We start from the raw sequence: 144,179 nt of genomic DNA, 5'->3' as shown, positions 1-144,179 counted from the left end.
TCTGAACCATTGCTAGAAACCAATATTGTATTTTTATAAGGGAAAAGAGCACAGTTAATACACTAGCTAATTAAGAAAAACACCCTTTTAATATCTCTCTTTGTGACTCGTCGTTGGAGAGCTGGCTGTTGTTGCTGGAGTGAAATTTTTTGCTGATTAGTCTTCAAGGGCTTCCCAGATAATTAAATAATGATTTCTCTCACCAGTCATTCCAAGTGACGTGAGAGCCTGGCAAAGCCAGCTAGCATGGAAACCGGGTATGTTTTCCCAAGCCAGATAGGAGCTCAGCTATTCCCGTGGCTAATCTGGTGCTTAAGACCAAGCCGCAGACATTCTGTACCAAGGAATAAGTTATGTCACCGTTCACAGTGCTCCAGGGGTTAGTCAGGGTTTGCCAAAGCCAATCTGAAAAACTCAGATGAGGGCGTGAGGGTGGGGTGGGCCTGTGCAGATAAATAAGGACTTTGGCCCGAGCCTCTGAACAAATCAAACCTTTCCTGAGCTTTGTAAAGGCACAATTACATTCAAAATAAATCTGCCTGCCTCCATGCTTTCTGGTTTTGTCCAGCGCTGGTCCTATGCTGCCCTGGTGCCTGGGAGGAGTTCACTGTGAGCACCTACAAAACTAACTCATTAGCTTCCTTCAAATCCCCCCTTCAAAACTGGACTTTTTGCGATGCTTACAAAAAACCGCTTCATAATGGTCTGGCTGCTAGCGTGCAGAGATCGCTGCCTGTCGTGCTGACGAATATTGTCTCATTGTTTCTTTACACTACCAAAAGTAAGAGGGAAAGCAGGCCCTTAGGGAAGCAGAATGATCTAGTAGAGTGGTTTTCAAACTGTGGGTCGCGCCTCTGTACTGGGTCACGGAATGTAAGGCACTGGGTCGCGGCGGCTCTGATCAGCACTGTCGCCCAGGCCATTAAAAGTCCCGTTGGCAGTGCTGCCCAGCTAAGGCAGGTTAGTTCCTACCTGTTCTGACACTGCGCTGCATCCCGGAAGCAGCCAGCAGCAGGTCCAGCTCCTAGGCAGGGGGGCGCGCAGACGGCTCCATGCTCTGCCCCCACCCTGAGCACTGGCTCCGCAATCCCATTGGCCGGCTCCCGGCCAATGGGAGCTTGGGAGGGGGGCAGTGTTTGCATGCCTCCGCCTAGGAGCCGGACCTGCTGCTGGCCGCTTCTGGGGCGCAGCGTGGTTTGCGGTGCCAGGACAGGCGGGAAGCTTGCTTCTTCACCCCGCCTGCGCTGCTGACCAGGAGCCGCTGAAGGTAAGCCCGCGCCCCAACCCCCAATCCCTTGCCCCAGACCTGAGCCCCCCCCTCAAACCTGGAGCCCTTTCCTGCACCCCAAACCCCTCATCCATGGCCCCACCCCAGAGTCTGCACCCCAGCCCAGAGCTCTGACCCCTTCCTGAACCCCAACCCTCTGCCCCAGCGCCCCCAAACCCAGAGCCGCCTCCTGCACCCCAAACCCCTCATCCCCGGCCCTACCCTGCTGCCCTCACCCCCCGCACCCCAACCCTCTGTCCCAGCCCTGAGCCCCTCCCACACCCCAAACCCCTCATCCCCAGCTCCACTGGGTCACAGGTATCAACAATTTTCTTCAATTGGGTCACCAGAAAAAAAGTTTGAAAACCACTACTCTAGTAGGACTGGATGGCAGGAACTCCTGAATTCTCACCCTGTTTCACCATGTAGCCATGGGCAAATCATCTAAACCCGAATTTTCAAACTTGGGTGCCTAAGGTAGAAACCATCATACCTATTAAATACTGTAAGTAGCTTGATTTTTCAGAGAGGCTAAGTACATGCAATTAGTGAAGTCAATGAGAGCAGCGTGTCGCTTAGTATTTCTTAAAAAATCAGGCCATAACTTACATCCATATTTAGTCTCCCGAATACTCTGCGTGCCTGACTTCGGCACCCATCTTTGAAATGTTTGGTCTTCACCACCTTCTGTGCCTCAGTTTCCCAATAGGTAAATTGGAGACTATGATGACCTACTGCTCAGACGGGTTTTATGGGGTTTAATTATATAGGGCCACAAACATTACAAAAGAATTACAACTGCCCCACAAGCTTGGCATGAATATATCAATTTAACCGGGGCACAGAGAGGTGAAGTGAGTTACCCTAGGACAAAGCAAGTCAGTGGCAGAATGAGAAATAAAAGCCAGCAGTTCTGATTCTCCTTCCCCTGCTCTAATCACTAAACTAAGTTTGTTCAAAATATCAGGCAATGTGGTGGGGGTGGGGTAGGAAGCTAGTTGATAGGAGGACGGTTTGGCTCAGACCGCTCTCCTAACCTGCAGACTATGGAAGCAATGTGCATTTCAAAACATTCAGTGAAAGGGGGTGGGGGAGAAGACACGTTTCCCCCATACAAAAACTGCATTCAAATAACTTTTAGAAGGATGGCACTCAGCCTGACAAAAGCCAGGAAATTCAAAGCAAAGGGTGACACTCTGTCTTTAACTTACATTTTTATGCCTTTTATTCCTTTCTTCTCCACAGTGCAAATTAAGGACAGGGGGTCAAAACCGTGCCTTGTGGAACTTCACTGAAGTCAATGAAGTTCCACAAGGAATGATTATGCCCTGCATAACAGGTCAACATTTCTGGGCAGTTTTGAAACTGAAGCCAGACCTTTCACTTTCTGAGCACAGATTTCCTCCTTAGCCTTCATTCTTTGTGAGGGATGAGATGTTAACTTTACTAAACTGCTTCTCCTCAGTGTGTCAGGGCGGAAGAATCTTCCCAAAAGGATTTTTACTAGAGTGCCTCACAATTCCTTCCTTCTGGAGAAGGGTTTGAGAGAGATGGAGGTGCTGGGAGATAGGAATCGAAAGGGGACCTTTCATGAATTGATAACATTCCCTTTGATCTGAGAGGAATGAAATAAGACAGAACCTTCTGAGATAACCTGGGGAAAGAGAGCAAACCAGAGCCCACAGGCTGTTTCTACAGGGGTATGGAGAAAGAGGGACCTTCGGTTAAACATCAATGCTGAGAAACACTCAGACTGAGGTGCCCAGCTGGGAGATTTCTTACCTACTGACCTTTTTAGTCAGATAAGGTATTTTTTTCCATCTGTTGAAAACACAAATACCTCCATAACAGTAACATTGAGGCTTTGGCTGAAGTCCCAAAACATCAGGAAGAAATTCAAAGCTAAGACTCAAACACCACTCGTTAATTCACCTTTGCCTACACTAGAGAACCACTCTCAGGGACAACTGCCCACACACAAAAGAACCCCAACCTGTTTACATGCTTTCTAAGAACTCTTTGAATGAGCTTTGAGCAGGTTTAAGAATCAGTTCAGTCTGAGCCGATTTATTGCTAGTATAGAGCTGAAATAGCTCAAGTAGTCCTGCTAGCCCACTACCATGCACAAGTGGCCTTTTGACATTTCCTAGAATCCACTGTTTCTGACATCTGTGCCAGGAGCTGTGGTATAGGTATCCAGAGTGCCCTGCAATTGAAATAGTTTAGAGCAGTGCTAATGTGAGCATGAAACAAAAGTGTGAGGGTTCTAGCCAGCTGGTTCACACTGAATAGTGTTTAAACCAGTTCTGTCCAAAAAGTTCAACTGCAAACAATTTAGTGTAGATGCAGCCATTGTGCCTGGTGCAGTATGTATGTGTTATAACATTATTGTTTTGAGCTGTTTGAATACAGGTTACACAGGAGGAAGGTTAGAAAATAGTGACATATTAGGGCCCAGCCAGCCAATTCTGATCTTACTTATACCAGCTGTAGTCTGCTATAACTTGTATATTTAATTCAGCGGCATCACTCCTGATTGACACAGGTGTAAATAACAGCAGAGTCAGTGGGGTTAGTACCTGCAGCATATTCTTCCTTAGTCCCTGTTGTGCTGCTATCAGTCATTGAGTTTTGTTTTGCTTTTAAGCCAGATCTATACTACAGACTTTTGTTGGCAGAGCTGTGTCAGTTAGCGGTGTGAACCCTCACTGACATAGCCAGCAAAAGTCCCTAGTGTAGGTGCATTTCTACCGGCAAAACTTATTTTAGCTACTCTAGTTTGTGTTACTTGGGGGCGGGGGGAGGGAATAAACAGCAGCAGGAAGCGTGCAGTTTTGGAAGGTATAAGCGGTGTCCATACTAGGAGCACTTTGTTGCCAAAACAAACTGGTATAGCAATATTGGCAAAGCCTTCCACATGTAGACCATGGCCTTAGCAAAAAAGGATATGTTTCAGCAAAAAGAACTAGCAAATGAAATAAGCCCTTCTTTTAGGAGAAACCTCATTGAAAGGAATTGCTTTGGTTTTGCAAAGAGGGCGTAAGGGTAAAAATTACTGTAGGTCAAATTGTGGGCTTCCCAAACTTGACTGTCTCTTTAAGTACATCAGGGAATGTCTTCAGTGCTAGTAGCAAAGCAGCCAGCTTTTCCCCAGTTAGTTCACCAAACGCTGCTCTGGCATCATGACTGTCATTAGGCATGATCCATGGTGCCGTCTGCTATTAAGAGTGAATCTCCACTCATCTCATCTGGTAACGTTTATAAAGTAATGAAGCTCCTGCTGTTATAGGAACAACATTGTCTTCAGCCTGTTTTATTTTTTAACCACTGGAAAGAATTATGGGCAAATCCCTTTGCATTAATAAAGCGAAAGAGAGTGAGATGCAAGAAATAATTAGCAGAGAGAACATACATTAATAATTTTTGATGTAAAGCCAGGATCACCCGTGCTGTATGAGCTACATATGTCAGATCATGCAGCTGCAGCACCCATAAAGGATACAAAAGCAAAGGAGATCTCACACATCAAAATAATGCTACCCTCAGTGCCATAAAAGTGTGGTGTCAAAAAGGCTAGAGATTTTACACTTAGTGTCAGTGCTTTATAGTCATTAGCCTAATTACCTGGGTGGTTTTACCACCTTTACCCTGCTAATTGGCCTAAAAGCCAAACAGAGACATCATTACTTTACACAAGCAAGCAATTATTGGGCTATAAATGCACCCAGGGTTTGTGTTCTCTTAGTGTGTAGGCAGCATTCCCAATGCTCTCTCTCCATTTTCTGTCTGTGACAATAACATGGATTACAAATGCACTTGACTTTAGCTTTGTTTACAAAGAGGTTTCAAAGCTGCTGATTTGTTAGAGAAAATGGACATTTGTTGCCTCCCATAAACAGATTAAGAAAAATGGCATAAATCCAGGTTCATTTGATGTGCTGGTTTCTTAGTACCAGGGTAGCTTGGCTTGATTTTTGGTTGGGCTTGTGCTTCCCCGTGTATTTCGCTTTCCTAGAAAGTGACAGTGTGCTGATGTACCCAGAATGACATGTTTATAAGAAGCCTATGAGAAACTTTTTCTTTCCAAGCAATTTGGTCTCCTCACAGGAAATATTAGCAATAACTGCGAAGAATTCTTATTTCCCCGAGTCCTGTGAAATAGATTCATAGTCTCCAAGTCTGCAAGGGACATTGTGATCATCTAATCTGACCTCCAGTGTAACACAGGCCACAGAATTTCCCCAAAATAATTCCTAGAGAATATATTTTAGAAGAACATCCAATCTTGCTTTAAAAATACAAGATACAAAAATATATCTGGTTCATCCAAAAGAGAAGTTTCTTCCAACATTTTTACAACCTACACTTTCACACTAGCTATTTCTGCTGCAACTGTGCTGGTTTCAGGGCAGGCAAAGGGATAGCACAGGGAACCACTAAGGCTCAGCTGGCAGCCAGGAAAGGAGGGTCCTAGTGCTTCCTACCTGCTCTCCATCCCAATCCTAGGCACCATGGCAGCTGCTCCACCCTCCCCATGCATGTACAAGTTTACATGCAGGCATTAACCCCTACTAACCCCCTGTTCCACTACCGTACATGGTTTATAAACAAACACAAGTAATGTACTTCATTGCTTCTTGCACATCCATAAAGATCAACTCTGTTGTCCTTGTTCTTAGGCCTGATGCATGTTACAGAGAAACATGCTCGCTGTATGGGAAATTAGAGCTGACCCAAGAATGACAATTCTATTTCACAGCAACTTCTGAGGTTTTAAAATTTATTTTCATTCCACTTTCAAAGTATGTGGGATATGGGAGACCCACACAGAGCAAGGACTTGAACCTAGATCTCCCACATACCACACTCATTTTCTTGCTCTCTTTCTGACCCAGAGAAACTTTTTCAATTAAGTGTTTGTTCAAATCAAAATATCTCCAGAAAACGTTTCCGTTTCAGTGGAACAGAGTGTTTTGACAAAATTGCATTTCTGCAAAAAGGTTCCAACCAGCTCTACCTGAAATCAATAACTTAACAGGTACTAGCAGGGACCATGTTAAGGACATCTCAGTCTTTTGCTCTCTGTTATTCTTATCGTTACGCTTTGCTTTTTAAGATGCAGAAAAATATGTGAAAAGGTGGGGAGAGTAGAGGGGATAGGGACAGGGGTCCCAGGCATAAATATTTGAATCTCCTGATGTTTGAGAATCTTCAGATCTGGGGCTTTGGTGCAGGCCTCATTCTGCTCTATGCTGGGGCTAGATAACTCCAAGAAATCCGAAACTACATACTCATGTGGCATCCATCCGTATTGCATCTGGTTTACTAAAGGCACAAGAGCGTGTGCATATGAATGCAAATGCACTTTGGAGATGTGTGAAATAAAAAATGTGAGCTCCTTCAAAATATTTGCAGACTAAATTAGTATCATTATTATTTAATGCTTATATTGCAGTAGTGCCCAGCGCCCCCAGTCAGGCCTGGGAACCCATAGTGCTAGGGACTGTACAAACACATACAAGGATGTGGTGCCTGCCCAAACAAGCTTGCAATCTAAGACAGATTTTGGATGAGACATAAGACTAAGGTATCGGCCACTTGTGGTCATTGAAGAATTCACAGCAATTTTTTATAAGCATGGGGACATTAAGGGAGATGGCAGGTGTTTATAAAGAGTAGGTTTATCCTGGACAAACCAGGGGATTATATTATACCCGCTGAAAATTCAACACATAACTTCCATTAGAAATGGTATTTTTCAATCCCAGTGCTAAACTGATGTGTAGTATTATTGTGAGCCATTTGATAATTTGTGCTTTTCGCTAGAGCTAGGGGTATCTTAGTGATGGGTGAAGCGATCACTCTAAGCCACTATAACTCTTTTCCACCTCACATGATTTGGCATTCTGAGGTTTAGTCAATGGGAGTTTTGCCTGAGTAAAGTTAGCTTTGAAATTGTGCTATCCATATAGTGCCATTGATTTTTAGCAAACTCCCCATTGGTTTCATTTGAGGAATTCTAATTCGCTTAAAAATTGATGGCACAATATGATCCATTATTATTCTCTTACACGTGAAACCAAAGTCAAATATTCAGCACTTGGTAAATGATTCCTGCAGTGTAACCCTGGATACTTAACTACTATTTACTTTATTTAGGTCCTTGTCTGTGCAGTTTCCAGAGTTAGCCAAGTACTTTTTTTAAAGTTCTGCAAATCCATTTAATATGTTTCCTTAAAAATGAATCAGAATTATTTTTAAAAACATTTTGTAAATCACATCTGTAACATGCAACAGGATTCCCGCACCCCTAGGAAAGAGAAACTGCAACCATAGTGACAAATCACTCTCTGAACAGTATCTTTTTTAAACAGCGCTGAGAAAATAAAGTCAATTTCCAAGTCTAAGAAGAATTTACACGTGTTTTGGCATCAAAGGTTGATATGAGCATATCAGCCAGAGACTGTCATGGTATCTAAGAACCCATGTATCAGTAGCACGATAACATTGTGTGGTTTACAGCTGTGGCAACAGCTGCATATTTTCTGAATTAACCTAGGCTAGGATTTATATAAACTATCCTTGATAAGATCTGACCAGAGTCCCCCTTTGAAAATGTGCTAAGATCGTGTTCAGCTACAGTGGGTTTCCCTTTTACAACATCTGATCTTCCAGAACACAGAATGAAATAAATCAAAATGAAAGTGATAGCAAAATATGCCTCTTGTGTGGCATTAGAAAGTTATATTTTATTGGATGATGATGATTTTAAGAAATTGCACAAAAAACGAAAACTTTAGTAAAGAAGGTAGAACAATAAAGATGTCAGGCGGCTTCTTGGGAGAGGGCTGGTATGTCTTGTCATGCTTGGACATGAACAGGGAAAAAAATGTCTTTATTACCCAGAATGGTAACCTTGAAGTGCAATGGCCGCCTGATCCTATAACTTTCCCATTAGAAGAGGGCGCCCGCAATCCTACTGAGGCACAATAAGTAGATTATGAGACTCCTTTTGTTTTGCTAAGCAGCAGCTTTTCTTCACAGAGTATCACAAAGGTGTGTCCGGGCCTCCTGAATGGAGCCACTGTGACTGATATGTCGATTTGTTCTGTAGAGCTGAAGAGAAGAATTGAAGAAGACAGCACTAATGTTCACTAGAGCAGTAGGGGGCGGGTGCCAGAGCAGCCTAAATTAGACTCATCAGTATTGAGGCTCTGCCCATTGTGTCCCAGGCTATAAAGCTGTCAGAGGCTAGCACATTTGAATGTTCTCCCATTCCTACATTGGCACTTTCTCTGCTCTCAGCAAAGAACTAAGCCCCAAGGTCTTTTGTTTTCATGAGAAGCCAATTGCATCTAAATTTATAAGGTCTGTTAAAGCTCTGGTATGAAAAATAATTTTGATTTGAAATTTAAAGTTTTTGGTTTTTTTAATTGCTAAAGAAGCAAATTGTGAATTTTAATGCTCCTCCTCAAGGCTATTATCTTTATACACAGACAGGAAGTCAGTCAAGATACACACCGCATCACAGTTATTGAGCTGTGGTCTCTTCGCCTTGCGTATTCATTCACATCTACACACCTTATGAAAAGGGAATGTCATTACAAATTAGAGCTGGGCTTAGAACCAGAATCAAATACCCCTGGTGTTGAGGGGATGTTCAGATAGGTTCAGGCCCAGTACTGTTCTAAATAGGCTTTAAATCAACCCTCCTGCAGCCAGTCCAGTGCCACTGCCAGACAAACGGATGAATGCTGAGAAAGTATTAGTGACAGGAGAACCACCTACAGGTCCAGGCAGTGGCTTTCAAAGCTGTCCAATGGATTGGATACCCATTTCTTATTAATTTTTAATGACCACTGGGCATCTGTAGCCTTGAAGCAGCTGTGAAGATCCTCAGACATACAGTTCTGGGTCAGATAAGCACCTGAAAGCTTGCAGGTTCCTCTGGAAATAATGAGCCTGCACAACAGAGGTGTCAATTTCACAAGAGCACCCTATGGTGTGAGATGGCTGCTCCTTCCGGCTTCTGGCTGGGCTGGAAGAACCTGGAGAACAGCCCCTCTCATGTTGCTTTGGCACTGCTGTGAACCTGGCAGCACAAAAATGAAAAACAAAGCAGTAACTGTACTTTTCTGACCCTCTGAAAAGCTTCACTTTGAGTTGGATTTGAGCTCCAGCTGCAGCTACAGTTCTGGGGTTCTTGGTCCCACTGGGTTTGTCTATCCCTTGTAGCTAGGCAAGGTAGGGTCTATTAGTAGTCTCGCCCTGGTGTGCAGCTAACCACACCTATTCATTTGTGACCTCCATTCTAGAGATCTCCATGCTGGGCCACCCTTTGGGTCCACCAGACAGAAGCTTCACCTGGTGGACAAGGAAGTGATCTGACTACTTGACAAACACATTATTCTAGTGCTCCACTAATTGCACTGGCCTCTAATTCACTTCAGGGTATAGTTCCGGGCATTGCTATTGACCTTTATGGTTTTGGTCCTACCTGTCAGGCTCTGGCTTCAAGGCAGTCAGTCCTGGTGGTCAGAGCTGGAGTCAAGAACAGGTACAAGGGTCAAAGCCAGCCATAGAGTCAGGACTTGGCAGAGGGCAGTACTGAAATTGAGGTAAGGGGATAAGCTCTGGGTCAGAACTGAGATCACAGTCCGCAGACAAGCCAAATCAAGATCTTAGTTGGAGTCCAGATGCAGGCCAAAGGTCAAAGCTGGGTGGCAGTCAGTCCAAGGGTCAGGAGGCAGGTGCAGGGCTGAAGAACAGTTGAGTTGGGTCTGGGCTGGAACAAGGCATGGTCAAGAACAAGAACTGGATCAAGGGCAGGCTGAAAGCCTAGGGCATCTGTAACACCCTGAGGCAGCAGGAGGGTTCCTGGCCAAAGAGTTCTGTTGTACAAACTAACTTGCCGTTCCTGTGGGGTCAGTGAAATACCTGTGCCTGGGGGTTATCTGACCCAGGCCCTGCCCTGGAATAGGCTGCTGCAGCATGCCTGAGTGATGAGTCACTGCAGGCTCTGTTGGAGGGGTGAATTCCGGTATCTGAGTAAGCAGCCCTGGTCTGGCTGCAGGTTTGTCTCTCACTAGCTCTCAGAGAAACTGCCTCTCTGACTATGCGCCAATGCATCTGCCAGTAAACTCTTGATTTAGGCAGCAAAGCACTTGAACACATGCCAAAGTCCTGTTGACTCCAATGGATGGATGCAACATGTGTGTTCAAGTGCTTTGCTGAATAGGGGTGGGATTACTCACATGCTTAAATGCTTTGCTGACTCTGTGTGTTACTGTCTAGGGCAGTGGTCTCCAAAATGGGGGGGGTTGCGCAAGACGATCGATTGGGGGGCGCGGCAGGAGGAGCACCGCCGAAGGGGGGGAAAAAAAAGGAGGGGGGGGCCCTGAGTCCTCTAGCCCGTGGAGGAGCCGGGGCAGCCGTGCAGCCAGCGGCCAGAAAGAAGCGGCTCTTTCCTCCTTCAAAGCGCCGCTTCTCTCCGGCCGCTGGCTGCGCGGCTGCCCCTGTTCCTCCTGAGTCCTCCGGCCCATGCACGCAGGGCTGCATTCCGAAAGGGGCTTTAGAGCTGCAGGCCGGGGCCCCCTTAGCCCAGGGCCCTGAAGCCCCTAAAGCCCCTGGGTTCCTGGTGGCCCTGTCTGCCGGGGGGGGGGGGGGGCAGCTCCCAGAATCGTGGCCACGCGGGTGGTGCTGCGCAGAGCCACCTGCACACCCCCGGCACCAAACAGGAGCTGCCCCAGGTAAGTGCTCTGCACCTCCTGCCTGCCCCAGCCCTGAGCCTCCTCCCTCACCCCCACCCTGAGCGCCCTCCCGCACCCTAACTCCCTCCCAGACCCCGCACTGCACCCAGAGCGCCCGCTGTATCACAAAGTGTTAAACCAAGATTTTCAAAAATAATAAAGCATATTCAATCACATTGCTCTCACTAAAAATATTAATAATAACTTTTTTAGTGAGAGCAAAAAGGCTTTTTGTACCGTTAATAAATAAATAAAACATGATTTTTTTAAAATATTGTTTATTTCATCTTTATCTCATTGTTTTTTAATTTCTATTTTTTGTGACTGTTTTATAATTTGCACAGTATATTAGTACAGTAGTACATGTATATAATTTATACATAAATAAATATACATATATTGGGGGTGCGTGCTCAAAAATTTTGTACTGATAGGTGCGCGATCAAAAAAGTTTGGAGACCACTGGTCTAGGGGGTTTCAGGACCAATGTTTGATTGTCTAGTGGACTCTGGAATTCTCTCCTCTGTTGGTCCAACGGGGCAGTTTTCTAATCCTCAAGCCCTGCTGGGGCAAATCCTATCTGTTTAGCTGGGCTAACAAGATGAGAAGAGCAATATTAGACTTGTGGTTATTACAGCAGAATCTCTGGTACTATTGTTGTTATTTATGTGTACTGTGATAGCTAGGCACTGTTAACACACAGAACAAAAAGGCAGTTCCTGCCCAAAAGATCTAATTCTATATTAATGTGTTATTGTCCTTACCTGCACACAAAGATGCAGCAACAAGCATGGTGTTAAATCATTACAAAAGTTCTTCCATGTGCTTCTTCAGAAGGTGGAAAAACTTGTGTCTTTTCCCCACTTTGTGTCACTGAAATGAGGACTTTCCAGACGGTTTTCTTCTTGCTGTCCAAAATCCTCCTCTCCTTGTTTTTATTTTCCTCTCTCTCTCCAGCGCTGCTCTCGCCTTTGCTCTAGGCACTCTCCAGCAGGAGTTGGGGAGCAGCTAGCTGCCTTCTGAAAGGGCAGCAATAAGTAACACTGTTTGCAGTCAGTGGGCAGCCTCTATGTCTTGGCAAACACCCCTTAGAATCTCAGCATTTGGACAACAATCTTTTAAAAATGTCTCTGCCCAATACTTTCCACGGATTCTAGCAAAAAGGTTGTAGGCTATTTCTGACACCTGGTGTACACTGGGAAATTAGGTCAATGTAAGGGTGTGAAAAGTTCACACCCCTGAGTGACGCAGTTAAACTGACCTAATCCCCGGTATAGATAGCACTAGGTCAACGGGAGAATTCTCCCATCGACCTAGCCACCGCCTCTCGGGGAGGTGGATTACCTGTGCCAGCGGGAGAAGTCCTCCTGTCGGTATAAGTAGTGTCTTCGCTGAAGCGCTACTGTGGGTCTGAGGAAGTGTTGTAAGTGTAGACAAGTCCCTAGCAGTTACTGAACACTTCTAGGTTGCAGCCCAAGGATGCTGTGGTACTTAGAGTGGGGCCCAGTCAGGATTTGATTGAAGGAGCCTAGGTTATTAGGTCTGTCTGCACTTTACTCTTCCTTCTTTTCGAAGCTCTTCTGAAAACCTGATTGCCCTTAGAAAAAGCATCACGGACTGTGATGTAGTTCTGGACTTTACTGTAGCATTACCTAAACTGTACGATAGGGTCAAAGAGTGCACACCAAGCAAGGTACTAAGCCCCACCTGAGCAATTGACGTCAGTGGGAGATGCCCACAATCAGTGCCTTGTGAGATGAAGCACTTTGTTTCTGGAAGTGACTTCAATGCGGGTATATTCAGGCCCTCTGTATATTTATAGTTTCTAACCTTATTCTGTAATGGTGGGCCTGATCCTGCAGTCCTCACTTGGATGACACCCCAGCAGAAAGCAGGATCGTAGGCCACACAATCAAGCCCTGTATTAGTTCTGTGGAGCATCTGGGGACATATTTTGCTGAAAGATACTATCTAAAATAAAACATGCTTATCTGTTCGTTTGTATTCACTTTCTTGGCAGATAATTGGTGGAGGGCGGGAAAGTTTGGCTGTTAGAAAACAAACCCAAATCTCTATTGTTAGCAAGGAAAACCAGATCTAAAATAAGGCATAAAACTTCTTAACCAACAAGCTATTTAATTCAATGGGAGTAGGCTAAAAATTGTGAAGCCCTGCTCCCAGCACACTGAATGCAGCCTTTATAAACTAAACGAAATTAAAAAATGGAGACATCTAGTTGTTTTCTTTCTTACCTTTTTATGCTGGGGGGGGGTGGGTAATAGTGATCATATTTCCTTCTTTTTCTGATATTTTTCTGTAAATAATAATTGGTTCCTTTGTGCCGGCATTTACACATTGGCAGTTGCATGCAGTGTTTTCTTGGAGGTGAAAAGAAAAAGGGAGTGATTTGTTTCAATGGGTTATTGTTGAGTGAATGCAAATGTCTGCTACCACTGGAGCAAATAGGAGTGGGGGATTAGGAGAGGGGAGTTGGTTGAGTGGCATAGGCCATCTGTCCTGGTCCTGAGAAAAGAGGATTCTCATTTGCAGTGTATGTTAATTAGCAAGCTGATTGGCTCAGCTGTCACCTCTGTAGATTGAAAGCACACAGGCACAATTAAATGCATGTCCTTATATGTTTATCAAAGCACATGTTTTAGGCTGCACTGTTTGAGTTGTAATTTTGTCGTCTTAGGTGCTGGGGTGGTTCTTTGCTATTGTGCCTACAAATACATATAAAAAAAGAAAAGACGTTAATTAAGATGTGATCTGGACTGTTTGCTCAAGCGTCTCTGGCAATTGCAGGCTGCATTCTTTAATGCACTCGAAATTACTCATTTGCATCAATAGGCATTAGCTGAATTTATTTCCATGCAAATGTATTCCCTTGATGTTTCTGCACAAAGTGCTGGGCATGGAAATATCTGTATGGCAGGCTTGGGCTCCTACAGCGTCTCCATTCAAACAAAATGTCAATATCTTACTCCTAAAAGGACACCGTTCGTTAAAATAAAGCACTGGCTGGGTTTGGGTTTGTTTGTTTGCTTTTCCCCTACAGTAACACATGCAAGACAATATCCCAGTAATGTTCCTCTGGGAGAGGAAGCTGTCTGCCTAGAAGCCCCAAGGAGCTATTTGAGCTTATGCTCAAATAAATTGGTTAGTCTCTAAGGTGCCACAAGTACTCCTTTTCTATTTCCCATGGTGTCATTCTTTGGTGTATTTGCTTGCTCTGTTTGAGCCCTTGTGCATGGACAATGCCCCCATCTCACACACACCCTCCTCTGTGGGTACATAGGGTCCTGTCTGCAGGTCCTTCTGCACAGGTGCTCCAGCACATCTGTAGAGCAGCAGCTCACTGGGGTCTAAGCAGACAGGAGGCAGGCAGGTCTGGGCTGATGGAGCCACCTCTGTCAGAGCCCCCAGCCATCAACCCTTCACACAGAGGAGTGAAAGGGCTGCAAAGCCAAATAGCCAGGGAGTGCTTCTGCTGCTGCTCCTTAGCCTAGAGTGGAGGAGTCCTCCCTATTGCCTCTTCAGAGAACCCATAACCTACCCTGCCCAACCAGCTGGGATGGGTGCTGGGAAGAGGCATTGTCATGCAATGCCCACACTCAGTGGGACCTGACTAGGACAGGGGCCATGTCCAGAATTACACTGCAGTATCTGAAAGAGGAAAGTTGCAGGAACGAACAGACTGTCCTTCCCAGCCCATCTTGTGCTTTTGGTGTCAGACTCCCAGAATATAAAGAAAGGGCCACTTCTTCATTCTCTTGGAAAGAGAAACACCTGCCTGCACAACAGGAAAGATGGTATACACACCGTGTGTGTGTGAGCTCATGACTCCCTGTGAGCTGATTTACCAGCCAGGGAGGGGGGAAACAACCCCATCTATAGAGCACTTCAGGGATCACTTCACTGTCAAAATAAGGTCCCAAAACAAGAGCAAATAACCTTAAAATACTGGGCTGCGATAACCAGAGGCGTTCCCAGGGTCCAGCAGCCGGGAGGGGAGAGGACATAGCCTTCCTCTGGTATAGCTCTTCCAGGCGACGCTAGAGAGGACTTCCTGGACTCTCTGCATCCTCTCTTGGCAATTGCTTCTGTCTAAGAGGCAGGAAGTTTCACATCTGGTCTCCTGCTTGCTACTAGTCATGTATCCTGCAACTTCCAAATTCCAACTGCAGCTTCCAATTTCAGAGTGCCCAAGGGCCACCAGAGCCCTACTGGGAGATGCTTATGCACTCCAAACCTGAGTGTCCTGGTCCCCTTTCCCATCAAATACCTAGTCACTTAAAAAGAAAAGGAGTACTTGTGGCACCTTAGAGACTAACCAATTTATTTGAGCATGAGTTTTTCTTTTTGCAAAGACAGACTAACACGGCTGTTACTCTGAAACTAGTCACTTAAGGGAAAGTTCACTGAGCAGGGAGCCATGAGGCCACAAGTTCATGGGCTGACTGTATTGGCTATTTCCAGCCACTTGTATTGTTTTAAAACGTGATTGTAATACACGGACATATTAATAGACACACAATATATGCACATAAATACCCATCCATGTATGTAAAGTTTTCCAAATCATGTAGGATGATATGGGGCAAAATGTACCAAATAAGTGTAAAATCTTCTATTAATTAGTAAAGCTAAAGACTTTGCTCCTCCTTTGGAGAGCTTATCATATGTCACTAATTTAGAGCTCGGTACAGAGCTAGTGAAAGAACAGCATATGGTATTTGTGACTAAATGGGGCTTATCCATGGCACAGACCATCAACCATATTCAAGCTTGGAGATGGAGTCCCTCTGTCTGATTAGCTCACTGTTTGCAGATCTGGTTCTAGGGTACTAGGGGCAGGCAACCAGGGTGGCCACCCTAGGTGCCAACTTCTAGGGAGTGCTGTACCATTGTGCCACTCGGCTTTTTTTTTTTTTTTTTTTTCCTCAGCCGCTTAGGGGTGAGCATCAAAAATGTTTTCTGCCCTGGCTGGCAAAAAGCCTAGGCCGCACCTGATTGCATGATCTATGAAAGCCAGGTTGGAACTGGTGAAATTTCTCTCCCTCGGTTACTGATGATGAATCCCATTAGGAGGGAGACCCAGGAGAGCGGCGCTGAGGTGGCCATTGATGGATGAGGTGTGCTGCCTTGTAAGTATGCTCCGTAATGGAGTTCCTCACAGACTAAATTCCATTTTAGCTTTTTTTTTTTTTAGTTGCACTGTCCCTTTTTCTAATGATTCATGGGTGCTGGCCAAGTATGAAATTCCCAATCCTGTTTACTGGCAAAATTTGCAGATTTTTTTGGTTTTGTTTTTTATTTTTAAAGTAAAGCACTAAATCAGCTATATGTAGGGGGCTGGCAGATGGCTAATGGACTGTAAGAAAATGGTAAGTGTCAGGATTAGAAATCTTAAAAGGGAATTTAAACAAAGCTCAGTGACACTTGATGTGATTGATCTCTGGAATTATATTTAAAATGTTTAAAAATAATGGCCGGAGGCCTCATCATGGTAGTACCTCAGTACCTCTCATGTGAGGCAGGGCAGTCCTATTAGCACCATTTTACAGAAGGGAATGAGGCACAAAGAGACTTGTTCAAGGTTATATGAGAAATCGGTGGCAGAGCAAGGAATGGATCCCAGGTCTCCTGAGTCACAATCCCATGCCTTAACCACCACACTGGTGTTCCATGCAGCCTGCAAGGATCAGGGACTGGGACGGGAAGGCTATCTCCTCTGTGGGCAGCTGGGATATGTCGTGTATTGAGCAGATCCTGGGACAGGAAGTGAAAGGGGGCACTGGAAAAGGCAAAGTGCCACCTTCTTGGCATCGTTTCCCCTCACCCAACCCCACAGAAGCCCCTCTGTGGATACGGTACGAAGTGGAGGATCCGTTAGTGAGGAACGGGCAGGCTGAGGGGGCAGCACTGCTGCTGCATCCTGGATCCCGTGGGGTTTGATAAGTACAGTGGACCCTGTGATCATTAACGTACCGAGCAGCCCTTTGTGGAACTTTCCAGGGACACTGGCCCGTGGGAAGCCCTGCTGGAGCTCTGCAGCCTAGGCTCCAGGACGGAAACAGGGAGTAGGTACAGGCCCTCCTTGTAAGAGTCCCTCTACTTCACTGTATCTTGGATGATCTTCAGGCTTAGAAACCAGGAGCCAGTTCGGCCAGAGGAGACTCAGGGTCTGTCTAAGCTTGTCTAAAACGTATTTCTATTTAAATCTGTTAACTAACACAGCTAAAAACCCTAATGTAGACAGAGCAAGATGTATTTTCACATATGTCCGCTAGTCCAAGTGGACCCCAGGTGGAATAGCGGGTTCATTCCAATCAGCTAACAGATGCTAAAATACAGCTTGTATTGTTCTATGCTAGGGTTTTAAACTGTATTAGCTCAAATGTTTTTAAAATACGCCTTTTATCCTAATTTACACCAACCCACTGTATGGAACTGTCTTGCTTTAGTCTAACAGTTGCAATGGACAGTGAGAAATAAAACTGTTATTAAGAAGTTTAATGCTCAGCACCATGCTGAATAACATATCTGTTTCGCCGTTGCAGTTGAAGGTAGAAGCATTGCTCCATCATCAGAACAAATGTCACTGTATGATCAGTAAAAAGAACAAGGAGTACTTGTGGCACCTTAGAGACTAAAACAAATTTATTTGAGCATAGGTTTCAGAGTAGCAGCCGTGTTAGTCTGTATTCGCAAAAAGAAAAGGAGTACTAGTGGCACCTTAGAGACTAAGAATGCATCCGATGAAGTGAGCGGTAGCTCACGAAAGCTTATGCTCAGCTAAATTGGTTAGTCTCTAAGGTGCCACTAGTACTCCTTTTTTATTTGAGCATAAGCTTTCGTGGGCTAAAACCCACTTCATCGGATGCATGCAGTGGAAAATACAGTAGGAAGATATATATAGACACAGAGAACATGAAAAAATGGGTGTTCCCATACACTATAACGAGAGTGATCAATTAAGGTGAGCTATTATCCGCAGGAGAAAACTGAAACCTGAATGATCAGTGATCCTGAGGCTAGAATACCTATGTCACAACTTTTGAGACCTGCCTGCTCTGTGGCGATAATTAACAAGTACAAAAAAATGCTAGGTTGTTATTACTAATTGCACAATTACTTGATCTACCTCTGGCATTAACACAACACTAACACTGCCTTGTGTAGCCATTTACATGGCACAAATGGAGTGCAAAGTGGGTGTAAATCGATACTATCAATGTGAATGTGGAAGTCTGATTTACACTCACTTTATCCAAGTGTTAATGGCTCCACAAGGCAGTGGAGAATCAAATCCCTCTATTTTGGCTGCAGGAGAATATCACAAAGAACAGCAACATAATTTTCTCAGTACTTTCTCACCCTGCTATCTCTGAGGGACCATTCCAAGGAGCGAGACTGTCAAGCAGACACACACACATATATGCTCTTTTTCCTCAGAAACACTTGTTGGGTCACCTAAAGTATTCACCCCTCTTGGCTCCTATCTTACACAGCAGCTTCCAGTTCATTTGTCTGCAAATTGGGATTCATAGTCACTTGCATTTATATTTTGAATCCCTCCTTAGAGCATCCATAATTTCCCTTTTGGAAACAAAGCAGAACAGTTGCAAAAAATTCAAAAAAAATAAACAAGAGAGAAAAAAACTCTTAAGTCCCTCATTGAGAATCAAAGAGTTAAACTATCAAGGGAAGCTCATTTCATAGAAAACCTAGTGGAATTATTTTGAAAGCAAATTGCCCAAGGTATTCCAAGAATGTTGATATCTAAAGCTGTCATAATAGTTGACCCTCAGATACATAAATATCCATCCCTTGGGCATAGTCATGGCAATAATATTAAAAGTGAAAAGAAAAAGAAAACACTTGTTGTCTTTCAGAAAGAGGGGAGTGGTGTTTTACAGCAGGGATTCTGAGCAGAACATGCAGTGAAGGGAAAGTTTTTTGTTTTTTTTTTTAAATAAGCTTCAAGTGCTTCCAGTCAGGAGTCTTTCATCTCCAGCTCTGTAACCATTTAAAGATGAAAGTCCTAAAGTTTCACTGGGAGTGATGAAAAACATTCCCTGGGGCCTTGCTTAAAAGTTTTGCTGTGCTTAAGAGTTTTTCCTCATACCTAAATTATAGGCAAAGAGCCAGATCTTGGAGGAGAGGCTCATCTGCACAGGTTAGGGTGTGTGCAAAAGTGGCTTAAAGCTCACATTTACACGACTCTGAACCTGATCCCCCTGCACCAAGTTAGAGCTGTAAATGGCCCCAAGAGACAAATCTGCCACTGAGGACTGGCATAATACCAAGGCATCCTGGTCACTTTTCCCTGCTATTCCAGCAGCAGGGGTGGGGGTGGGGGAGCATAAAAGAATCTCTAGGCTGTCTACACCATCACTCACATGGCCCTGCTCCTGCAATGAACTGTATTCAGTAGATCCCTTTGAAATCACTGCAGGATCAGAATGAGGCACTGTATATTACAGGAGGAATTATCTCCTCTGACTGTGGGGATCTGATAATTTTGCTATATGTGACTGAGAAGATCATTTTCAGTAACCTAAAGTCTGAGATTTGACCTTTGACCCTTGTGACAGGGTGAACTCCACCCACACTGGACGGGGAAGGGTTGACTCCTCACTGTGGGAAGAAGAAGCCACACCCCCATGTCCCTACTGGGCATGCTCCAGGTGTAGCACCAGTATAAGAGGGAGCAGCCCATCTTAGTCTGGGCTGACTGATGGAGAGGAAGGACGCTCCTTGCCAGCTCCTGCCAGGATCCACTGGATCCGCAGACCAGGGAAGCCAGAAGCACCGAGATCCAAGCAGATGTCCAGCTACCTGTGGACGCCCCAGGGAGGTCTGAGCGACAAGGGGTCACACCAGCCGAGGAACACAGAGACCCCAAAAACACTCAGACTGCTACTGCAAGTATCACAGTAGGAATACCGTGGGGGACTAGCCATTGTCCCGATGATGGTCAGCGTGTTGTGAATGGATCCCCACTGACCCAGTAGCAGACACACTCCCCACTGACAGGGCTGGGACCCGGTGGAGCAGGGAAGGCCTGGGTCACCCTACCCTGGCCGTCACCCATCCCTCCTGGGTGGCGGCCCACATGGTCCAACTGGCCCATAGGCCATACAGCCTCACCCCAGAGGACAACCCTATTAACTCTGGCCACTAGGCCATACAGCCCTGCCCAAAGGGCAATTCTATTGACTCCAGCCACTAGGCCATTACAGCTCTGCCCCATAGGGCAACTCTGTTGACTCTGGCTGCTAGGCCTTGCTGCCCTGTAAACCCAGGGTATTGCTATTGACTCTGGCTGCTAGGCCTCACTACCCTGCAGAGAAGGACTACCCCACTGACGTAGGTTACGTGACCCTACTGCCAGTGGCGTATTAACACCTAGTCTGACTAGAACTAGGGGCAGCAAATTTATAATAGCAGCTAGAGGCTGCTTCCCACCGGGCCAGTTCACAACCTCCGGCCCCACCCCAACTCCACCCCTTTTCTCTCCCCCCTTCTCCACCCCCTCCCTGCCCCTATTGGTCCCCTTCCCCAAATCCCTGCCCCGGCCCTGCCTCCTCTCCTGAGCGCACCGCAGTCACCCATCTTCCCCCCTCCTTCGCGAAGCTGTTTCGCGCACAAACACTGGCAGGGAGAAGCAGGACCCAGCAGTGCGCTCAGGGGAGGAGGCGGAGCGGAGGTGAGCTGTGGGGTGGGGCCGGGAGCTGCTAGGGGCAGCAATTATTTCAGGGCCTAGGGGTGGCAAAATCATTAATCCGCCACTGCCTACCACCCAACCCTGATGCCAATTTGAGACACATAGGCATTGAGCAATTGAAGCACTCAGAATCAGGGCTGCTTTTGCAAATGTTGGCTATTAAACTATTCAGTGGATTCTCGCGAATAACAATTCTGTTCTCGGAAACTAGGATCAGTCAGTGTATGCTTCACAAACAGGGGGAAAAAGGAAGAAATTCATGGGATAATTTATTCAAAATGAATAATTCAGCCAGCAGTAGTGACTACTCCACAGATTGGGTCAAAAGTTGAGTGCTTGAATAAATGAATTGCCCTTTCACAAAAATAAAAAGCAGAAATTTCAATATTTATCATTTGCAGACACACAAATATCCCAGAACAACATTTTATAATGAAGGAGAGCATTCAAATTCTATTGATAACCGGCATTAGAAAAGCAAATAATAACTGACTGGCGCATGTTTATGTATGAAAAGTGACTTTCAAACAGTGGGCTACGTTATGAGGCTATTAGGAAATAGAAACTCTGTAAATAACTTTCCGACCCTGGCAATTATTGAGCCTGGTGCCAGTAAATAAGCATCGTCTTGAAACACAAACTAAGCTGTTGTGAGTTCTGAGATACATGGTGAAAGCAAGACTGAAAGGTTAGTGATCCACAGCTGAGACCAGGGGAAGAGCCGTTGAACAGGACATAAAAGTGAAAGCTTTCAAAGACATCTCAGTATCACAAGCCTAAAGGAGTCATATCAATCTATGGATTTAGTATAAAATATATTCTAAAGTGAAGGTTTATGAAAGGCACTGGATTGACAGAGTGGGAGACTGGAGTCTTCTTTTCATCCAGGTGGAGCCCAGGCAGTGCTTTTGTAAGAGTCTGTCTCTCTAGCTTGGGTTTTATTAGAGCTAGTAGAAAAACAGCGGTGGAGGGAGGGGAAAATCACAATTTTGGGGGGACATTTTTTGTGTGTTTTTGGAATTTAAAATAATTCATTTTTTTATATTGCACCCGTGATATCTATGAGGTATTTGAGCAACTATCCTTCTACACCCCACCAGCTTACAGAGACCGTAAAGTCTTTGGGTCAGGCACCATCATTTGTTCCATGTTTGTACAGCTCCTGTCACAACGGGGTCCTGCTCCATCACTGGGGCTCCTAGGTGCTACTACAATACAATAAATAAATAAATTAAATTAAATAATAGCCCCATGAACATAAGAACATAAGACTGGCCATACTGGGTCAGACCAAAGGTCCATCTAGCCCAGTATCCTATCTACCGACAGTGGCCAATGCCAGGTCCCCCAGAGAGAGTGAACCTAACAGGTAATGATCTTGTGATCCCTCTCCTGCCATCCATCGCCACCCTCTGACAAACAGAGGCTAGGGACACCATTCCTTACCCATCCTGGCTAATAGCCATTAATGGACTTAACCTCCATGAATTCATCCAGTTCTCTTTTAAACCCTGTTATAGTCCTAGCCTTCACAGGTTGACTGTCTGCTGAGTGAAGAAGAAGTTCCTTTTATTTGTTTTAAACCTGCTATCCATTCATTTCATTTGGTGGCCCCTAGTTCTTATATTATGGGAACAAGTAAATAACTTTTCCTTATTCACTTTCTCCACACCACTCATGATTTTATATACCTGTGTCATATCCCCCCTTAGTCTCCTCTTTTCCAAGCTGAAAAGTCCTAGTCTCTTTACTCTCCCCTAATATGGGACCCGTTCCAAACCCCTAATCATTTTAGTTGCCCTTTTCTGAAACCTTTTCTAATGCCAGTAGAGCTTTTTTGAGATGAGGGGACCACATCTGTATGCAATATTCAAGATGTGGGTGTACCATGGATTTATATAAGGGCAATAAGATATTCTCCGTTTTATTCTCAATCCCTTTTTTAATGATTCCTAACATTCCGTTTGCTTTTTTTGACTGCCGCTGCTGCACACTGCGTGGACGTCTTTAGAGAACTATCCACAATGACTCCAAGATCTTTCTCCTGATTAGTTGTAGCTAAATTAGACCACATCATATTGTATTTATAGTTGGGGTTATTTTTTCCAATGTGCATTACTTTACATTTATCCATATTAAATTTCATTTACCATTTTGTTGCCCAATCACTTAGTTTTGTGAGATCTTTTTGAAGATCTTCACAGTCTGCTTTGGTCTTAACTATCTTGAGCAGTTTAGTATCGTCTGCAAACTTTGCCACCTCACTGTTTCCTCCTTTCTCCAGATCATTTATGAATAGACTGAATAGGACTGGTCCTAGGACTGACCCTTGGGGAACACCACTGGTTACCCCTCTCCATTCTGAAAATTTACCATTTATTCCTACCTTTTGTTCCCTGTCTTAAACATGCCCCCTCCCTATTCTAAATGGACCACCACTAGGGTTGAGGAGGAAATGTGTCTCCATGACTGTTCTGTCCTTAGCTGGTAAGCTGAGGCTACACCAACAAAGCTGATTATTAATGCTAGTTATGCTGTTAGCTGCTTGTTTGGAAGGAACTAATTTAACACCACCAAATCATATCTCACTGCCCTCCAAAGCACTGCCAGACAGCAGTGTCTTTTGGTCACTACTGACCTGGTGCTAAATGAAAGCAGTAATTGAGCAGTCTGTATAGCCCATTGCACATACCCTGGGCCATCCAGCTTCAATCAGGCCATGATTTGTGTTTATCAAATCTACATTTTCAGTAGGATAAATTACCAAGCTTGGAATAAGCAGAAATACCTAGGCACCCTTTTCATATTGTCTATATCACAGCCCCAGCTGCTAGGCACTATCCAAACACATACAGAGCTCTGGGCCCTGAAGATCTTACAGCTTGAACAGACAATGGGTGAGTGAAAGGAACTATCATAGCCATTTTACACATGGGGAACTGAAACACAGTGAGACATGTCTTCACTGCAAAGTTAATTCAAGCTCTGTCCCCAGTGTTGCCTCTAATTCTCCTCTTAGCCACACCCCAAACTCTCTTGGCCAAGTTTAGCATTGCTTTAAATCTGAGCTAGCTGGGGGTATAGGATGGACTAACCACTCAAGTGCTCATGGTCCTCCAGTGCCTTCCAACAATTCCTCCCCGTGTGCCCAGAAGGACAGACAAATTCTCCTACAGTTCACTGGGAAAGATTCATAGAGTGGTTCAGCTTACTGCAGCACAAAGACCCATGAGATATGCCCCCTGAAGTCTATGGGGGAGTGCAGCACTAATGAGGAAAAGCAGCTCAGATATGGCTTTATAGGATGGCTACTCAGATCTGTGCTAGGCTAACCATGGTGTGGATCACCTACATTAACTCTGAAGACATAGCCTAAGTACCTTGGCCACGGTTACACTGGAAATCCATGGAAAGCCGGGAATTGAACTCCAATCTTCTGAGTTCTTGTCCGGTTACTATAGCCACAGAATATCTATTCTCCTAGATTTCCAGGCTGTAGAAAAACAAGAAGGGTTCTTGTTTGGTTGTTTTTTTGATAAAACACCATTTTTCTGATTGGCAATAAGAATAAAGTATTGTGGACGTAAGAGAGGCTAATGCTGGCCTTTCCTTACAGAACTGATACAGAGGGGAAAGTATGATCTAGTAACTATAGCAAAGGGCTAGGGAATCAGTAGAACTCTGGTAGAAGCAGTTTAAAAAAGTGTTAGCTGTAAAAAAGTTTCCTTTCAGTTTTATAGCTTAATCCACCAATAGGAGAAATATTCCTAACTTCCAGCAAACAAGAATGACTGATTTTAATGGGAATCAGCACCAAAATGAAGGCTTGCTTTGTAAAATACGTAATATAATCTCTCACGTATTAAAGGCCTGTTTCTCCATTGCCCTGCACCTTGTGCAGTTATTTAAACTGGTGCAAAGTGGGTGTAAAATGCTACCAAAACAGAATTTGCTACTCACTTATGTCAGTGCTAGTAATATACCCCCACTTGACACAGGTGTGTGTGACTACTCAAGACTTCAGGCAAGGCAGAATTAAAGAGGCAAGATAGATAAAGAGCAGTTGAGCAGTGGCCTAGGACTTGGGAAACCCAAGTTCTGGTCCCTGTTATAAACCTCCTGAGTGACCTTCAGCAACTCTCTATGTTTCAGTCCCCCATCTGTAAAATGGGGTGAATCGGATTTCCCTGCCTCACAGGAGTGTTTTGAGGACAAATTCATTAAAGATTCTGAGGTGTTCAGATGCTGTGGTAAGAGAAGTCATATAAGTACTTAAGACAGGCCCTATATATATATATATTTTAAGTGCATGAGTTGTACATGACTTTAGAGACGAACAATAAAAACTCGGCAGCAAGTAAGGTGTGGCTCTGAACTTTGCCTGAGGTAATCTTAAACTGTTTGACTACCGCTGAATGCTTCAGTTACCATACCGCCTAATATTCCACGGATTGTCAAGGGGATGTTGCAGCTGCATAGTAGGAATGTGTAATGCCAGCAATAAAAGGGTTAACTGGCCCTCCGGCCATATCTACACATTCCATATAGTGTAGCAATCTACTGAAATGTTCAATACAAAAAAAAAAAAAGGCACACTTAGGCTATGGCTACACTGTGCAGCTTTTAGCGACATAGCTGTGCCGCTATAGCCATGCTGCTAAAAGCCGCACAGTGTAGTTGCTGTTTGTCGGCAGGAGAGAGCTCTCCTGCCGACAAAAAACTTCCAGCCCCACCTCATGAGCAGCAGCGGGTTTGTCAGCAGGAGAGCGCTCCCGCTGACAAAGCGTTGTTCACACTGGCGCTTTTCGTCGGCAAAACATTTGTCGTTCAGGGCGGGGGGGTTAACACCCCTGAACGACAAAAGTTTTGCCGACAAAGTGCCCATGTAGACATACCCTTACAGTGTGTATAAACTTTCCATTTATAATCACAGTAGAAAATACATTACTAGCATGCCAGGGGGAAAGGGCCTTCATAGTACTTCAGGGAGCCATTGGGTTGAATCATTTTGTTGCTTTGTTCAAAAGAAAATTCATATTTTTTGTTTTATTTTTTTCTGTTAATATTTTGGGTAAAAAGAGAGTGGGGGACAGTAGAAGAGAAGAAGTAAAGCAGGGAGAGCAAGATCTGGTGAATGAGACATCTGTCAGAGGGGAACATGGCAGCAAAAGGTATCCCTGAAATAGTTACCTTAATTCATCTAGAGTCTAGAGCCTTGTGTTCATTCCTTTCGGGGGAGATGGATTCTCCTCTCATTAACAGTGGGGTGGCCACACAAAGGTCAGCGGAGTTGCACCGGTGCAGACCAGGTGGCCATAAGAGGAGAACTGGGCCCAAGGAGTTGGGGCAGCTGTGCCCGTGGGGCGATCTCTGTTTGGAGAGGCAGTGACTTTGGCCCCCACAATGAGCCACGTCTCTGCGAGTCATTTTAAACCAGCTTTAGTTAAGATATTGTTGTGCACACCTGCTGTGCTGGGTTCTGCAGGCTGCTGATCTCACCTGTGAGATGCTGGGTGTCCTCAGCTCCCATGGAGGTCAGTGGGGCTGAGGGTGCTCAGCACCTTGCAGGGTTGAACCCATTGAAGTCTCCAGTACTTGATACAATGTTGCCTTAAGCAATTTTTAACCTTTCTTGGATCGCTCGTTTCTAAGGCAGCTGCCCTGCCCCACTTGTGGAACAACCGCCATTAACATGCTCTGAACCGTGTAACGCTGTTGTAAAAAAAGCAAACGTCATTCTGGGATGTATCACCAGGAGTGTTGTGAGCAAGACACAGCAAGTAATTCTTCTGCTCTACTCCATGCTGATTAGGGCTCAGCTGGAGTATTGTGTCCAGTTCTGGGCACCACATATCAGGACAGATGTGGACAAATTGGAAAAAGTCCAGAGAAGAGCAACAAAAATAAGGAAAGGTCTAGAAAACATGACCTTTGAGGGAAGATTGAAAAAACTGGGTTTGTTTAGTCTATAGAAGAGAAGACTGAGAGGGGACATGGTAACCGTTTTCAAGTATATAAAGGGCTGTTACAAGGAGGAGGGAGAAAAATTATTCTCCTTAACCGCCGAGGATAAGACAAGAAGCAATGGGCTTAAACTGCAGCAAGGGCAGTTTAGGTTGTACATTAGGGGAAAACTTCCTAACTGTCAGAGTGGTGAAGCACTGGAATAAATTGCCCGGAGAGGTTGTGGAATCTCCATCATTGGAGATTTTTGAGAGCAGGTTAGACAAACTCCTGTCAGGGATGGTCTAAATAATATTTAGTCCTCCATGAGCGCAGGAGAGTGGACTAGATGACCTCTTGAGGTCCCTTCCAGTCCTGCAGTTCTGTGGTCCGTGCTAATGCCAGGACAACATGCACTGTTTAAACAATGTTTTAATGCTTCTCTCTAGAACATTCATTGTTCTTTGTGATGTTGTAACACCCAAATGTGCACTGGGTGCTTCACAGAACCTGTGGAGAGAGCCAGGGGCAGACTCATCCCTGCTTTAGGGCTGGGGCCTGCACAAAGGGAAGGTGGGTGGTGCATCCCCTATTCATGGACTCCCAGGTTCTGGATCCAGTACACAAAGAAGACAAGAAGTTGGTGTAACTGGGTACCTGGGATTCCTTTGGCATAAAGAGGGTACCTTGGTGGTGCTGACCCAGTGTAGCTGCTCTGTGTTGCCTTCCCGCCCCCCCCACCCCACCCCCACTCCAGCCTGTCTCCCGGCATTGAGGCCATTTGGGGGAGGTGGCTGAGGGAAAGAGCGTGTGACCGTGGGAGGTGTTGCAGCAGGGAGCAACTTAGAATCATTCTGAGACTGCTCCATGTTGTGCCAGGGGACAAACCAGTCCCAACCAAGCCCAGGATCAGAGGATATAAAAGCGGTATAAAGCCACCTGTGCATCTCATCCATCCCCAACTGCACCAGACATATCACAAGCACAGCTGAGCAGCTGGCCTCAAGGATCTCTCAGCAGATTCAATAAACAAATGCAGAGAAACTGAAGAGAGAGATTTTATAGATTAAAGAGAACGTCTCCTGTAGGTAAGGCACCTGATGCAATGTACGTAATGCAGTGTGGGTCTGAATGGAGGTCAGTCATGGCTGTGTTATCAGCTTAATGGGCTATCATCTTTTATAGCCAATAAGAAAGGAATTGGTCTCTGTCTGATGTATTTTTGTAAGTTGTCCACATCATACAAACCACCAAAACTAGCACCTTTTGTTGTCAGGCTCAGAATAGAGAGGCAAAGGACTCAATGGTCATGGAAACTAGCCTGCTTGCTCTAACAAACTTATCACAAGGCATCAGCAAGGACCTGCAGCAGAAGCCCCACTACATGAGGAAAGGCCCAGCTGTGTCTGCCACTAGAGGGAGACATGGCTGCAGACACTTGGCCAGCAAGGTACATCCCCTCAAGATTAGTCCCTCCTGCTGGGGTTGAGGCACAGTGACATGTGAGGAAGTTTGCGCTGCTGTTTGCCTGTTTTGTGCACATCAGTTTCCAAGGTGGCGCGCGTCAGGTACTGTTTATGAGCATAAGATTCATTTCTTTTAAAAGAAAGGAGGAATAATGTCCTGTCAGTGGATAAGCTCACACCAGTTCATTCCAGTCTGTGAGTGAGAGAGAAATGTGTCCATGCCCATATCAGTTTTGTACCTGACTTTTCCTGTCTCTGCCAGAAACACGCTCCTTGCTACTACAGCTAATGCTGAGCTGCAAATATGTCCTCCCCAGATCAGGTTTTGTTGTTTGCGTTGAAGAAATGTATGTTGTGCTGGGTTGCTGTCTGGCTGCAAATAAAGGAGGAGTCCTTTAGCTTCTGCTGAAAGAGGGGAAATGGATGGCTCTGCTTGTGTACACAGATGACCCAGATTTTTGCAAACAGCCAGCAAAATGTGACAGGCAAATATATCCAAACCAAAATAACTACAGCCAAGGGAACGACTATGCCTAAGGAATCGTTCAGTGATACCAACTAACTAATGATCTCATGGAGAGCATCATCCTTCTTACTGGAGCACCATCCATTACTGCACTACTTACTTTAAGCTACTAAGAAACCTCCTTTCCCAGCTGAACTTGTGTGGGCCCCAAAATGCTGAGTGGGTAAATAGGAAGGAGAGAACAGCACAGTACTCACAGTAATACAGGAGGGAGAGGCCCGCTGAGGTTGGACTGGGAATCTCGAGGGGAGCATGGAGACAAAATGTTTCTTGTATCTCAGTTATCTGCTGGGAGCCTGATGAGGGCTGTAGCAATAGGTTGTTTATAGATGACCTTTACAGCCTGCCCTGAAGGGCCTAACTGGTGCACTTGTGCCCTTTGCATAGACACCTTAGGGTGAACAATGCTGCCTCGAGCTGGTTCGGCAGAGGGGAGGTTGGCGGGGGGATTTAGTCCTTTGATTACTGGCATGGTAGACAAGGCAAGGCTCAGCAGTAGGAGACCATGCTCTAAAAAGTGCAGTGCAGCTCCAGCCACTAGCCCACACACAAACAGCACCGCCACAGGAAAGGGAATCCTCATGGCCATGTTTAATTATTTCCCCTTCTTGTGTGTGCCCAAGAATTAAACAGATGGCAGAAAACAAGCCTGTCAAGCCACATAGAAGACACAGGACAAGAAAATAAACCTTCATGGAAGTCCAAGGGCACTGGACTAGAATCCACGGCTTTGCTTCCTTGCAATACCTGGGTGACTCTTGGATACATGTTTGGCCTCCATATGCAAATCTATAAGACCTTCTCAGCTGTGGCTCATTACAAAGGCACAGCCTGTTTCTGAATGGAAACTGTAGCAAAAAAGAAAATAGATCTCTGGATGTAAAACTTCTGACATCTTGAATTCATAAACTGAGCGACAGCATTCTTGTGCAGAGTCTGAGGGTGGCCTTTTCGGCACGACCCTCTTTTATACCAGATGAGTCTAACCTCAGTCAGGATGACTCCAGCAAGTATCATTATGCTAAAATGAAGAAAAGAACATAACTCAAGTCTTCACTATAAATTACATAAATGGGGGTGGGGGGGCCACGGTGCACAGGGGACTAAGACTGCTGCCATCAATCCATGTTTAAGAAATGTCCATTGACTCTGTGAAGGGCTCCTCATTTCTTGGCTTATGAAGAAGTCTCCAGAGATGGTAATTCTGTGCTAGAGTCAGACAGCTTTGCTCACAGAGAGAGATTTTCCCAGTGAGTGAAATGCCCAAGAAAAACCCAGTAAAACAGTAAAAATACATTATAGAAACAGAAGAATAAACCAGCAAACCATCCTGTTCCACCTATTGTATTACCAGACCACCTCCATTTTGCACAGGACACCCAGAGCCTCTCTTGTCAAGAGCCAGCACTGAAGTCAGGCACAGAATGAGTGGGCTTCCTTTTAGAGTAGAGCTAGGGGGCACAGAGTCCCTAGTCCTCCAAGATACATACCCTCCTTCTCAATGATGCAGTGACAAAAAGTTCTTGGGCTCCTTCCAACCCCCCAGAGAGGGAGCATCTCCTTTTCTCTTCCATTTTAACCCAGCGGAAGGATAAGAACAGTTCTCTGCTCAAACAGCAGGTTGCCCTATAGCAGATTTCCATGGGTATTTTGAATGCAGAACAACAAGGATTGTGCATATGCATGCTTATCACCTTCATGCAGAATCATGTGAAAGAAAGAGATATGGTAAGAATGTCTGAGTAAGCATTTGACAGGGAGGTGGCCATGTGATTAAGGCACTGGGAGATCTCGGTTTTATTCCTTGCTCTGCTACAGACTTCCTGTATAACCTTGGGCAAGGCATTTAAATCTCTCTGTGCTTTTGAAAAATGGGGATGATGCTTATCCATGAATCCATCAATGTTGGTGAGGTGTTCAAATACTGCGGAGGTGCCACCCTAAGTATCTGGATGCCCAGCATGTAAGGACAATTTGCAGGAGTCACCTGAGAGAGTGCTCAAAGAAAAAGTGACTTTATCTAATATGCTTATCATGACAGTCCCTCGTTACCATGTGGAGGGAAACTGCCCTGATTTGATCTAATCCTAAACAATGTGTACCAGCCCATACTCTCACAGTAGTAGCAGGTTTCCTTCTTAGAGCTTATTCTGAAACTCCTCCAGCCTACCCCAAATCATGCTTCTCCGGTATTCAGCTAAGGCATCACCATTTCCCAGCAGCTTTCAGTGTCTTCCCTAATGTGACCCAGTTTGGGTTCAGTGACAGTATGCACTGCCAGCAGGGCAGTTCAGCTAGCTCAGTCTGTGCTAGCAGTTTTATTTCACGATTGTTTTTTAAACTATCAGTAAAGAGAAGTGCAGGCAGCGCACGTCATTTTCCCACCTGAGCAGTAAGACGGAAGGCGCCAGCTACCCAAGATAAAAGCGTACAGAGCTGTGGTTGTGTGGGGTCCACCTACTGTCACCAGAGCGGTAACCATTTATTCTTCGTCTGTTCATCTCCTTTGCTCCATCTTTCCTCATACAGTTTAGTTGTTCACCTCATTCAACGAGTAAATCGTTCCCCTTTTCTCAATACTCTTATTCCTGTGAACCACATTTTTATGCTGGGTAGTTCGTTGCAAGCATAGGACTGAAATAATGGTTTATTGGCTGCAGCAATTCTCACTAGGTAGCTGCCTTTGTTTAACTTGAGTAAATTAGGACATTTTTCCTAACACCATATAAACAGAGATTTTTATGGGGTGGAGGGAGGGTGTGTCTCCTTGAAATCAACTTTCTGACCTAAAGCCAGAAGTGTTTTAACCTGAGACATTCCCAGAAGTTATCAAGAGACTTCCCCACTCTGTGGCATTCCCTTCATCATTTTGTAAGGTGAAATTGTAATTTTCAACCTATATTTTCTTCCAGAGTAGAATTTATACTAGTCATAGTAATAGTCATTAGCATAGCTGTCCATTCCTTGGGAGAGACGCATTAGTTGGTTTTCTTTCCCTCCTAGCAAATGTATCTTGCTGTATTTTAGAAAAGAACAACTATTAAACAGTTTTACTCAGAGAGATGCATCCTGGTGTCTCTCATGAAAACCAGGCTACAGCCATATTAGGATGCTCTTTTGTATGCTTCTATAGGCATAGTTTCACATGCGGTTTTAACAGACATGGTTTACCACAGGGGTTCTCAAACTGGGGGATGTGACCCCCTCAGGGGGTCATGAGGTTATTACATGGGGGGGGGTCACGAGCCGTCAGCCTCCACCCCAAACCCCGCTTTGCTTCTGGTATTTATAATGGTGTTAAATATGTAAAAAAGTGTATTTAATTTATAAGGAGGGTTGCACTCAGAGGCTTGCTGTGTGAAAGAGGTTACCAGTACAAAAGTTTGAGAACCACTGATTTAGCACACGTGGCCTTATTGCAGAGCGGCAGTGTATGTAAACTGTAATACAATTTTCAACAAGATGGTAGCTGTCTTTCAAATGGGGTCAGGACTTGGGTTTCCAAGAAGCTCAAAGCCCAATATACTAGTAAACATTAGGTAAGGTACAGAGTTCAGTATCATGTGCCACACTGGTAACTTTCTGGGAACCCAGAGGCTTTATCTAACCTCCATAAAATGGAGTCAGTGGCAGATGGCCCAATCTTCCATGAGGAGTTGGGGTCCTTGGATGCTGCTTGGCCTCAAGCGCCATCTTCCACTTGGATCAGATTGGGCAGTGCATGCTGGGACTTATAATTTCCATGGGCTGTGCTTCTGTATTGAAACAGAAGACAGCTGTGGCCCACACTATGGGTCACCTTTAGCCCGCGGATTGCATTCTGGCCACCCATATTAGATGGACAATTTACAAAGCTGGAGGCTTGGGGGGTCCCCTGAGAAATAAAAAAATAAAGAAATGTTGGAAATTCTGGCAACTCTAAAGATGAATTTCTTTGTTGTGGTGCCCAACACTGGCACAGCATGTCAGCCGCTGACGAAAACTCTGCACTCCCTCAGTAAAGGACCACCAACCAAGAAAACATATTGAACTATGAATGAAATTATTCTTCAGCTGTCTTAATTATACAAGTGAGGCCTTCCATAGCTGTGAGGGTGAGCCTTACCACCTGACATCCAACCTTCTTGATAAAAAAGATTGACACTTTTGCACCAGTGAAATTGAAAAAAGCAATGTCTTGGGGCCAGAGTCTGATAGACTTGCTCATGTTGATTAGCACCTTACTCTGGAATTGTTCCCATTAAAGTCCACAGAGCTTTTTGCGGAAGAAAGCACTATTCATTGAAAGTTAAGGTGACACAACTGGGCCCTCAGTACTTACTTGGGTGTAACTGCTTAGGTCACTTTGGCTTAAAACAGTGGTCCCCAAACTGTGGGGCGTGCTTCCCTACGGGGATGCGGAGGAACGTTCATAAGGGTGTGGTGGGGCCCGGGCCAGCTCCCGCGGGGGACAGAGAGTGAGTACCACCCAGCCCCATTCTGCCGAGGCCCCGGCTGCCACCTGCAGCTCCACTCCTGGCCCCAGCTCCACCCCCAGCCTCAGCCACCAGCCGCGGCTCTGCTCCCTTGGCTCTATTACCCCTGTCCGCGCCCCCAGCCCCGGAGCCACCACCCCTCTCAGCTTGGGGACTACTGGCTTAAAAGGACTTGTTAAATATACTTTATTTACCACAGCTATTGTTGAAGTAGCGATCCACTCTGCAACATCTTGAAGTATTATGGTAGGCCAACAAGAATAATTAACATCAGAAAGCCTTTATATAAAGGTACAGCTTGAGCAGTTAAATGAAATGCAGACTTAAACAAATGATTTAACATAGACAATGATGTCAAGCTGAAAATCTACCACAGGTAGAGACAGACATCTAAATGCCTCCGAAAGTAAATGCCTCCAGAAAATACTCTGTATTAAATGGAAATAAATTTATAACAAATGGTGAGACCCATCAGAGCGTTCAGCAATTCTTCATTTCCAATGTTATCCAGAAAAGAAAATGGGACTATCAGGGACATGTGTTAAGAATGAAGCGAGAGCATCTGCCAACACAGGAGTGCCATTGGGCAGCTGAAAGAACATGTGACAGACAGAATCCTTCCATCAAACATTACTTAAGAGGGGGGAAACTTATGGGACTTAACATAGAGGATGTGCAAAGCACAGTCCAGCATAGACAGGTATGGCAGAGCACTGTTTGTGCCCTAAGTGAGGTCCAGTGGCACAGGAAAGATTCAGATTGCTAAAGTCCTGCAAATAGGTAACTGGACTCTCCAAAGGATTAAATGAACGAATATGTCATTTTTCAACTTGTTTTAAAGAGACCCACCTATTTGAATTTCTTATTCTTGAACGTACCGCCGTATCTTAAAAAATTCAGAACTAAATGACTGATGTTCAATCTACTTTTTTAAAAAGGGCAGTTTGAAAGTGTCTTCACTAGATGCTAATTTCCTAACTATTCAGAAAGTTGAAGTCTAGGCTGTGAGAAATGAATGGAATGCAGTGGCCACTCTTTCCAGCTTGCCAAGTGCCTTAGGCCCCGCCCTGGACTTCAGTGGGGCTCTCGAAAGGGTTCAGGGGTCTGCCCATGAGTTCAGGGTAGGACTGGAGCCTTCAGTAGTTAAAACATATATCCATTGTATGCATGATATTCCCTAAAGCTGGGGTGCTTTTAAGGGTGATCACTGTGCCTTTACTCTCTCATTCTTGATCTTATGTGAATTACAAATACTGTATTGGTGTAGCCTGACTGACTGCCTCAGGGAGTACCTGTGCGATTAGAAAAACTGTCAGATATGCAGATGTCTGTTATCTGTAAAGGTATCACCTGCAGAAAAATACTGAGCCTGGAATCTCAGGCCTTTGCTTTATGAAAGAGATAGCATGCCCCAAGTATGCGGTGTTTTCTCTATACATGTGCATTTTGTACTTTGCAAGTTCTGTCTTTGAGAGAAGCATTATCAAAATGTTGCCAGTTTAAATTCCATAGAACAGATCCTCAGCTGGGGGAAGTCAGTGTAGCTCCACTGAGGTCAATGAAGCTATACTGAAACACACCAGCTGAGAATCTGGCCCTGTTCTTTATGCAGTTCAAGTACTGGTGATAAATGAAGGTTATTTAAAATGCCATTATCAGTTTTACTGGAAGCAGGCTGATTGTGAAAAGAGAATTTGCAATGCTGACAAATTCTAAAGAATGTCTCAGTAGAATACAACATTAACTGAAAACCAGTAGGCCAAATCCTCCCCTTACTTAGAAATCCTGTGCAACTCCAATGAAGTTATATGAGGGAGGTATAAATTGATAGAATTTGACCCACAGTCACTGCTTTTATCGTGCATAGAATGATCCATGTTCACAATGTATAAAGAGATCCAACTTTCTATATGTGTATTAGCTATATGGTTTGCCAGATTTCTGGACAAGGTACATATGTTTTCCATATTGGAGGATGAAGACATTGCATTAGGACACTGTCTCATTTGCGTTGTTTTGTCATCATGTTGTAATGACTCTGGAAACAGTACTCATCTTCCTCTTAAAATCTTCTGTGCCCTGTTAAACAGTTGACACATTCCATGCATCACAGAGGTGGCTGAATTGTAGTGATGGGTGGAAATGATTTCCTGTAAAGAAAATGTAAGTATGGGTTAGTTTCCTCTCTACTGTCTCCTTCTGCCCACCCCACCCCCACTGTCTTTGTACCTTTCCTTTCTTCCAAAGATACGTTTAGATGGGACAGAGGTCCCGTTTATACTGTAGACTTGGACTTGACAGAACCTTGCTCTTAGGATTTTGGCCTCCTGGGGAACTGAAGTTATAATACAGAACACAGAAAACACATTCAAAATAACACCAAATGATTTCAGCAAGGCAATAACTATCTTTTAGAAGCCACCTACCTACTCTGAAAATCTCAGGCAGGTTTTCTTGGCTTTCTTAACCCAGATCCCAGATCCCCTTATTCAAAGGTGGTCTTGGGACACTTCAATATTACCACCTTACAACTTTACACCCCCTATTGCAGGTGCGGTTAAATAAAAGATGCATAAAACAGGGTAGATAACACCTCCTGGAATCAAATTATTTTTTCCAGATTATGTGACATTTTATGGCCTGGTTTTTTAGTTGGTAGTTAGTGCCTCTTGTCTAGTATCAGACAGATCCAGAAGAGTGTGTGGGTCACATTCTAAATATACAGTACATACAGAGAGAGCCTGGGACATTTTTGAGACAAGTAGGGAGATAACTATGGAATAAAAGAACTAGAATCAATCCAAATGATTATGTACACAATAATAATACTTTATAATATTTTTCATCTCAAATGATGCATACAGCATCTTTGCCATATTAACAGTGAAAGTTCCAAGCCTTTTTTGGGTTTTTTTTCCCCCAGTATGATTCTGTTCTGGCTTTTGAAGAATATATTTCTCCATAAAAATTTCACTGACCCAGTTCAATTTGGTTCATGGATCTTTTAAAGTTTTCCAACATCATCAAACATAAAATAAACATTCATGATGTGAAAGGCTGCTTGATTTTTCAGGTTTTTCCTGTCCATTCACAGGAAGAAGCATATATTTACCATTTTTGTGTGTGGCTACAGTGAGGGCCAGGCTGCAAATGGAATGACACTCACATTCTCAACAAGTATCGACAATTTCTCAAGCTTTACTGGTTGTCTGTCAGAATGCCTCATTGAACAGATTATCTCACACAGATGTTGCAAACAAACTAGGTAGCAATTTCTCAAGAAGAAGAAAATCCTTCTTCCTGCATAGATAGATGTAGAGATGTGCAGTACGGTAATGCTGATATTCTGAAATGGCTTACATGCTTCTAACTCCACATTGATTTGAGGACAGATCGACATGCCAGGGAGCAGGAAGAAAACAAGGAAAAAAAAAAGAAGACGATAATGAGCAAAGAATTTGAAAGGTAAATGATTGTTGTTGCCCTTTTTGGCCAAGCAGTAGCCAAAATTTAGGACCTTGCAGTGTGGTCTCCATTTGGATGAGAAATTGGTGACATGGAGCCAGGATATGTTCTTCGTGTAATGTGTTTATTTACACCGTGGGCACACGTCCTATTTCCCTCCACAGTGGTAGGAACAAAACAACACACATGACACAGCTCTCTTTGTACAGAAGCCTCAGACCAGCTACTGCTGACGTCTCTCTTGCTTCTTTCTCTCCAGAGATCCATACAGACTCACAGCAAAAAGGAGAATCCTCTCTGCTAACTGCTGACACAATAATTTTGTCCCAACCTTCAGCCTCTGGGTTTGAAATGCAAGAAATCCTGTTAGCTCCACATTCCCCTCTCAGCTGGCTGGTCTTGCCAGGTGGATCCAGACATCAGCACCGTCCTTTATCTGCAGCTGTTTTTCCTATACAAGGTAGCTTCACGCACCCACTTTAGTGAAGCCTGTGAAGCGGACCATTAACACCTCTTTCATAACGTTATTTGTATATGTAGAACCTAGAGTACCCAACTAAGTTCAGGGCCCCATCGTGCTAGGTCCTGTACAAACATGTAGCAAGAGCCATTTGTTGCCTAGAAAAACTTACAGTCTAAAAACAGACAAAGAATCAGAGAGACACAAAGAGGGAAAGTGAATTGTCCAGGTTTACAGTCAGTGGCAAATCAGGGAACAGAATTGAAGTCTCCTAATTCACAGAGCAGTGATCCACCCAAGTGAAAGTTACATCTGCCCATGGCCAGCATTTAAGGCACCTTTAAGATTTCCAAGGTTAGTACTAGTTGTGGCTGACATTTTCAGAAGGTCTTTACCAGATTTACCCAGTGTATTGGCCTGAAATAAAAAAAAAAAGAGGTGGAAAGGAATGTTAGCTCATCTAGCGAATGCAGGGTTGATTCCCAACAATCTATATTTCCCAGTGCTTTTCCCAGGCCGATTGTAAATGACTTAACAATGGGGCTTCCTTCCCTCAGAGTCTAATAGAGCTCACCCTTGGCACAGTTCAAGAAATGGCTTCTGTGTAGAGTCTCTCCCTCCAGAGGCCTGCACAGACTCTCTGCTAACTGCCTGAACAATAATTTTATCCCAGCCTTCAGCCTCTGGAAATGCCAACAACCCTGTTAACTCCACACTTTCCTGTGGGCTGTGTGATCTTAACCAGGTCCCTCTGTCCTTCACCGTCATCCTCGGAGACAAAGCAAACTCTTATCTGTGAAGAGCAGCAACCCCAAAGCTTTGGATCCTGAGAGCTGGATCATGTCACATTTCTCATTCTGAAAGGATAATCAACAAGAGGGAATCCCTTTCCTTGGGAATACTCCCAGTCTTAGGGTATGTCTACAATGCAATTAAACCCCCCAGGCTGGCCCATGCCAGCTGACTCAGGCTTGTGGGGCTCAGGTTAAGGAGCTGTTTAATGGCAGTGTAGACATTAAGGCTTGAGCTGGAGCCCAGGCTCTAGGACCCTGCAAAGTGGGAGGATCCCAGAGCTCAGGCTGCAGCCTGAACCTGAACATATCTACATTACAATTAAACACCCCTTAGCCTGTGCTCTGGGAGCCCGAGTCAGAGTCAGCTGGCACAGGCCAGCCATGGGTGTCTAATTGCAGTGTAGACGTACCCCTAGAGTCCATCTGTTAAGAGAAGTTTTCTAGGCATTTTGCCTGTTTTGAGAACAAAAACTGTCCATTTTTCGAAAAGGTTGTGGTTCTGAACACATCAGAGCTACATGGACAACTGTCATCTTTCATTTCACAGCCACTTGCAAGTCTGTTTACTCGTTGCATACTGTGCTATAACTTGAGCCATAAATTACATCCATAGGAAACATATTAGAGTATCTAAATGTGTCTTGGAATGCACGGAAATACCTGTCAAAACACGACTCTTGTATCATTGTTAATTCTACTAACATTCTAACTTTTCCCTTGTTGATTAACTGGCTCTGTGTAACTCCTTACCTGCCTCCTGTCCAATTTCTATGTAACTACTGCTTTCAGCACCACAAATATTTTTTCTCTAAGTGATGAATGAAATAATTTATGCCACAATTACTACGTAGAGGCCTTTCAGTGCTGCACCAAGCCAAACCTCCAGGACCACAGATTGCTTTTTTTGTTTCATTTGATCTGGACATACAATACGCTGCATCGACAGAATCACATAGAAGCCACTTCTGCTGATGTTCAGGAGCAATGAAGACTTAATATACCCTGGTTATGACAGTGCTGTATTTGATGTCATGATGAGAGCAGAGGACTGAGAGCCAGTTAACCTCTGTGTGCCTCAGACTAACCACAGGTAAAGTGGGGATAATACTTATCTGACAGAGACCATCATCTGAGAAGTGCTTGATAATTGCAAAATTGCTAGACATGAACATGGGATCTGTAAAGTCCACTCTTATTGTTTCATGCTGCAGAGCCAAAAAAACTCTCTTCATGATCATTTGATTTTAAAAATGGCTTGTATATTTAATATACTAACATGTGTCCAGTATTCATGGTAGAATCCACACACCCTCTTGTCACAGTAGTATACTCCAAGCAGGGTTTATACTGTGCTTCTAGTCAAAATTAACCTGCCACAAGAATTGCCAAGGAGATACACATACAAATCAGCCACTAGATGAGGCTGGGATGGAGTCAGACACTGTACTGTATTGGCTCTGTCTTGTGGGAATACACTGTCAGTATTAAAGTGGCTTTAAGAATGATTGATTTGTCCCAGCGTTCAAGTCCTATCATAAAGTAAGAAAAAGTGCCACTGAGGAGAAAAGCTCTGCTGGAAGCAGTAGAAATAACATCATCATCTTGAGTAAAATTCTTCAGTCCCTAATAGATTAAAGACCTCAAATGGTTATTAATTATTGATAATTGTTGTTTTAATTAAATGGCCAGTGTACGAACTTTAATAATAACTAATATTCCTCCCCCTCCCAATCAACCCACACTGTGGAGAGGAGAAGTTCCCCTGAAAATCCACAGTAAGGTGATTCCAAGGGAGAAACCAGTTAAGCAGAGTGTTTCCCTTGTAATTTACATAGCCATCTTCCCTTTCTTAGCAAAATATCTGAATGCCCAAGGAGCATGTGGATACAGTAAACAGGGTGAAAGGTTGGAGGGGGAGCCAATGAGCAGCTGCACTAAGCAGTAGGATGGCAGAGGAGCTGCAGGTAAATTAAGGCTGCACTGACTGACACTGTCTGTGCTTCAGAGGAGCAGCCCTGTTAGTCTGTATCCGCAAAACGAACAGGAGGACTTGTGGCACCTTAGAGACTCACCCATTTATTTGAGCATAAGCTTTCGTGAGCTACAGCTCACTTCGTCGGATGCAATCACGAAAGCTCATGCTCAGATAAATGGGTGAGTCTCTAAGGTGCCACACGTCCTCCTGTTCGTTTTACTGTCTGTGCTGTGATTGCCAGACACAGTCACCAAATGGGTGTCAGTCAGCACTAATGGCAGCACAGCCGCTGTCCCTTCGGTGCTGGCTGGGTAAGGTTGGGGCTGGAGGGGAGTGTGAATGGGGAGTCCCTCTATCCAGCTGGGCAGGATCTTTGGAGATGGGAGCCTGGATCTCCATAGCTCTCCAGCCCACCGCTGATGATATGGATAATCCTGCCACTGCCAGTTCTGCACCTCTGCCAGTTCTGTGGATTAGGACAGAAAATGCTTAGGCCCCACCCACTTTTATACAAGCGAGGAGCATGTGTGGGATGCTGAGGATGACTTACTGATGAAGATTTCAATAAGGGGCTGGGCAAACTGTGTCGACAGAGTCTGTGCATGGCCTCAAACCTCATCGGAGCGAGGTCCACATCTCCAAGACACCAGAAGGCTGCTTGAATCAATACTTGAGCTGGTCCACAAAGCCGCTACCCTCTCCTCCTTTAAATCCTGCCTGAAGACCCACTTCTTCTGCGTCACCTACAAGAAGTGAGGTGGATGAGTGGTCTGTTTGCTTTCTTCCTGCTCACTTACTGTACAAAAAAGGGGTCCAATTCTGGGAGGCAGGTGACGGTGGATCTGGAGCTAGATTGGGGAGGAAAAGAGTTTGAGAGGAAAGGGAGAGGGGCTCAGTTGCTGGAGGAAATTTAATGAGTTTATCTTAGAGCAACAAACATCCAACTAATAAGCTGTGGACCTTTAACCTGCCCGATCACTTTGCTGGCGTGTTGCATCCTCTTCCCCCTCCTTTGTCTAGCTTTTCAGACTGCATGTTCTTCAGGGCACAAAAAATGCTTTGGACATTTAGGGCTCTACCTCCTTATTAATAATTAATGAAAATAAGATGGAGCTTTGTATTCTTGCATCTGGGACTGCACCACCATGCTCAAGAGCAGGGCAGTGGCAATCTCCTGAAGTGTGGTTTAGATCTCCTCTACCCCAGGCAACAGTGCAAATATGGAGTCACTCCTGACCAGTGGAATTGCTTAAGTGTGGCCACTGGGCTCCCAGTAAATGGACAACATTGACCTTGGTTTAGGAAAGTTTAGCAGATCCTGCTACAATGCTGCATTAGTCTCATAGGGATAGGAGTACACAAGTAGTCTGCCATTTCAAAAAAATATCCCCTGCCCCCCCGAAGTAATTCTGTCTCTATGGCTATCAAAGGGAAATGTGGTGATCAAGGCTCATTTGAAATGAATGTACACTGTGCATGGTGTATATTTGATAGGTCTGTCTGGCAGAAGTATCTTTACGTTCTTATTCCCCAAGCCTAGAAACAGAGGATAATTTTCTTCTAAGGGCTTGATTCACTCCCAGGCCTCTGGTAGCAGAAGCTGGTAGGATCTATGCTGGGGGAGGAAGGTATCCTACAGTCACACGCTCTAGGGGTCCAGAGCCAGCCCATGGCAGTGGAGGAGGTGACATGGCCAGCGTCCCCGGGAGATATGTTGAAGTAGGATTACTTCAGTATCCAGTTCCAAATCTTTGTTTTTCAAACCCTCCAGAGGTTCTCTCCAGCCTTGTGTCTTTCTCTTCTTCTCCCCATTTCCTCCAGTCATCCAGCACTCCCCTCCTCTCTGCCCTTTCATACTGTCTCACTGCTGCAAGAGCCGCCTCCTCTGCAGCTGCTGCAGAAGAGCCTTCCTGTAGCTCGCCAACTCATCAAAGCCTTATCCTTTTACAAAGCTCATCTTAAAACTAGGGCTGTCAAGCAATTAAAAAAAAATTAATTGTGATTAATCGCGCTGTTAAACAACAACAATAGAATACCATTTATTTAAAGGTTTTTGGAGCTTTTCTACATTTTCAAATATATTAATTGCAATTACAACACAGAATACGAAGTGTACAGTGCTCAGTTTATATTTATTTTTGATTACAAATATTTGCACTGTAAAAAACAAAAGAAATAGTATTTTTCAATTCACCTAATACAAGTGCTAAATGCAATCTCTTTATCATGGAAGTTGAACTTACAAATGTAGAATTATGTACCAAAAATAACTGCATTCAAAAATAAAACAGTGTAAACTTTAGAGCCTACAAGTCCACTCAGTCCTACTTCTTGTTCAGCCAATTTCTCAGGCAAACAAGTTTGTTTACATTTGCAGGAGATAATGCTGCCCGTTTCTTGTTTACAATGTTAGCTGAAAGTGAGACCAGACATTTGCATGGCACTGTTGTAGTCGAAGTCGCAAGATTTTTAAGTGCCAGATGCGCTAAAGATTCATATGTCCCTTCATGCTTCAGCCACCATTCCAGAGGACATGCATCCATTCTGATGATGGGTTTTGCTCAATAATGATCCAAAGCAGTGCTCTACTCTATACCTCATCCCTCTTAGATTTTGGAAGGCACTTCAGATTCTTAAATCTTGGGTTGAGTGCTGTAGCTAACTTTAGAAAGCTCACATTGGTACCTTCTTTGTGTTTTGTCAAATCTGCAGTGAAAGTGTTCTGAAAATGAACATGTGTTGGGTCATCATCTGAGACTGCTATAACATTAACTATATGGCAGAATGCAGGTAAAACAGAGCAGGAGACATACAATTCTCCCCCAAGGAGTTGAGTCACAAATTTAATTAATGTGTTATTTTTTTAACAAGCATCATCAGCATGGAAGCATGTCCTCTGGAATGGTGATTGAAGCATGAAGGGGCATATGAATGTTTAGCATATCTGGTAAATACCTTGCCATGTGAATGCCTGTTCTCACTTTCAGGTGTCATTGTAAATAAGAAGCGGGCAGCATTATCTCCCATAAATGCAGGCAAACTCGTTTGTCTTAGTTATTGGCTGAACAAGAAGTAGGACTGCATGGATTTGTAGGCTCTAAAGTTTTACATTGTTTTGTTTTTGAGTGCAGTTATGTAACAAAAACAGCTACTTTTGTAAGTAGAAAAGGAGGACTTGTGGCACCTTAGAGACTAACACATTTATTTGAGCATAAGCTTTTGTGAGCTTTCGTGAGCTTCATCCGATGAAGTGAGCTGTTGCTCATGAAAGCTTATGCTCAAATAAATGTGTTAGTCGCTGAGGTGCCACAAGTACTCCTTTTCTTTTTGAGAATACAGACTAACACGGCTGCTACTCTGAAACCTATATTTGTGCATTCTCACAATAGAGATTGCACTACAGTACTTATATGAGGCGAACTGAAAAATACTATTTCTTTTGTTTATCATTTTTACAGTGCAAATATGTGTAATCAAAAGAATAATATAAAGTGAGCACTGTACTCTGCATTCTGTGTTGTAATTAAAATCAATATATTTGAAAATGTAGAAAAACATCTGAAGTATTTAATACATTTGAGTTGGTATTTTATTAACAGTGTGATTAAAACTGTGATTAATCATGATTAATTTTTTTAATCGTGACTAATTTTTTGAGGTAATCACATGAGTTAACTGCGATTAATTGAGAGCCCTACTCAAAAAATAGCTCTTCTCCCTGATTTAGGCTTCTGACTTTCCCTCTGTTCATCTGCCCTTATTTATTACACAGTTTGGGCTGTGTGAAATAACTTTTATAAGACAAAGTTGCATTCTCACAACCTTTCAAAGTTCCATGTTTTTCATTTGCAAGCCCAGAGGAAATCTTAGCATGGTAGTTTAGCCTTATATGATGTTTACTCTGACAATCATTTGGACTCTTACTCTTAGCAACAATGAGTATCAGCTTGAAATTCAGTAAACCTGTTTGGAATCTCAATCTCTCAAACTGATGATTTCAATAAAAATGGTTTAGCCATTTTCACATCCGTTATTGATACAAATGGATGCTGACATGATCTGTGGCAAACTTACTTCAGTATGCATTTCTATTATGCTAATTCTCTCCAACGCTTCAATTCTAAAAGTTAGGAAACCTTGACCTCTTCTCAAGCAGGCTGATGAAGATCTGATTTTTGAACCAGTATTTTAGCCCAGTCTGATATTTAGCTAATGACTTTTTATCAGTCTGGAGAAATAACTTGTTACTGTATTATGTAGGTATGGTATTGAGTGCATCCAAGCCTTCCGGTTATGACAAGATTTATTTTGGCCAAATTCATTGTATGTACATAATCTGATGTGATTCTGAGGTTTATGCAGCTGTGCCTCTGTATAATCCTGAAGCACTTGCTTCAATACATTAAAATGTTCATTAATATTTAACCTGTTTCAATGTTTTGTTCATCCTCCATATTGATTCACACTTGTTTTCTGTATACTAAGGAGACTAAATATGAAAATGTGATGATCCACTGAATGGGCTATTATACGATAGATATTACATGATGAGATACCAACCACTGTGCTACCTGGACACATTTTACAAGGCTTAAATTAGGTCCATTAACATTCCAGGTAAGAAGAACAAATCACCATACTCCTCTGCTGTCCACAGCTTTTCATCTGACTATTCAACTAGGAACCCAGGAATTAATAGTTTAATTGATTAAAAAGACCTGAGCAGACAGCCATCTTGCATCTTTCTCTTTATGTGACCAGATTCATACTTAAGCATATTTCTGCAGAGAGTAATTCCAGATCTGTGGGCCCGTGACTGAGAAAGTCCTGCCTCTGCCTGCTATGAGCATCATCCTGGGAGCATCAGGTTCAAAGGACAGGTCTTGCAGTGATTCAGAGACAGTGAAAAGAAAAGGAGTTCTTTTGGCACCTTAGAGACTAACCAATTTATTTGAGCATAAGCTTTCGTGATCTTTCGCTGAATGCATCCGAAGTGAGCTGTAGCTCATGAAAGCTTATGCTCAAAAAAATTTGTTAGTCTCTAAGGTGCCACAAGTCCTCCTTGTCTTTTTGCGAATACAGACTAACACGGCTGCTACTCTGAAACCAGAGATAGTGAAGCAGTCCTTGAGGTAACATGGGCCTAGGACTTTCTTTATACCAACTGGTAACTTGAATTTCACTCAGACATCAATTGGCAAGCAGCACAGAGACCTCTTGTCAGCCAGCCCCCCCCTACAGAAGACAGGCAGCTGCATGTCAAGCGAGCTGGAGTTTCCAGATGACTTTCAATGACAGTCAGAGATGCAGCCTGTTACAATAGTCCAACCAATAGGTTATAAAGATGTGGATGAAAATTGCATCTAACAAGATAAGGGGCAATGTCTTTGCCAAAAAAAAAAAAAATTCTGGGAACTAAAGCAACTTGGAAGTCAAGGAGCCGTGTTGTGTCTAGTAAGAACTCCAGTCTATTTGATGACAATTCGACAGACGCTCTCAACTGAGGGAACAGTTGTAGGTTTCACCAAGTCCTCAACGCCCTTCCAACTGCCAATCAGTATCACCTCCACCTTGCCTGAGTTGAATTGCAGTCAGATATCTTTCCAAATAGATCCTAGTTTTCACCAGACATTGGGTTGCCAGGAGACAACAAGGAGATGCACAGCAGAGTGACGTTGGTGTAGTTATGACACTGCTGCAACCCTTATCATCTCACAATCTTATCTAGCAACTTCACATAGATGTTGAACAAAAGAGGTGACAGGATTGAGGATTGCTGAGAGTGGTCAGGAATGAGGAGAAATTACCCACCACCATAGGCTGAGAAAGGAATGAGCAGAACCACTTGAAGGCTATTCTATCCACTGTAACAAGTGCCAGCAACACTTTGTGATTGGTTTCAGAGTAACAGCCGTGTTAGTCTGTATTCGCAAAAAGAAAAGGAGTACTTGTGGCACCTTAGAGACTAACCAATTTATTTGAGCATAAGCTTTCATGAGCTACAGCTCACTTTGTGATTGACTGCGTTAATGGCTGCTGAAAAATTGAGAAGTGTCTTCTTTCAGTAAGGACAGCCAGCATTCATCCCTTGCCTTCTGAACCCAGATCAAATGGGATACAAAGAGCTTTAGGACATTAAATGGTTGGGAAGCTAGCCAATCAGCATCTTCTAAATGAGTTTTCTTGATAAGGGGTAGTTGGCGAATGAGAGGTAGTTGGCCAAGATGCTCGTCCTTAGATTTGATTTCTCTAGTGGCTGCCTGACTATAACTTGTTTCAGAGCTGTCAACAGATTGCCCTCAATAGGAGGCATTGACAGTTTCTTCCAGGACAGGGTCCAGGCATATTAATATGGTGTTAGAACAAAACATTAATAGGATCTGTTGCTGAGAACACTGGCAACATACTTATGTCACGTATTCACAAGAACAAATGCAGCCCTTGCTCTAGCTAGAGCATCTTAAAGTGACTTGATTTTCATCACAGACAACTGTGGATATTAAAGGGCACTTAGAATACTAATGTACAGTCTGTGAATGCACTTTCTATAAAGAGTAAAAACTTAACAAATGCTTAATAATGTTAGTGATTCCTACAGTCTGATAAAGGAAAAAATCCAGTATATTTTTCTTTGTTAAATGTAGCAATAAATTAAGATGAAAGGTACACTCAGTATATCTGTCTGGGGATAGATACTATGTGTCTTTTGGCATAATGACTTCAAAATAAATTCAGAGTGTTGTATAGTGTTTACATGTGCATATAAATTGACTTTTTAGTAAGAATTTGACCAAGATACAAGTCAGAATCTTAGTTTTTAGCTGCATACACTTCATCTAGGAAGCTGTTACAGTTGTCACCACAGAATGCAGTGAGGCAGTTCCCAAAAATCTGTGCTTAAGTGGATCTGTGTTCCACCATTTCAGTTGAATGTACTGGGGGCAAGGTTTGATAAAAGGGAAACCTAAAAATATCCTGCTCTGGGGAAAACTACAAACTGTGAAAGTCTTCTTAGAGGACTATCTCAATACCACTTTGATTTTCTGTTGCAAAGAGCTCCCAAAGCGTTTAGTTTTCCTCCATATGAAAAACAGTTCAAAACCATTAATGTGTTGAGTTTATATGATTGCATGTTCAGATCTTTACATATCTCAGCTAGCATAAGAGGCAATCTCCCAATTCACTATGTTGGGATCAGATGTTATATTTTCTAAACACAACTCTTGCCCCAAGACTCTGTCAATAACCCCTTTCAGGGTTTATCTTGATCCAACATTTCAATGATTCAAGGTCACGGTAGAATTTAGCTTCATCTGATGTGGCAGCAGTATATAGTGTGCTGTGCACAGACCTAGGAGCAAGGAATTCTTTGTGCTGTCTCTAGCTGCCTTATGTGGATTTAGGAAATTTACTTAACCTCTCTGCCTCAGTGTCCTCATGTACCATGGACCATAATAATTACTGAAGTACTATGAGGGATAATTAATTGTGTTACTGCTCTCTGTGCAGCGCCAAATTCTGTACACTAATGATACATGTAAATGAGATCAGAATTTGGCTCAATGTCTTCAAAAAGACAAGGGCCTAGACATCTTCAAAATGACCATGAGATCACAATGTGTCCCTTTCTGTGCTATGTTAATTTATTATTGTCATTGTAATTATTGTACTATTTATTGATTTTCTGGCACCAAGAACTTAGCATTTGTGAGCGACGCCATCTTGCAACTTGACACACTAGCAAATGATCTTTGTGCCTGTACAATAACCCTATTTTATTAAAGTGTCTGATTCCCACCCCACCATTGTTTTCAGTTAAAATTCATGTTCTCACATGAGAGGGCTGCTGAGATCTGGGGTTTCCTTACCCTAGACCCATATCAATTTTTCCTGACATGGTACGACAGTATTGAGACATCAATATCTCTGTGACTGATAAAGGTATCTTGACAGAATCTGATCTCAGTTACAATGGTGCAATCTCAGAGTAATTCTGCTGAAGTCAAGAGTGACTGACTCCAGACTGGCAAAGAGATCTAAACGTGGATCATCATCTTTAATTTGGTTTACTACAAGGAAATCTCAAAACTCCCAAGTGCCAAAACATTTGCCTTAGATTTTTACAATTTTGACAATGCCCTGTATCTATTTGCTTTAAGAGGTTAACTATTACACCCGCTTGCTTTATTGGATCCCCCAAGAGCTTTCTCAGCTGATGTGGATAATATCTTCATCTCCCTATCTCAGGGATTTACTATGTCAAGAGGATTAAGACAAAACTATGACTTATTCCCAGCACAAAACAATTTGAATCACCTCTTAGCTGTAAATGATGCATGACAGTGAGTCAATTGTGGTATATTACAGCGCCTGAGATGATTATGGTATATTTGTACGATTTTAAACTAATTTTAATCTCTCACACATGTGGTGAAGAGGATGGTCTGCTGAAGAGCCTGGCTTCATTCTGGAGGAGCTGATTATGCTGAGAAGAATCTGACTTTATTTTAGGAGAGGGTGGAGTCTTTGAAAACTATGGCTTTCTGGAGGCTGTGCTTCTAATGTTACAATGCTCAGAAGCAACCTAGCAAAATGCTTTTGTCTCTTTTTGTTCTCCTCCTATTAAAAAGATACTAATAATTAATAAATCAGTGTAGCTGATGCCCACCCACAGTTTAGGAAGTTGTGGGACAAGTGATATGATCTACAAATATTTCTCTAGTGAAGATAATAACATGGAAAAAAAGAGTGTGGGATAAAAGAATAGACTGTCCCTGTTAAATAATAATAATTAAGCATAAACAATGAAAAATAGCACTTATGTAGCCTTTACTGTTGGAAAGCACCATATAAATATTAAATAATGAACTCTCATAACACCCTCTGTGTGCATACTGAGACTATAACAGCCTTTGAAAGGATGTTTTCTGTCATTTTATAAATATATATAACTAATGAGACAACAGAAGGAATCACTCAGACCCAAACATTTCTCTTCCCCTTCCCAACCCTCCTCCGCCCCACTCAGCAGAAGATGACCTCAAAGGCCTTTTCCAGCTTGGATTCCTATAACTCCATCAAATCATACGATGTAAGCAAAATAGTAAGAATAACAGGAATCAGCAAGGAGAAACTCCCTCTAGTCCAGTGGTTCTCAACGAGGGGTACGTGTACCTCTGGAGGTATGCAGAGGACTTCCAGGGGGTACATCAACTCATGTAGATATTTGCCTAGTTTAACAACATGCTACATAAAAAGCACTAGAGGAGTCAGTGCAAACTAAAATTTCATACAGACAATGACTAGTTTATACTGCTCTATATTCTGTACTCTGAACTGTAAGTACAATATATTCCAATTGATTTATTTTATAATTAAATGGTAAAAATGAGGAAGTAAACAATTTTTCAGTAATAGTGTACAGCTGACACTTTTGTATTGTTATGTCTGATTTTGTAAGCACATACAGTAGTATTTAAGTGAGGTGTAGCTTGGGGGTACACAAGACCAAGCAGACTCCTGAAAGGGGTACAGTAGTCTGGAAAGGGTGAGAGCCAGGCTCTAGTCCATCACCCCTGGCAGTGCAGGACTGTTCCTCATAGCATATTGTGCAGGGCTATGTCCATTCCAGTTTCAGGGGTCCCCAGAGATGTGGCACTCTGCTTGCTGTCTCTGAGAGGGAGTTTAACAGTCTAGCTCTCTGCTCCGTGTTTCCAAACCAACTCGTTCAGGGCCGTTGGGATCTGGGTTCTGGTCCAGCACATGCTCCGGGACTGGAGTTGGAGGGGCAGACCCAAACTTTCCCAAAGCTGGGAGGGCTCTAAAGTCAGCGTCTTGCCCAGCGATTAATTTGTGCCAGGGCCAGGCGTGGCAGTTCCTAGCCCGGGCACCTCCGGGCTTGGCAGTTCATAGCCCCGGCACCTCCGGGCTTGCTGCCTCAGTTCTGAATGAAAAAAGTGGCTTGCTCCCCAGCACCTCTTGCATTACAACTGACGCAATGCTCTTGCCGCGAACCCCTCTTTCAGGGCACCGCCGCTGACTCACTGGCCGGGCTCTGACGGCTGCGGCCCCACGTGCCCTGCCCGGCCGGGCCGGGCTGCGGGCCCGGGGGCCGACGGGCTGGCGCGGAGGGGAGGAGCCGCCCCCTGCTCGGGGGCCGGGGCGTGGGGAGGAGCCGCCCCACCCCCGGCCTGGCAGCCAGGCGGGGGGAGGCGGGGTCAGCGCGGCGGCTGCTCCCCTGCGAGCGGCCGGGCGGCCGGCTCAGACGCGCTGGGGCTGCGGGAGGGAAGAGGCGGCAGCGGCGGCTCCATGAGCAGGCGGTGCCGGGGCAGGGAGCGCCGGGGGCTGCCGCGGGACTCGGGCAGGTAGGTGACCCGCGAACAGCCGGGCTCGGGCTGCAGCGGGAGCGCGGGGCACCATCCCTGCCCGCTGGCAGCGGGCGCTGGAGAGGCAGCGGGCTGGGCAGGGCAGCCGCCGCCGGGCGCCGCGTCGGGGGGCAGCTCCGCTCCCTCGGGGGCTCTTAGCGGCCCCCTCCCGGGGCCGGCTCGTTCTCCCTTTGGGGGGCCTGCATTGCAGCCGGTAAGGGGGGGTGCTGGCAGGGATCCCCCAGCTCCTTGCACTAGCTGGCGAAGGGGCTGCAGCCCATCAGCCCCGGGGGTCCCCAGGCGAAGCCCCCGGGGCTGCTTTGCAGAGATCGAGGGAGCGCATCGCTGCGCCTGGCAGGGGGTTGCTGGGCTCTTGCCTGGGACTTGCGGGCTTGTTTTTCAAAGGGAATGAAAAAGAAAAGTTTCCCAGGGACGTGCGAGAGCTCGCAGCGCCTCTCTGTCGCCTCGCCGCTCCTGGTTGTGCTTGTTCTGCGGCGAGAGATGCAGCCCCAGCCAGCTCGTTACAGTGTAGCCTCTCTCGAGACCTCCCGAAACGGGAGGGGAGCGGGATGGGGATGGAGGTTTCATTTGCACATTTTAAGAACAAGGCAGAGCGCAGCTTGATTGGGTTACATTTACCTTTGCTTTATTGGGCCGCAAAAATGGAAAGCTGGTGAACAGGGAAAGAAAGACAACCGAGTGCAACTTCTGTGCGTTAAAAAAAAAAAAAAAAAGTAGAGAAGCAGATTTTCCTTTAAAAGAAAAGGACAGATTGCAGCGTTGACTCACAAAAGTCTAAGGTAGTTTTTACACACCGCTAAAAAGCAGACGAGCTGGTGTCGTTAAGTGGCTTGCATCTTGGGTACACAACGCCGAGGAACTGTGGCGGCGGTGTTTCAGGCGATTGCCCCGTTAGTACGTGGTAAAGCAGCTCAGGGAAGGAGCTTTTGCGTGGCTTGCAAACTCGTGTACCCCGGAAAGCTGTTCATCGGGTGGTGTTTTTAATAACAGTCCTGCAACTTCTGCGCTTCAAAGAAGACGCGGCTGCAGATCGCAGCGCTTTCAGGTGAAAGAGAGAGTCTGCTGCTTTAATTCTGCGGTGCTGCTCCCTGGGACTCACCGGTCTGCGCGCGTGTCTCTCACTCTCGTGGCAGGGCATTGGCTGGGCAGCAGTGATCCCCATCGCAGCCGGGACCCCGGGGAAGGGACAGCATGCGGCCGGAGGATGTCTGAGGCTGGCTGGGGCAGTTTTCATACTACTCTGCTTTCTCCGAGCGTTGCCAGAGGAATGATTGCTGCGTGGGGTGCCTTCTTTTGCTTTTACCTGGTGGTGACTGTCAGCAGCCTCCCAGAAGCCAGGCTGCCCATCTCAGACCTAGAAGACAGGATCACTCGAAAACCAACAGGTAAGGGCAGCTGTACAGGATGCTGGGTGCTGTGAATGTTGGTACCGGTCCCATCCAGCGGTTGGGTTTGCTCTTGCAGTCTTCCAGAGGAGGGGGAATGGGGACAAATCTCCAAGGAATCCTTGTTGCTTTGCCAGCTTACTTCACCAGCAGTCATGATAAATGCACAAGATTTCCATCTCCTTGTGCAATTGCAATCCTGGTGTTCTCCCAGGCAAACTAAATGTAAACGTTAAAGCAGCAGGAGGAACAGCCCTGTTGCGTGCATCTGAGCTGCACAGCTTTGCAGGTGCATTGTTTTGGCAACACAGTTCCAAAGTAAAAAGAACAGGAGGACTTGTGGTACCCTAGAGACTAACCAATTTATTTGAGCATAAGCTTTCGTGAGCTACAGCTCACTTCATCAGAAAAGTTTTTGGTGTTTGGTTTTTCCGGCCACCTTCATCTGCATGGGCACACCAATGAGAACTGGTGTTACTATGTTAATTGATAACTGAGGCTCTTCAAGGGGTAAAAAATTAAGATATACTAAAACTGCAGTAAGTTCCACCTATACCAGCCAACAAACCCCCTGTCCTAAAAGGTGATTTTTAATTGTTCACAGGGTTTCCAGTAACATTGAATTTGACTTTCAGTTGACAGTCAGGTTTTTTTTTTGGTAGCTGCTTAAGAGCACTGTGACAGAGGTGGCCCACAGATAAAGTGAATATATGTCCATCCTCAGCAGAGTGATGGAGAGGGCTAGACTGTATAAATAATGATAATCTTTATTTATAAAGAGCCATGCCCACTAAAATTCTGGTTAGCAAGAAATATAAGCACCTTTTAAACTCACATAGAATGACTACCATGATGTTTTAAATATTGGAGTCCAAGGTCAGGATTTAAACTTCAGTTAGAAATACTGTACAAATCCACTGTTCAAACATGCCCTCATGATCTGTTCGACTTGTGAAATGTGTCCCATGCACTTTGTAGTGTTTGCTTTGTAGTTGGATTTTTGCTTACAGAGACTAGGAAAATAGTGAGCAAAAACAGTTATTAAAAGTGGTCTCGTTTAGCGAGCGGGCTTGTTTTGCTTGCTGGCTGGAGTCATGACATGTACCGCTGTTACAGATTTGGTTCATGTCAAAATTACTAATCAGAGCTTGGAAAAGCAAAGATAGTTACATGGACACCATACCTCTTATTCTGTATTAATTTAAAATGTCTCTCTATATATTTGTGTGTGTGTGTGTGTAAGTACACTTTGCAGGGATAAAACCAGAATCGTGGTTCTTTTTTTTTTTTTATTTAAGTCATGAAATAATGTGTGCTGAATTGTGAACATATTGAGAGGGAGAAAGAAAGTGTTTATGGGAATCCAGTAACTATCCTTTTCAAGTGAAACATTAACGTAATCAGTGAGCAAAGTTAACATACAGGACAAAAGCTGTTTTAAAAATATACGGAATGTTTAAAATTGGTGTCTCTCCGATATGCCTCAGCTGCTACCTGAGTCTGTTTATTTTTCAGAGGCCTTTAATGGAAGGTCCTCTCTCTCTTTTTTTAAAGGTTCCATGTACCAAACAGAAAGTTTCCATTGTTCAGGAAAGGGTTTGAAGCATGTTCGCCAAAAAAGTGACAGGGGAATAAATGTGCTTCGTGGAGGCTGGGAGGTGGGGGCTTTACTTCCATACCCCTTTTGGTTAAAGCTATAAATCACACTGGGGGTTGGTTTTGTTTTCAAGAAAGTACTAATAAAACACTAGATTCTTAGTGTAACTCATTTGGCTCATTTTTCACAGCCAAAATAATTGATTTATGGGGCAACATCTCAGCTACTTTGTCAAAGCAGCTGAATATGGTGTTTTAAGAGGAAACAAGAGCAGCCTGTGCTAGTGAGCTTTTCAGGAGTTCACTCAGTTTGGTAGTCCAGATTTTTTCCTGTTTTAGTCTTTTTGTTTTATTTTTTGGCCTGTTTGAGCCAAATTCTGTTCTCAGTAACACCAGGATAAATTGGGAGTGCCCCCATTGCCTCCATTGGAGTACCTATGGGTTTATACCCACGAACTGAGATCTCAGTTTACAGCCCATGGCACTATTTTACCATGGTAATGTTCTGTTCTTTAAAGCAACCAGACTTGCATTTTAAGTTAATAGGATGGCATTTGAAATATATCAAATGATGCACAATCAATGGCTTCCAGCGTGTTGCTAGACTGTAAGTGGTTAAAGAAAATGGTCCTACGCTGATGTGTTGAAGAGCTAAGTTACACTGTGGAATTTCCAAAGTTGGTGGTGAAAATTCTATGTTCAAGTCTATTTTTACCATATTAGCTTTTAAAAGTAATGACACGCTTCTGATCCTGCTGAAATCAATGCTGAAACAGCTATACAACTTCAGATGGGGCCGGATTAGGCCCCAGCTGAGTGCTTCTAAGGTAGAGCATATTTTAAAATATTTCTCTGTTGGTTTCAGTTGTTGAAAATAGCGGTGTTTTTGACATACATCATGTTGATGTGCAAAATGTAACCGCAACAGAGCTGATTTTGGGGAAAACAGGTACATGTACAAAGCCACTAAAATGAGACAGAAGCTTCTGACAGATCTGAAATATGGAGTGAGAATTTTTGGGTGGCTTGTAATGATGATTAATTGGCTGGTCACTCAAGGGTAAGGGACCTATTTTGAATGTACAGGGCACCCTTATTTTGGAAAAAGATTCTGCAAAAGAAACTGTATAAAGAATATAAACAGTTGGAGCCAAGTAAAAACACGTTTTACTTTTCAATCTTTAAATTGAATGGCAAAAAGCAAATTCTTTCTCCTAGTCAAATGGGTCATGGGTATTGGCTCATTACTGAAGGTTGTTGTTCACTAGCTTTCGCATTTACAGTCTAAAGCCTTATTTTCCATAAAGGGGCTTGGAAGGATTTTTCCCTAGTGATCTAATTCTCCACACGGGGCTGTGAAGGCTGTAACAGCTACTGCTTTGTGCCTATGCTCAGCTACATAAAACACACATTGAAGGGAGGCATTCTAGAGGTATGTGTATGTTTGCTAATATGAATACTAGCTATTAGTGGAGGTGGAGGGGGTGCAAGTTTTAACATCTCCACAGGGAGGTGTTCTGCTGTTGGCAGGAAGAAGGCAGATGGCGGGGTTGTTGCTGAATAGAATCCAAACTGAAAACACTAGGGGCCTCATCTAGGCTGAGTTTCTCTTCTCTCCCTTTCTCGGGCTGCTGCAGGAAGAACAATGTCAATTTTTTTTTTATGAATGAAAGTAGAGAGGCAAGGCAGAATTGAATGTGTTTGTCATTCACTGGCTATGACAGAGATGATTAGGGAGGTCAGTGAACTCCTTTGCTGCCTTGAACATGCGGTCACTCTATTCAGCAGCCACAGAATAGACATCAATATAAAAAAAGCCCTTCCAATTTGCATTAGTATTAGGATAAAGATATTACTTCGTACGATCTGTGAATGTCAAGTAATGCTAGTTGCGTTGTTAGGGAACGGATTGATAGAAATAACAACATTTCACTTTAAATACTTCTGCAGGCTGTCCTGCCTCAGTTGAGCTTATCTTTCATATCAGCCTTGTGTGTGTGAGAGAGAGAGAGAGAGAGAGATATGACACACGGACATCATATTAGAAAGGGAAATTTCTCTACATATTAGATCTCTATTCATCTGAATAGCACTTTGAGCTAGAAATCTTACATCAAGAAAGAAGTTTGCATGTGTGTGAGAGAGAAGAAAAAAGGCATCAAATCAGTCAGTGGAACTGAAGTTTAGTGCAGTGCAGTTGTTGCATTTGATCAAGTCCTTGCCAACAGTTGGTGAAAGTTCCTGTACTGCTCCAAATAGTCACTTTTCCAAGCCCCCAAAAAAGTGCCATTTTGGTTTGAACTTACCATTGATATTTGAATATTCATGGTCTCCTGCAACTTCTCCAGTTCGAAATACTGATGGCATACTTGGTTTGTTATTGTCTTCAAACAGCTAATAACAAGTTTGTTTTCCTTTCTCCTTCCCAGCTTCAAACTAGCTGAGGATACATAGTCTAGGACATAATTATCTAGGTTGATGGTCATTTTGTTTTATTGTGACTGTGTTCCAGAGTCCACCATGAAATTTAACTGCATTATTGTGAGTTTTAATGGACACGTATAATGTCTATAGTGATGGTCAGCTTTTACACAGTCTCTTAAAGGTATTTTTAAAGGAATTATAAAACTGTGTCACATACAAATTAGTGTCATTCTCTACTTTGTAATTCAGACCTAAAATTCTTTATAATGTGCTGTTTTGAAGAGTATATCTAATCATACTTCTTCAGCTTAATAGATTCATTTAGTCCTTTTCAGTAGTAACAATTTAAAAAAAATGAAAAGTATATGTTAAGAGTAGCATATTTCACTGAATCATAAATTAACAGGGTATTAGTAACAGATGATGAGAGTTTTGCACCATATCCTTTAAAGAGCAGAGAGTGAGTTGGCAAATCTGTTGAGTGCAGAGTGTTAACAGACTTGATGCTGGACTTGTACACGTCAGCGTTTCTGTGTCTGTCTAGATTTAGCAGGAGCCTGGATTAAGCCTGTGGTTGGTTCGTTTGATTTTTTTTTTATTTTGTTTTTGGTTTTTTGAAGCCTTCATTAACAAATAGTAAATGAGGATGCTAACAAGCTGGGATAAGTGTAAATCTAAAAATTGTGAAGAGAAGTGTCAATCTGCAAATTAGCTGATGCAATTAAAATGAGCCTGCTTGACCGTTAGGATAACTTCCATGGGTCCATCTCTCAAAATTTCACCCCGATTCAGGAAAGCATCCATATTCAGGAAGGGTGCTTAAGCATGCACTTAAAGTTAAGCATGTGCTTAAGTACCGTTGAAGTCGGTGGCACTTAACCTTGTGTTTAAGTAATTTCCTGAAGAGGAAATTTCCAAATCTGCACTCTTTCTCTTTGGGGTCCAGTCCTGCAGTCCATTCTAGGATGAAACTTCCATTTAAATGAATGGGAGTTTAGTCTCAGTACACACTGTAACACTAAACTCTTCTTTCTCTATCCAATGAATGAGTAGAACTTTGGCGTAAAATGTGGTATTAGAAAATACTACATTCTTTTTCCCCTTCACAGAACTTCAATGCATGTATCTGCTACTTCAGATACAGAACCTAAAAATAAATGAAAGTGCCCCAGTTCTCTGTTTCTAACAGTTACGAAGATTTCACTATTATGAACTCCTTTAAAAGTTTACTGAACCACTCGTAAAGGTACATACTGCTAACCAGGAAACAGTTTAGAATTGAAGACATTAACTGAACAATATTTTGGGATAAGGTAAAGGCAGGACCCGCTAAAATACCTTTCTGTGACAATCATTTTAATTTACAATATTGAATGTTGTATAGATCTTATCAAACCCCCCAAAGACTTCTTGAAATGGGGAACAAAGCTATCTATCCTTGATTTTGTAGCTTAGGTGTTGATACCTTTATATACATGATGAGAGTGCCCTAGGGATACAAACATGCTTTTGCTCTGAGGTGTTACTGGCATAAGCCAGGGTGGAGCTGGCAGTCATGTACCAAATTCAGAATTTTTGACAAATTTAGTTGGAATATCAAATCCAAAATCCAGGATAGATTTTTCCCAAAATTTTTTGAGCAGGTAGAGTTAAGTGTGATTCCACTGATTTTACTCAAATTATACCAAAGTGAAAACAGTTTGAGATGGGAATCAGACTCTGGATATCTTGAGGAGGCAGGCAAGTACCCAGGCAAAGCGACCTGATTGTGGGTATAAATCTTTCAAAGATTTATGCAGGTGCTTTAATTTTTGCATGTGACTAGTGCCCACTGCAGTCAAGTTTTTGTAGGATCAGGGTCCAGCATGCTTATTGTTTTACACAGTATAATTACATTGATCCTCTGCTGATTCGGTAACCAGTACTATAAAGTGTAGAATATTCTAATCATGGAAAAAATTACTACCATAAAATGGGATAAAAATTACCAATGTCTGGCAACGTGACTACTTTCTCTCAGCTAGGCTGAATCTGATAGCCAGGCAGCTTATTTAAACTGTATTGATCTGTAGTATTCCCTGTTTCCTGACTCCATTAAGTACCCATAACAGTTTTTCCACTGGCAAGTGCTTGTAACTGATCCTTTGTCAGTGTTGTGTGAATGTGTTTGTATAGCTTTCCACACTGTTCTGTTGTCTTCTCTCTCTCTCTCTCTCAAATCCAAAACAAAACAACAACCCACAAATAAATCTAGACCCTTAAAGCTGCTCGGTAGCTGTGTCAGATGGCACTTTCTCAGCTTCCCCTTTTACATTTCTTTTTAATACTGTTTAGTTTATAAACCTTAGTCTCCTCCATGCACCAGGCTGAATGCCAAAGAGGAAGGCAACTTCATAAAAATTCGACATACTCCATTTCTGCAGCTTATTAGACTGCAATTCACCAAATCCATTCACAGTGTGTGTGTAAATGGGCGCCCAAGCCCAAGTGTGAATATCCAGCACCCCAACTGAAAACTCTTAAGATAGAATCATTATACAAGTTTCAGAGTAGCAGCCGTGTTAGTCTGTATTCGCAAAAAGAAAAGGAGTACATGTGGCACCTTAGAGACTAACCAATTTATTTGAGCATAAGCTTTCGGGTTGCATCCGATGAAGTGAGCTGTAGCTCACGAAAGCTTATGCTCAAATAAATTGGTTAGTCTCTACGGTGCCACAAGCACTCCTTTTCTTTTTACATTATACAAGGGATATCTATGCTGCAGACATGTAAAGTATCTTAGAGACTGCAAGCCTCTACACTGCAAAAAGAGCCTTAGATAATCTTTTGCACTTTGAATGTGCACTTTTCCTCATGCATATCTGAGCTCTGTTCCTCGTGCAAGCTGTACCTTGAGTGCTATGTATGCTTATCACTTTAATTTTCACTCCTGTCTGTTGGTTGTACATCTGGAGCCCTTATAAAAACCCGGTGTATAATTTTGTCTGAGTTATAACTATCTTCACTGTTCCCCTCTTTCTGATGCACTTTCAGCTTATAGTTAGCAAATGCTGTGGACACTGTTTGAAGGTGCTGTGCTGTGTGTTTGTGAAGAAGGGGCTTCATTGTTGCTGAGAATGTGATATTCATTCTGTGCTGCCATCTAAAGAACACAAACTTGGCTTGAATAACCAGGAAGTTTCTGTAATATCAAAAACAAACAAGAATTCTGAGATAAGACCACAGTAAAACCTTGGGTAAACTTGGTAGTTAAAATGTGAAAGGTAATCAGTTGTAAACCTGCCCTGTCCTTCTGATAGACTATCTGAAGGAGTATTATAACACTGAGGAGTACTGAGACTAGCCAGGTGTTGTATTTGCTGTGAGACTCAAGTTGCATAATATATCAAAGCTTCAACTTCAAAAATCAAAACATTTTAAAATAGGAAACACTTCTCCACTGGAAACACTGGTTTAGTTTCAGAAGAACTGGATTAGTATGAAAGTTAGGGTATTTGCTACGGCGCAGCAGCTAGTATGAGATTTGATTTTTTTTGTTTGGTTTTGTTTCAAAAAATGAAACCAAGGGAAAGCTATAGAATTTGTTGAAGACAGTAATTATTTAGATGTTGCATTAAATCTTGGACCTGCATTGTAGAGGGTTTTTTCAAGTATTAGTTTAAAGAAGCGTCTCAGTCATGGTCACCAAGGCAATGGGAACTTTCCAATTGATTCCATTTGGAGCAGATCTGTGTTCCAGGATCTATACCTTTAACTCAATGTAAAGTTTCACAAAGTATAGTTCATGTGGGTGTTGTAAGGTAATGCTCACTAAAAAAAAAAAAAAACCACCATGAAATATAGCATAGTGTAGTTTACACCAGTGAACACATTACTGATCTTAAAACCTCAGGTTGACATATGGCAGCTTGTCTTTATTTTCTCTTTCTTTCACCAAAGGCAACCAGGTGTGACGGCAATTTCAGCAACTCAAATTTGAGACTCTTAGGAGGATAAGCAAATTGTGGCTTTTCATGATGTATTGTGCAGTGATACATGGGAATTTGGGGTCAGAAGAATAGATTTCAAACTCTTGTTGCTTGATAATGAGTTTCAACATATGTTACACTTCTGGCCAAAAGCTGAACGCTTAGTAATGTGCATTCATGATCTAAGACTAGGGACCAGTCTATACGCAATTTGAGCACAGTGATTTACTGAAATTAGTACAACTTCTGTGTGAGTAGCCCAGCTGTTAAGCCAGGGAGTTTGGTCCAATATTCTGTTGTAGTAGAGCAAATGATGATAAATGTCTAGAGTTTCAGGCTATGTCTACACTTAAAACACTGGTGTAGACACTCACTATAGTGATGGGAGGGGTGTCTAGGTGGACCAGAAGAATTCTTCTGTCAACCTAGCACTGTCTACACCAGGAATTAGGTCAGTGGATTTTTCACACCCCTACAGGAACTCTTCAGTGTAGACCAGCCCTAAGAGTTTTGAGTTGAGCCAACATGCAGTCAGGGAGCTGTGAAAATGCTAGGTGGTGTTATTGGGCTAAGACCCTCAGTTCATTCGATTTTTCCCCATTCAAGTAAACTCCCTCATTGAGGTCAGGGCGGAATTTCCTGAGCAGGAACCAAGTTCGACCTGAGGACCTGAAAACTCACAGGAGCAGCCTGAGGAGAAGAAAACGTCCACACACACACAGCTCCCTGTACTCAGCCCCACCTGAGTTCGGTTAAGGAGCAGGATCTCCATTTGCCCCCCTCCAGCCCCAGGCTTCCCCAGCCAGCAGCTGCTCCCGAGAGTGCTTTTACAGGGGGGATTCTAACTGTGGGAGGATGGACCAGAGCACGGCAGAGTAATGCAGCCTAAGGATATGTTACATTTCTGCTCTGAGGTCCACATGGGTGCTGGAGGGATAATGTGCATCCCTTCTGGACCACTCACTTCTTCCCATGAGTGTTGGACCTGCATGCAATCAGCTGGGGAAAGGAGGAAGTGCTGCTGTGGAGGTTGCCAACCCCCCCCCCCCCCCACACACACACACACACACTTTCATGCGGAAGGGCGATTGTAGCATGTAGAGGGCCCTCTCCCTGTGCAGAACTACGGGACAAGGTAGGTCCCAAAGTAAGGATCTCAGGATTTGGCTGACTATGAACTGAGGAGCTCTATAGTGTTTTTTTACAATACTCTTGACATTTGGTTGTGGAGCCTCTACAGCTCTGTCAGAGGCAAGTTCTGTCAGCTTGTTCCATGGGGTGTGTTTTTTTTTTTTTGGGTTTTTTTTTTTTTTTTTTTTTTTTTTTTTTGAAGCTTTCTGTATTGCCAGCTTGTAGGTCCTGCCTGGTAAAACACAAACATGGGCCTGATTCTGTGCCCATTGAATTCTGCATCTGAAAATGCCCATTGACTTTTAAAGAAAACAGGCTCAAGCTTTTAACAGATTATAGTATGAGCAGCTATTTAGCATAAGCAGGGATTGTTTGGAAAGGATTCTAATGATCCAAACATTGTACCAAGCAGAAAAAAATTAGTTTATAATACTAGCCAGCTGTGTGTTGTGCGTGCGTTTTGTTTTTTGTGCCTTTTTTTTTTTTTTTCTGTCTGCTTTTAGAGTTTAGTATTGATCCTTGGTCTTCCATAAACTCCAGTTTCTCCAGAAATGTGCCTTAATATTGGGAAAGAATTCTTGTGATTTGCCTGTGGCTGTATTTGTTTGTTTATTTTTATAATTCTTATCTAGATTTGACACAGCCCCCATAACTACTTGCAGTTTGAATCTGCTGAAGCAAAGTATTCTGACAAAGCCACAAATATTGTTTTGACCTACAGTAACTCTTGGTTTGAAGTCTGAGAGAGAGAGAGACAGGATCAGAGGAATGTCAGTCAGTGTCATATTAGCAAGATTCTCATGTCAGTGTGTTTCCATCATATCAATGTCGCATGGCATTAGTACCCTCTGCTGTGATTTGAAGTTAGCACAAAACAACAGGGAAAGTGTTAATAATCCACCACAGGGGTCTGTAATTGAGGTGGGGCTCAGACTGCTCTCTGGCAGGCCACGTACTGGAAGGCAGGAGGCCAGCCTCTCCAGAACTTGGAGTGTGAAAAATACTGTAGCAATTTGCATAGGAACAGAAGATCAGCAAATGTGGTGGCACTTTGTGCCTCCTGCTAGAATAAACTGTGGTACAATGGAGAAGGCCTGGTACATTGCGTACCCTCTAAGGAGAGTTCCTCGGAGTTTAGAAGACAAACAGGCTGATGGGGTATCAAAGAGAGTTTTCTGAAAAGTTGTTTTTTTTTTGTTGTTGGGTTTTTTTTGTGGTGTGTTGTTTTGGGTTTTTTAAGTTTGGAGTCTGAGACTTAGAAATCCTCTCCCAACATGGATTTTAACCATTTATTTGGAGATTGCAGTAGTCCTGAAGTAGTTGGTAATCTGATTTTTATAAACAGATTACTATTGCAAATGTGGTGTTACTAACCAGTACTTGAATCCATAAGGAATCAGCACATTGGGTCAGAGCAATTTACCTTGTGAGATTAAATTTAGAATATGAAGGGGAAGGACAAACCCCAATAGAAATAAGTCGCATGTGTACCTAAAGACAAATCCTTTATTACCCCAGTCTCTAATTAAAATAATAACTGGAATTAGGCATAGCGCTATCCACTTTCTATCTGTGTGATTTGTGTCTGTAAGAATAAAGCTTTTTGTGGTTGGGGGGGTAGAAGAAAATATTTTAATCTTCCTTTGGCAGCTGGTGTTTCTGCTTTAGAACCGGTAAAAACCGTATTTCTCTCTGCCTTGGAATACACATGCTTTTTGACAGTAAACAACTGTCCTTTAGCACTTCATGAATGAAGAATAAAGTTTTAAAGAAAAGTTCTCCGACTGAAATAGTAATGTTAATACACTGAGGCTGGGGATTAATGAGTAATTGGGAGGAGTTGATAGCTCAAGGTGCATAAATTAGCTGATAAATGCTGTGTTAAAAATAAAAAAGAACTTGCTATTGAGCTGGGAGAACACTTACTGTACAAAGTGAATGCAATATTTTTTGCCAGTTTGTTATGCATGAGCACATAGTTCTTCCTCTTCCCCCTCCCCGCGTGCTTCTCCCCCACCCCTGCCTTCTGCCCAGACAGCAGATTTTCATGAAAGGTGTTTTTACTGAAAACTCAGAGAGCCTCTTTCTTGCAAAATGCGGTGGAGATGGTTCCCTGGAGGCCTAGAGAAATGAGCCACAGGGATGGAAGCCCAGAACTCCCACTAACAGGCCTAATAGCACTTCACACTACAGATACACTTGGGCGTCACAGCGTGTATGTTATTAGTTCCCTTTTGCAGAGGTAGAATCCAGAGGTGAGAGAGGGAAAAGAGCAAATTTGCTGTGATTGCAAAAAAGTTTTGTAAAAATTAGCAAATGTTGTCCAACCTCTCTCCCCCGCCCCCCCAACCTTCAAAACAAAATTGCTACAAATATCTGGTTTCAGAGTAGCAGCCGTGTTAGTTTGTGTCCTCAAAAAGAACAGGAGTACTTGTGGCACCTTCAGCTTGTCCTGAGAAACCGGTGAATCATGGCTGAATGTGAAGTGGTTGTTCCAGGTCAGTCCTAAAACATCAATGTCAAAATTTTCATTAAGTGCCTTACTTTAGGCATTTGAAATCTATAATTAAGCACCAAATTAAGTGTCTGGATTTTTTTTTCAAAGTTTCTCGGCATCCACAGATCCGCTTAGCTTGGAGTTAGAGGCCTATATTTAATAATATTAATAATATTTGGGACTTTTCATCAGTAGATCTCCAGGCACTTTACAAAGGAGGTCAGTATCATCACCATGCTACAGAAACTGAGGCACAGAGAAGGGAGGTGCCCATGGTCACCCAGCAAGCCAGAGTCAGGAGTAGATCCCAGATCTTCTGAGTCTTGATCTGGTTCTCTGTCCACCAGCTCACACTGAGACTCTAGATTTGAATATCTTGACCAGGGTTTACATTTGCAGGTACTTCATAAATCCCTTTACAATTTTCTCTTCTTCGAAGTGAATCAGCTACAGTCTCAGCTGAGCTTGCCCCTCTTCAGTCAGTTGTTGCTCAGAGGCAGCTCATTGGGAAGACAGCAGTTTCAGAATCTAGCAGCTGATGCTCACAAACTCTATTGGGTGGGGAAGAGCGGAATGACCATGCTGAGCAGGGGCCTCAACTCTGCCTCCATTCAGCTCTTTAGCCATTCACTGGCCAAATGCATTTCAGGGAGGGGAGCACTCACTATAGGGCTGCCTCTTTCTTCCCCTATTGCTGCTGCAATCATTATCAGATGGAGGGTGGGCATGTCAAGTGGATGGGGCAGCAGAAGGAGATAGGGACTCCAGAAAGACCAAAGATGGGGGGAGGATTGTAGTGCCGTTTCTTTTGGCTACTGATTCAATTAAATAACACCATTATTTGGATCTGAAGCCAAAAGAAACCCAGCCATAAAACCTCTGTCCCCAAAAGTGTTTTGAAATCTTCCCCCTGCTAAACCACATGCACACACAACTCAAGACGAAAATGAAACTAAGTCCCTGGATGTGTTTATTGATTTGTACTATGACTTCAACATGTGTATTATTTAGTGAAGAAATAAATTAGTCTTTGACTCACTTTTATTTATAGTTATGGTGGTAGATGTGGGTCTTAAGAAGGAATTTTGAAAGAGAAGGTCATGGGCTACTTGATCAACTCAGGCAAGGATGCGTGGGTGGAAAACTACAGAGTAGATAGTTGTATATGAACAGACAGCTTGTTGAGGTTGGCGTCAGTGCCTGAATAAAGGGATTGGGGTTGATACAGTAGTTTGGTGTTCTGGAGAAGGGATATTTAGGTCCATATCCATAAGGTAATTAGGCTGCAATTTTCCATTGATTTCAAATACCTTTGTGGATCTGGGCCTTTGTGATTAAGGCCACTGAAGCGGGGCTTAGGGGAGACCTGGGTTGTGTTCCCATCTGTGTCACAGTTTGCATGTGTGACCTTAGGCAAGTCACTTGATCTCTCTACGGCTCGGTTCCCCATCTGTACAATGGAGATAATGCATCTTTTTGGTTACCTTTTGTTATCTTTGTTTGGACTGAAAGCAGCTGGGGCAGGGACTGTTTCGAACTATGCATTTGTAGAGTGCCTAGCACAGTGGGCTCTGATCTGGGTTGAGGCTTCTGGCTGTACCATAATACCAGAAAATACATTGAACTATCTATCTGAAATAATACCATGTGATCCAGTACTTCAGTGTGACTGAAACACAAATCCTCCTTACAAGGAGGCATTTAGAGTAGGATAATACAGAAGATGGAATGTGTTAGTCCTGGCAAAAATGCCTGAAACTTTTTTTTAGGTATTCTCAAAAATGTGTAAATATTTAATTTACTGTTCCTTGGGGGAGGGGGAGAATCCTACTGTAGAATTAAACAAGTCCCTACACTCTTTACAGGAATTAATTTGCCAACCTACTGCTTGAGTGCAGCTACGTTTGGGGTGAAAAAGTATCGGCTGTTTAACGATGCAGAGCAATACCACACAATAGTTAAGGACAGAAAGTGAAGAAGAATACTGTATCCATATGAAATTGGACAAAACTAGGTAGGCAGAATTTCATTAACCAGACTAGAGTTTGGCAACTGAGGCTAACGCACAGCTCTGCCAAAGAGCCGTTCCACATGTTCAAGACCACAGGTGGTCAGGACCGTAGTTTTATATCTCATTGGAAAGACAGTGTCTCCAGCAGCATGCAAACGCACCATTGGTTCAGAAAGGATTTGTAAGGCCATCCGTTGAACCACTAATGCAATTCCATACAGTACCGTAGGTTTTCCCAGCCAAGTTATGAGAAGACTCAACATGTCTCAGCTTAGAGATATGACCAAATCACAACCCAGCATGTTCTTTTAGGCCATTGTAAACCCAGAAATAATCCTCAGTGTGACCAGAAACTTCTATTTCTGTTGTTCAAGTAGGAAAGCAAATATGAAAAGAAACAATTTCTTTGTCGTGGACAAAATGTCCATTCTTGCTACTGTTCTGTTGTATGCAGGTTGGATTCCACCCCACAAATGATTGCATCTAAGTCCCCATGTATGGTACAAATATAATTGTCAGGGAACATGGTGACAACACAGTTGTCCCCTGACCTAGCTATAACACAATTACAGGTTTTGATCCTGTACTTACTGAGGTCAGTGGTAAAGCTGCAGTTGATTTCAGAAGTGCAGGATCAGGCCCCAGGGTTGTAGCATGGCTGGGACCTAACTATGTCCTGGTAGTTGGGTCAGTCTTTGACCGTCTAATGCTTTAGCTTAGTTAAATCACTTCCACTCTACACATGCTGACTATGCTGAAACTGTGTTCTCAGTTATATTTATAGCGTGGGTGAGCAATAAGTGGTGGTATATGTGAATATCTGGTGGAAAGCCTTTGGAGTTGGTAGTGATATCTAAACATGCAGTATACCAATCCATCAGACAAAGCCTGCTGGTTTTTGTTTTGGTCTTTTTTTAGTCTGATAAATCACCTTGAAGTCAGAGACGGTTTTTCTTCGATAAGGGCCATGGGATTTGGCCCAATCAACAAAAGATAGTTATAGTCTATATTCAGTTGTCAGAGGGCAAGAATGGCCTTTGTGGTTAAAGAACTGCCTTGGGACTCTGAAGATCCAGCTCTACCAAACACTCCCTTTGATGTTGGGCAAATTGCTTAATCTCTCTGTGCCTCAGTGGCCTATCATTAAAATGGGGACAACGATACTTCCTTCTCCCACCCTTTGTCTTCTCTATAAGATTGTAAGTTTTGGGAGGGCAAGTACTGGCACTTACTGTGTGTATGTACAATGAGGCCTTGATCTCTTGTTGGAGTGTTTATGTGCTGCCCTAATACAAATAAGTTGTCCATTCCTAATTGAATGGTGAGGGGAAAGAGGTTCTCTGAGAGTTCATTCTCAGCTGTCACACAGGAGTGTTTTCAAAACTAGCAATTTTTGGGGGAGTGGGAAGGGAGGTTTGGTGGTATAGAGAAAGGTTTGAAAAACTTCAGAGTGGGAAGGAAAGAGAAAGTTGTCAAAATCCGGAGATCACAGAGGGTAAGCAGGCGACTGAAAGTGGCGAAGGATCTTTACCTAAGGAAGTTAGTAAATATATTCAGAAGTTATATAAAACAGTGTACAAATGTCTGTAGATTACAGAAACAAAACAGACTTCTATTTTATTCCAGGACACAAGAAAAGACCAGTCTTGGAAAGTGCATTTCCTTACAGAATTATTAAGGGAGTTTGGAACAGAAGTGTTAAATTGAATCTGGCATTTCTGTAGCTGAATCTGTTTCAGAATTTTGGACTGATTTCTGAAAGAGGATGATTTGGTAATGTTAAAATTTGTTTTTTCGAGGGGCGGGAACAGAGACACGCATGACGTCCTTGAACTCTTTCTTAATTTATTACGTGCTGTTAGAAACCCATTGTAATAGATACGGTTACACAAGACCATTAAAAGATCAATTCTGTTGAACTTGATGCCCTGCTGCTGGAAATGATCAAATGTTACATTTGATCGGATTTGTGTGCGTGTATGTAGTTTTTAAGCCGCCAAGTTCTGATAATTTAGGGTTTGTTTTCCACGTCTGTTTTGTATAACTTCGTGGACTTAAGAAAAATAAAGAACTGACTGTATTTCCTACTAAAGACATGGAACAGACATTACCATGGCATTTGAGTGCAGCAAGGTGAAAATAGAAATTCTTGTAAAAGAAAAGATCAAACAAGCTGAAAAAAATCTAGAGGCCAGTTTAACAGAACACTGAATTTGGAGCTGTCTGCTCCCTTTATTGATTTTTTTTTTGAAAGAGAGAGAGAGAAATAGAGAACTTCTGAACACCCACTTTTTATATAGTGTCAGAAAGCATCATTTTTTAAAGCTGAAGGATGAGAGCGAAGTTTTGCAGTAGATGGAATGTTGCAGCCTCTGCTTTTAAAACCCATCTCCACGATTTCTGTCTTAGGTTAAAATGGATAAAACTCAGTAAAACCCCACAGAAGGGGAAATTGGAGACTACAGACAAGCTTTTCAAACTGGGAAGCCTGGCATCTAAATCCACCCTTAGCACTGAAATAACTGGTGTGGTTTTGAAAGCTGTCGAGCAAACACAGCTTCCATTGAATTCAATGGATTCAGCACCTTTATAAAATCAGGCTACTAATTTTAGATTGGGATTTAGATGCCTAGCCTTAGACCCCTAAACTTGCAAAGTTTGGCCTTCAGTTTTGTTAAGTATACAATGAAAATACACCAAAATTATGTATTTTATTTTATTTTTTTACCCTATTTAATATAACTAGTAGAGAGGAGTCTAAGCCGTGAAGACACTTGCTCTGAGCTCATCCTTAAGAATAAGGAACTATGGAAGGGGCCCATTTTATGTCATTACAGGAAGACAATTTTTTTGTTTGGTTTTGCTTTACTCCTAGTATACATAAAAATAAGCGCCAGAAACCTTTACCATCTCCTAATATGTGTTGTGAGAGTTTTTTAAAGGGTATTTTTTAAAATTGCTGAACTAAAGGCAATTGATAGTTTCATAATTACAAACACTAAACCATAGTCTCCAGGTAGAGGAGTTTCCCTCTTTATATGGAGGAGAAGGTAGAGTGAGGAAACAGGGCCAGGAGTTTTGAGGTTTAATGCTTATTAAAGTTTTAGTGGGTGGGAAAATTCAATCAATACATTTTGTTTAATGCACTAAAACTGGTGTTAGCTTTCACTAGCTGCACTGGAGAGTAGTTTTCATTTTGAAACTAGGACACTCGTAGTTGGAATGACAATTAATGCTGGGTGAATATGGTCCCAGTTGGAAGCCCATTTTTGAATAGAATGAAAACTCCCCCACCTCCAAACATTGGCTCCAGAGTGTAGTAGCTTCCGTTTTTAATTAGCAAGCCAGGCAAAATTTAGCTCATTGTGTCTTTCTCCTCCTTTGGCCCAGTGGATAGCTTGGATTTCTCCATCTTGTTGTGAGGAGGCTGTTCTTTTTATTTCGCTTCGTTTTTGGTGCAGGGGGCTTTCAGGATGCTTAGGATTAAACTCATTGTTCTGGGGTATTTACAGCCAGCTGCCTGTATTAAATGAAGATTAGAGGAGCGCACATTAAAAGTGCAAGGAAACTCAGAGGAACTGGGATTTGGTATCTGCATAGCTGTGAATTGAAGGGGAAAGGTTGGGGCTTTATGGCAGATTTGTCTGATGCCATGTGATCTCGAAGCAGACTCCATAAAGCATCACTAATAAATGCCCAGGCTGGTCCTGGCTGGGAGTGAAAAAGAAACTATGAATCTTTGCTGTTTCAGTAACTGCCTCAGAAACAAAACTTAACTCTAAACTTCTCCATTCAGGCCTGCTGAACTTTGCACTGTTTAAATGTTTGTCTCATGACACATCCAGAGCACTCACGTGTAGACATTAACTAATTGTCAAAACACCTCTCTGAGGTAGGTAAGTCTCAGTATGCGGGAGATTAACCGTTTTGGAAGGAGGTGGAGGAATTAAGGGAGGGAAAGCAATAAAAAATACCCCAAAACAGCCTTTAAATCTTTGCAATATTTGCCTTTATAATGATGATGTACATGTTTGAAAGATTTTATAGCAAGGTTAAAAAAAAACTTGCATTTCCCTCCTTCTCCTACGCCTCTTGTACTACTTGTTTGCTTAATTGACTGAATCTTGTTGCAAGCTTTCCAAGAGCCTAGCCAGTACTCTTCACAACAGCCCAGCTGTGTGGGCTGGTCCGGCAAAGGGAGTAAGGATGTTGTGGTTATGGTCAAGGTTTGGATGTTGGGATGCTGAGGTTTTGTCAGAGGTCACGAAGGAAGCCTGTTGCAGAGGTGTGACAAGTATGTGTCCTGCTCCCATAAAGATCAGTGACAAGACATCCATTAACTCCAGTGGGAACATGATCCAGTCCTTAACCACCGTGTGCCCTAATTTCCCTATCTGTGTTGTATCTTTAATATTTACCTACTTTGTAGGGATATTGAGAAGCTGAATCTAGCAATTGTTGCAAGGCCTTCTGAGATCCTTGGGTATAAGGAGAGCAAATCAAAATACTAACAATACATGCAACGTTGTGTTAGGGGCAGCCTCCTTTCCCCTTATGCTTGAAACATTGTGAGGGCAGGAGGCTGGTTGCTGCTTTTTCTTGTATTTATACAATTCAGCCTGCCTGTCAGTAGCTTCTCTCAGGTGCAGCAGGATATTCAGTCTTGTTCCTCCTTGTCACTTTGCCAGTCTAGCTTCCCCCCGTAAACGGCTCAGATCTTGAGGAGAGCTCCAGAATGTGCTACACATGTGTTGCCACCAGCTGTTAGCCAACTTTGGAATGTATTAAAATGCAGCCTAAAACATAGCCTGCAAGTCAAACATAGCCCAAAGAGTTCTAAAATGTAGGTCTCTATTCCCTCATCTTTAATAGGGAGTTTCAATCCATGAGAGCTACAGGTCCCAGTATGTAGCGCTCCATCTTGGTCCAACAGTCGTCTTCTTGGATCGAGGCGGTGCATTGCATTCTGGGGCTTGTAGTTTCCATGGCTGTTTTGAGCAACTATGTCTGCAGTCCCAATTCAGGTAAAATGTGGGCACCTCACAACATCCTGTGCGTTTGCTATGCAAACGTGCAAGTGTCTCTGCCATACTCTTCTCGTTTACACTATGACCCTTTAGGACTGTTGATTAATAAGTCGAGGATACTTCAGATCTCTTTTTAGAAAATGCTTCTCAATCATTATTGGGATAAAATCAAAGTTGGTCATTGCCTTTTTCATTTAAGTTCTGTTTGAGGATCCCCACATTGTGAAACAAATGCAAACATGTTTGAGCTATATAGTGCACCAGATTTTAAGAAGACCTCTCCAGTCACTGTGCCCCACTGCTTTTAAGAGAAAAACACAGATCCCAAATCCTGCCCTCAATTCTGGACACGCAATAGCCATCGAAGTCCTGTGTCTAAGGGTAGATTTTAAATATTCCCAATTTGTTAGATGTATCTAGTTTAGTATAATGAGACATGTTTGATTTACTACCTTATGAGAAAGGAAAGTAAATCTGAGCTAGAGTATGTCTGTAACTATTTTATATGTGTTACTTTATTCCTTCTTCTGACTCGGTATATCAATTAGGTGATTTAAGAAAACACTCCATTAAAAACAAAATACTGTAGAATCCTGATGAATCCTGTTTTCTACTTGGTTGATGAAACAGAAAGCTAATTGCTAGTAGTAAATCCATTCAAAGGAGGATTGGAGGGAAGGAGAAAAGTTAATATTACTCCTTGAATGCCACTTAATCTCTGAAACCTTTCATGCAGATGTAAATTAGGATTTGCACAACAGAGAGTCAACAGTGGCTCAATAGATGAGGCAGATTTGTAACATCTGCTTTTCCATCCTAGAAGCCCTTCAAAGTCAGTATGACTGTATCCAATCCAAACGCTAATGATTTTTCCCATCAATCCGAGTTTATAAAGAAAACAATATACAAACAAAATAAAATCTGCTTATCATTTTTAATTACATTTAATGTTGTTTGTCTTTTTTAATTAAGTCTTTACTAAGAGGACTAACATTTTTCTACCTACGGTTGTGGTCATATGACGGCAGTTAATCTATTCGCTTTTTTTTAGTAAAAGAACATTAACTTCTTAGGAAGAAACGTAGGCCAATAACAGTTCCAGAGTATGGAGGCTCCCATAGTGATAAACTGTTTTATACTGCAGTGGTTCTCATTATTATTTTGAAATCCATTTAAAGCTTTTTAAAAACAAAAAACCACAAACTACTGCTGAAAGATGAAATTGCTTCTTCAGAAGACTAGGAAATAAAGTTTTTAAACATGTGACCTTAAAGTCAGGCCTCTAGATTGCTGTTTAGGCACCTATACAGATGACCTGATTTTTCAACAATGTGGAGCACCCAGGAGTTCCCGTTGACTTCAGTCAGGCAGCTGGGTGCTCATTCCTTCTGTGAATCAGGCTGCTTCAGTGTTCTATTGTAGATGTTTGTGATTTTCAGGAATGTTGGGCAACCCCAATCCCTATTCTTGTTGCCTGTGAAAATCAGACCACATACCTGGATTTAGGTGCATAACTTAGGCAACCAATTTTGTGAATGTTGGCCTTTTGTCCTTTGAAGAATTTGTCATCTTTCATCTGATCTGAGTCTTGTTTTTAAAGGTTTAAAATAGATTGCAGAATAGTACTGAGAGATGGCACCCTTTTGTTATTAAAGAAGCAGATATTTTTTTTGCACTAGTAGTCTCTGAACTCCTGAACAATTACTGATCTTTGTTTCTTCCAAAGAAGCTAATGCAGACACCTACCTAGTGAAACATCCCAGATGGCATTGTTATCTGAAAGGAAAGACACTGTTTTTTTGCACCATCACTGGTTACAGCCTGATACTGTGGAAAAATGATCCATGAAGGTTGAGAACTGTTCATTGACTTTTTTCCCCCCTTTTGTCAAAGATCTTACACAGAAAGCAACAAAATTGGTTTTGCCCGACAACGCTGCTCATTTGATTCCTAACACATGTTGGCACATTTATGTAACCATTATATTAAGTCTGTAATGGCATCTTCAACAAGACACTACTGCTTCATTGGCATTATAATACCAAATCTATGTAATGTGATCTCTGCAAAGCAGTATAAATATCTCAGGGCAATGTCTAGCTGAGCCACATTGCCCTCAAGTGCGGGGAGCATTGCAAAAGGACTGGAGTTGTTGGGATCACGGCAGCCAAAAAGGGGGGGGCAGGGGGATGGAATTTTGTGTTATGTAAAGTTGGAGAGCACTGCAGAATAATTTCATCATGATAGCCTGACAGTGTTTGGTGACATTTCATCAACATTTGATGTTTGCTGCCCTGGATCAACTCCCCCACTCACTGCAAGGGTCATTCCCTTGACCTTATCTTTACTGACAAAATGTGCTTTATAAACAAGCATTCCCACAATCTTAATTGTAACCCGTTGCTCTCCCTTCCACCTCCCCTCTGTTTCTGTGTTACCAATTTTAATGTGATGTCTGGATGTAGATTGGGAGCTGCTTGGTTCAGGATCTGTTTCTTCTCCATGTTCTGTGACATACCTAACACACTTTACTCACCCACTTAGAAACATAATCATTCAGTATTTCCACGCTAACATGGCAATGCAGTGTTCATGTCGCTATGTATCTGTGATTGATGAGAACCTTGGATGCCCTTGCATTGGGGAGTGTGGCTAGAGCTTAACGTATGCAGGTAGAGAGGGGGTTTATAATAGGAGGAAGGAAGAATAGCAGGAGCACAATCAGGTAGCACAAGAGTTTGCTGAGTTCTGTTCTCTCTGACTCTGATTTTTATGATACTGTAACTTCCTTGACTTCATGGAGTTACTCCTGACTTCCTCTGCCGGGAGATTGGAACTGGAATCTGGACCAATGGACTCAGTGCTCAGTTGTGTCTATTAGCTTCTGCCCTTAGGTGGGTGAGGAGAGAGTAAGAGCTATTTGAGACTTCCTGATCCTGGAGCTGGCCAGAGCTGCTCTAAATTTTTTTGGTAGGGTTATGGCCCTCACGGGACCAACTGCCAGCTGGGGATGGCTAGAACATGGTGGTGCTCTGGCCGTGTCCCCTTCCTGGAACCACCCTTACAGGCCCTATATGCTGGGGAAGGCAGAGGAGCTGGCTATATCAGCTCTGTCACCCCCAGGCAAAGTCTGCTGTGACTCAGAGGGTTGAGTGGGCCTCAGAGCTGTGTTCTCATTGCTCCACAGAGTCATCTGTATAATTTTGAGCTCAATTTCCCATGGAGTGATCATAAATTAACTTCCACAGGCGAGCATACCTTGCATGGGTTGTATTCTAGGTGAAAGGTGGGTGGAGCAGGTTAGCTCCCCTGCAGGTAACAAAGTGTGTTCTTCACAATACCGAATTAATCAAACACTTTGATAAGATTGTGGAGTGACTATCTTTTTGTGTGAGGCTTCATGTGCAATATGAAATACGTCCACCTTAACTAGAAAAGAGGTGCAAATGATAAGAGGGCCGATAATTTCATAATGTGACTCATTGACTTCAGTGGAGTTTCAGCAGGAATAAATTAATTTCAACCTATGTAGCTTTCCCCCTAAGACAAGAATAGCTTTCAGTCAGTATAATGAGAAAAAACACAGGGAATGGTAGAACTCACCATGCCTGTGTCTTCTAGAACAGAAATTGCCTCCAGCCTGATTCACAAGTAGATGTTTTAATGAGGGAAGCAAAGATGTTTGATGTGAAGGCTAAAAGTGTGTCCTATGGTACCTGGATATTTTGCCACATAGAAGTTCTATATTGAGTCAGTGAGTGCTGTGGGCAGATAATTATGACCCCCTATTAACCCTTGTATGGAAGTCACCTAAGAGAAGGGAAGTCAAATATCAAGTCTGATGGAATAAACTGATTACCCAACAAAGGAAGGATGGTCTGGTGGGTAAGGAACTGGGCTGAGATGCAAGGGGTCTGTCTTCTAATCCCATCTCTGCCTTAGGCTTCCTGTACGACCCTGGGGAAATTATTTAATCTCTCTGTGCCTTAGTTTCTCTGCCTGTAAAATAGGGATAATACTTCCTTACCTCACGGGGGTGTGGTGAGGTTAAATTCATTGCTAGTTTTGGGGTGATGAGATTCTGTGAAGATATGGGCCATCTAAGTATATACAAACGCATTTCCTTCTTCTGGCTTCACACTGTTGGCCAAGTACTATATGAGTGTAATCCTCTGGAAACAGGACGCCTGGAATGGTCTGACACTGTATTTTACTCCCATGTTCCTACTTAATCTGTTGTCACAACAGATTTTGCATGATAAAATATAGTTGCTGAATTATGCAGTATGGCGTTTGTCTGTAGAATTAAAATGAAGCAAGGGATCGATACAGTGTAATTACCACGGTGCTTATTAAAATCTTGCATGTTACCTGCCCAGTTTTCAAAGAATAAAATATCCTCCATTTAAAAGTAAAATAGCAGAATCATTTAGTCCCTTGTTACAGAGGAACTGTAAAATGACCCTGTAAAACATCATTGTGGGGTTCAGAGGGTTAGCTGCATGATAGAGAGAGGGAGACATAGAGAGTGAGAGAGACACAACTCTAACTGTACTGCTGCAGTTTAAAAACAGCTGCAGGAATTTAAAAAAAAATTGGTTTCAGGTTCATCCCAAAATGAGTTTTGATGCCTAAGAGGAGTAGACATCTGATGGAAATACTAGCACACTTAAACACTGGAACTAAAAACCACACCGAAAGGGAATTAGTGCTATGGATGAGCCAAGCAAACAGGGAGATATGAAGTATCTTATAAATGAACACGCACACAGTCATTTGAAAGAGCTGAGCCAGTTGCTTTTTATTGTAGAAGACATTTCTTTATTAGCTCTTGTAGCAAATCTTTTTTTAATTATCACCAGTCTGAAAATGGTATCTTTTCTCTAACAAGTTTGCTACAAGGTCTTTCTAGCAGTGACATGCATTACTACAAGAGCTGATCTTCGTTAGAAGGGCCTCTTGGTAATTCTCTGCTCATTAGTGCTTTGGATAAACTAATAAATGGTTGAATTTTAGTCATATCATGGGAGTCCAAAACCTAAATTACCTCCTCCTTTATAAGAACCTATTAAAGCTTCATACTCATTAATTCTAGCACGGTTGGTAAGTGACATAATAAGCTCCCATAACCCTTGTGATAATTTATACCTCTGAAAGTATTTGTTTGTAACTGTCTGTGGATTTTGAAGAGACACTGTTAGGTCATTTAGGTCCCAAATTAAGTTTTTTTTCTTTTGGGGGTGGGGAGGAGTTTTATGACCTAATTATAATAGAAATAGTTCATGAAAGTTTTTGAAAGAAAGGTCATTGAAAATGCTATTCTCTTTGGAGTGAGGGTGGTCTTGTGGTTAAAGCACTGGACTGGGACTAAGGGGATCTGAATTCATTTTCTGGCTTTGCCCATAAACTTCCCCTTTGACCTTGGGCAAGTCACGCTGAGAGTTGTAGTTTAAGGCCAGACGAGACCACCAGATCATCTATTCAGTCTGACCTCCTGTATATCATAGGCCACCAACACCTCCCAGCACCCGCACGCTAAACCTAGCTGTGCCTCAGTGTCTCGTCTGTGAAATGCTTCCAGTCTCCCATGCTTGTCTTTTCTTGTTTCAATTGTAAGCTCTTTGTGGCAGGGGTTGTCCCTTTTACTATGTCAGGCTGCAGTCACTATTGGAACCTCTAGGCTCTACCATAGTACAAATAAATAACAATAGTAACAGATGTTGCAAGACTAGAGAGCCCAGATATGAAACTAATGATTATTTTGACAGTTCCCAAAGTTGTGCTAGGCATATCACAGGAGAGAAGACCAGAGAAACTGCCTACAATGACATGTAGCCTATTTGTGACCGCCAGTAGTAAATATCTCTAATGATGGACACTAGATAGGGAGGCCTGAGTTACTACAAAGAATTCTTTGCCAAGTGTCTGGTTGGTGGTGTTGCCCACGTGCTCAGGGTGTAACTGATGACCATATTTGGGGTTGGGAAGGAATTTTCACCCAAGTGAGATTGACAGAGACTATGAGCAAACTAGAAAAGAAGCCTAGAAAAACAGACCTGTCTATTTTCCATTCTCTATGCAGATTAAAATCTGTATAGATAGCTAGATACAGCTAAGTAACTCAGTTGAGAACCAGTCGGGCAGCACTATAGGGGGGAAGGGCAAGGTACCTTCCTAACAACCCTCATCAAAACAAAGCTGTCAGAAATGACAGATGACGGTGCTGTGGCCACAGCAGAGACCTCAGACCCCAGCTGTTGCCAGTCCAGAGCCTAGAGTAAATGTGTCCTTTATTACAGTAACCCCAAAATGGCTTTTGTAAAAATAGTTTGTCGCTTTGTCATGAAACAGTTTCATTATCACTTTAAAAGGGAAGCTTATTTTTAAATGGCTGTTCCATTCAGTGCAGTTTGCATTTAGTCTGGGCTTGTTCCTGTTTGGTGAATTTATGATATAAACGCCAAAATATACAAGTCTTGATCACTTGGCAAACAACTTGGGTAAAACCGAGTATTTTATATGGATGAATTGTGCAGCTGCATGGAGTTTGTTTTCTAATGGATTAAATTAGCAAGAACTTCCATCAAGGTCAATAGACAAAGAACAGTACTCAGGCTTGCAAGTGTGAAGCTATATATGGGGTCCTTACATTGCAGGCCAGAAGTTAGCACTATTGAAGTAATACTCGGGTTGTGGTGCAAACCAGCAAAACCAAGGAAATTCATAGTTAAAATGGAAAACACCATAGTGGTGTTTCCTCTCCTCAGCTGTGTTCTGCCCAGGGGTCTCGCAGGTCTGATGTCCATGAGGAGTTTTCCTCAAAACTGTTGTTCAGTGGGAAACTGGGTTTTTGACAAAATGGAATTTTTCATGCAAAGTATGTGCCTTCTCCAGAAACTTAGTTTTTTTTCATCAAAAAAATGAACACTTGAAAACTGAAGTATTTCAGCGTGTGAACGTTGCTGCAGTGCCTCTTGGGGATTCGAGTTCAGCTGCTTCATGTTCACATTTTCCTCTGTGGGCCAGGCTCCCGGCCAGATGACCTCTCCCATGAGGGGCCATGGCCAGGGGCTCACATGATGCACCATCTCCCGCTCCAAGAGCGGAGGCCATTGTGCATCATGGGTATGTCGTCTGAGCATGAAGCCTATAGAGAAGAACGGGAACGTGAGGCAGCTGACCTACAACTTCCATAAAACAACTGAGCAGCACTTACAAATTTAAGTATTCAAGTTTATGGCTGAAATATTTTGATATTCAAATTTCCACTGAAAATGAAAAATATCCAGGGGAGGCAAATTTTTTGACCAGCTTTAATCCTAACGCTTAACTGAGGATCTGATCCACTGATGTCCAGTTACAAATCCAGACCTGAATTTCCTCCGATCTGGACAAGGATCTGAAGCTGAGCTAAATTTAAGGTGTATTTGAATCATAGGTTTGGACCCATCTTCGAATGATGGAGGGTGAAATCCTGATTCCATTGAAGTCAGTGGAAGTGTTGCAGTTGACATCAGCAGGACCAGGGTTTCACCTTGAGGTTGAGTGGCAGTTTACTGATTATTCTCATTAGTTGGTGTAAACTGGGAGTAACTCTGTTGAAGTAAATAGTTACACCAGAGTAAAATCAATGCCAGTGCAAAATCAGACCCTGGAATTGCAGTCTCAATGTGTATGTATGACTGTTGTTAAAATTGATGGAAGTTAAACAAACATCAAGGCTTTAAACTTGAGAAACATCAAGGCTTTAAACTTCTTTTCTTTTGTCACCATCTCATATAAAACTAAACACGACAGATTTCTACTACAGTAAGTGCCCAATGTGCTGCAGCATTGTTGCTACGAGCTCTTGTGTTTTGGAACATCATGATTGAATATAGATGCCTGGGGCTTTGTGTCCAGCCTCTGGGTTGTTTTGTCTGTGCAGCTCCTGGCTGGCTGGATAGATAAAATTCTGCTCCATTTTGAATGCAGTGGCTATTTCAGAGCTACTGAATGGGTCAGTTAACTTCTAAAACTCTTCCCGCCCCTTGTGCTCTGCCCAGCCTTCTCTCCTGGAGTCGTCTTCACCCATTCTGTGGGCACCATCACACCACCTCATATTTCTGAAACAAAGTCTCCATTAAGGTCCATGAGTTCCATGAAACATTCCAGTGGTACTAACCATATGCAAGTCTGTGTGTGTTCTACATTGTAAAGTATGACCACGGGAAGGGCCAAATCCTCAGTCACGTGAGTATCCCCATTGAAATCTGTGCAGCGACTCTCAGGGGACTAGGATTTGGACTCTGGACCATGAGCCCTTCAAGTCAGGGACTTATTTGTTTGCCCCAGCCCACCCAGCATGCAGCATCATATGCGGTTATGACTCCACTGCATTTTGTAGGCTATCCCACATTTTGGCCATTTTTCTAGCTTTTTCCTTCCTCAAGAAGGAGTGGAGGCAGCCTCTCTAGCCCTGCCAGAAACCAGGCTGTACAATGGCGCTGTGTGTGCATGACTGCGATTCTAGTGATTTTTTTTTCTTTCTTTTTGCCTTCCTGCTTGCTGGGGGATCAGGAGGAGGGCAGGGCAGGGTTTAATTCTGACAAGCCGCAGGAATGGGAAGCTCTGGGCAGAGGAGAACAGCAGCAGCAGGAGCAGAACTTAGATAACTTATTGTAGAGATGACCCCCATGTTTCCCCTTCCCAGTTAAGCATAGTGGTTTATAAAGTGTTTTGAAGTGAAAGATAATACATTAGCGTAAGGGATGAAGTCTTGCCCCCTTGCAGTCTGTGGGAGCTTTGACATTGACTTCTCAAAGGCCAGGATTTCACCCTAGATATTAACCTTGGGTTATCCATTTGCCATAAAATACACAAATAAGGGAGCCAAAATCATCCTCCCTCATGAACTATTTGTCTTTTCTTTAAAATAAAATAAAATAAAAAAATAAAATTGGCCAAAATAACATTTTGTTTAATTGAAGAAAGAGAAACGGCCACAGGCCTGATGCCTAATGTAGTGAGCTTCAGCTTACAGAAAATGTTTGTAGCTCAATTACAAACCTCAAAAAGAGAGAGGGCTTTGTAGGGGTAATGCTGACACAACTGCAAAAAAAAAAAAAAAAACACAAACCCAAAACAAAAGGCCCAATCCTGCCTAGTCCTGCTTCAGTCCTGTTGACCCGTGGCATGTTGTAATGTGAGGCTCTAGGGAACAAGTTGTAAACCTGGTGGCACTAATTCCAAAATCATTTATTTCACTGACAGCACCTACTGTTTTCGTACTGCAGCTTTGCTTGAATTTCATTCACTTCATTGACCCTACTCACAGTGAGTAAAGCAAGCAGGATTTAGTGCCATCAGTACCTCTAAGTGAGCTGCTGTTAAAGTACCAGCAGCCCCCGGCTTTATGACGTTCGAGTTACGACAAAAGGCACTTAGGACGTTTATAAATCGTCATAGTGTTTTGACTTTACGACGTTGGTTTTGACTTTACGATGCTCGATCCAACATGGTTCCTATGGGAAATTCGAGTTATGACATTTTCGACTTATGGCTTGATTTTCAGGAACCAATTGTGTCGTAAGTCCAAGGACTGCCAGTACTCGATCTAAACAGCACCTGTATGGTGCTGAATGCTGTTATCTGACTAAGGTAAACCACTGATTGTCACCAGTTGATGGTATTTCCGCAGGTTTCATCTCTTGGCTCCTAGGTGCATGAGACAACCATGGCGGTTGTCATCAGTCAAGCCAGGCTCTTTGATCACTGTTTGGTCACTGCGTTATTTAGTTATTTATTTTTCTTCTCCGTCACAGAATATCTGGGGAGCGAGACTGCCTTTCTGGAGGAATTGGTGTTTGGAAGTGGAGATACCATTGAACTTTCCTGTAACACCCAGGGCTCTTCCATGTCAGTTTTCTGGTTCAAAGATGGCATTGGGATTGCACCTACCAACAGAACACATATTGGACAAAAACTGTTGAAGATAATTAATGTGTCATATGAGGACTCTGGGCTGTACAGTTGCAAGCCACGGCATTCCAGTGAGGTTCTGGGTAACTTTACAGTCAGAGTAACAGGTGAGTGCTGTAATGCAAATTTTTTTTGTTTTGTTTTTTATTCTTGTTTCTACAGATGGCCAACATAGCTGGCATTCGTTTTCTGTATTCTGCGGGCTTCTACATGAACTCTCAATTTCTAGCAAAGTCAAAGTAGACAGAAGTAGAAACCACTTTTCCGTAATGCATGTTAGTCTAGAGATTCATATCATGGGAGCTTTGAAAATGCTGTTATACAGATTGAAACCAAAATCCCCCTGAATGCTTATAGATGTTTAATTCACAGTACTTGGTAAAGTACCATAAATGATATACATCCCTTTGAGGTATTTTATGGATGGGTAAACTGAGGCTCACTGAGAAATAGAACTCAGGAGTCCTGACTACTAATCCCCAGTTCTAGCTGATAGACAGTACTTCCTCCCTAACCACATGACATAATTTTGCGGATCCATTTTAGAAATATCATTTTTGTACACAATCTATTTGGGAATCTTAGGGCATTAAATTTATTATTGCATACTACATCTTTGCACTAGTGTTGGCACACAGGGTGGAAACACGGACTTTCACAGATTCTAAAGTCAGAAGGGACATTGAAATAATCTAATCTTACTTCCTGTATAGTACAGGTCATAGAACTTCCCCAAAATAATTCCAAGAGCAGACCTTTTAGAAAAACATCCAATCTTGATTTTAGAACTTGCCAGTGATGGAGAATCCACTGCAACCCCCTGTAAATTGTTCCAGCACTTAATTACTCTCACTGTTAAAAATGTACATCTTATTCCCTTGGCCCTATTCATCCCTCTGTCATTAGCTGCTGCTTCCATCTGCTTTGTGGTGTTGTGATGGACTGTTTTGCCCTTCCCGCTAAGGGTTCTTCATAACATTTCTCTTGGGCACCCTCATTTCCTCACACCAGTTGGTTTCCACTTGACAGCTTCATGTGGAGTCTGTGTGTTGACATCCAGAGTGTGTGCCCCAAATATGTGCAATGTTCCTCTTCTCATTCTAGTGGAAATGGGCTCCTGGTTTTCAGTGGCATTAAACGGAACATATCAAAACTTTCAAACAAATATGTGTCAATGAAACAGCTCCTGTCATTTGCCTAACCTTTTTAGCATAATTAAGATAATTAGGGCTGGACAACCATAAACTGCTCCAAACATAGATTACTGAACTCTAAGGTGCCAGAATGTCTCTGTTTCTGACAAGTAATTAGTAGATAATTAGCTAAGAACACCCATTGTTATTGAAAACTGCTGGACAGGTGGTTGGATAAACATCAGTGTCATTAGTTGATAATAATCCTGATTAAATAGATTAAGGCAGTGGTTCTCAAACTTTTGTATTGGTGACCTCTATTCATACAGCAAGCCTCTGAATGTGACCCACTCACTATAAAATTTTAATTTTATAAATTAAAAACACATTTTTTATATTTAACACCATTATAAATGCTGGAGGCAAAGCAATGTCTGGGGGTGGAGATAACATCTTGCGACCCTCCATGTAATAACCTTACAACCCTATGAGGGGTCATGACCCCCAGTTTGAGAACCCCTGGATTAAGGCCTGGTTTTCAAAGTATCTACGGATTTTGAGTCACCTATGGGCACTTTGAACCTATCTCCGTTTACTTCCTTTGGAGTTGAGTGCTAAGCATTTCAGTAAACTAGGCCCTGGGCCCAGATCCTCCAAGGTATTTAGGTGCCAAAAATACCTTTTGAAGATATTGGCCTGGGTGTCTCAAATTGGACACTCAAAAATGGAGGCACCCACTTCTGATCACAGGGGGTCTCTCACCATAGCTGGAACATTGTACAAATAATGAAATCCAAATTGTTTAAGGAAAAATCTTAATCTTGACAAACATCTGATTGTAATTGAACATTATTGGAGATCACTGTGAACATTTCAGGGTCATATCAATTAAATGGTTAAAGAAGTATTTGGCTCTTGAAAGATTTTCTTTAACTAGGTGCGATTATTGGGAATAGGGAACTTCAGGTTGTTAAAAAAAAAAAAAGATACAAACATTTCTAAAGTGTCATTAAAATGCTTTTGAGTTCAAGGGGCAACGGAGGCAGGAAAGGGCAGCTGGCTATACACTCAAGTGAAACAGCTGTCAGACCAAAAAGTGGTAAAGTGAGAAATTGTTTTTAATAGTGGAAAGACTGATAATCTTGTGCTTTTAAAAGTTTAAGCCCCTGTGTTTTTCTTCTTGGCTAATAATAGCTAATAACCGCTTGAGAGCAAGTGAGTAACCTGAACCACCATTCTGCCAACATTATGCATCTTTGATTCTGTTAGCTCAGTGTCATTACAACCAAAGTGCTGCTGGGAGTTTCAGTTTTAGCTGTCAGCCATGTTTGTTTTAAACTTTGAAGCCTTTGCATTGGGTGGCACTAGTGGCTCCTGTTATATTCGCTTATGTTTCTTCATAATTACTACTGATTGCTTAGCGTTCAACTCCAAGAGTGAGACTGTAATCTGAGAGTGGGGTTTACATTCCTGCATTTTAAAAGTAACACCAGGGTTAGTTAGAATTCCTTAGATATCTAAATATTTGTTCGCTAAGATTATGTGGCATAATTACTCAGTTACCCTGGTATTGGTAGTAACAAACTGGAGTTTACTCTGTAACTGAGCAAAAGTAGGTCCTTTAAACTTATAGACATGCGTGTTTAAAATTTCCGTTTAATAAATGGTACAGGTACCTAGTGTCTCTGAGAGAGAGCTTCCTTCTTAGTGATGCTTCCAGACCCTCATTAGATTTACTCAGGAGGACCAGATTACTATGTTAATGTCCATCCCTTCCGGGGTAACTAAGTTCAACAAACAGTTCCTACACCTGGTGTCAGGTCCTGGCCCCTGACTGTGCTCATGCTGCTTTGCCAATGGTGGCCAGGCACTCCCCTCTACACTAGGTTCCAGCCCAGGGACCCTATAACTGTCAGCCATGGTTTACATAGTTCCCTTGCCGGTGTTTCCCTGGGTCTCTTCCTACCCAGCCTCTCTCAGCCTTTCTTCCCCACAACTTCCCTGGGTTGACCCTTCTTTCAGGGTTAGGATCCCAGGGTTTATTCTTCCCTCCATCCGTCCAGGTTTCTTCCGCTGTTCCTAAAGAGAGTGACTGTGCACTCTCTTCTGCTCTTAGCTTCCTGGCTTTGTACTAACCAGCTTGCTCCTGCTCAGCTGGGCTTCATGATCAGTTAAGCCTGGTTTTCCCTCAAGGTGCAGCCAGGTACCATAGTTGACCTGTCAGGTCCATATTAACCCTTTCGGGGCCTGTGTGAGGTGTACACCCTCTATCACAAGGAGTAAAACAAATCCACTTTTTCATTAAGGTGGTTTGGAGATCAGCTTCAAAATTATTGCCTTGTACAGTAAAGGTTAATCAAAGAATAGATTTGTGTATGAATAGACTTAGAACCTTTTAAGCTTTGTCTTTAAAACACAGGACCCTGGGTGTGGGTGGGATTCAAGACTTCACTAGTTAAGAAGTGACTTACCACCATTTCCCATCAGCAAACATTAACGCTTACATCTGTCTTTAAAAAAAAAAAAAAAAAATTGATCCTGCATGCCAATTATTGACGCTCCAGTTCTGCAAGCCTCCCATGAACAGAATTGCCCATGGAGCTGATGGGTGAGTGGAGTCATGGCAGGACAGGATCTCAGGTTACTAGTACTTGCTCTTTTCTCACAGTGCCAAAATGCAGCTTTTGAAAACTCCAGGCCAAGATTTTCAAAAATGGGTGCTTAATGCTAAGGTCCTGTGATCCTATTTAGGCACTGACACAAGTGACTTGATTTTTCAAAAGTAGTGTGTGCCCAGCAGGTCCCATTGAATTCAGTTCCAATCTGGAACTCTCAGCACTTCTGAAGTCAGTCCACTTCTTTAGGCACCTGAATATGAACTTAGTCTCCTAACTTTAGACATCCATTTTTAAAACCTTGATTCTAGTCTTTCTGAACAGACTCAGCATTGTGAGTAAGATGAGACAGACCGTTTCTTTCTGTCAGTGATAACACTTACCCTGATAGGAAAGGAAAACACCATCCATGAAATCTGTTTGATTTCTTGTCAAAGTATAGTATTTAGTGAAGAATGTGCTTTCCCACCACCCCCCCACACACAGTTAAGACTAGTATATTTTAAAGCATATAAATATCATTATAATCATGCATGCCAAAATAAGGATTACCAAACCTCATACTTTCAAGATGCAGGGTGAGGAAGGATTTTACCCCTTCCCTCTCCCTTGTACAGCAGTGCACATTTGGTCATGTTCTTGTCTTCATCAGGATCTGTAGCAGATATTGTCAAAGGTCCCAGTTCAGCAAAGCACTTAAGCACATGGAAAACTTTCACCAAGTCCCATGGGATTTTAGTGGGACTTAGACACATGCCGAAAGTTGTGCACATGTTTTAATGAATCTGGGCCAAACACAGGATGCTAGGTATGATGTCCCAATAATCTAATGCAATATGGTAACTCCTGTGTTTCTATACAGTGAATATTTCTGCAGGTTTCTCCAGATTCTGTAGAACAGTAATATGTTTATTAGCTTTTTCACTGTATTTATCAGTCAGCTGGGTAGAAGACGATACAAAAATTGCAAGAACTCATCTTGGAACAAAGGCTATTCTGCCCAACTTTGGCTAAATTGGATGCATTACGTTTCTGGCCACATGTTGAACGTTCATAGAATTTCCTACTGCCTAAAAATCTACTGCCCATTTCTTTTACTGCTATATCAAAATGTAAAAACAGCTGCATAATATTACGCCTTTTTTTATATTTACTGGAGATTATTTAAAGTAAGAAGCAATGAATAATGCTCAATCTTACAAACAGGCTTCAGGGTATTATTTTATTGGTTGGTGGTTTCTAAACTAACAGTAGCCACTCAGAAAAAAAGAACTAACAACATTTTGTAGGCAGCTCAATAAATGCAAACATGGTGTTAGGTGATGTGAAATGGTAGGGGTGAATATAGAAAATAATATAAAGCCATTACATATTGGTAATATGCTCTCACCTGGCATATGCATTTTTGGTCTCAAAAAGAATATATCCCATTGCAGAAAGGATATAACCAAAAAAGAAGAGATCCAGAGAAGGGTAGTAGTGAAAGTGCCTAGAAGCATGGAGCGACTTGGATATGAGGAGAGATTTTGAAAGATTGGGGTTGTGTAGCTTAGAGAGGAGCTAACAAGAGGTGACATAACAGTGGGGTATTAATTTAATGAATAGTCTAGAGACAACAAACTAGATTCTCCCATTTTCCCTTTGAGACCTAATGAAATGAAAAGAGCTCAGATTTAAAGCTGGCAAAAGGAAATACTGTATTTGTCAAAGAAGCTTCCCCTTTAGGTAGCCTTAGTCCATTGTTATGGGGTTTTTTTTACATCTGAAATACTTGATGCTGACCATTACTGGATGTGGAGTATTGGAGTAGTGGACAATTGGTTGGATCTGGTCTGACCGTCTCAGTATTAGTCAACTGTATGAGGAGATAAAGTGCATCGTTGGGCCTCACACTCGCAAGGTGCAGTGGGAGCAGTGGCTCTATTACATGATGCCACCCAGAGGCGGCGCGTGACCTCACATGCTCTCCCCCTCCCTCCGATTTCTGCCTTCCATTTGGCCCTGCTCCCTGAAATGCTGATGTAGCAGGGCAGAGCCCACCCAGTCCCATGCTGTCTCTAGCCCCCCACCCCAAGAGTTACACATTGTCTCTGATCCCACCTGACACCCAGACACTTCAAAGCCCTTCTGCATGGTCAGGGCTTTGTGGCTCCTGGAGGCAGAGCAAGGGAGCAGCTGCTTTGCGTGACATGGACTGTTTGGAACCAAGGAATTTTTCCATCAGAAATCTACCGAGCTGTAGTAGCTGCAGAAGACTATCACGTGATTCCTCTGGGAGGGTTTTGTCCAGAACATCCATATAGACTGGACGCCCTGGCCATGACCCCAGCTTCCCCTCAAATCCTCCCTCACTGTGTTTCTACAGAGCAGCACAAAACAGGCAAAAGATGCAGAGCACCTGTACCCACTGCCCCCACCCGGTACTGCAGTTCAGCTGCTCACGCCTATAGGAGCATCATGACATGGCCATTGCAAATATGTGCGCTGAGTCTCCAGAGCTGAAAACACTAACAACTCCACTGGCAGGCAGAGCTGCACTTACATAAAGTACCTGCTTTCCTAGGCTGGGTCTGCACTGCGTGCGTACTTCAGTAGGAAAAATCCACATCCGAGCGACGCGGTTTTGCTGCCCTTAACCCCCCATGTAGACAGTGCTGTGTCGGCAGGAGACTTTCTCCTGCCAGCTGTCACGGAGGTGGATTTATTAAGCCCACAGGAGAGCTCCCGTCAACTTGAAGCGCCTTCACCAAACGTGCTGTAGCGGCGCTGATATAAATTTGTAGTGTAGACCTGCCCCATGTCTCCTGATTGTAATGAAGGCACCATGCTGCAGTTGTGACCGAGTGGCAAATGGTGGGTTTCCCTGTCCTCCTATCTCAAGTATCTTCCCCTTTGTAGTACTTAGTTCCCAAGAGTGTTAGTGGAAAGACCTGGTCTGGGGAACAGGTGAGAAGAGTCTGTGTCAGAAAAATAAGGGTGAGGAGGATGAAATGAAAAGGAAATAAAATTCTAATTGAATCGCTCTTGTGATTTCACCATTGCAGTAGTTCACTAGTCATCATAGGCCTTCAAAGACTTAACACACATGCTTAATGTAATGCACCATATGTGATCCCATAGCAATGTGGAGTCAATGGGACTACTCAGAGTGTGTAATGTTATGCACACTGGTAAGTCTTTGCAAGATCAGGGATTCAGAGTCTTTCAGCCTAGACAGGAGCTGAGGTCCAGCTCCTCAAAAATATTGAGGCACCTGGCACCCATGAGTTAGGCCCCTAAATACTTTTGAGCATCTGGACCTGAATATCTAAGATTTGAAATAACCAGACAGGATCCTTCTTGGGGAAAATACTTTCCGGCAATCTTTAGCCACCATAAAGAAGAAGAAAAAAATCACAAGTCTTGGGGGTAGGAGGTTGTTTGTTGGTTATTTTGGGTTTTTTTGCTGATCATGTTTAACACAAGGTTGAGGGAAACAATTCACACTTCTGCTGCTTCTGCTGTTTGATTAGCTGTTCTGCATGGGCAAGTTGATAGCAGTGGAAAGGAGGAGAGCTTCCTTTATTATTCTCTTGGATGAAATCTTAGATTCTGCAGAAGACAGTAAAAAATCGCAGAAAGGCCTTGAAGTTAGAGTTTCTGAGACATAGAGGGCCTAGTTTTCAGTAGGGCTGCAGCTGCCCTCCGTTTTGGCATGTGGTATTTGTCCATCAATCTCCATTCCTCAGAAGTGACCGATCCTCTTTGGACAAATGTGAAAAATCCTCTCAGTTGTGCCCGAGAATGCAGTTATGGAGGGTGGGGGAAGGTGCAACGTTTCCCATGGGGAAGCTGCCTCTCGAGAGACTGCTCCACGGTCGTTTTAATGACGGAGTTTAATCTACCGTTTCTCGTAGTGGTATCAAGAAAATGAAATACTGAAACACCAATAGTAGCAGCACAAGAAGTGACTTTTTTTTCTTCCCTTTCAAGATTCTCCATCATCAGGTGACGATGAAGATGATGATGATGAGTCTGAAGACACAGGTAATGGCTTGTTCCTGAATGCATAGTCTGTTTCTTTAAAGATGTCATTCATACTATTTCCACTCAAGAAGATGGTGTTTTCATTGATTACAATATAGGGCATACAGCATATTATTATTATTCAGAATGTATATGGGGAACTGTGCAGCCTGGTGGATAGGGCACAATCATGCACTCAGGAGACCTGAGCTCTTGTCCTATCTGTGCTGTGGACTCACTTGGTGACCTGGGACAAGGGACAGAACATCTCTCTGCCTCAGTTTCCCTGTCCGTAAAACAGGAATGCGTTACCTACCTTTTGAAGTGCACTAAGGAGGTATCTTACCTCCTTCAAAGTTGAAGGTGATAGCCTGTAGCATTGGAAATAAGAATTCCCCTAGATTTGGTACCTAGCCACCATAATGATGTGTGCTCTAGAAGTTCATAAATGATGGTAGGGCAGATATTTATTATAAGGTCTTTATATTTATGCTCAAATACCAGGGTGGTGATGACCTTCTAAAAATCTAGGTAGATTTGACCTATTGCTTCAGCTTCTTGAACTATGGTATTAAACCTGTCCTTATATTTAAATTCAGGCAAACTCATTCTACCTGTGTTTTTTATTTCAGTGTCGCTATACTGATTCTACACCAGTGGAGTATCTGAGCCTGTATTTTCTTTAGCCAGTTTAATGCTTTCTTTACTAGCTAGCTTTTTGAGGGAAGGAGCAGCCTTAGGCAAGATTCATTGATGCCCTAAGCAAGTACAACTCCGTTTGATCTACACCCTCTGATACTCATAGTGAAATCAGTCCCAAATCTGAGCCTCACATTGTTTTCCTTTTTCAGTGAGGCTCTGTCAACCCTTGTGCGTGGTACTTTGAGTGTAATCTCATTAATCTGGATCATTACATGCTTCAGAGGCGTTAGTGTTGTCTTTTATTATTCACTTTATATTTCTGCAAGGCACATTGCCTGTGTGTGTGTGTGTGTGTGTGTTAATAAATCTATGTCTAGTATTTGAACTCCAAATCAGCTCTGTACCTTGGCAGAAATTCAGCATGACTGGAACATTTCTCCTACCCACAGCATTAGATCTCTAGGACTCTGTAAAACAGGTCTGCCACTGTAATAAATTTGTACCAGGGTGTCTTGCAAGAGGTGAACAGTAATTGGGAGTTACGGTGCCAGCTGAGCCATCGGCAACAGTTTGTGGTTTTCTGATACCTGCTCGTTAAGGGCCTGCTACTGACCAGCACCTCCTGACAAACACTCAGCACCTTTAATGCTTTGAAGCCAGTGGAAGTGAAGCAAGTAGTCAGCACTACTCAGGATTTGGCCCTGACTTAGAGAAACTCCTGATTTAACACAATTTATCGTTCTTTGCTGGTTTATGTATAGATATTTTTTTAAAAATATGGGTTATGGTAAACTGCTTCATCTCTTAGCACTGGGTGTCACAATACACGAGCTGTGTGGTGTTACAAAAGGACACATTTTTCTTAAATTAAAAAGAAAAACCACACGTGTTTTGCCACATGTATTTATAGCTTATATTCTGGGTTTCCTTGACTTTCAGGGCTTCTTTTTTTAGAGCAGAAGGTAACCACTAGATTTACACCAAGGCCTCGCTATGAAGAGCTGGATTCTCTTTGGCTATACAATGGTCAATTAGGCTAGTGTGCGAAAACAGAAAGCTGTGAAATCGTGTGGCTTGTGGCAGTGTGAAAGTGCTTTTTCCACCAGATGTAGGCGGACCTGCCAGTTAATCTGTGTCCAGTGTTCCTGAGTTTATTGCATAAATGGGAACCATGTCGTCAATCCCTTTGCTGCTGTATGGGACGCTTTGACACATGACCATCTATGGTATGGTAATCGTAAGTGCCAAAGATGGAAAAGATGTGTTTGATCATCTAGGTCTCCCCCTAACTCGCAGGGCAATGTATTCAGAGTTCTTCACCCCACGGCCTTATGTGTTGCCCTGATCCCACACTTCCCACTGGCAAAAAGCAGTAGGTACATGCCAGTGAAAACCATGCTGACTATTAGCGGAAACCTTCTGTATGTGCACGTGTGAAAAGGGGCCAATCTGGGGGGATGCCTGTTGTTCCTTCTTCCCCCACCCTCATTGGCTCATGCAGCCAGAGCGCTAGCAGGGGTCAGTACAGAGGCCCAGTGCTTCCTCACAAATGGCCCTGTGCCTCTTACAGAGATCTGCACAGATCACGAGGGAGCAATACCATGTAGGACCCAAGCCCCTTGCCTTTCCACAGGAACCTGCCCCAAGAAGAGTCCTCCACGGGAACCTGGCAGAGCTTCTTCCCCACTCTCTCTCAGGTTTTCCCCACAGGAGAGAGAATATTGTGACCCTTCGTTCTCAGTCCACAATTTTATCAGGAGTCTCACAATACATGGAGTTTTTCTTAGAGCTCCAGTTCCTGGAGTCATGTGATAATGTGAGACTCTCAGCTTATTTCGTTTTGGTTTTTAAATTGTTTCTAGCTCTTGTAGCTGCAGAGAAAAGCTTGAAAATGCAACCCCCAAAGGTTTCCAAGATCAGAAGGGAAATATAAGACCCATCCGACCCCAAGTGTATTCTTTTTCTAACGTTGTGGGTTTTAAGCCAATCTCAGGATCTTTTGGCGCCTGACTTGTGATTTTTTGAATGATTGGGGCTGGTAGCATCGGAGCTGGGAAACAAAGCAAAGACTCTCCTAAGCGGGACAGATACATGATGCAGAAACCCTGTAGAACGTTGAGGCAATGCATCTGCATAGAGTTCTCTGCTACTTCCATCTTCTTTTAATCCTCAGAAGTTTACCTGGCTAACACAAGTGGCACTTCTTGGATGTACTACTCTTTGGATCCATGCATATGATACGAAGGTATAGACAGAGATAGTCAGTGACTTCAGTGGAGCTGTAACAGTTTACAGCAGCTGAGGATCTCTCCCATTAAGTCAAGTTTTCGAGGACTAAGCCAAGCATGAAGTTCTAGAGATTACAGTCTGGGCACATCTAGTTCCATGAGAAGATACAAAACTGGGCAAAGGCCCAGAATGATTGAGGGCTTCAATGGAAATGGAAACCTAATAGTAAAATTGGAGGTGACCCCTCCTTAAAAAACAAAAAACATCTAGGAATAGCTTCTGTAACTTCAAATCACACCCGATTTGCTGCAGCCAAGTTACAAATTGTGATCTGTGCTTGCAGCACCTAAATTATCCACAGCTGATTCTAAAACTAAAATAAAACTTCTTTCAGACCCACCTCCCCTACCCCTCCAATTTTATCTATTTATTCGGAGTCCCTGCTGCCTAGCCGGAGCACCTTCAAAGAACCAGTGTAATCTCCAATTAAATCTGACTGTGTACTCAGAGGCATCAGATGGGGAAATTACACAATTAGACTTGATTCTGTCTAGTGCAGAATTTCATGGCAGTACCTAATCGTTAAATGAGCGCTCAGCTACATTAATTATTCCAAGTATCGCTCCTCTTTTTTTAATTAGTCATTCAAATAGAATGGGTGGCCAGAATCTTCAACAAATAAAGTAGATCATTAGGCTTAGTATGTGATTTGTGGGAAAGGATCTAGATAATATTTGCTGTTCCATTTTTCACAACAGTGCATGTAGATTTACTGCCCATAGTTAATTTAGAGGGTATTTATTTAAAATTTCACTTTTTTGCCCTCAGTGTTTTGTGCTCAAGGCACTCGCAGGGGTTTGTGATTTGCATTTCAGAGAAGACTTAGCAGCATTTTCTCCCATACAAATAAAAAACTATCTACGTGCAAGTTAAACTAAAAGCGCTGGTATTCTGTCAGCTTCCCTGGATAGCAAGAATGAACACACCTTAAATGGGAGACTGGCCATGGATATTTATTCTCAGGCCAAGCCTGACGCTAGTTGTGTCCAAATTGCACAGGGGTGGGACTTCTTCAGCACAGGAGATCCCAAGATTTTAGAGGTCCTTTTATGAATGTGCAGTCATGTGGAATAGGACTCCAGTGAAGGAGGTAGGTCATGGAATAGAGCAATTAGTTTAATCGCTGTGGGCCTGATCCTGCTGGTGCCCACTGCACTGCCTCCTCTGCCTTGCAGGCTTTAAGGGCCCAATCCTGATCCCCACAATGTCCAGCAATAAAATGTCCTTGGGTTTCAGTGGCAGTATTTGTTGCCAGTGATTGATGCAACCTGAACTTCTCTCATTAAATTCAAACGCGTCTTTAAGTGAATTTTGATCTGAGTGAAGTTCCTTTTGCTTGGGAAGTTTAGATCTCAACCTTGGCCTGCCCTGCTCCCCACAGATTTGGGAAGATAGAAATGGGGAGGGTGTGGGGTCTAGAACATATGAAGTATAACATTGGCAAGGAGCAGTCGTCATGAAGCGTCCCCACATGTCTGTTGCTTCATGACTCACAAAGCAACAAAGCTCCCAGCACCTGTGAACTGTGGCTGTCTTATTACACCTCAGTTATTATATGGCATTTGAAACCTCTCTCATATTCATTTGCTGTGCACCCAAGTTTACTGCATCCGTGATTTCCAAAGAACATATTAACTGTACAATTCCTACGTTTCCTTTTGTTGTTGTTGCTTATTGCTACACGTGCTTTAATCCGGTTGTAGCTGGCACAGTTCTGATCCCCGTGGAGTCAGGGCCTTAAGCTGTCTACTCAGCATAGTAATGTTTAAAAACTAGGTGAAATGGGGGTGATTTTGCTGCTAGGGTCAGATTCTGACTTCTGAGATGCACAAGCAGCTCCCACGGGAATCAACGAGAGCTGTTCAAGCATGTATGAGGAGAGAGTCAGGCCCTCAATACTTAGTCTTCAGGATTACAGTTGTTGAAAGGCTGTTGAAGTATTTGGGTCCATGTGGTCTGCAGTCTGGTTGATGAAGCGTTAAAACAAATTAGAGTCGAGAGCAGTGCAAACTATACAACTGTTCTCCGCAAATAAAGAGATGTGTACTCCTGAGTCTACAGTTTCCACCGCCTTTCTCACAACCTGATAGCTTTCCAGCAAGGCAGGACAGCTACAATGAAGTGGAACTTGTGTCTCATGTTTGCAGATGCTAAAAATGCATGCTGGCTGGTCCAGTTTATGAAGCCTACGCTACAAGAACTTGCTTGCCAGTTCCTTGGGCCCTGGCATCAGCTAGCTTAAGGCACACATTTTTAACAGTGAGAGTAACTATCCATTGGGACAGTTTACCAAGGGTCATGGTGGATTCTCCATCCCTGACCATGTTTAAACCAAGTTACGATGTCTTTCTAAAAGATCTGCTCTAGGAATTATTTTGGGGAAGTTCTGTGGCCTGTGTTATACAGGAAGTCAGAGTAGGTGATCACAATGGCCCCTTCTGGCCTTCGAAAGCTATGCCCAGTTGGAGAAAGTAGGAGGGAATGGAGATTAGATAGTGAGGACTCTTAGTCAGTGAGGTGCATGTCACTTCAGTGAGCTATGCACTAAGCAATTGAAAATCTAATCTCAGCAGAGACAGTCACTTTGTCAAAATCTGCTCCTGGTTACAATGATGTAAATTCAGAGTAACCACCCCTGTGATTTTAATGGAAGGACTTCAGATTGTAATCGTATTTATAGTACTTCACAGCTGGGGGCTAAGGGAGTTAGGCACTCTTGACTCAGTGGGATTCAGGCACTCGACTCCCTTAGGTACCTTTGAAAATCCCAGCCTATGTGTTATCATGAAATTCTTGTCACATTTGGATCGATGAAGTTCACTTTACAAGCTTGATTGTGCCCAGCTCTGCATGGGTGCATATGAAGGTGAAGAGGGTGCAAAGAGCATTCCCCACATGGTTGCACCCCTGTGTCCTGGACTCAGTGCAAGAGCCTGATGAGATTAGCACCTCTCCAAGGGGGCAGGAAGGGGTGGGATATCCATTCCTGCTGTGCTTCCTTGAAATCTGGGGATCATCATGCTAGCACAGTGTCTTCGGCAGCTTTCCTCTGGGGTGGCGCATAGGGGTGCAGGTTGGGTGATGCCCCCAGCACATGGCCATGGAGGAAAAGTGCTCACTAATTAATCCCATCCCCTACTTTGTCCTTTGGGGCATAGCTTTGCAGGTTAGGTGATGCAAACGCCCAAGGAATTTGCAAGCAAGTTCTTGTAACTCAGACTAGATAAGCTGCAGCACCCAGATCAGGAAAAAATGACTTCATGGCCCCAGTGTTGGTGTGCTGTTATAGACTTGGGCTCTATGATGTAAGATCAGCCCTGTTTTTATTTTTTTAGATACAAGTAGAAACATGAAATCTGTTTTGGGGAGGAGTAAACTGGCAAATTAACAGAAGAAAAAATAACTCTCAGTGCTAGGTGTTGGCCCAAAGGGATTTTACAGCGTTTAAAAGTTTTTTCCTGGAATTAAAATTAAATACTGAATTAAGAACCAGCAAGAGGGGAGGACTTTCCATGTTAGACATGGACAGTTTTAGTCTCAAAATCATCCAGTCAGTTTAATTCAGGTATGTTTGCTAAATGTGTTGAGACCCCTCTGAGGAAATGCAAAGTGTAATTGTTGCACCAGAAGTTTACCTGGCTAACACAAGTGGCACTTCCTGGATGTACTACTCTTTGGATCCATGCATATGATACGAAGGTATAGACAGAGATAGTCAGTGACTTCAGTGGAGCTGTAACAGTTTACAGCAGCTGAGGATCTCTCCCATTAAGTCAAGTTTTCGAGGACTAAGCCAAGCATGAAGTTCTAGAGATTACAGTCTGGGCACATCTAGTTCCATGAGAAGATACAAGACTGGGCAAAGGCCCAGAATTATTGGGGGCTTCAATGGAAATGGAAACCTAAGTGGCAGCATTTCTCAGAGCTGACGCGCGCGCACACAGAGTAGCTAGTTTCTAATCCTTTGGACGGTAGCTGCGATTTACTATTGACCCATGGCTGGCCTGTCGCAGCAAGCCTTGATTACACATCATAGCTGAGAAAAATAAATGAGAGTAACCCTGGCAGCCTCCTGCTGGGTGAGAATTGATGCCATTCCTTTATTGTGCTGCTGTCTGTAACCCAGCAGTGGAGATGAAACATTGCCTGGGAGGCAGTTTGGAACTGTGATAATGTCTCCCACAAGAGGATGTCTGAGGTACAGTGAAGCTACGTCCATGCTAGTCTTTTTTGCCAGCTAAGGTTTCCTATTGGTCTATGTATGGTCCTCAGCCCTGTAGTGGCTGGGTGCCTCTGAAATGTCAGTGATGTTCCCCTCCACATTTTACAGATGGGAAACTGAGGCACAGAACGATGAAGTAGTTTACCCAAGATATACAATCAAGTTGTGACAGAGCCTAGAATTTAACTCAGTGGTTGGAGCCCTAATGTAGACAGTTCTCTAGGCAGCCATTGGCATGTTACTCCCATGTTGTCAAACCCTGCTCAAAGCATTTCTAGGCTTGTCTGTGTCTAAATTGCAGACAGTGCTTTGTCTGTGCTAATGCTCCCACCCAGGTGTCGGCACTTGTGTTAGCAATAAGGAAAATCTGAGGCAAAAAAAGTCTTAAGAGACAAGACTCAAAAAGGGAGAGGGAAGGAGACTGCGTAACACTTTCAAAAATCCCGTTGACTTTCAGTGTCATTGAAATTCATTGTGGGTGGCAGAAAGATGTTGGAATAGTGAAAACACTTGATTTTCAATGGAACCTAGGTGATTTGGCATATGAAATGTAGGCTCCTAAGCCACTGTGGTGCTTTTGAGAATGTTAGCAAGGGAAGGAGGCAAGGAGGTTCTCTTGCCTGTAGGGTCACATGAGGAGTTTAAAGGCCTTGCTGTGCTCAAACACCATTCTCACAGGTGTACCTGTCTGTGTCAGAGAGGTGTTTTGCTCTTTGCAACAACTGGTTTACATGCCCTGCATCTCCAGGGCTGGCATTCTGCTGCTGGACAGTTCTTTTTGACTTAGATAATCTATCATCTTAGCCGCCAGCCTTGCCTTCTTTTCCCAACCACTGCAAGCCATTAGGGACAGATTCTGCATGCCTGTGTCTCCCCCTTATTTCACTGGGAGCCGTATGCATTAAAGGGCAGAACGTAACCCACTGGGTGACATGAAAAACACCCAGAAATACAACTGTGTAATGTTTCCTTAAGCAGAAATCACACTTTGGGAGACTTTTTGTGTGTGGGTCGTCTCTTCCCCCCCCCCCCACACACACACACACAATGTAATAAGTTTTCTGCCAGTGTCTTAATATGTGTATATGTAATGGTTGTAGCAATGCCAAGAAACATTGCTGTCTACTTAGGCAGATTATAGAAGTATCTTGTGTGAACAGCAGTATTTAACACTTATCCCTGTTCAACGGTAATAGGAATCCTTAAAACTAAAACCACTTGTAGTTTAAGAAAGTGAACATGATAAACCAGTTTGGAGTTTGGTTTTTGTCTTTTGTTTTTGTTGGGGGGTGGGATACAATCCCCTTCACTTAGAGGCAGACTCTTCCAGTGCTTTCTGCTAACATTACTTTACCTTGGCTCACTGCTTTCGCAGTTCCAACACCTTCCTGCCACCCACAGTTCTTGGCTGCCATTCTGTTGAAGTTATATGGATGCATTTGTAGAGTCTGAGGGCCAGATTCTGATCCTAGTCTGGAATAACAACACTGGTTGATTGCAGTGGAGTTACTCCAGATGTACGCTGGTGTTACCAAGAGCAGAACCTGTCTGTAAACAAAGTCCTTAAATGCAACCACTCTGTCCGAATATATGAGAATCATTTGACTGGAAAGTATTTCAGTATAATTCATCGTAACTACAGCAGGGAGCAATTTAGTTACCACTCCACATGTGCTAAAGCTTCTTAGAAAGCAGCTGCTCCACCTCATGTTACGTTCTACAGAAATAAGCCTATTTGTTTTGTGTCTTTCACTTCTCAGGTGCTCCTTATTGGACCCGTTCAGAAAGGATGGAGAAGAAGCTGCTCGCAGTGCCAGCAGCAAATACCGTTCGCTTCCGTTGCCCTGCAGCAGGCAACCCCACCCCATCTATATACTGGCTGAAAAATGGCAAAGAATTCAAGGGAGAACATCGAATTGGGGGCATCAAAGTAAGGCATTGTGGGTCTAATCTTGACCGTGCTGTATTCATTAGTCTCTGGATCTATTATTGATGGATCAATCGGAGCCAGAGTTCACTGAGCAATCCTGACAGGGCAAGTGAGCGTGAGATCGCTGGCTTTACGTAGTAAATATTTCCATGACCATTAGGGCTCGTGACATTTTTCTGCTCAAGATGTTTTTTCTAAAATACGTACAAATTGCGTTTCCCTCAGTACTGCCCCTAATCCTGGCAACTTTATCGTAAGTGAGAGAGAAGGATATCGGTGTATATCATCATGAACCACAGTGACTGTGCCAGAATGGGGATATTTTTGATATTCATACTAATTGTTCAAATAATTGTTAAAACTAGCTGCTGCCCATTTTGGTGGAATGCCAACTCTGAGCATTTGCTTGTGTTGCTAGTTTTTTTTAAAAGTAACCTAATAAAAACGGATCAGGTGTATTGCTGTGCTAGCTGCAAGAGCTAGAATCAACAAGGTACAAAGAGGTTTTTATCCAAGTTACAAAAGTGCAAACCCAGAGTGATACCACTGAAATCAGTGAAGTGACTCCTGACTTACGCCTGTGTAACAGAGATCAGAATCTGGTCTAAGCTCTTAAGCATACCTCTCTCTGTCATCATTCAGACATGTACCACGAGCCCTGCAGAAATACTAGGACTCTGTTCTGTTTGGTGGTCATTAACATTCTTGTGATGTAAATGACTGACCTGTGGTGAAATGATGGAAGCCCCTTTGCCTTGGGTAATACCAAAGAGGGACAGGTTGGCAGTGTGATTTCGAAGGTATTGCTGCCATGATGTCTATGAACAGAGCCCACAGACACCAAAAACCAGTAAATGAATGCCTAACCAGGCGACTTATCTGACCAGCATTTTCCGTGCCTCCTTGCAATTGTACATCAAAATAAGGTAGTAACTTAGCAGGAAAATCAGTTGCTCTTGATTTCCAACCCCCCCCCCCCAAGTAGTATACCAAATGTCTTCCCATTTACCATTTTGGGGAACAGAATAACTGGTGGGATGGTTATAAACACAGCAGAGTCACAAGAAAGAAAAATCTCCCTTTTTCCAGACTGTTTTCGTCCTTCTTCGCTCAGGCTGCTCTCCTGGAAGAGCTGAATATGATTTTCACTTAAACCTTTGAAGCTTCCTAATCAGCACATTGTGGTTTGTTGACAAGGTTGAGGGCACAGAGGCAGTTCTAGATCTGTGCCACAAGTACTCCTGTTCTTTTGAGAATCAAGGAGGTAACTCCTCTTTGCAGCTGATCGGATGACCGATAACATTTCCAAGTCACCCAGTGCAGCGCACACATTTTGTACTAATTACATGCTGTGCAGATCGTCATGAACTGCTTCCAGGCTTGCGTGTGCAGTTTTAACTGCTTTATGCAAAAATGTGTGATGACAGCTGCACTAAATTATGCTCGCAGAATTAAACCTAAAGTTAAAAGTAATTCCACTTCCCACTTTTCTGTGGGTTGAATCTACCCTTGAGTTCAGATAGAGAATTTTCATCCTCTGCATCACAGTAACATCTCTTGCATCATAGCACTTTATTTTCTCTAGAGGCACCTTCCAGCAATAAGGAAATGTTTAAAAAGCTATCAGAGGCATTGTGGGGCCTGCTACAGCCCTATTGGTTTAATCCCTCTGTCTGTCTAGACACAGATCTCTCTTCATCTCTAGATACAGAGACATCACTCTGTTTCTCTCTTTCTTGACCCCTACCCTCGTAGAGCTTAGATAGATACCCTCGTCTGCTGTAGATATGCCAACTTATATCAGGTGAGGCTCTGCACCAGAAAGAAAGTAAAAAATAAATTAGTTCAGTGTATCATTTATTGAAGATTAAACTCTCCAGGTACAATTGAGTTTCTATCCCAGGATTTAGGCCCAATAAAAGTGAATGGCCAGATCCACAGCTGGTGGAGCTTGGACAGTTTACACCAGCTGTGGATTAACCTGCAAAGCCTAGAATCACAAACTAACATTTCCTCTTTCTCTTTTTCTCCAGAGTTCAGAATAGTTTAAACTCTGCTGTTGGGAAATCTGTGGCCAGCAGAAGAAAGCTGGAACTTGCAACATGCAAGCTCGGACTTTTTTTTTTTTTTAATATCCCATCCGAACATCTAATTTTTGCCTCTGTTAAATGGCATTTAGATACCACCTAATGTGCATCAAAACTCAAAAGGGGGAGAAGAGAAGACTTCCAAACATGGATGAAATAAATTATATACAGTTCACCCTTAAATGGCAGAGGAGTGAAATTCATATGACTTACCACATGAAATTTCCCAAAGAGAATTAATAGTTAAATCCTTGCTGGAATCTATAATATTATAAGCCTGTGTGTGTTAAATGACCCTAGAAGGGAATGGTGGGTGGGGGCATGCTGGTGTGGGGGAGATTGAGGATTATCCCTTCCCCAGACCATTGCACCGGCTTGCATACCAGTCTAGCAAACATAGGCTGAGTTTTTAAGTGTGTCTGCAAATGTTTGTCTCACAAGGAGCCAAAAATGACAACACCAAATAAACCAGAGGGATTTCCAGTATCTCACTGATTTGATTAAAGTCTGCAATGAGTTACTTCATGTTTCTAATGGTTTATCAAGTACAGTGACTGCCCAAAATTGGGAACATCCTTCGTGTGATCCCTTGGGTCTGGACTCAGCTTTCGACTAAAACTTTTCCTTAGTTGTTTTTAAAAAACCTTTCCAGACCAAAACACAGCTCTGCGCCAGTTTGAATCTGTATTCAGACCCCGTTTCCCCAGAACTCAAGTCCCATACAATGAGGTGATGGACACCTTATGTCTAGAATAGGCAAGACACATGGCTGGATGTTTGGAGTGTTTGGATCTAGGTTCATGACACAGCTTTGCCACGTGCTTCGTATCAGGAGCCAAGCTTTACCAGAGTTCAGATCCTAGATACTAACATGATGGGTGCTTTACAAATGTCTAGGAGAGCAGGATAAAGAGGGGTGTGCCGCTGCAAGGCTATGATACAAGCCACTATAGAGATAGGTCATTAACAGGTTTAGATTGAGAAAAAAAACCCTTCCTCCCCTCCAAAGTTCTGGCATAAAGTCTGGTACAGTTTCACATGTAAATTACATGACAGACTGCCCAGTGGAATCTCCAGGAAGAGTATCAGGAAGAGATGGGCCAGTAACGAGATGCTCTAATCACAGTGAAATTTTGGTCCGGATTAGGCCCTCAGATGCACGAATGTAGTCCTGCAAGAGCCCATTGGATATCAGGGGGCAGAACTGGACCCATAATCCTCAGCAGCCAAAACCTTTCTGCAGTCAAAACCTTTGTCTTTGTTACATATACATTTAAATGCAGTGACATGCTTTGATGTCAACACTTTAGAAACGAGGTTAGGAAAGTGGGCCAGTCAAGACTGTTTCTTGTGCAGATGCTGAGATACAAAAGGTTGGGGGAAAGTATAGCTTTATGGCAAGAGCGTGATTTCCTCCATTAAAACCTTACACCCAATGCCCAGTACAGCAACACTGCTTTTGACAGTTTAATTGTGCTCTGATCCCTTTAAAACAAGGCATGGGGATCCAGAAAACAACTAGTGAAAGACAATTACAGCAGCTCCGTTTGAATTCACCTGTTGTAGCTAAAAGTGCTGACAGTTGACTACACTCATTTTCTGCATCAGCCCTTGGTCTTCTGTTGTGTGCAGAACTGGCATCACTGATGTCAGTTGGTTCTGCTCCAAAACGCGTTGTTAAAATACTGTTGATAGCTGTTTGGGGGCAGGTGGCTTCTAATTCATGTCTAGAGGCTTGGGAAGGTTAACGGACTCTGCTCGTGTGTGTGTGTGTGTGTGTGAATCACTTTGAGTCTTGACGACTCACAGTTGCTTTCTACATCAGTTCAAGATTTTCAGTGCTACCCACATATGTGATCTCACTTAACTAACTGAGAGTTGTCTAGTGAGTTATGCAAGGATGACAGCATTCATTGTCAACCCTGCAACTGATGGGCCCCTGTGACCTTGGCCAAGTCACTTAAAGGGGACACCATTGGTCTGAAATCCAATCAATTAAAAAAAAGATAGTTTCATGTCCTACGCTTGAGCCAGTGTCACCCTGACAGTTTTGGGCTTTACACTCATGGTTTTCATATGGGTTTTTAATGTGTGTCTCTCACTTGTTACCCAACGGAAGACATACCCAATGAGAAAGGGAAACAGATAACGATATAAAGGAAATAGTGAGGCTGGTTGTACATCAAGTGCTGCCTAATACCCAGAGTAAACAAACTGTAAAAAATATAATTTTTTTTTCTCCCTGGTCTCTTTCAGTTCTACTGATCGGTGGGTGGGTGTTACTGGTAACACAAGTAGGTTAAAGATTTGCCAAAAAAAAAACCCAAAGGTGTAGTTCTTTAAGCTAATGGAGTCCATTTAACTTCTCTGGCCCTCAGTTGACTGGAGTATGTAATGCTAACTTATTTAATGTCTTGGAAGCACTTTGAGGTCCTCTGATGAAAGGCACAAGATAGAAGTGCAGCTAGCAATTATTAGTTTTACCTTAGCGCCTATGAGCTCTAGTTGAAGACCCGGCCCTCATTGTGCTGGGTGCTGTACAAACATAGAACAAAAAGATGGTCCATGCCCCAATGGGCTTACAGCCCATTATTTATATTATGGGAACACTTACAGCCCCAGGCAGGATCAGAGCCTGTTATACAGCCCACTGTTCAGTTGATTCACTGGGCTTGATTCTCACATAAGGACCACTTTACACCAGGCAGGCAGTGTAAATTGTCCTTAAGGTGGTCATAATTTACACTTACAGACGTGCTGTAGCCCCGTCACGCTGGCAGAGTGGGGGTGAAAGAGGCGTGGGAATAAACAAGAATGAGGCCCATTGTATTTTGCTATTTGTTTGTTGATTGTAATGGTCCAGTGAAATATTAGCTGGTGATGTCTTATGCTTGGCTGGGGTTTTTTTCCTCCCTCTAGTTACGGCATCAGCAGTGGAGCCTAGTGATGGAGAGCGTGGTTCCATCAGACCGAGGGAACTACACGTGCGTTGTAGAGAACAAATATGGCAGCATTAGGCACACTTACCAGCTAGATGTATTAGGTAAGATTTCTCTACTTCCTCTTAACTTCTGATATGCAGTCGTCATCAAGTGGCTGCTTGATGGCTTCTGTGCAACGTTGATTTTGGGCTTAATCATATACCCTGTCCCCTGAAGTGACTGATGCAGGTCCATGACCACAAACTCAGCTGGCACTCATGCTCAGCGAACGTTCAAGGAGCGAATGCACTGTCCTGGACGTGATGCTTCCTGCTCAGGACTGAGGCATGTTGACTGGGGCAGTGTCGGGGAAGCCTATGCTGCAGCTCCCCAGGCGTACCCCCTTTCTGTGGGTGAGCAAAGAGCTGTGTTCTCTGGGATTGCTCATCCAGTGCCTTTCATGAGCTGTAGTCCAAGCTCCTGTGCAGACACTGGTAGTGGTGCTGAAAGCCGCAGACATGTTCAGTGGGGAGAGGTGTTAAAAACAGGTTCCCCTTTTTCATTTCAGAAAGGTCACCCCACCGGCCTATCCTCCAGGCAGGACTGCCTGCCAACCAGACTGTGGTGGTAGGGAGCGATGTCGAATTCCACTGCAAGGTGTACAGTGATGCCCAGCCTCACATCCAGTGGCTGAAACACGTGGAAGTCAACGGCAGTAAATATGGATCCAACGGAACTCCCTATGTCACGGTGCTAAAGGTTGGTAGACGCTGTTTGCTTTCTCATACAAGGGAGGATGAACGCCTCCTCTGTGTTGGTCTCGGTATCTCAGTGATGCCATCTGAACTGCTTAGATATTTCAAGGATTTCCAGAAATGTTACCTTCCAGAAATGGATCCCTGTTTTGTCCCATGCTAATACAGTATTGCTAGAAAGTTATGGATCCTCATGTTAATCCATAGGGGTGTGCTCTGTACTTCCATGGCAGTGAATGTGAAGACTCCCCAGTTAGCCAAGGGATAGAGGTGCCTGTTCAAAACAACCAGTCACAAAGCTTGAAGGCATAAAATTCAGGAGACCTTCTGAAAATGTACATCCATAGGGTAAAATCCTGACTCTATTGAAGTCAGTGGGGATTTTGCCATTGACTTCAGCGGGGGCAAGATTTCAGCCATAATGGGCGAAGTAGATGAGATGGTTTTTATGTTCAGCTCTATTAATTTGCTGTATTACTAATACAGGTAAGGAATCTTCCTTTTGTGTTTAAAAATGAGATGCCAAATCCAGTCTTCAGTGACCTCTGTGCAGAAATCAAAGTTTGGCCCATGTTTTAAACCTTGACAGTTTCACTTTTAATTAAATCTGTGCATTTAAAAAAAAGAGAGAGAGAGAGAAAGAGAAGTAAAAAACAGTTGTGTTCCAAGCCTTGCTCTGTCAGGAACTCCATGTTCTGCCTTTTTAGGATCATGTTTTTGCAGCTAGATGAGGCTTTGGTACCTATGTTGATGAGAGACAACCAATGATATCTAGTGTCATGTTAGATTAATTACAGCTAAGTATTGCCTCTGACTGTGACTGCCCTATCACAGTCAGAGTTGCAATGATTACTAGCTACTGTGCTTCATTGGTGAAATTTATAGCTGGTAGTGTGGGGGAGAGGAGAGACACAGAGCTCAGAGCTGAGGACTGGGGTGAATACAGCACTGTGCAGGTGACATCATTATTTGACAATTTGTTAAACCACCCACAAGTGTATAGATGAGGGGGCAAATAAATGCCGTTAAGGGTAGCATTTTCAATAGTGACTTGTAGGCTGATAGGAACCCAACTTTCATTAAAACTCAATGGGACTTGTGCTCCTAAACTCCTGTGTCACTTGTGAACATGATCTTAGGCTCCTTAGTTTATTGAGTGGATCTGAAAATTTTGCCCTAAATGTTTACAATCAGGAAAGATACAAGTTAGAGGGGTTGGTTTTCCTTTCCCTTGTTCTTCTCAAAAATCAGTCTCTGCCTGTAGCTGTACAGCGCTTACACTGAGAGTTCAATCCAAAGATTAGGTTTTCTCATTCGTAGTGAGACAGTAAGCTTTATTTAGATATTAATAAACAAACTCGAAACTGGAATTCTAAAACACAACAAAGCCCCCCCCCAGCAGCAGCAACAGTTCAACACCACAGGTCCTAGGGGGGAAAGTATTGTTTAAATCACATCATCTGTGCATTCCAAGTTTCCCTTATATAATTGTTCCAGTGTTTATAGGGGAAGGGATAATGAGAGTAATCTGGGCAGATAGGATATCTTTTTTTTTTTCCTTTTTTCTTTTTAAACTATCTTTAAGTGGCACACGAAGCCAGAACATTTGGCTGTAAAAGTCCCTTTTTACAGTAAAATATCACAAGTATGTCATTTAAAGTAAATGTCCCCCCCCATTTTTTTCTGGAAGAAGAATAGGAAAGTGTCTTGAACAGCTATGCAATGGTTTGAGCCCAAACTGAAACTGTCAGAACTTACCTGATTATGTACACTAGCCTGGATAAATACCGTGGGTAAGCAAATGGGTGAGAGAGTCATGACACTTGTGCGGACTGTGTTGTAATGAATGATATGCTGTCAGGTGAAATTTGACCTAAAATGGAGAGAGGTACAGAGAAGGGCTACTAGGATGATCCGAGGAATGGAAAACTTGTCTTATGAAAGGAGACTCAGGGAGCTTGGCTTGTTTAGCCTAACTAAAAGAAGGCTGAGGGGAGATATGATTGCTCTCTATAAATATATCAGAGGGATAAATACCAGAGAGGGAGAGGAATTATTTAAACTCAGTACCAATGTGGACACAAGAACAAATGGATATAAACTGGCCACTAGGAAATTTAGATTAGAAATTAGACGAAGGTTTCTAACCATCAGAGGAGTGAAGTTTTGGAATAGCCTTCCGAGGGAAGTAGTGGGGGCAAAAGATCTATCTTGCTTTAAGATTAAACTCGATAAGTTTATGGAGGAGATGGTATGATGGGATAACATGGTTTTGGTAATTAAATATTCATGGTAAATAGGCCCAATGGCCTGTGATGGGTTTTAGATGGGGTAAGATCCAAGTTACCTGGGAAAGAATTTTCTGTAGTATCTGGCTGATGAATCTTGCCCATATGCTCAGGGTTTAGCTGATCGCCATATTTGGGGTCGGGAAGGAATTTTCCTCCAGGGCAGATTGGAAGAGGCCCTGGAGGTTTTTCGCCTTCCTCTGTAGCATGGGGCACGGGTCACTTGCTGGAGGATTCTCTGCTCCTTGAGGTCTTTAAACTACAATTTGAGGACTTCAATAGCACAGATATAGGTGTGAGGTTTTTTTTGTAGGAGTGGTGGGTGAAATTCTGTGGCCTGCCTTGTGCAGGAGGTCAGACTAGATGATCATAATGGTCCCTTCTGACCTTAATATCTATGAATCTATGAATCTATGTTTACATACATGTGTGCATACACATACACCCCAATTTTAACACATAACCATTCCACAGTGTTTGCACCCTAAATAACACCACATGGCGCCATGCCTGAGAACAAGGATGTGACCATGAGCCTGATTCTCTTCTCACTCCTCATACTAGCGACATAAAGCAGTTACTCCTCATCCAAGCCCAGATTCAGGAAAGCATCCCTAGTTGGCAAAGCACTTAAGTCCCATTGAAGCCTAAAGCTAAGCATGTGCTAAGTGCTCTGCTGAATAGGAATGAATTTGAGCATGTGCTTAAGTTATTTCTTGAATGGGGCCTTCCAGTGTTCTGAGAGAATACGGCCCAGCGACAGCAAACAAAACTAAAACCAACCGGTCCATTTTCCTGGATTGAGCAAATGCAAAAAGAAAACCGTGGAAACCATAAAAAGTGTATTACTTTTAAAACTCTTCGCAGTTTACTGAGGTGCTATATGTAAGTACATTTAAAATTCATAGGACTCACTGGAGTTAGTCCAGATTTGCAGTTGTATCTGAGAATAGAACTTGGCCCTTGATTGTCAACCCGATGATGTCCCTTTTACATAGCAGATCCAGCATATTGTCAGTTTCAAGGCACACTTTTTTCCTACATGTGAAGTTAAAGAATGATCAGGCTGTATGTACAGTACTGTAACTCAGCCAGTTACATGATAATGGAAGCCAGAGACCCTGGAAATCATTACCCAGATTGAACTCACACATTGGAAGAAACGGTTGGAGACTGTTCTTCAGTATTTGGCACCACGAGTTGATAAAGCTTGTTGTTTTTCTGGCTGTGCATAAAGATTTGCTTAAAATATGCATGTATTAATTTCCCAGTGATTTCACAGCAAAGTACCAAGTGCTGTGTCACGTGCCACTTGGTATAGTCCGCTATGTGGTCCTTACAGAACAAACTGCTGCTACCTCTGGAAGTTCACAAAGTTGTGCAAACAGCAGATTGTGTCACAAACCCAGGCTCCTACTCTGCTGTGGCAAAGAATTATACATATAAATAGTGTTTAAAAATTAAACACTGAGCAGCAGAGGTGTTAGATTATTAGAACTGCCAAATGCCTTCTCCTCCTTGGACAGAGTGAGCTATGCCTTCTTAAAGGTGTGAGCACAGGCAGGCGTTTGGAAACAGAAGTTTGATTTTATTTTTATTTAATGGAAGCAGCACACGTATCCTTGCTACCTCTGATTAATCGTGACTGCATCTGGTTGTGTTCACGCTGGTTTATGGCATCGGGGTTCAGAGTGTTTCCATTTCAGGACGCATCATTGTGCTCAAATACTGGGCTTTGGTTTGGTTTTGTCAGTCTCGTCTTTGTATGGGTTATTTTTAAAATGCTAAAGATAAGGCAAAGTGCTAATATCTTGGAGCTGAATTGCCCCTTCCCTTTGGAGCGTCCCCCACATTATTCTGTTACGGAGCAGGGTTTGTTCTGCTCCTGTGGGAGGAGACAGTGGCTCCAATCTCAGTCCGTAGCAGTGCGGCTCTGCTGGAGTCATGCTACTAAGATCTCCCATGGCCATGGTTGCCTTAAAAGGGATTCCTGGCTATAAGTCTCTCCAGCGCAATCTCCACCAGGTTGGAGGAACGTGATGCACTTCCATGAGGCTGCCCAGTCTCCTGATTCCAGGCAAAACCCTAGTCCAGCAGAGGGGCTTCTGCGGAGTCCAGAATATGGGTTGGATGGCACACTGAGGCCCCTTTCGTGCAGGAGGGAAGGAAGAGCTGCATGTCAGAATTTCCCTCTACATGTGGCTCTGGGGGAGCACAGTCTCTCCTGATCATTAAATTTAATGCTACACTTTAATCCGTTCTGAAATTGCTTAACAAAACCAAACTGCCATCTGGATCAGTTACCACAAAGCTGGGCCTAATCTGCGAACAAAAAGAATTCTGTAGAACACAGGAGGAATTAGCAGGATGCGCCGAGGAATGTTATCCATGTGCCAGTCAGGGGGATTGAAAACTCCTCATTCCAGTCTCCAGCAAGGGATGGTGTTAGCCCAGGATAAACTGTACCCTCGCGATCAATACACAGAGAGTTTAATTATAAATAATGAAGCAGCAGCAAGGAAACTTGCTTGCTCGTCAATTTAAAGATGAATTCAAACAAACTTTGCGAAGTGTGAATATCAGCAATGAGATGGGGCCTGAAACTGCAAAGTCCACATCAGAATTTGAACCCTAGGCTCCTCTGGAATGAGCTTAAGTTCCTAATTATGGAGCTGATCCTGCAGTCCTTTTTGCAAGTCAGATCTGCGGAATCAGACCCGAACGTTGTGGCTGTAGACTGGGTCAGGCAGGGGAATAACACGGCGCTATCACTTCATTTTATCTTCCAGAATTGAAAGGGGTATTTTTCTAGCCGTTCAGGCATGTGTTGAGACCATCCAACAGGGTTGCACAGTTTCAGACAAAAGAAAAACAAGTGTTTAGAAACAAACCTATGTGCCATTGCAGCAGCTTGGAAGACAAGAAATAAAACCCCGTTTAATGGTCTGAAGTTGGATTGATTTATATGCACTACTTTATTTAGTAAAGAAGAGTCTCCTATGTGAAGTGGAAAAAGTTACAGCTAATTTCTGAAAGGCAAAGTCAGCAGTCGGCTTCAGACTGCCACTGCTTATATTTTGTCTCCAGATTCTATTTTGGAATCCTGATAATTGAAACAGTATTTGCCGAGTTGGGTTGCAAACACAAATCTCCATGTAAGCCCTTTTCCTGCTGCTTCAGTCTACAGCGTTATTAAGAAACCATAGAATCTTTGGCTTCCTGGCTGCCATTAGATGCAGGACAGGGTAATTATCTTTTTAAAAGAAAGATTATGTTTGCCTTTTAATTGGAGAAGCACCAGTAAAAGGAGAGGAGTGAACTTGTGCGCTGTTAGTGGGCCACATCCAGGTCACTTTGCTCACTCAAGTCTTCAGTAGTTCTCCTCACGTGAGTAAAGTGAGCAGAAATTAAAGTATAAAATGGTCATGCTCAATCAGTCCTAAGCTAACATAGCTTCGATGGAGGTATTGTTTGGTTTACTGAAGTTCAGGTTTCTGTCTGTTCCTGCAGTCTTGGATCAGTAAAAACGCTGAAGCCGATGCTAACCTAAATCTGTTCAATGTGACAGAACAAGATGAAGGAGAATATCTGTGTAGAGCCAACAATTTCGTAGGCATAGCCGAAAAACCATTTTGGCTCCACATTCGCAAACCAAAACCAGGTAAACTATAGACTCTGTCCCAAGGCCCTAGCAACTGCAAGAATGAGCTTTAACATTTTAAGACGCTAGTGATTAAAATGACTATTCATTTTGTATTAAACCCTGTCAACTGATGCTGAATGGCTTTACCTTATTTCCTTGCTAATTATTTTGAAAGAATTAAATGCCTGTACATCAATTGCAATGGAAAAATTCCCACAATAAAATGACTGTCAAATTTTGCTATCAGCTTTTTCTGCTCGTATTCCTTTCTCTTCCTAACAGCTGAGTGCTGATAACATGATTGCATGCTAATGACCTTTGATGTTCGAAGCTCTAAGAAATCAAATTCACTTGAAGATTTTTGCCCATATTAGTATAGTCAGTAACCAGACTTTTTCCTTTCCAGTAGTTATTCACAATTAACATCGGTATTAGATCATGCAGGCAAACACATAAGTAGAGAACAACAGAGTCCAGTCAGTCCCTGGTTTAACTCTGTTGGTTTACACTCCAGAAGAATTTTGCCTGAGTCTTGAAAATTTTCAACTAATTATAAAGTGGGAGGCAAGTCAGCCAGTCTATCTCCCTGATAATGTAGGAATGTTCCCTAAAGGACGCTTTCTAATGATGATCCAGAATTACATTTTCACATCAAGAGCTGTATTATTAATAGATAAGCTTTTGGTGTTGAAATTGACATTAAAAATGTCCTCCTGATTGAATATTTTTCTTTATTAAGTCACCATTTATCTGGTCAACACTTTACTCTTTCCTCTCTACATCTCTTCTTTCTCTTTTTCTTACAAGCTCTGCTTTTTTCCCCCCACACTCACCCTGCTAACCAACAGTCAGTCCTATTGTGGGGGCAGTTTTTCCTTTTGATGCTTTTGCTTGCATGCTTCATTAGTGGGACAGAGTAAGAGCCTGGTGAAGGGAACCTTTTGCTTTTACTACAGGTTGCAAATGGGAATGAATAAATAAATGTGGAAGATGGGCCACTGAAAACAAACAAAAAAAATCTTCGTCTGCTTTTGAAATTTGCCTGTAAATCCGTGTGGTGTCCTCAAACTTGCTGGGAATGTGGCTTATCCTCTGTTTTTCCTCTTTCTATATATGTGTATTTTTTTTCCTCTGTAGACGGCAGGTGTTAACACAACGGATAAGGAGCTAGAAATTCTGTACTTGCGAAATGTTACTTTTGAGGATGCAGGGGAATATACTTGTCTCGCTGGGAATTCTATTGGGTTTTCACATCATTCTGCTTGGCTGACGGTTCTACCAGGTATTTCCTTCTGCGCTGTCCCCTTTCTTTCCTCTTGGTGATGCTTCAGTGTTCACTTTAGAAATGCCAAGTTTCTGCAAACTCTGCATTACATGGAGCAGTGAGTTTTGATCTTTAGTCGACTTCTCTGCAGAAAGAACTCTCCTCTCCAGTTTGCTGTGCAGATCTCTAATCCAAACTGTGGTTGCATGTTAAATACTGACATGTTTCATGTGTTATCTGAGGCTCACAAAGCACTTTACAGATGATAATGATCTGAACATCTCAAGATCCCATTGATTTAGGCATGGAGTATTATTCATACTTCAAGATAATTTCTCAGCCTGCTCATCTATAAATGGAAGATCACCGTGAGAGTCACTTGTAGAGATGGAGGTACAGAACCCAGGAGTCCTGGCTCCCAGGCACTGCTGGGCTGCTTTTCAGAGATACTAATGCTCTGAGCACCAACTGAAGGGAATGGAAGCTATGTAGGCTCTGAAAATGGAGGCCGAGATGACCACATCTTGTGCTCATTCAATGTGCAAGAGTTACATTGGCATAGGACAAGTTCAGAACATGCACTAGAGAGATCTGCACTGCTGATGAGAGAGCCTGCACTATCCCACGCCCTGAAAGCTGGCCTTGTGTTAAAATGCATGAACGCCTCGTGTGTGGGCTGGGCTGCTTGGGGAAGGTGCAGTCCTTCCTCGGGCAGCATCCCCCCTGAAGCTGATGGGGGTTCTGCCCCAGAACAGTTGCAGAAGCAGACCCAAATTCAGCCTTTTCTTTTTATGTAATACTCATTTTAATAGTCCATTGAATGGGCAGCAAATTTTATTCTCTCAAATTCCCTGGTTATAAAACACGTTTTGAGCCTCCCTACCACCACCACTGTTGGTAGCCCGTGCGAATGGACGTGCCCCAGAACATTTTTCTGAACCAGAAACTTTGGCATTTCTAAACCCTGACGTTAACTGAATTGGTGATTTTTTTTTCATGTTAATTGCCATTTTTAGGGGTCAGAGTATCTCCTCAAAGACGAGCCTTGAGGCAAGTGGGATCTGCTGGTTCTTCTCTCTGAAATGGCTGGTGTCTGATTCTGTTTCCGCTTCTGCCATCCCCTTGATTAAAAAACGTTTCTATTGGTTTACGTTCGGAGGTTTATATTATTATAAGAATCTGCCTAGATCGTATCATCAAATTGTTGCATTGGTTTTAAAATGTATGAACTCATAACATTAAAAAAGAGAGAGAGAGGAAACAAGCCCAGCTAAAGTGGAACTTTATAGTGAACTCGGATGCAAGGAAGTTCCAGGTGCAGCAAACTGGGATGTGGGCTCCAGACTGCACCAACGATTAGAGAGATGCAGATTGTAGTCAGTCTGCGGTGACTAGGGTGACCAGACAGCAAGTGTGAAAAATCAGGACAAGGGGTGGGGAGTAATAGGCGCCTATCTAAGATAGAGATCCCAAAATCGGGACTGTCCCTATAAAATCGGGACATCTGGTCACCATAGCAGTGACCCTTCCACTTTCAGCAAAGGGAGAAAAGGGGATCAGAGACTTCAGAGCTATGAACCTTGGGGCTGTGATCAAACGCAGCAGAACCATCCCAACAGTATTTCATAGCATCTATACTCCTGGCCCTTTGGGTATAGGGCCTGATCCAGTGGGGTCCCTCAACTGCTTCTGACTTCACTGGGGGTTAGCAGAGCTCTGCTCCTGCCAGGGTCAGTCCCTGTACAAAGGTTCTCTGCTCATCCGGTAAGCTGGCTCACAGCCATGTAGCTTGCCGCACAGTGTATATGTAGACGATAGCCATGCCCTGTTTATGGGTAGAACCCCCGTTTTTTGCATTGCCACATTCCTTCAAGGACACAGCCACTGAGAGCCTGATCCAAAGTCCAATAAAGTCAGTGGAAAGACTCCCATTGAAATCAATAGGCTTTGGGGTGGAGCTTGAGTGGTTCCATATCCCCTTTTCCCATGAAGAAGTAGAGTTCCCCCATGAGTTTTCTTCACTACTGCGCCCACAAGTACAGCTGCCTGGCTGCTTTCAAGTCACGTGCACCCAGCTCAGCATTTAGCCCACAGTGAAGTGACGGTGTGAAAGAAAATAGTGATTTCACTATAAGGCGTTCCACTGCTGATTAAAGAACCATTGGGCATCCTCTTTCTGTTAGTATGATTTTGGTTTTGCTTTGCCCCCTTGTAAATTCAGAAGTGCCTGGACTGAAGGGAGCAGATGGGGAATCAGTCTTGATTTGTGCTTTGCTTGAGGAGGGGTTGCAGAATTGAGCTCTGAGTGCATAATGCTAATTATGTTATAGCCATCAAAATGATTGGGCTCATTACTGTTCAATGGGCCTACGGGAAGTTCTGACCTTCTGGAATCCTGAGGTGGGATTTTTGCTAAAATAATTGGGATAATCTGTCCTTTTACTTGTCCAAACAAAATATGTACATTATGAATTATAATATATTAATGTATAATTAAGCCAAGTTTCCCAGTTATCCTCACCCAAGTATCACATTTTTAACCTCACTGTACTTTGGAGACAGGTGTGATTCAGGTGGGATAAACTGAAATCTTAGCTTGAGTTGTCATATTAATCCCTTGTCTGGGGCACATCTGTTGCCAGCATTGGGTTCAAAACCAATGAGTGAAATAGAGGAAGGGCCCAATCCTGCATTGTTTGCAAAAGCAAAACACCCATTGTAGGCATTCAGAGCTCTGGGTTTGGGGGGGCTCCTGGGTCAAGCCCAATGGGGTTACGCATATACAAAGATGTGTCCAACCTAGGCCTGATCCAACTCCCACTGAGGTCAACGGGAGGATTCCCATTGGTGACAGTGAGCTTTTGCTCAGGTCCTACCTGAATTTCTCACACTGCATGTGTACATGTTGGCTGCTGTCGCCTGTCCTCGCTCCTCACTTCTCTCTCTTGTTACTCTACAGAGCTAGTGGAGATGGATGATTCTGGCTCCGTTTATGCTGGCATCCTCAGCTATGGGACTGGCTTTGTTCTCTTCATCCTGGTGGTTGTCGTCGTGATTATCTGTAGGATGAAAATGCCCAACAAAAAAGCCATGAACACCCCCACTGTACAGAAAGTCTCCAAATTTCCTCTCAAGAGACAGGTAACAGAAAGTAGATACAAGATTCCTATCCCCCCTATAGTCCCAGCCTACCTTTACATTTCATTTCTATGTTAGGAATCTGACCCTGTGTTTCTTACTCAGGCAAAAATCCCATTAATGTCAGCAGGGCCTTTGCCTGAATAAGGGTCAGGCCCCGTGTCTCAGTTTGTTTCACTTATTCATTTATTTTTTTCAGTGAAAACGTAGTGTGTGCCAGTTAACTCTTTTTAGTTTGCAATTATTGTTTGTCAGAGGCCAGCAATTCCACAGAGACCTGTGCTTACCTAGTAAACAGACCTTTAAACCAGCCCTGCTGGCCACATGTAACATCATCCTGGGGAAAATTGACCTTCCAGAGAATAATCTACCATCCTGCTCCCCTAGCCAGCGTGAAGGGGAGGAGTGGGAGAAGTGTATTCTTGGACGTGTTCCCACTGAAGTCGCTACCAAAACTTCCACTGATTTCTGTGGGTCCAGGATTGGGCCTTCTTTCTGCAAGGGACAATGATGGCACTCTGTACAATAAAAATCCCATCCAGTCATGCATCAGTGACTGGCACTGCAGAGCAGTAAACATAGGAATTAAAAAGGACTGCAAACCCTGCTGATTCAGCCTCTCTGGCTGTAAACTGTTGGCTTTTAAGGACTGGGAATGGAAAGCTGGGACTGACTACATGGACACAAACACACCCCATGTATATGGGCCAGAACTTCAGCTGGTATAAACTGATGTAGCTGGTGTAAATCAATGGAGTCCTGGGTTCAGTGAGGCCACTCTGGTTTACACTGGCTAAGGATCTGGCTTTGCATGTCTAGATATATACACTCCTATAATGTGAGACTGATCCTTTTAATTTCTAGGTTACAATTTATTGTAAGTCTTCAATAAACAAAGATTAGTTCAAACTGATTTTCTTGGCTGGTTCCTTTTCAGGCACATTTGCAGGTATCTGACACAGAGGCAGTTGGCAATAACATTTTATTTGCTCTATTCAAGCAGGTGTCATTGGAGTCTAACTCTTCCATGAATTCCAATACCCCGCTGGTCAGAATCACCCGCCTCTCATCCAGCGATGGGCCAATGCTAGCGAATGTCTCGGAGCTCGAACTGCCTGCTGATCCCAAGTGGGAATTAACGAGATCTCGGTGAGTCAAACCCACACGCTGAATATACGTGTCGCTCTTCTGTCTTCATTCCACTTCTCAGCACAATCACACATATTAATTCATTTGTTTGTGTCTGTCACTTCAGCCTGACTCTGGGGAAACCTCTGGGTGAAGGTTGTTTTGGTCAAGTGGTGATGGCAGAAGCGATTGGGATCGATAAGGACAAACCAAACAAGGCCATCACTGTAGCTGTCAAGATGTTAAAAGGTACAGAGAACAGCACCATGAAGGAATGGCAGGAGGTGGGGCTGTTAGAGAGGCATTTGCCCTTGGCATTAATCTTGGTTTGGGGTTTGTTTTTTATTTTAAAAATATGACTACATAAGAAGAGCAAACCTAAGGCCAAATTCTCCCTTTGGCTTCCATAACTGATGCTTGTTTCCACAGGTTCATGTTAGGGTGGGTCACAGGAAGTGATAAGTGTTACGTTAAGGATAGCTAAGTGGATACAGCATTGGGCTTGGCCACAGGAGACCTGGGTTCAGTTCCTAACTCAGCCCCAAATTTCCTGTATGACGTTGGACAAGTCACTTTATCTACCCTTTATCTGAGCACCCTGCCTTTAAAATAGGGATAATGCTTCCCTATCTCCCAGGGATATTGAGTATAAAATCCATTCAGGATTGTAAAGTGCTCATCTACTTGGGGGATGAGGGCCATATAAGCACTTCAATAGATCTTCATATCAAATTGAACCCTTGCCAAGCTCCCTGAGGTTACATCTCAACAGTTTAAGAGGAGGCAAAACAATGAGGTTGGTTGGGCTCCTCCAGATTCTCCTCTTTTCCCTGCCTAAAGCACAGAATCTGCAGTAACTTGACTAGTTTTCCCTTCCATGCTGTGGAAAACATCTGGAGGGGAGTGGCATGGCTAAGCTAAAGCAAGGAGTGCTGAGGTTCTGCACCGTGTTAATACTAGCACCAGCTGAAACGTTTTTCTAATGAAAAATTTTTCCGTGAGAAAGTGGGGTTTGACAAAACCTCGTCAGTCAATTTTGATGAAACTTTTTTTGATGGGGAACATTTCAATATTGCCAAACTGAAACATTTTGATGTTTTGTGTTTTGGTTTCATTTTGGAAACTGAATTATTCGGGGGGCTTTTACCATATTTCCATTCTTTGTAACTGTTTTTTCTAACTGGAGAAAGTTGGAAACAGTAAAAGGTATGAAAATTGTTTTTCACCCATTTTATCACATCTTTTACCTGCCCCTGATTCTTTCCAGTACGAAAAAAAATGGGGGAAAGTTTGTATGTATGTATGTATGTATGTAAAAAGGAGGGGTAGAGTGGAGGTGAAGCCCCAAAAATCCTAAAACAGAAATCGACAACCCAATTTTTTTTTCCAGTTTCTAAACATCCAAACAAAACACACAATGTTTTATTTCCCTATCAACATTTTTCAGAACTTTTTGTTTGGCAACAAGTTTTGATGTTTCAAGTTTTCACCCCGATTTGGGACACTGGAATAAATTGCCTAGGGAGGTGGTGGAATCTCCATCATTGGGGATTTTTAAGAGTAGGACAAACACCTGTCAGGGATGGTCTAGATAATACTTAGTCCTGCCCTGAGTGCAGGGGACTGGACTAGATGACCTCTTGAGGTCCCTTCCAGTTCTGTGATTCTATGATTAACATTTCCCACAGGATAAAAATTTCATTTCCTGACCAGCTTTCATAAATGCTCAGCTGGTCAGATGGCCAGCCTCCATTCACTGAGTGTATAACATATTGTATAGTACTAATGCACTCTTGTTATGCTTTTACTTTCTAGACTGTAAGAAATGCCTATTCCCTTCCTAACCGTTTCTTTCTCCGCCCCCCCCACCCCCACCCCACCCCGTCTTCTCCAGATGACGCTACTGACAAGGACCTTTCTGACCTGGTGTCCGAAATGGAAATGATGAAAATGATTGGGAAACACAAAAATATCATTAACCTCCTAGGCGCCTGCACACAGGATGGTATGTTTCGGAGAAAGCTTTGTGCTACCTCGTACTTCATGATTTCAGTGGTAAACAGTCCCATTCTGCTCTGTGGTGTACATCGTACTAGCTCAGCCTTGTGTGCACCCAGTTGCTCTTCCATACCTCTACTGCAGGTTCCTGGCCCAGCAAGCATCGGGGATTCCCCCCTGTGATGTAATATTGTGCTCCTGGAGCCTCTTATTTAGGTTGTGTCGAGGCCAGGAGGATTTTACCCTTTCCTCATGCATCTGAATTGGCCACAAGATTAATTGTGTGCACAGACATAACTAACTGTGCTTTGCTCAGTGAGAAGTTGGGTGGCTTTTTGATATTGGAGCAAATATATGGTGTTAGGAAGGTCTCTACTTGTTATCAATACTGGTTCTTATTTTGTTTTTCAAATGCTTTTCCTTAGTGTCCTTCTCCTTTTTTTGGGGGGGGGGAAAAATGGAGCTGGAAGCGGAGAGATTTGGTGGTTTGACTGTCATTTATTATTATTTACTCACTGAATGCCCAAAATATGCTGGGCAAGATTCGTGATTAGAGCTCTGGCTTTGAGTCCCAACTCTGTGGGTTTAGGCAAGTCACATAATACCATCTATGTCTAAGCCTCCCCAGCCATCAAACAGAAAGGATAATGCTCACCCACAGGGCAGTTAGGCGGGTGAGTTAATGTTTGTGAACGGCTCTGAAGAGATGTGTTTGTCAGAGGCCACTTGGCTAGGGAACCTGACTGGAAGTCAAGAGATCTGAGTGCTATTCCTGTCTAACTTTCTGAAGTACTTTGGTGGCCATCAATACTATAGTATCTGAGCACCTCATGGTCTTTAATTCATTTATCCCCAGAACCTCTGTGGTAGGGAAGTTCACAGATGGGGAACTGAGGCACAGAGACAAAGTGACTCTCCCAGGGTCACACAGGAACTTTGTGGCAGAGCTGGGGCTTGAATTTGCATTTACTAGGCTAGTGTTCTAACCACTGGCCCAGCCTTCCTGTTCAATGCTACATTTGCTGCTGATTTGTCATGTGACTTTGTGTAACATCACCTGACCACCTCATTCCCTTTCAGTAAAATGAGGCTAGTGACACTCACTCCGTTTTGCAAGGCGCTTTGTAATTATGATATAACAGCCAGCTTGTGACTGTTCTTTGTTGGCAGGCCCACTTTACGTTCTGGTAGAATATGCGTCAAAAGGGAACTTGCGGGAATATCTCAGGGCTCGTCGGCCACCCGGCATGGACTATTCATTCGACACCTGCAAGCTGCCAGAAGAGCAGTTAACATTTAAAGATTTAGTCTCGTGCGCCTACCAGGTGGCCCGTGGCATGGAGTATTTGGCATCTCAGAAAGTGAGTTGAGAGACTTGGAGTCTGTTGTTTATAAGATACGTAAATATACATGTCGTGCCATAGGTGTGCAAAGTGCATTGCTGGCAAATAAATGACTGGGTTCTGCCTTTAAGAGTCTACAAGTACAGGAGTTATTTTTTCAGTAAGAAATGCATTGCTACTTGCAAAGCAGCTCTGTTTAGGGACCTAGAAGTCCATTTGTGTATTATCACATCATAGAATTATAGGATATCAGGGCTGGAAGGGACCTCAGGAGGTCATCTAGTCCAGCCCCCTGCTCAAAGGGACCAATCCTGCAGGACCAATCCCCAATTTTTGCCCCAGATCCCTAAATGGCCCCCTCAAGGATTGAACTCACAACACTGGGTTTAGCAGGCCAATGGTCAAACCACTGAGCTATCTCCCCCCCACCCCCCGTCCCATTTATGAGCGACTTAGCTGGGTGCCACTTTGCTGTGATCAACAATCCACCAGTAAGTGTCTGAACACTGTGGCAATACGTGGACACTGCAGAGTCCGTATGAAAGGCAGACCTCAGTTGCATGTTTTCAGTGAGCAGATACAAAGGTCACACAACAGAAACATCTAAATACAGAGGTAATTGACTTTCAGATGTCCAATCCTCAGTCAGTCTCAGGCACTATCCACGGTCAGATTTAGAGCCATGCTGAGCTGTACACTGCATCTTGGTGGCGTCAGCATGACAGCAAAATTGAAAGTCACTTTGAGAGGTAATCTCATCTCAGACAATAGAATCAGGAGCCTCTGTGGCCCCTTTTCAGTAATGCTGAAAGTGCAGAGCATCAAGGCCGAGGCAGAGACGCAGCCTGTGCCAAATGTTCGTTTGTTAGAAGAGCAGTATCTCTGTTAAGTTACCAGGTGATCATAGACTCCCTTGGAGTTGCCCAGCGAAGGATTTGGCCCATTCATAACAAGACCTGACACTTAGAGCTATCCATGGGCTCCAAAAGAGCTTTACAAACATTGGACCTGACACTATTCTCACACTTGCGTCACTGGAGTTACTCCTGATTTACACTGATGTAAGCAGTTGGACAGTCAGGCTCATTTTACAGATGGGGAAACTGGGCCATTAGTTTATACACAGTGAGTCAGTCGTACAGCAGGGAATCAAATCTTAGTGTCTTGATTCCCGTTGCCTTACTGTAAGTAAACCATAAGCCCACACTCTGCTACCTGGTGGTGGCAGCTTGGTGTACAGCCCTGGGATCTCTCTGCTCTCCCGTGTAGGAGAAGGGGCCGGTCTCCAGTCCGAGTGTCCCATCCTGAGAGAGCAGATGAAGAAGCCGTCTTGCCACTGGAGGCGAGTGTGTGTGTTAGATGTTGCTAAGAAGCAGTTTGTCTGAGACCGCATGTGGCAGCGATGACCTAAAGGGCGAAGAATTAAATGGTGCAGCTTTATTGGCTTTCAAGTAAATGAAACAGCACTTCATAAACCACGAATCGTAAGCAGCTTAACGAGCCCATATTTATCTCTGTGCTCACCTTTCGCAGTGCATTCATCGAGACTTGGCAGCCAGGAACGTGTTAGTCACTGAAGACAATGTGATGAAAATAGCCGATTTTGGCCTAGCCAGAGATGTTCACAACATCGACTATTACAAGAAAACAACCAATGTGAGTATGCAGCTGCCAAGTGCATGGGAGTTCCCAGTGGTGGAGGAGTCAGCAGCACATGCTCATGGTCCACACCTTCTTTTTAAACAAATTACTGCATTGAGAAAAACAGTTTGGCCCTGATCCAGCAATTGGTAGCAGACAGGCAGGCCCCCTGCACTCACAAGGAGCCCCGTTGAGATCAGTGTAGTGCTGCCTAGACACTGCAGTCCACCCATGCACTGTCAGTTGCAGGATTTGGTGCCTTCGTGGCATTTTATTACAGTAATTTCTAGTAGTGATGGGATCCATTACGCATCATGAGCTTTGACAAAGTGAAACTCACTTTATACTGAAGGAGAAAACAAGCCACCTTGGTTGTTCCTATTCACTGCAGCTGTGGTTATACTGACCCTGCACTGCTCATATTCATAGCTTTCCAGTACCTCTCACTTCAAGGGACATAACTCATTCTAGTACTAAAGTTAGCTGCATTTCACACACATCCCTCGCGCTTATAGCTGAAAAGTATTTGCATCAGATACAAAGAATCTTAAGGCTGAGGCTCTAGAAGGAGTTATTTACACTACAGGAGTTAATCTTGCAGCATTTTAAGTTTCCTTGGGAATCATTTTCATATAACCCTCATTTTGGGTCTTTGTCACACATTGCATTCCGCCTTTGTGCCCCTGGCAGGGTGAGAGGGATAGTCCTGTTGAAATGACAGAAACACCCTATTTGATTTCAGCGGGACCATAGTGAAGCCATTGGGTGAATCCACTCTGTGCATTTCCCCCTATAGTTCAGACTAAGCAGCATTTTTGCATTGAGTGAAATGGTCTCTTCAAGCCAGCGAGGCCCATGTGTGTTGGTCCCACTCTATTTTGAAAAGGTCCAGCCCCACAGCTGCCTTTGTACACGATGGATGCTGTTTTTCATACAGAGATTTAGATGCCTCAATACATTAAACCTGCCTTGGCAGTGAAATGCAGCATGCAAGAGGGAGGGTGTTTATAACACACATAGTCAGTGAAGACCGGAGATCAAATGTTATAATCTGTTTACATGTGGCCACTACTGCCTGCACAGTGATCAGGGAAGCAGATGTGGTTGCTAATGAAAACGTTTCAAACTGGATTAGAATAGAAGATTCAGATGGTGCCGTTGTGGCTGAGTGAATATGCTGATGGAACATTCCCTTTGTCTTCTTAATTACAGGGTCGGCTGCCTGTGAAATGGATGGCTCCAGAAGCATTGTTTGACCGGGTCTACACTCACCAGAGTGATGTGTAAGCATTACCCACATTAAAAAAAAAATTGAAATAAAAGCAAAACAAAATACCGGAGGATCAGAAAGACAAATGTGCTGCTAAGCACAAATGGGACTCTGAACTCTGGGCTCAGTGCTGGTGAAGACTGATTGCAAAAAAACAAAGCTCTTCGCTCGACCATAAGCTTTGTAATTGACTCTGAAATACAGTTCTGTATGTGCGACATTACTCTGCCCTCAGATAGCAGCTTTCATCCAAAGATCTCCAAGCTCTTGAGCTAAGCCTCTTAGTACGTATATAAACATAGGCAAGTGTTTCATACTCCCTTTGTAGATGGGCAGACTGAATCGCAGAAAGGCTTGATCTTGCAGTCTTTGCTCAAGCAGAATTACCATTGACTTCAATCTGGACGCTCACACTTAGCTACAGTAGGAGGCTCAGACCCTATATGACATGCTCAGAGTTACTGGAGCTGGTCAGACAATAATTCATTAAATACAAAAAGAAAAGGAGTACTTGTGGCACCTTAGAGACTAACCAATTTATTTGAGCATGAGCTTTCGTGAGCTACAGCTCACCTCACGAAAGCTCATGCTCAAATAAATTGGTTAGTCTCTAAGGTGCCACAAGTACTCCTTTTCTTTTTGCGAATACAGACTAACACGGCTGTTACTCTGAAACCTGTCATTAAATACATTATCTGATCAATTTTGCTATTTTGGGGTCAACTAATTTATTGTACAAAACCATGTTTACTTTAACCTAGCTAGTTTTAATGGCTGTACACTGTAAGAAAACAGCATAACTGGAATGAAGAACAGAACAGGCTGTTAAACTGTTTCGGGTCATGGCTGAACTCAGGGCTATCCACTTTAATTTATATGAAAGCTGAAATTGCCCAGCTAAGCATGATGGCTATTTTATTTTTTAATAGTGGGCTCCTTGCACCAGTTTAGCAGAAAATCTGTGGGACTGCCAAATACGGCTGTTTCTCTGCTTAGCTGCAGACAAATTTGTATTCTCTCTGTCTGTCAATTTCACCTGCTGTAGCTTGGGTGATCTGAAATCATAGTTTCAGCACGTAGGTAATGCAGCAATGGACACGTCCGTTTACCTACATTAGAGAGAGAGCTAATCTCTCTTTTTCAAAATCTCTTTTGCCTCCTTAATTTTCTTTTTTTAAAAGAGGGCATTTAAATGTGGCACAGCTGCTGTGCTAGGGCATGTAACATTAGACCTTCTGCTGATTTTTTGTAGGCAGTGTTTCTTCCAGTCTGGCCAGTGAAATAAGGGTTGTAACAAGCAAGTTTTGATATCAGCTTGCACAGTGGCCTGTGGTTCCTAGCCTGCAATTCAGTGAAGCTGTGCATGAATAATTTGATTTGTTCCATTCAGTGGAGCTGGTGGAAGACCTAACAAAGAGCCAGGGGTAATAAATGGGCTGTCACCTATCTGATTAAATGCTCATTTCAGTTTCAGACATGGTGCCTGGGATTTCTTTGCTATTGAGTTGGATCAGCAGAGATCTCCAAGTAACTAGTAAAAATGGCCTAGGCAATTAGTCATGCTATTGATGGCTGTGTTAGCTATGCATGGCTGCACCGAAAGAAAGCAAAAAACAAACAAACTAAAAAACCTCATTGAATTTTAAACACCTTTCTTTGGCTCCCAGCTGGTCTTTTGGAGTGCTGCTTTGGGAGATCTTTACTTTGGGTGGGTCTCCCTATCCGGGAATTCCAGTCGAGGAACTCTTCAAACTCTTAAAAGAAGGCCATCGGATGGACAAACCAGCAAACTGCACTCATGACCTGTAAGTGAGAACATGGGAAGGAGTAGCCTTACGGCTTCATTTCTAGAAACCTTGACTGATGCAGGAGTTTATTTTCCTTCTTAATTCAGTTTTTCCAGGCCCCTTTCCAGTGTGTGTATAAATATCGCTGCCCATTCCCTTGTCTGACCCCCACTTGCTACTATTGAGCTGGCCCTGCTGTGCGATTGTCCAGCTGGCTCCAGATAGACTTACCGTGCCTGATGCCTTTAGGCTCATTATGTCACTGACAGACAAAATATGCAGCTACACTTGCTATGCTTGGTCGATTCATGTCAACCCATGCCCAGCTCAGGTCTGTGGATTTGCCTAGTGAGACTCAAGCATAAGCAGACTAAGCGATTGCTTAGGGCCCTGAGCAATATGTGTTGGGGGGAGGATAGTCCTGCTTAGAGCCCCCAATGGGCTAGTACCGCGTCTGGTGACTTACCGACTTACCCTTTGAATACGGCTTTTCCTGCCTGATGTATTTGTCTGATTGCGGCACTACCCCAGAAACAAGGGTTTATATTTCATGTGACCCCTGTAATAAGGAACTTTGAGAGATTGCTCTTCAGAGCCTCTTTCCGTTCAATATACAGTTGCCTATATAAAGAGGGCCAAATTCTGTCGTTTGGTAGAGTTAAGTGAGGTGTAAGTCAGGAGAGGGTTTGGCCCACCCAGATGACAGTGACAAGTAGTAATTGGGACATAAGCTCTTCTGTCTGGTCCCAGCACATTGGTCACTGTGTAGATGAGAAACGATTTCTGTGGTCCTGAGACCATTGCTAGGAGGCGGGTTCTGAGCCTCAGAAAATGGCATCATTATGTTTAGTTTCCTTCCTTATTGTTTCAGCTTCAGTAATGCCCTAAACAAATGTGAATTAAGTAACATTTAATTGCCTGTGTCTAACTCCAGTCAGTACGCTGGGACTGAGGCAGGACAAATCACTATGCAGTGAGAGTCGTGTTAGCAATACTCCATTTTAAGCCTGTTGTCTCGCCATTCCCTGCTGTTGTCTTTTAACTCTTCCCTGGTCCAGTTAGCTTTGCCTACTCCACACTGTGGACACACCAGACCTGCTGTAGGCATAGCTTTCCCTGCCGTATGTTGGATTTAAAAGCAGACTAATCTGTATGAAATTAGTATGTGCTTATGTTTCATAAGTGCTGCATCTCTGTGGGAGGAATCCTTCTCCTGTAAACATCATTGGTTACTGAACAGGGGAGAGGGCACTCAAGACCAGTAGGGCCTGTTGAGTGTCCTCTTGCTCCCAGCAAAGCTCCTTATCATTGTTTACCATGCAAACCAGATTTCGGACTAGGACATTAGGGGTTTCTGTTTGGATAATCCAATGGCTTCCTCTTCAAATGTGATCATTTATGGCCAGCTTTGTGATTTGTAGGTTGCCTACGTTTTGTAAAGGGGTGTGCGTGCATGTCAAAGAAATCAGTGTGAATTTCCTCCTCCTCGTTATCCTTTTGGGGCCTCCAGTCCTGCTGCCAAGACCATGAATGCTGGGGCTACGTAGAGCTCCGAGCCACTGGCAGCCTTAGGCCTCTGCTCCTGATGCCTGTTGCCAAGGACCATGTGATAAGACAGCTACAGTAGTAAAGCTGCTGATAGACCCAGCTGCCTTTCTCGGTACTCCGTAGCCTGGGCTATCCCTCCTTCTCTACACCCAGTTTCCATACCTGCCCTTCTTGGGCTCCGGCACTGCAGGCTGGAGAGGTTTCCCTAGGGAATCCCCTTTCTTTACTTCTGCTGCAGGCATACCAGCTGGGTTGTGTTATGCCCTGCAGCAATTCACTGACTGGTGGCCATGTCTGGGCTGGGCAGTGGGTGCAGGCACAGAAGGCGATGCATGTCTCACTTTGCTTAGGGCGATGCAAAGGAGTGGGGGCTGGCTCTGCCCCAGCAGTTGCTTGGGCCGAAGCCTGGCTGTGCTGGGCCATGTGTATCTGCACACATACTCTTATCTCTCCCCCCACACCCCTACCCAATCACAGGGAAGACCTCTTGCTCTTTGTTCTCCTCAGGTACATGATCATGAGGGAGTGCTGGCATGCAGTCCCATCGCAACGGCCAACCTTTAAGCAGCTAGTGGAAGACTTGGATAGGGTCCTTACTGTAACATCAACTGATGTAAGTGTTTCTCTCTGGTTAAAGGTCAGTCCTGAACAGAGATGGGCCTGAACCAGAACCCTGCAGTTGATCTCCCTTGAGCTCTGGAGGTGGTTTGAAATTCAGACCTGGTCCCTATCTTTATGATGGACTAAGCCAAAATCCCAGAGCCCAAAACGCTCATGCTTCAGGGGTGTTCAAAACCCGGCTCTGGCATTTCCAGATCTAATCCTAATGCTTGTGGTAACTGCAGCATCATTAGCTATCTCTTCTCCACAACCCTCGACCACATAACCTTGTGACTTTTCTCCTTGCAGGAGTACCTTGACCTCTCCGTGCCATTCGAGCAGTATTCCCCCGCCTGCCAGGACACACACAGCACCTGCTCTTCGGGAGACGATTCCGTGTTTGCCCACGACCTTCTGCCAGATGAGCCATGTCTTCCCAAACACCAGCAGTGCAATGGTGTCATCAGGACATGACTCGAAAAACACAGACGGACCATGGAAAAAAAACTCACGAATGTAGGCTTGGGGGAGGCCGAGGACAAACCGTAGTGAAGGATCTTTGAATGAAACTGCTTGGTAATTCAAGAAGTTTTTTGTTGAGCCGTAGAAGGGTTGTGGGGGTTTGGGTTTATTTTTTTTCCCATTTTGCTGTATAAGAAGTCAAAAAGCACTGTTTGGCCTGAAGGAACTAATCTCTTGCCAAGATGATTATTATATATATATATTTCAAAAAAAAAAAAAAAAAAAAGTTAAATCTAGGGGTGCTGATCTCTGGACCTCCGGTAATGTATTATCGAGTGCCAGAGTTGCCATTCTGTGCCTGCAATACAAAGAAGAGGAAAAAAAAATCTTCCTTTTTCTGGGGAAAAGTGTAAAGAATCTAGAAATTCTTTGCTTATGCAATCTGTACATGAACCTTTTTGGTGAAGCTGAAAAGCCACATTGCCTGCAGGGATTAATATATTTATATAAATAGCTGTATTTTTGTTGGTTGGGTTTTTTATAGTCGCTTGATCATTACCCAGCTACTTAGAATTCCCCTCCCTCCCTCCCCCCCAATTCCTTTTTTTTGACATAGTCAAAATCTCAAAGGAGTTATTGGTTTGGTAGCAAACAGCAGTTTGACTGTAACAGATCATAACCCACTCTTGCACTAGGGTTGCGGGTGACTGGTGTATATACAGAAGAGTCGGAACATTCCAAACGGAAGGGCAAATGCATGAAGGTCACTCTAACATGTTCATTTTTGGGTTCATAGGGAGGAAAGCATCAAAGTGGCAGGTATAAAGGTACCACATGTCTCCAGGGAATTGCTAAATAATTAAATCACAAGCAGAATTAGTCTTTGATCTTGCAACTTCTTACACATGGGCATCATAAAGCCCCCCATGAAGACAATGGGGTTCTTGATGTGAATGCAGTATTTTGCCAGTGTGCTGCATGCTGCAGGATCAGGCTCTAAGAATGTAAAATTCATGCTCTTCCGATGGAGATTTGAGTTTTTGGGTTTTGCCTTTAATGCCCAAGAGAAGCAGCTGTTTCAGTACTTCTCCCCTTTAAAGCCAGCAAGTTGTCTCCATTCCATCCGCAGTGACTTGGAGAGAGAAATTACGGGTACCTGTAGGCAAGAGCCTTTAACTTATATCAAAAAGGTTTATTCCAGAGAATTGTGTACATATCTATAAATATATACTGTGTGTGTGTGTGTGTGTATATATATATATAAAAGAATGTATAATACTAATGCAAAGTAAAGCAGTACTGAGAGGGAAATCTCTCAAAATAAGAGCATTGCAATCTAGGATATACTGATCTGGGCAAAAGATTTTGTTTTTATATCTTCACAGTTTTGTTTTAAAAATTGTATCTTAACATGTATATTTGTAAATTTATTTATAGACATTAACATATCTGTTCATTGATTGAAATAGCATAGCATTACTGTAAACTTTAAAATTTACTGCGTTTAAGTTCTTTAACTTATTAAATATGGAGAAAAATATATTAATCAAGTTTTTCTTTTGTGTTTTGGGAAATATTGAGAGAATGTATAGATGTACAGTCCTTTAACAAATTACATTTAATGTTATAAATATATATTCATTTAAAAAAAATTAGTTTATCCTGGATTGCAGTGAGCAAAGGTAAGTTTATTTTGCAATACATAGTCAGTGGTTAAATCCAAACAAATAACAGAGAGCTGATTTTTACATATTTGAAAAACTAAGGCCAAGAATTCTTCCATCAGTTTAACCGCTGTGCATTAAGGGGTTGTGGGTGTTTATTTTTCTATTTTTGAATGAAGGTATTCTTTGTGGTTGGTCTTAAAAACAAGTATGCAGGAAAGCTAAATGTTGACTTTGAATGATGCACATTTATTTATTTTTTTTCTCTCCTTGCTGGTATCATTGCATTTTTGGATTTAAGAAATAACACACTGGCAAAACAGCAAGAGGAGCCACATTCTTTATAGGGGAAGTACAATGATTGTATATCGTTTTAAGTCTCATGCATGCTAAAAATGCCAATAATGCCTAATTTGCTGAACTTAAATTTGTATGCTATTTATGTGCCAAATCACTGTTTAAAAGCACACTAAATAAACAGGGGAACTTTAGTATGGACCAGGAAGGCATGGGGAAGTATTTTTATGAGAAGATTTTAACTCTTTTACTAACACAAAGAGTCAAATATCATAATTACATGGTGGTTTGGTTTATTTTTTTCCCCTGTGCGTACAACATATCAATGATTCAAAATAACAGGCCAACAGCATCTCACATTGGTATTATTTTTTTTAGCACCACAAAGCTCTTCTCATAAAAGTAGTAATTTATAGTTTGAGGTTATGTCAGTGGAAGTTCTTGAGAAAGTAGATTTCTATAGATTTGTTTTTCTTTTTTTTTTTAAATTAAAAAGAAATTTTGGTATTTTCTTACAAATGTCTGCTAATTGTACATTCCAAGTACCTAAAGCATTAGGTTTCCCATTAAAAATGTACACATTTGTGCATGATTTCAAATGTTATTAGATATTATAAATATATATATAATTTATTGAGGTTTTTACAAGATGTATTTGTAGACTTGTTGACTTTAACATTTCTTATACAATGCTTATATAGTTTTATAGCCTGGACTGTTATCTTTTAAAGCTTTTTAAAAAAAATTTAAAATTCCGATTTTGTTACATTTTATACTGTTGATGTTACAATCCACAGATTTGCATAGTGTGAAATTTTTTTTTTTGTTGGTGAGCAACTTTATTCAGTTTATTTTAATACTGTATTTCTTTTCCTGACAGCTGCAACTGTCAAAGGTGTGAAATGAACACTAAATAAACCTATTCCGCTTTTGTTAACATGAAAAAAACGTTTTTACCCAAAAATACAAATAAATGAGTTGTTGAATTTGTTTTTCCAGTTTTAATGGGCCTGTTCAGCAATAAATCCTGTTTTCAAGTGTGTCTTTAGTGATCGTCATGGTAGAGAGAGATTGTATGGTGCTGCCTTGTGATATTTATTTATAGGCCTAGTCTCCACCCAGATTTTGTGCAGCTCTAACTATTGTGGTTAGGGGAGTAATTTTTACCAATATCAGTTATTCCAGTACAAGCCCTAGTCTACATACAGCGTACAGGTGCCCTATACTACTAAAAAGTTTATTCCCCTTCCTGTACTGGTATAAGCACCTTTACAGCAATGTAACTTCATCCACAGTGTAGGAGGGCACGTGTGAAGGCAGTTCATCTTTTGCGTGGAGATAAAGCCTTACTCAGTTGGTGAAATCCTAGCTTTACTGAAGTCAACAAGAGTCTTGCCATTAATTTCAGTAGGGCCAGGATTTCCCCTAGATGAGTAATATTTACTCCCCTGGGTCAGTGAGGCTCCAGTGGTGTAAAATACTCTTCACTGTGAGTAAAAACATCAGTCTGGTCAGTGGAGACTATTTGGATTTGTCATTGTTGTCATGGGCCCAATCCTGTTTTCCTTAGCCAGGCAAAAATTGCATTGATTGTAATGGCAGTTGGCTTTAATGTGGACGACAGGGTTGGTGCATTTAGTATCACGAAAAAACTCAAGTATTCTTGCAAGGTCCTGAGTGGCCTCGGCACCCATTGAGTGAGAGGTGAGGGCAATCAGACAAGGTCTTCAAAGGCATTAGATGCCTAACTGCCACTGATTTCAGTGGGAGTTAGGGTGCCTTTAAAGATCAGGGCCTCAGTACCTTGCAGGATGGAGCCCTGCTACAGCCAGTCCTGCTGCCAGTGAAAGGCTGGGAGCCAGAGGGGGCCCAATGTTTTGCTTTGTGTTGAGGCGTGGGTTAGGTTTTTGCATTAAGTTGCCCCTGGTGGGATTTAAAACAACTGACCTATGTATCAGAAGCTTGAGCAGGCCTTTAACTGTAATATCACCGCTCTCGAGCACCTAGGTTTCAGCTGTGCAACTAGCCAGACCTACTGAGCTCCAGTCCTTCAAAGACCTGTGTCCGTATTTAACTTCAGTTACAGGCCATGTCTACATGAGGGAAAAGGTGTATTTTTAACATATGTTACATTCCCAGTGTAGACAAGGCAGCTGTAGTTTTAGCACTTTAGCCGGTCAGTGGAAATACTGCGGCAGGGAACCCAGCCAGTGAACACAAGGCCACACTGTGTCAAGTTCATCCCATCCGTAAGTCTCTGCAGAACTGGTGATGAACATGACAGGTGTTAGCTGCAAATACAAGGGGGGAAAGGAAATGTGATTTCTTGGTTTTTAGAATTTCCTTTGCATTTTAAGGAACACCCACTTTGGGCATTCTATGACATGTTTTGAAAGCAAACTGGATAGCAGAGTGGCTTATTTTTCATGCTTTGGGGGCAGATTTTAATTACGTGGAGTAGTGCCGTGGGCTATGTCTATGTTATAGACCTGACAGCGGCACAGCTGTACGGTCTCCTGCATAGCCACTCTGTGCTGATGGGAGAGAGCTCTCTCCGGCCAGCATAATGAAACCACCCCCAACAAGCGGCGGTAGCTGTGTCGGTGGGAGACACCATAGAGCTACCCACACCGCCACTTCTGTCAGTGAAACTTGTCAGGCGGGGGTGTGAAAAAACACCCCTGACCGACATAAGTGGTAGTGTAAACAAAGGCTTAACTGACAGTCCCCGCTGACTCCAGTGGGATGAGTTAGGCATTACAACTAAGGGTATTAGAATTGACCCTTCATTTTTATATTCCTGCTTCCTGTCCAGTAGGACGGTGTATTCTCAGGCATAGCCACAGTCACATATGATCAAAGCTTTTTGTTTTGAACCCAAGTCATTGGCTGAGCATATTTGTCTGTGGTGAGTGAATTAGTAAATGTCTTCAGCTGAACATGAAGACTGTCAGGGCTTCCTTTTCTCTGCTTATTGGAGCTGTAGCAAAGAGAGCTCAAACCTACAGGTGTTTCTACTTTTGCCTAAAGGGTACCAAGACTATACATGCTTGATGAATGTGTAGCCTTGTGTGTTAATTAGCCTTGAGTCTCTAACTGGGTGTCCTGAAACATTTCAGATATTGCTGTCAGGACATGTTGTGCTAACGTGCTATTCTAGGCTACACCTTTAGCCTTAGATGTTAGGATTGAAAAGAATCCTTGATATCATCTAGAAGTCCATCCCTGAATCGCCGCAGATTTCTGCAAAATCCTTGTTTCTTTCTCTGTCAAATTTTGCCTGGAATATCTGCCAGCATGGAGATGGCATGAGCTCCCTGGCATGTTATGTCTTTGCCCTAGTGATTGCTGCTGCTTTGAATCCTACCCAGGTTACTAGTGCATAGAAGCTATTATCATGTGCTGACTGCCTAGTGGCCAGTTTTGAAATGGTGGTGGGGCGGGGTGTTTCTGAATCCATCTCCGGGAGGCAGTCTATATCACAAAGAAATGTGATCACAGCCATTGCTGCCTTCGCTTTCCTCTCCTCCCTCTGACTGGAGGGGTGTTCACAGGCCACTTCCCCTTGAATGGTCCCTTGAAATATGTGTTAACTACTTACACACTAAAGAATCTGTTCAAATCTTGTATTTAGCAGTGATACTCTGAGTTCGGGCAGGGTTAGAGTGCTACTGTGGCATAAAAAACCCACCTCCGTGAGGGGAATAGCTACCAGCACAGCTCCCAACGCTGGTGCGCTGTCTACGCTGCCACTTTGCAGCTCTCAGGGGGGTGTTTTTCCACACTCCTGAGAGAGAAAGTTGCAGGGCTGTAAAGTGCCCATGTAGACAAGCCCTTAGTTTCTCAGACCAGAAGAGGAGCTCGGTGTAAACTCCGAAGTTTGTCACTCTCACCAACAGAAATTGGCCCAATAAAAGATATTACCTCACCCGCTTTGTGTCTCTGATAACCTAGGAGCAACATGGCTACACCAGTGCTACATGATGGCGACTGGCACTCAAGGGTGAGCAGCCATTGCAGCGAGGCTGAGATGAAACCGAGGTGGTTCCGGCTCTTCTTTTTATGTTGGTTTTACACCAGTGGTTTGTCTACCCTATACATCTACTGTGTTGTAGCCAAGACTTGAATCTGTTGCATAAAGTGTAAAATAGTCTGTCCAAGATGCTCCCCTCAGGTGAGGGTTAACCCACCTTCCTTCGCTATGCAAGACTCAGTGTTGCCACCTGTGCTTGAGAGATGACTGCAAGATACAGGCTGTCAACCTCATACCAGCAGAAATAAGTTCCCTTGATTTCTCCCCTCTGCTCACCAAAATGAAGCAAGAAGGAATGGTTACAAGTGTATATAACCCAACTACCTACAAAAGCTGGTCTGGTAGTGAGCATTCCTTGGGTAACTACTGTCTGTAAAATAAATACCCCTTCTGCAAGAGGATTGGGAGTAAGCTTACCTTTCCTGACACAAAAATTCCTGTAGGCACTGACAGAAAGCATGGGAAAAACTCATGGAGAGTCAGCCCTCTGCCGAGACCACCAACCTGAGAATGGAAATGGTGTGATATGTGCTTGCCGTCTTGGGTCTCATGATGTCATTCTTCCTTTACTTACCTTTCATTAGCAGCAGTATTAACTTTGTGGGGTTGGGTTTTGTTGGGCAGCTTTGGGCTGAGGCGGAGATGAGCTGGGGTGGGGGGGTGTGAGGAGGGCGGCCCATGCCACAGCAGGTAACCCGGGGGACGCGCAGGGGAACCGCTCCCCGCCCCAGCTCACCTCCGCCACCCTTGGCCTGAGCATGAAGTCGCCGCCTGCTTCTCAACCCTCCCCGGCTTCCTGTGCAAACAGCTGATTCGCGGGAAGCCGGGGTGGGGGGCACGGAGAAGCAGAGCAGGTTGGTGCGTTCAGGGGAGGAGGCGGAGGTGAGGTGAGCTGGGGCTGGGTGGGGAGCTGCCGGTGGGTGCTCTGCACACACCAAATTTTCCCCGTGGGTGCTCCAGCCCTGGAGCACCTATGGAGTTGGCGCCTAAGGCACCACTTTTGATGTGATCAGTGGGGGAGCGACTTCAAACCCCCCCCCCCCCATCTACATTACCCTGCCCCCAGGAGCCAGAGGGACCTGCCCCAGGTCCGCACAACCAGGACTCCCCACCTCGTCCCTCCCCCCCAGCAGGTCCCTCTGGCTCTTGGGTGCCCACCCCACCCCTACTATGGTGGCCCATGAGACCCTCCTGCCCGGTTCTGGGGGCAGTCAGGGGATAGGGGAGGGGGGTGGATGAGGCAGGGGTCCCGGGGGGGGGGCATCAAGGAACGCATGGGGTTAGAGGGGGCAGGGGTGGGCAATGACCCCCCTCGTGGGGTGAGGAAGGAACATTAAGATTTTGGCAGCTCATCACTGGGCACATCACCTTGAATGGTCCCGTAGAATACTTATACTAAACCACATGTGGGCATGGTGGTGTAGGCTAGCCTTGCTCCGTACATGACTCCTGTAAGTGGAAGAGGGAGGCATGGCCCCAGCATCATGAGCACAGGAGAAGGAGGCAAGACCTTTTGACTCGGCCCTGGTGCCACATGAGAAGGGGCTAGCGCTGCACCACGACCAAAGGGAAAACGGGAAGCGCCGTGCCCGGTTTTAATCAGTGGGAAGGCAGAAAGCTGCAGTAGCCAGCTGTAAAAAACCCTGTTTTAGGGCTCTAGCAGTGCCAGCTCCCAAAAGACATGCTGGGAATCAAGTTCCCCTAAGAAGGCCAAGCAGTACTGGGGAGAGTTTGTTGGCAGCAGGGCATCACCAAGAAAGGTTCTCCTCAGCGGGCGTTCTCTGCTGTGCCTTATCACCACTGTAGTGCATTCGCCCACTGATACTTGCTGTGACCAGGCCTTTGACGCAGTTTCCCTGACTATAAAAAGGGGTCGATAATCATCATAGGTTCGGAAATTCCATGGCATACGATGTATGCGGCATGTCAGCTAGAGTGTCACTCTCTGCACCCATGAACGTACAATCTAAGGGTATGTCTACCCTTACTGGGGCTCAGCGTTGTGGCGATTGATACATTGGGGGTCGATTTAGCGGGTCTAGTGAAGATCACAGATCACTCTCCCATCGACTCCGGTACTTCACTGGAGTGAGAAGCGTAAGGGAAGTCGACGGGAAAGTACCAGCACCTAAGCTACGTTGACTCCAGCTACGTTATTCACTTAGGTCGACTTAGCTCCCGTAGTGTAGACCAGGTCTAAGACAGAACAGATAACACAACTGGCATCAGAACGCCCAATAGCAATTTGGACCATGAGGCAGTGAAAAGAAACTGGAGACGAGGTTGGTCTGCCCTGCTCTTTATCTCCTTGGGCAAAACCATGATGCAATACAGGAGCACATACATGGACCACTGAATGATACTACTTCCATAAAGCTCTGGCTCTAGGCTCAAGGCACATAGTCATAACCCTTGGTGGCATACAATAGGGACCATCACTTGCAGAAGAACCAGGCAAGATATAGTCCAGGGGGTGGTTTGTACTACACCCCTTTAGGACACAATGAGCTCAGTAACTCCAGGCAGCCTTTCCAAAAGAAGGCCTGGCATACAGATTCTGAAAGTCCTTTGCTAACCTAAGACAGGCAAAAATTAAGACAGTTCAGCTTGGGCAGTTCCAGGCCAGGGCTCCCTTGAGCCATGCTGTCATCAAAGACATCACGACTATCCCTGACTATGTCCCTTTTTCCTTAGTTCCAGGAGAGAGCGGCTGAGTTTGTTCCACCAGCCAGCTATTAATACCTCCCTCCCCCATCCCAATCAACCACTGCTGAGAAAACATTCAATTCCCATGGATACTTGTCAGTTGTTTGGTCTTTGTGGCTCAAATTGTCTTGGTGGATCCTCCATTGATACACCGGGGTTTCAGCCATCCTTTTTCCAGCCCGTTCATTCCACCAACTACTTGACAATACCACATGCCTCCTGCTGAACCTCAAGAGCAGCTTTTTAATCCTTTTGCACACATTGGGTAGCAATGCAAAGTACAGAGAGAAACAGAGGCACGCATAGAAATCAGAAAAATACTACATGTATTAATAGGCAGCAGGTTTAAAACAGAACAAAAGGAAGTATTTCTTCATACAATGCACAGTCAACCTGTGGAACTCTTTGCCAGAGGATGTTATGAAGGCCAAATCTATAACAGGGCTCAAAAAAGAACTAGATAAATTCATGGAGGTTAGGTCCATCAATGACTATTAGTCAGGATGGGCAGGGATGGTGTCCTTAGCCTCTGTTTGCCAGAAGCTGGGACTGGGTGACGGGATGGATCACTTGATGATTACCTGTTCTGTTCATTCCCTCTGAAGCACCTGGCATTGGCCACTGTCGGACGACAGGATACTGGGCTAGATGGACCTTTGGTTTGACCCAGTATGACCATTCTTATGTAAGTTGTTGACACCAAAAAGGAGTCTCGACCCAAGAACTGTGAATTCAACCCATGAGCCCTCTGGCTTGTGAAAGAGAGTCATGACTGAAAATAGCCAACACCTTATTCAGGGAAAGCCTCTTCCCTTCCTTCTTCATAGCCTCATAGACCTTGAGGGGGCCATCATAATCATCTAGTCCAGTGGTTCTCAACCAGGGGTACATGTATCCCTGAGAGACTCAGATGTCTTCCAGGGGGTACATCAACAGGCTGCATACTGAAGTCAGCACAAACTAAAATTTCAAACAGACAATGACTTGTTTATACAATATACTGAAATTTAAGTATATTTATATTCCAGTTGATTTATTTTATAATTATATGGTAAAAATGAGTAAGCAAGTTTTTTTTTAGTAATAGCGTGCTGCGACACTTTTTTATGTCTCATTTTGTAAGCACATAGTTTTTAAATGAGGTAAAACTTGGGGTACACGAGACAAATCAGACTCCTGAAAGGGGTACAGTAGTTTGGAACGGTTGAGAGCCACTGATCTAGTCTGACCTGCACATTGCAGGCTACAGAACATCACCAATCCACGCCTGTAATAGACCCCTAACCTCTGGCTGAGTTACTGAAGTCCTGAAATCATGCTTTAAAGACTTCAAGTTACAGACAGTCCAAAACCTGCAAGTGACCTATGCCCCATGCTGTAGAGAAAGGTGAAAAACTCCCAGAGTCTCTGCCAATCTGATCCAGGGGAAAATTCCTTCCCAATCCCAAATATGGTGATCAGTTATGCAGTCTCATCAGACCATCAGCCCCTCTATAAACAGATATAAGCAGGGTCTGAATGAACTCTCCCCTGACAGCTAGCTGGGAAGAGGGAGAGACTTCAGGAGCAAACTGTATTTACATGAAAACACCTACTCTGCGTAGGTATCCAGCAGACAGGAGCTGTGTAGCTTCAAGTGATCAACTTTGCCTGGTGTTGGGTTACAAATCATTTTAGTACTGAATGCAGGGGTAGTGAAATGTTGTTGTCGATGTTGTTATCTTTATTGCATGACTAAAGGGGAGCAGAACTGTGCTGAGCTTGTCCGGATTGCTCAGTTGAAAGGGACTCGCTAAGCTTGGGGCTCAAATGCCAGACTCCTTTGAGAGTGAGAGGGGTAGGGACAAGTATCCCAGCCAGGAGGAGTGGATGCTCCCTAAGAGTCCCTGGTCTGGTTTAACCTGTTCCTCCCCCCTCTTCAAAGCTAGAGCTAAATAGGTTCCATGAGAAGCCTTGTTACTTTAAGTTCTCTAAAGAGCTGACAATCACTTGCATTGGGACAGTGTCACTCCCCAGCCTCAGAGCTGGAAATCATTAAGAGCTGGGTGCAATCTCAAGAGACTGACCTGCAGAGGTCAAAGCAGAGAGGCAGATGGCAGAAGGTGACAGGTGAGTGGAACAAGTGGCTGGCGGGGTGGCCAGCGGAGAGGAACCACAGCTGGTGGGGTGGCCAGGCGGCAAGGAGCTGCAGCTGGCAGGGCGGCCGGCCAGAGCAAGTGTTCATATGGCTGAGCAAGCAAAGTGCCTTCTTCCTGAGGTGGGAGGTGAACTCACACAGATGGACCTCAGAACCCTGGGTCCTCACGGACCCAGGACATCCACTGTGAGTGGGGTATGGTGAGGGAACAGAGAGGGGCACAGTAAAGGAACTGTTAGTTGCAGAACTCAAGAACATGAGGCAGAAGATACTACCCCACGCATGCTGGGGTGGGTGTCCTGCTCACAGTTTTATGATTATGAATCCTGCTTGTGGCATTTTCCCTAATTAATGTCAGCTGACTTTCCTCCTTTCATTAAAAGTTTCTTTTCTACACTCAGACTCTGTGCTTGCGAATGGAGAAGCATTGCCTCTCAGAGGCACCCAGGGGTGGTGTGTAATGTTCCCAGGCTACTGGGCAGAGCGCTGAGCTGGTTCTGTGTCGTATTGTTGAAAAGGAACCCATAGATATTGAACTCGGCCCTGGTTGCTGCCGGCACCACCTGGCAGAAGGGTTACACACACAACAAATTGATCAACACTGAAGAAACACACCCTGGATACACTGGTTCTAGCCAACCATTGCCCAGTGTCAAACCTCCCCTTACTGAGCAAGTTCATAGAGATGTTAACCAAAGGCCAACTAGATGCTCATCTGGATGACATCAATATCCTAGAGTTAGGCCCATGCGTGGGTCAGAGAAACTTTAGTGGCACTGATGGATGATCTCCTGCTGACAGTGGATAGAGAGCAGACATCCATTCTTACCCCCCTTTAGAGCTATAGCGTGTGACACTGACAACCATAATATCCTCCTTTTCCACCTGAGAAAGGGTGTTTGGGATCCAGGGTAATGCACTAGAATAGTTTAAGTCTTTCCTGGTTGCACCCACTGGAGCAGTGATGGTAAACTGCACCTCCACCGCCAGACCCCTCACTTGTTGAGTCCGGCAAGGATCAAGTATCTCACCAGTCCTATTCAATATCTATTTGCAATGACTTATTGAACTGGTCAGATAACAAGAACTCAAGTGCCAGTAATATGCAGGTGACACACAGCTCTGCTTATCCTTCACCATATAGAAACACACCATTAACACCAAAATGTGCTTGGACAAGATCAGCTCATGGATGAAGAACATCTGACTGAAGCTGAATCCAAGCAAGACAGAGGTTATGCTGGTGAGCAGAGGAAAACATTTTGAAGAATTTGCAACCACTGTGCTGTCTTCTTTGGTTCAAGGCACACCCACAAGTGGTCAGTTCAGTCCATAGCTCAGGGATTCCTTGCTGACACTGAGCTCAGATGTAGCAGCATCTGCAAGTAACACTTTCTAGAATCCCCATTGGCTAGGAGACTCCATCTCATTCTGGCAAATGATGACCTAGCCTCAGTTATATGTGCCTTCATCACCTCTCAGCTGGACTACAATAATGTGATACACGTGGGCAAGAAGATTCAACGCTTAAGAAATTCCAACTAGTACAGAACACTGCAGCACATCTCAGCAACACAAGCACATCCACCCTGTCTTCTGCGCCCTACACTGGCTTTCCACTGAATATCGAACAAATTCAAGGTCTCTGTCGTTAACTTCAAGGTGCTCCATGGCCTGGGCGCAGGGTATCTAAAAGATGGACTAAAGCTCTGAGATGAAGACTGTGGTGGAAAACTTTGCTCCTCTGGCACAAGGGAACTTTCTACAATAAGAGTAGAGCTCGTCTGTGCAGGAGACGGAACTTTCTCAGGGGCTGGCCTGACACTACAGAATGACGTCTCACAGGACCTGAGGACCATCACAAACCTCACCACCTTCGGCTCCAAATGCAAGGCACATTCCTTTGATTCTACCTTCTCTAGCTTATTCATGTTGTTTTACATTTATATAGATTTTAAAACACCTCCCCAAACAAAACGCCCTACTCCACACGCTCCTCCTCCTGGGGAGCGGATGAGAGAACAAACACCCCAACAGATTGGGTTTTGGCCTAGGTACCAAAGGCTCCATCTCTTTCCACACTACTTCAAGAAGATGGTAGGATACAGCTGATGAGCCCAAGGATCAGTGCGAGAGAAGGCATTCTTGGGGAAGGATGCTCTGCTGTGGAACTCCCTAAGGCAAGCGATCAGGGTAGCTCCCTTGACTAGATAGATTTAGAGCACAGCACAGGATTCATCCTCACCTCCACAGAAGTAGTGACACTGCTGAGCAAGCTTTCTTCTCCCCCAAAAATCTCCCAGAAAAAAAAAAAGGCAGCCCATGGAATACAACCCAAAAGAACACAGAACAGAGAAGATTCTTACCTGGACAACGCTGACGTTTAAAGCTCCTGTATTTGGCAACCAAGCAATACAATGACTGGTAGATAACTACGACTATGTGGATAAATACAAGAAGCACAACAAGATAAATACTAAAGATCAAGATTCAGACTGAGATCCTTGGCTGTGACCAAGAAGCATATACTGCAACTCAGAAGAGAGATGCAAATAAACTACCTTTGTACTCCCCTGATCCCTGGATGGCTGTGCATCAGGCCATCTTGTGCCAGCAGAGCTTGCCAGTGGGGCTGACCAGGATCCGGGCTTAAGGATTTTCTGTGGCCCCTATACATGCTAGGATTCTAGGATAAGACTACTTCTTCAATTTGTGTCCGTCACCAGGATGAAAAACACGTGCACTCCACCCACTGCAGCACATGGATACCTGGTCTCTTGCTTGTTTACTCTCTCTATGCTATAATATGCAAGTCTACTTGAAATCAACTATTATAGTTAAAGCCAAAACAAATGGGCACACGTTTTTGTGCTCTTATGTAGTCAGGAGAAATACAAAGACAGTGGGTGCATTTTAAAGGTTTCTACCAGTTCTACTGGCATTCACCAGCATGTATAGGAACTCTCAAACTAGGAGAAGCTTCAGACGGATAAAAACATTTTAGGTATGATTTCTGTACCTCTGTTTATGCCCACCAATTAGCACGTGTTGAGGTGTAGCTGGTAAGTCTGAAATATTTTTGGGGGGTCTAGAAGTCAGGACATTTGCACCATATTTTTTACGTGGTGCTGTGTTTTGGTTTTTGCTAAGATTGGAGTTTGTTCTAATTTATTGAAGAATAAAATATCAGTGGGGTGTAAAGAATACTGCAACCTTCAGATACTGAAGTGAATTTTCAAGCAATGCCACACTATCAGATTTCTCTTTGAGTAAAATTTTATTACATTTTCCGTAATGAAGCTTGCAAAAACAATACTGTTACTGGATATGCAGTAAGCAGAAAGGTAAGTACAGTATACGTTACAACATTAGTGCTATGTTGACATGGAAAGACTTGTCTGATAAATGAGTTTTAGATACAAGACTGGTGGGAAAGTCAAAAGGAAGAAAGAAGCAAAAGTAAAGAAAGGAAGAGGAAAAATATAAAGGAGATAAATCCTTATTACTAAAGACTAGCTTGGCAATCATAGAATCATGGAAATGTAGGACTGGAAGGGACCTCGAGAAATCATCAAGTCCAGCTTTCTGCACTGAGTAAACACCTTACAGGTGTTTGTCTAACCTGTTCTTAAAAACCTCTAATGATGGGTGTTTCATAACTTTCCTTGGAAGCCTGCTTAACAGTTTAACTGTCCTTATAGTAAGAAAGTTTTTCCTAATATCTAACATAAGTCTCCCTTGCTGCAGATTAAGTCCATTACTTCTTGTCCTACCTTCAGTGGACATGGAGAACAATAGACCACCCCTCTCTTTATAGCAGCTCTTAACATATTTGAAGACTTATCAGATCCCTCCTCTGTCTTCTTTTCTCAAGACTAAATATGCTGAGTGTTTTAACATTTCCTCATAGGTCAGGTTTTCCAAAGCTTTTATCATGTTTACTGCTCTCCTCTGGACTCTCTCCAATTTGTCCATCTTTTCCTAAAGTGTGGCACCCAGAATTGGACACAGTAGTCCAGCTGAGGCCTCACCAGTGCCCAGTAGAGAAGGACAATTACTGCCCATGTCTTACAGATAGCACTCCTGTTAATACAACCCAAAATATTAGTCTTTTGCAACTGCATAAAATTGTTGATTCATATTTAATTTTTGATCCATTACGACCCCCAGATTTTTTTCAGCAGTGCTACTGCAAATTTTATAAGCACACTCTCCACTCCATTATCCAAGTCATAAAGAAAAATATTGACTAGTACCTTGACTAGACCCAGGACTGACCCATGTCGGGCCACTAGATATGCCCTCCCAGTTTGACAGCAGCCCATTGATAACTACTCTTTGCGTAGGTCTTTCAACCAATTGTGTACCCACCAGATAGTAATTTCATCTAGACCACATTTCCCTAGTTTGCTTATTACAGTGTCATGGGTGACTGTCAAAAGCCCTACTAAAAATCTAGATATAGCATATCTACAGCTTCAAACCTATCGGCTTGGGAAGTAACCCTATCAAAGAAGGAAATCAGATTGGTTTGGCATGATTTGTTCTTGACAAATCTATGCTGGCTATTCCTTATTATCCTATTATCTGCTTACAAACTGATTGTTTAATAATTTGTTCCAAGTATCTTTCCTGTACCAAAGGGCCAACAGATCTATAATTCCCTGGGTCTTCTTTGTTCCTCTTTTTAAAGATAGGCAATGTTTGCCCTTTTCCAGTCCTCTGCGACCTCACCTGATCTCCAAGTAAAAAACTGATCAGTTATACTGGGTCCAAGCCTGCCATTTTCAAGCAAAAATATCCAGTGAAGTTAAGGAATGTTTGTCAATGCAGAAGGGACAACAGAATAATGACCACTGGGCATGTGTACTTGTGTGCATAATACACAAAAACACATATTGTTTATGCAACATTAAGGTTGAGAAATCTAGCATCAAGAAATGCACAACTGAGGTTGAATGATCAGCTTTAGCTCTGTCTCCTGTGCTTATGCCTTAAAGTATGATCTCTCTGTACATCTTTAGGAATTAATGCAATAGGCACTATGCCAAAGCCAGAAAAACTATAACAAACCTCTTAACGATCACCTATAAAAGCAAGGACATCAGTTGCTCCGAATATTAGCATTCTCACGCTGCCCACAGAGTAACACATCAGCCGTGATTCCTGGATACAGGTGGGCTGTGCTTGGCCAAGGAACTAAGGGGCACACACAGGACACGGCACTTTGTGGGAAATTGCACCTTTGTGCAAGACTGTACATCAGACAGGATTTATTTCAGGCAGGGACATCAAAATGGAAGTTGAAACTCAGCCTTAATGGTAGCTGTGCCCACTATGCTGGGGAGAAGAGCACCTGCCTGTCTATATGCAGAAACACACACAAGTATATTTCATCAGATGGCTCTTCAGTGGCCTATGGGCAGTGAATCTAGTGGCTTCAGTCCAGGTCCTAATGCCCAAACAACGGTGCACCAGAAAAGAAATCACCACCGGAGACTGCCTAAAATGGTGCCAGAATTAAGATGTTGAGTGTTGCCCCTGGTGCTGAGCAAACCTGTAAAGTGGCTGAATGTCCTTAGTCCCACTGAACTCAGGGCCGGTTGGAAGTTCTCTGCACCTCCCACCTGAGTGGACGTGGAGTATGAATGGCTTTCTACAGACAGTCCCTCCAAAACAGGGTTGAGAACCATGCTGGAGCAATGCCTGCACTTTGCCTGTTTACAGGAGATGGGGTGACCAGACAGCAAATGTGAAAAATCGGGACAGGGGGTGTGGAGTAGTAGAAGCCTATATAAGAAAAAGACCCAAAAATTGGGACTGTCCCTATAAAATCAGGACATCTGGTCACCCTAACAGGAGAATCAAGGTCGAAATTCTGGCCCGTTGGAATCAACGGGAGCTTTGCCATTGACTTCAGTAGGGCCAGGATTTTCCCCCAGAGACTTGAGTCTATACTGCCCACCCACACTGGACAGGGGTGGGGAAGGGGTTCTCTGTGACCATGGGGCCTATTTCTGCTCTCCTGTCCATGCACGCTTCCAGGCAGAGCTCCTGCATGGTAGTCCACTGGCTCCTTAGAGTCCTCAGAGCAATGGGCCTTGTCCAGGGTTCTCTGTGAGGTGGCCCCCTTCTGGTTTTGACCCCATGACCTGCACCCATCTCTGATTTTTGCATTCTTTGTCCCCCCATAATTGACTGATAAGAACTGTGGCCCCTCACCTCACCTGAAGAGATGGACTTTTCATTTTCCTCGTGGGCTCCACCGACCAATGCAGGATGCTAGTTGGTGGCACCTTTCCTAAGCATTACATTCATTGGTTTCAGAGTAGCAGCCATGTTAGTCTGTATTCGCAAAAAGAACAGGAGTACTTGTGGCACCTTAGAGACTAACCAATTTATTTGAGCATAAGCTTTCGTGAGCTACAGCTCACTTCATCGGATGCATAAAAGTGGAAAATGCAGTGAGGATGTTTTTATACACACAGATCATGAAAAACTGGGTGTTTATCACTTCAAAAGGTTTTCTCTCCCCCCACCCCACTCTCCTGCTGGTAATAGCTTATCTAAAGTGATCACTCTCCTTACAATGTGTATGATAATCAAGGTGGGCCATTTCCAGCACAAATCCAGGGTTTGACAAGAACGTCTGAGAAACAGGGGTGGGGGAGGGAAAGGGGGTAGGAAAAAACAAGGGGAAATAGGTTACCTTGCATAATGACTTAGCCACTCCCAGCCTGTGATGGTGTCCCCTGAATAGATATGTGGGCACAGTTGGCAACGGGCTTTGTTGCAAGGATAGGTTCCTGGGTTAGTGGTTCTGTTGTGTGGTGTGTAGTTGCTGGTGAGTACTGTGCCCACAATAAGCTATTACCAGCAGGAGAGTGGGGTGGGGGGAGAAAACCTTTTGAAGTGATAAACACCCATTTTTTCATGATCTGTGTGTATAAAAACATCCTCACTGCATTTTCCACTTTTATGCATACGATGAAGTGAGCTGTAGCTCATGAAAGCTTATGCTCAAATAAATTGGGTTAGTCTCTAAGGTGCCACAAGTACTTCTTTTCTTATTACATTCATTGTAACTTTAAGAGAAGACCTGTTATGCTTTTAGCTCCTAATTAATTTTTAAAGATCCCATTTTATTTTTCAGAATTAAGTTATGGAAATAGGTAGGGCAAGAACCAGATCCATTATCAGTATAGCAAAATAGTTTTCCTTTGAGAAATTAGATCTGCTGTCTACAAAAAGATAGACCTTCCCATTTCCACATCCATTTCAAGCCTTGCAAAGCAATTCTGAGTGACACAAAGCCATGCTGATCTGACCTGTATTTAGTTTTCTTTCCTGAAGGACTGAGTACCTTGTTCGGCTTAGAATATAGCTTTAGCTATCAGTTCAAACAAGTGCTAACTGCAGCCACTAAAACCTAACACTCAATTCTGTCCTCAGGGGAGACAAGCCTCAGATAAGGGGGAACATCTCACTTGGGTCTGGCTACACTCTAATCAGACTTCTTTGTGGAATTCAAGCATGAGCAGGATAGAACTTAGACTGGAAATCAGTACAGCAGAACCTCAGCATTACGAACAGATTGGGAATGGAGGTTGTTCATTGTTGTGGAGGTTGTTGTGAACTATCTCTAAGTTCCGAACAGCTTGTGGGACATACCTGCACTAGCTCTGATCGAGCTAGGGTGCTAAAATTAGGGCTTGGCTACACTTAAAACCCTACAGCAACACAGCTGTAGTCCTTCAGTGAAGATGCCACCTATGCTGACGGCAGAGGTTCTCCTGTCAGAGTGGGTAATCCACTTCCCCGAGATCCAGTAGCTAGGGCAATGGGAGAATTCTCCTGTGGCCCTACTACTGTCTACACCAGGGGTTAGGTTGGTTTAAGTGGGGCACTCAGGGGTGTGGATTTTTCACATCCCTGAGTGACAGTTATACCAATTTCCTGGAGTAGACCAGGCCTTAGAGTGTAGCTGCCATGGTGAGAGCTGCTGGAAGAGCTAGCCACCTCGAATACATACCCATCTGAGGCAGTAGGTATAAACTCGGGGCAGCTAGCCCTTTCTACCCCTCACACCTCTGCGGGTACCCACTATTTTTAACACACTAGCTCCATCACAGCTAGCGCGGGCCCATCTCCTTGTGCTGGGAATCAGGCCCCAGCTCGAACGTAGACGTACCCTTAAAGGGTGTGTCTACACAGGCGGTGACAATCAACCAAGGTTGGCAGACTTGGGCTCACACTATTGTGTTAAAATTAGCTGTGGAGACATTGCCGCTCAAGCTGCAGCCTGGGGCAGGGTGGTAAGCTTCAGAGCCCAAGCTCCAGTCCCAGCCGCAACTTCAAAGTGCTGTCTACACAGCTATTTGTAGAGTGCTAGCATG

At 43.4% G+C, this 144,179-nt stretch overlaps 1 protein-coding gene across 1 annotated transcript; it reads left to right on the top strand.

Annotated features, from left to right (window-relative positions):
- Positions 1–51,442: 51,442 nt before the first annotated feature.
- FGFR3 (fibroblast growth factor receptor 3) lies at positions 51,443–124,958 on the top strand. The gene is made up of 17 exons (XM_077814674.1): positions 51,443–51,623; positions 80,081–80,344; positions 87,958–88,011; positions 96,904–97,073; positions 102,080–102,203; positions 102,650–102,840; positions 108,635–108,785; positions 112,991–113,177; positions 114,172–114,318; positions 114,425–114,546; positions 116,192–116,302; positions 117,466–117,656; positions 119,172–119,294; positions 120,492–120,562; positions 122,217–122,354; positions 124,392–124,497; positions 124,794–124,958. The coding sequence occupies exons 1-17, from the start codon at positions 51,443–51,445 to the stop codon at positions 124,956–124,958; spliced, it is 2,496 nt and encodes an 831-aa protein (XP_077670800.1).
- The last annotated feature ends 19,221 nt before the right edge of the window (positions 124,959–144,179 follow it).

The sequence above is a fragment of the Eretmochelys imbricata genome, chromosome 4 (genome assembly GCF_965152235.1).
Source record: "Eretmochelys imbricata isolate rEreImb1 chromosome 4, rEreImb1.hap1, whole genome shotgun sequence".
Taxonomy (NCBI): domain Eukaryota; kingdom Metazoa; phylum Chordata; order Testudines; family Cheloniidae; genus Eretmochelys; species Eretmochelys imbricata.
Note: the sequence above shows the minus strand (reverse complement) of the source record. Positions and strands in the feature narration are given on the sequence as shown.

Bases quoted from the DNA above. Each gene is read 5' to 3' on its own strand.
- FGFR3 (XM_077814674.1), top strand. From the start codon at position 51,443: ATGTCTGAGGCTGGCTGGGGCAGTTTTCATACTACTCTGCTTTCTCCG. The intron at 102,204-102,649 runs GTAAGATTTCTC...TTTTCATTTCAG, and splicing joins TTACCAGCTAGATGTATTAG to AAAGGTCACCCCACCGGCCT. The intron at 102,841-108,634 runs GTTGGTAGACGC...CTGTTCCTGCAG, and splicing joins CCTATGTCACGGTGCTAAAG to TCTTGGATCAGTAAAAACGC.